This window comes from Capricornis sumatraensis, chromosome 10 (genome assembly GCF_032405125.1).
Source record: "Capricornis sumatraensis isolate serow.1 chromosome 10, serow.2, whole genome shotgun sequence".
NCBI lineage: Eukaryota > Metazoa > Chordata > Mammalia > Artiodactyla > Bovidae > Capricornis > Capricornis sumatraensis.
In genome coordinates, this window is record NC_091078.1 from 104,797,458 (window position 1) to 104,917,006 (window position 119,549).

Below are 119,549 nucleotides of genomic sequence, written 5' to 3' on the forward strand. Positions count from 1 at the left end.
TGCCGATTACCGGGGTAAAAGGGAGCCCTGTGTCCACCTGCAGGCCAAACCCAGGGCCACTGGAGCATCTGTCCGTCCTGCAAACGTCTGTGAACGCCCTGATGCCCTGTGACCTGTCCGCAGGGATGGCTGGGCTGCAGGGGGCAGAGGAGCCAGGCTGCGGCTCTGTTGGGCTCTGAGGGGCTCTGTTGGGTTCTGAGGGGGCTCTGCAGGGCTCTGAGGGATTCTATGGAGCTCTGTGGGTCTCTGAGCAGTTCTGCAGGGCTCTGTAGGGCTCTGTGGGGCCCTCCAGGGCTCTGTGGGGTTCTGAGGGGGCTCTGCAGTGCCCTGAAGGGGCTCTGCGGTGCCCTGAGGGGGCTCTGCGGGGCGTGAGGGGGCTCTGCGGGGCTCTGCGGGTCTCTGAGCGGCTCTGTGGGGCTCAGCGCTTGGCCTGGGAGCTCCTGATGCTGGCATGTGGGGGCAGCCCCCGGCCTGCCTCCTGCCCCGTCGCACTAGCCTGGCCCCCACAACTCCCAGATACCCCACGGGTGCTCCTCTGGGAGGTGCCCTCCCTGGACATGGTTGCTCTCTCAAGGTCCAGGAGACCCCGGGGCCACCCAGGCTGCCTAAGGGCCTGACGCTTCATGGATACCCTCAGCCCACTGGGTGCTGAGTCTGGGTCCCTCCTGCGGCCCCAGGCCCCTTAGGAGCCGCGGCAGTTCCTCTGACGTTCGCCTTGGGAGGGAGGGGGCGCCCGTGAAGGCAGAGGGGCCAGCACGGCAAGTGGGCACCACGGGGCATTTATTTGCAGCTGCCAACCGGGCAGCCTGGGGCACCCTGAGCCTTTCAAGATGGCTCTTCCGGCGAGAGGCATGGGGTGTGGGGACAGAGCCCGCCCAGGGCCTCCGGGGAGCGCCCAGAGGCGGAGGCATGTCTGGCACTGCAGCCTGGCTGGGTCTGGGGGCCGGCGGGCACTCAGGGAGACTGGACCATGCGCTTGTGGGCGTCGAAGACGTAGCGCCTGAAGGACAGGCTGAGGCCCACGGGCTGGGCAGGCTCCGGCCGCTCCGCCTCCTGCGGCTTGGCTGCCTCGCCCCGGCCGGCACGGCCCCGCTTCTTGAGGGCGGACGTCAGGATCTTCTTGGACTCGGGGCTCAGGCCACCTGCAAGGCACAGAGGGGGAGCCTGTCACTCCATCCGGTCCCCAACTCTGCAGTGACCCGCCCTGGATGGAGCCTGGCCCGCCCCCCCATGGAGCCAGGACCCCCCCCCAGCACCGGCCTGGCCCGCCCCCTCATGGAGCCAGGACCCCACAGCACAGGCCTGGCCTGCCCCCCCACCCCCCTCATGGAGCCAGGACCCCCCCAGCACCAGCCTGGCCCGCCCCCCCCATGGAGCCAGGACCCCCAGCACCGGCCTGGCCCGACCCCCCATGGAGCCAGGACCCCCCAGCACCGGCCTGGCCCGCCCCCACATGGAGCCAGGACCCCCCAGCACCGGCCTGGCCCGACCCCCCCATGGAGCCAGGACCCCCCAGCACCGGCCTGGCCCGACCCCCCCATGGAGCCAGGACCCCCCAGCACCGGCCTGGCCCGACCCCCCCATGGAGCCAGGACCCCCCAGCACTGGCCTGGCCCGACCCCCCCATGGAGCCAGGACCCCACAGCACAGGCCTGGCCCGCCCCCTCATGGAGCCAGGACCCCCCCAGCACCAGCCTGGCCCGCTCCCCCCATGGAGCCAGGACCCCCAGCACCGGCCTGGCCCGACCACCCCATGGAGCCAGGATCCCCCAGCACTGGCCTGGCCCGCCCCCCCCATGGAGCCAGGACCCCCCAGCACAGGCCTGGCCCGCCCCCTCATGGAGCCAGGACCCCCAGCACCGGCCTGGCCCGACCCCCCCATGGAGCCAGGACCCCCCAGCACCGGCCTGGCCCGCCCCCCCCATGGAGCCAGGACCCCCAGCACCGGCCTGGCCCGCCCCTTCTGTTCCCCCGCTTCGCTCTCCCCCCGACGCTGGTCTGGCCACCAGCCTGTCTGGCCTGGGGCTCAGCGAGGCTCCCACCAGCTCCCAGCCCCCTGCCCGCACCCAGCCTGTGCCCAGGCCCCTGGGGCAGCCCCTCGCTCGCTGGCCCTGTCCTCTCCTGCCATGAATGGCCCGCTGCCCCGGGCGCTCACTCTGACTCTCACCCGCGACCCCAGACACTCTCCGGCCTGGGGTGACTCTGCGGGCAGCATCACGGTTCTGCCCAGGGACCCCGGGGGGTGGGAGGGCGGAAGGAGGGGCCGGTGAGCTCCGGCTGGCGCCCCCTCCCTGGGTGCTGGCGGACGCTGGCCCCCGACTCCAGGCCGAGTGGGGCAGCCCCGCGGCTCCCTGGCTCCTTTCAGCACCCAAGTCGGGTGCAGACCCGCTGTCTCCGCTGCTGGCTGAGCGATGGCAGAGCTCGCTTCCTGCTGGCACCCGCTGCCCACTGCTCTCTGTCCCCACAGCTGGTCCTGGGCCCTCGTGGGCTCACGACAGCTGATGCTGTTCCTCCGCGCAGACGCCCTGCCCTCCCCAGCTCCAGGGCCCCTTTCTGCAGGGTTTGTCTTTACAAGGAGCCTGCCTGGGGGCAGCAGGAAGCAGCCTCTTCGTGGGCTGCCCTGGGAGAATGGGCTGAGGCTCCGGCCAGCCCTGCACCAGCGGGCACCCCAGGGCCAGTCACTCCCCTTCTGTGAGCTCCGCGACCCTGCTGGGGGTCCTGATGGGAGCGAGCTGTGCCCTCCCCCTCTGGGCAGCGAGGGTACCGGCAGGCCGCCATGTCCTAGCACAGGTACTCACTCCTAACACACACACACAGGGGCTCCATCTGCCACAGGCCCCCGGCTGGGTGTCAGGAGCCTGCGGGGTGGGGGTGGGCGCCCCCTGCCCGACCTGTGCCGCCGCCTGGGGGGTCCTCCCCTCCCCGCCCGGGCGCTGGCTGGCTCCCCGAGGAGCGGAGCCCTGCGTCACACCAGGAGGACCCCTGTCCCCCCCACCCCACATGCCTGTGGGGAGCGGGGCCTGAGGGGCTGGGCTGGGCTGGGTGGGTGTGTGAACTCTGGGCCACGTCTGGGGCTGAATGCGGGCGGCCGCCCCCAGCGCATCACCCGGGAGCGGGGGTGTCCACCCGAGGCAGCCTGCGGGAGACGGCACTGCACTGGACCCACGCGAGGAGCAACCGTGGGCGTCTGGGGCGGGGACGGCCGCAGACTCAGCTGGGGCGGCCCTGCCCTGCACGGGGGCTCCGCCTGCGTCTCCACTGCGCGGGGGGCCGGGCGCTTGGCTGACGAGGCTCCGGGACCGAGTGGCCGAGGGGCCCACTGCCCCGGGGAGCCAGGCTCCTGCTGGGCAGGGGGTTGAGGAACCGCAGGCCTTGGGCCAGGGTGCGGGGCGTGGGAAGGGCCCTGGGCCAGCCCTCCCGCAGGCGCCAGCCTGGCAGGTGCCCTCTGCCTCCGGGCTCCTCCTGCAGGGCGGGGGCTGGCACCGACCTTGGAGGACAGCATGGGCGCCCGGGCCCTCTGGTACTGGGAGGTCTGACGGCTGCCGGGGAGGGGGCTCCCGGGGTTGGCGCCTGGCGGGGAGACAGGTGCGGCCCAATCTGCGGGCCATCTCGCTGTGAGGGCTCTCGTTACCCACGGCACAGACCTCGCGCCGCCCAGAGCAGCGGAGCCGGGAGTCTACCGGGTGCTGGGAGGACGCGGCGTCTCTCGCTGCTCTCTGCTCCGTTATGGGGCGGCCTGGACGCGAGGCCAGCGTGCCGACCAGCAGCGCGCGTCCGCTGGGGCAGCTGGCTGTTGGGGTTCCTGGCAACGCTACTGGGAGCCGCCTTGTTTCCGGGTGGCCTTTCCCCTCGGCCGAGAGGCCAGTGGCGTGGACGGAGGGCAGGTCAGGGCGTCGGTGGTCGCCTGGAAGCCTGTGCACACAGTGCTCCTGGCCTGGGAGACGCTGGGGGCGCGCTCTCAGAGCTCAGGTCTGAGAAGGGGGCAGGCAGGAAGCAGCAGCGAGACGGGCGGGCAGCCTGCAGGCCAGCGGGGACGGCGCCGCGGGCTGGCTCCCCCGCGAAGGACTAGGGGGACCCGGGGGCCCGGCGCCGCGCACTGGCCACGTGGGAGTGCTGAGGGCCGCATCTGAGCATCCGGTCCTGGGGGGAGCGTGACGCCTGGGGACAGCAAGCGCCTGGCCCCGTGCTGGTGGGGCTGCGGGGCCAGGGCTCCGGGGGGACCGCGGGCTCCATGTCCGCAAGGTGTCCCCCAAGTCGGGCTCACGAGCAGACAGGAAGGGTCTCAGCCGCTGAGACCGAATTCTGGTGGCCCTTCCCACTGCCTGCCTGCACAGGAGGCGTCCCCGGAGCCGCCCCGGGACCACTGCCCTGGGCGACTGCTGACCGGGGGCCGCCGTGCGGACCTCTGCCCAGGAGACGGCGCCTCTCCCCTCCTTTGCATCCCGGGTCCTGAGTGTGACCCCGTGGCCACCACACCAAGGGCGCCGCATCTGGACACGTGCCCTGCCCTCCCTGCTGACTCCTCCTCAGCCACCGTCCCACCCAGGCTGGCTGGCAGCAGGAGCTCCCCGGTAGCAGGTCGAGGGCGAGGGCGGGATGGGGGTCTGGCCTGCGACTGCAGGCGGGTGTGTCGGATGAAACCAGAGGGTGGGTGGGGTCCTGCCTGGGTGTGCAGGGCAGCAGACCAGGGGGCCGCCCAGCGGGAAACACCACCCACCGGGCAAGCGGCCCATCTGTGACCCGGCCGGGGGGGCGGGCAGGAGGGAGGGCCGCCAGGCTCCAGGCTCTCACAGCGCCTGAACCCGGGCTCAGGGCGTCCCTGCTCCTTCTCCCTAAACCCAGGGACTCTCGGAGCCCAGCCCGGCGGCCTAGGGGCGACGGGCATGACCCTGGGGGCGATGCTGCTCCCCGCGGCTCCCCCTGGGGACACTCTCCCAGGGCCGGGCTGGCCTTTCTCACCAAGCGCCAGCCCCACACAAAGGCACAATGGGCCGGAGGCCGCTGGCCGGGCTGGGCTCGGTAATCAGGGAAGAATGTGGCCGTGCTGTTTCCCAAGGCCGGGCCGTGGGTGCCGCCCCGACGTGGCCATCAAAGCCGCCAAACTGCCTCCAGCTGCTGGCCTGGCTTTCATGTCGGGGCCAGCCTGGGCGAGGGGCCTCCACGCGGGTGGGCGGCTCGGGTCACCGGCCCCCACAGTGGCCCCCCCTCGGCCGGCCCAAGTCCAGCCATTCCCAGGGCAAGCAGCTCTGGGCAGAGCTGAGACGCCGCGGCGGGGGCGGGGGGACATTTGGGGGGTCACATCGTGGGGTGACGGGGGTTGGGGAGCTCAGAGGGACTCAGAGACCATGAGTTCAGCCAGAGCCCCACTCTGGACGGGGCAGGTGTGGCTTGAGGCCACTTAAGACGGGGCCAAGGAGGATGGGCAGCCGGGCAGGCGGTGGAGTGTAGGAGGCGAGCGAGCTCGGCGCGGGGCAGGTGGGGTCGCCTGGCCCCCCTCCTGCCGAACCCCGATTCGGGGGATGGCAACTTTGGATGGAACACCTCCTCTGGGAGGCCGGGCTGCTCACGTGCTCCCAGCCTCCAGCTTGGCGGGCTGGGCAGAGGGGGCCCAGTTTCCCTCCTTTCCCATCCTGCTATGGACCCCGTATGTAAACAAAGATGCAATTAGCTTTAAAAAGATAAGGTGATTAAGCTTTTATCAGACGTGTGCTCCACCGTCCCTGCGACAAAGGGAAACGGGGAGGCGGCAGCGGCGACGGGCCCATCTGAGGCGTCCACGCTCAACGGGTCCTCGCGGCCCTTTGACGGGCGGGGGCGAGGCAGTAGGCGCCTGCACCCCTATTTTGATGCCTTAATGCTGCCTAATTCCTCCTTTAATTTGTATTAAGCTTCTTAGCAGCAATGATGAATTCTTCAAACACAAAAAAGGACCCTTTGCAGAAATCTTCCTCACGCTGTGTAAACTGAAATTACAACGCAGCTAAGGCTTTGGTGACCGGGGCTGTGTGGGGAGGGAAAGCAGGGTGCCGTGCGGAAGGAAAGACTTTGTTTTAAGGTGAAAAAGAAAACCGTTCTCAAGTAGGAAATGACTTGGCTGCGAGCATCAGAGGGTGGGTCGCGGGGGCGGCCTGGGCAGAGGGGCCTGGGGTCGCCTGCAACGGGCACAGCTGGTGTGGGGCTGCTGGGTGCCCGGGAACCCCTCAGCACCAGCAGCGGCTCCCGCTCGCCTCGGCCAGGGCAGGCGTGACAGGGCTGTTCCTGGGCTGCGGTCTGGAGCCCCAGGCGGGCCTCGGACCCTGCAGCGGTGGTGGGTGCCCCGGCGCGGGGGAGAGCAGGCCTGGGACCGGCCTCCTGGCAGGAGCCTCCAGGCTCTCGGGCCAGCTCCCTCTCTGATCTGCCCGTGGGTTGGCAGCCAGAGACCCTTCCAGAACAAAGACCCACGCGCCCGTCTCAGCAATCCTCAGCCGCTCCTCAGGCTGGTGTCCAAGCTCTCCAGCCCGGCCTTGCCAGCTGTCTCCTGCACACCTGTGTGCCCACACCCACGGCTTCGCCCCTGCCAGGCCTCCTCCTTGCCCCCACCCCGCCCAGCCCCTCTTACCCCCGCCCAGCACCCCCACCCACAGCAACCGCCCCCGCCCCGACACACACAAGTTCTGAAGCAGGCCGGTCTGCAGGGCACACACACACACGCACGCATACACTGTGCACACACACCTCCAACAGGAGGCCCCAGAGGCAGGGCCACCGCTGCGGAGGCTCTGGTCAGCTCCTGGCGGCCACGCGCTGGCCTCCCCACAGCCCTGAGCGAGGGGCTCCCGGGTCAGGATGTGCCAGCTCGGGGCACACACCCACCGGCCCTGCCTGCAGGAGCCCACGCTGGTCACGGACCCTCCTGCGGGGGCCTCCTCCACTCACAGCCCCCCGAGGCTGGCGGGTAGGGCCTGGGACCCGGTGGCCCCACCAACACAGTCCCCACTGGCAAGAAAGCTGAATCTGAGCCCTCCAGACACTCACTCCCCAAATGCGCACTCTCTCTAACAGCAGTTAATCTTCAATTAAAATACCTAGAGCAGAAACTACGATAACTGGTTTAAAAGGAAGAGCTTATTGACAATAAAAGTCTTCTTCATATTGCTTTTCTTAAAAAAAGAATTCCACTTATTAAAACTGTCATTTTTATGAGTCGGGAAAAAGCCTCATCCGGGGTACAGAAGGGGCACAAAGGCTGGGGCGGTCGGCTCCAGGGCCCACGGGTGGCAGTCTGATCACGTATCGGCCCCAGCTCCAACGCGGGCGGGTGGGCTGCAGTCCGGACCGCCACACGTGCTTGGGGGCGACAGCTGGGTCCCTCCACACTCCTGCCCGGAACACAGGGGCTCCGGGGTCCACCCTCCCTGGCCGGCGCAGAGCGGGCTGGCTGGCTCTCACAGGCCCAGGGGAGGCAGGTGTTGGGGGTGCCCAAGCGTGCCCTCCAAGGCTGGTGGCACGGTCACTGCGTCCCCAAGGCACGGCTCTGACAGCCATCCGCCATGTGGCCGCAAGGGTCCCCGACCCTGGGCACCTGGCACGGGCCAGTGACACCTGATTCTCGACGCATCAGGGTTCCCCTGTGCTCACGTTATCTGGTCACCCACCGCGCCTGGCCTGATTTTCTCTCCACCCCCCCAGCCTGGGTCAGACCTTCCTCCTGGAGCCAGGACCCCCGGTCACCTCCAATCCTGCCCCTCAGAAGGCACCCCGTGCCCCACCCAGCATCCCCTCAACCCCCGTATTCTGGGCAGCAGAGCCAGAGTCCCTTCCACCTGGGACAGCCCTCCCCAGGCCGCCTCCCCGCCCCCTTCAAGCGAAGCTCAGTTGCCGCCGCCTCCAAGAAGGCTCCCACCCTGCCCAGGCGCCGTGGTCCTGTCTGTGCGCAGGCAGAGGCAGCTGGGGGCTCCTTCCTGGGGCTCGTGTTCCAGGAGCAGGAGGCAGCCTCCATGGCGTCTCTGAACCACGAGGCCCACGAGAGCTCAGGCGATGCAGAGTGCTCAGGGCTGCGTCCAGCACAAAGGTCTACGCAGCACGGAGCAGGGACGGACACAGCCCGTCAGCCCCGCCGGGGCCCACTGGGCACGCGTGACTGCACACAGAGCCGGGCTCTGCCCTCGGCGTGCACACAGCGTGCGTGGACCCCTCTGCAGGGCACACACCTCTCGCCGCCGTGGGCAGGATGGGGCTGCAGCGGAGTGCTGGGCAGCACGCTGAGCTCTGGGGGGCGACGGGGTGCGACTCAGCCCACGAGGGGCTGGAAGGAGCCGGGGGCTGTGCAAACCCACCCGCGTCAGCCCAGCGGACGGCTCCACGGGGGCGGCAGGTGCCCAGCGGGACCCCGAGCCCGTTCTCCCATGGGTGCCGTGAGCGGGCCTGACTGCCCTCCCACGAGGCCAGGGCGGCAGTGGGGACTGGAGTGAGTCTTCCTCTCCTGCTCTCCTCTGCGTCCAGGCTCACCCCGGCGCACTGCGAGGGCACGCGGGGAGAGGGCAAGAGTTGAGAGGCAGGAATTCATGAGCTCAGAGAGCTGCCGCCTTTGCTGGGGTGGGGGTGGGGGCTCCCTCTGCCAAAACAATAATTAATTTTTTTTTAAAGCAGCTACAAAGCCATGATTAAGCTTAGGGCCCTAAAACAAGCCCATAAAATCGAAAAATATTTATCTGGAAGGGTGGCAAGTCCAATAAAAGTTTTATGAATGTTTTACAACTGCCCTGTCAGGAAGCTGGCCTCTCAGTCACCCCCCTTCTAAGGAAAAACGACACACACACGCGAGTGCATGCATGGGCACAGACACACTCACACGGGCACAGACTCACACTCATGGGCACGGACTCACACTCATGGGCACAGACTCACACTCACATACACGGGCACAGACTCACACACAGGCACAGACACACTCATGGGCACAGACTCACATTCATGGGCACAGACTCACACTCACATACACGGGCACAGACTCACACAGGCACAGACTCACACTCACATACATGGGCACAGACTCATACACAGGCACAGACACACACAGGCACAGACTCACACTCACATACATGGGCACAGACTCATACACAGGCACAGACACACACAGGCACAGACTCACACTCAGGCACAGACTCACACTCATGGGCACAGAGTCACACACACGGGCACAGACTCACATTCATGGGCACAGACTCACACTCACATACACGGGCACAGACTCATACACAGGCACAGACACACACAGGCACAGACTCACACTCAGGCACAGACTCACACTCACGGACACAGACTCACACGGACACAGACACACTCACGGACACAACTCACACTCACGGGCACAGACTCACACACAGGCACAGACACACTCATGGGCACAGATGCACTCACGGGCACAGACTCACACTCACGGACACAGAATCACACTCACAGGCACAGACTCACACTCACGGGCACAGACTCACACTCATGGGCACAGACTCACACATGGGCACAGACTCACACTCATGGGCACAGACTCACACACATGGGCACAGACTCACACACATGGGCACAGACACACTCACGGGCACAGACACACACATGGGCACAGACACGGGCACAGACTCGCACTCACGGGCACAGACTCACACTCATGGGCACAGACTCACACACAGGCACAGACTCACACTCATGGGCACAGACTCACACTCGCATACACGGACAGAGACTCACACACAGGCACAGACCCACAGTCATGGTTACAGATTCAGACACAGGCACAGACTCACACACACAGGCACAGACTCACACTCAGGGGCACAGAGTCACACACACGGGCACAGACTCACACTCATGGGCACAGACACACACAGGCACAGACTCACACTCACGGGCACAGACTCACACTCACGGGCACAGACTCACACACATGGGCACAGACTCACACTCATGGGCACAGACTCACACGGGCACAGACTCACACTCATGGGCACAGACACACACAGGCACAGACTCACACTCATGGGCACAGACACACACACGGACACAGACTCACACACACGGGCACAGTCTCACACACAGGCACAGACCCACAGTCACAGTCACAGATTCAGACACAGGCACAGACTCACACTCACGGGCACAGACTCACACTCACGGACACAGAATCACACTCACGGGCACAGACTCACACTCACGGGCACAGACTCACACACACGGGCACAGACTCACACGGACACAGACACTCACGGGCATAGTCTCACACTCACGGGCACAGACTCACACTCAGGGGCACAGAGTCACACACATGGGCACAGACTCACACTCACGGGCACAGACTCACACTCATGGGCACAGACACACACATGCACAGACACACACACGGGCACAGACTCACACTCATGGGCACAGACACACACAGACTCACACTCATGGGCACAGACTCACACACACGGGCACAGACTCACACACATGGGCACAGTCTCACACACAGGCAGACTCACACACAGGCACAGACCCACAGTCACAGTCACAGATTCAGACACAGACACAGATTCACACTCACGGGCACAGACTCACACACACGGGCACAGACACACACACACGGGCACAGACTCACACACACGGGCACAGACTCAAACTCACATACATGGGCACAGACTCACACACAGGCACAGACTCATACTCATGGGCACAGACTCACACACAGGCACAGACTCACACACACAGGCTAGACACACACTCACAGGCACAGACACACAGGAGTGTGGACTCACACGGGCACACACTGGCGGACGCACAGGCTCAGACACATCTGGCAGAGCTGTGGCCCGCACCACTCCTGCCGGCTGGGGGCTCCGCTGGGCCTGGGGCTGCAGGGAGGGGGGCCTGAGCCAGGGCCCGGGCAGCGGTCAGGCTCCCGCCCTCCTCCAGAGCCGCGGGCTCGCCGGTGGCTGCAGGCTCTGCCCTTGGCAGGCAAGGCCGAGACCCCCAGTGGGCTGCGGGGAGGACGGTTCCGTCAAGGTCAGCACAGGGCCACCAGGAGGCAAAAGGCTGCCAGGCTTGTTCTTTAGGTCCGGGAAGCGGGGGCCGGGAGCCTGGTCAGGGGAAGAGATGGGCGCAGGGCCCGGCATTAGGGGACGTGGCCAGGGGTGCCCACAGCAGCCCTGCCTGGCTCCAGTGGCAGCTCCGTCCTGAGCTCATGGACTGAGGCCCCGCCGACCCCCTGCTCGGGGCTGACCCCTGTATCAGGGGCTGGCTCGCCTGGAGACAGCGCTTCCCCACGAGAGCCCCGCGTTCCTCCCATTCCAGGCCCCAAGGTGCTCTGAGCCCCGTTACAGATGGGAAGGGGCTGGCGGCAGAGGTGGGGCCAGCACACAGCAGCCAGCATCCGCTTGAACGCTGAGGTGTCCCTTTGCCCTCGCCCTGGTCTTCCTGCAGAGCCTGACACTTAGGGCCGAGCTGTGTGGCTCCAGAGCCCACCGACCGCGTCCTCCACGAGGTGGGGACCAGGCCAGCTGGTCGTGGGGGCCCCCGGGAAAAGCCCACCTGTGCTCAGAAGGGTGGCAGGCGGGCGGGCGGGTTGGCAAGGACACCCCGGGGATGCAGCACCACGTGGGTCCCACCCGCAAGGCCCAGGCCGGAGCCACAGAAACCTCGGCAACGCTGCCTGTGCCAGGGACACGGCCGCAGGAGGTGGCACAGGGGTGCATGGCGAGGGGCTCCCGGTCGGGGCAGGGGCAGGACTCGAACATCTCGCTGGTCTCGGGGGAGCCTCTTCTGATCTGGCTGGTTTCGGGGGAGCCTCTTCTGATCTGGCTGGTTTCGGGGGAGCCTCTTCTGATCTGGCTGGTTTCGGGGGAGCCTCTTCTGGTCTGGCTGGTTTCGGGGGAGCCTCTTCTGATCTGGCTGGTTTCGGGGGAGCCTCTTCTGATCTGGTTGGTTTTGGGGGAGCCTCTTCTCATCTGGCTGGTTTCGGGGGAGCCTCTTCTCATCTGGCTGGTTTCGGGGGAGTCTTCTAATCTCGCTGGTTTCGAGGGTTTCTCTTTTCTTCTCTGTGGCCAAAGTTTTTCCAGGGTTAAAAATAACCTTTTTTTCAGAACATCAAACATTGGTTAAAGGCGAAAGGGGTGCAGGGATGCGCGCTGCTGGGGGCCATCCGTCCACTGTGGATGAGGGAGTGGGAGGCTGCCCTGGCCTGAGGCGCTGCTACTGCACACTGTCCAAGGCATCCAGAGGCCATGGGCTCGTCCCCGACCTCAGAGACCCAGCTCTGCATCGAGGAGCTGGGAGGAAGCGTCGGGCGCTGTGGGGACACGGATGGGCTGGCCTTGGCCGGGGGCAGGACAGAGAGAGGACAGCCCTCAGCCCCAGCTCTCGCGCTGCTGGTCAGCCTCCCAAGCAGCCCCGGCCTGCTGGCCATAGGCCCCCAGGGGCCCTTCCCCTGGGGCACAGGGAGCCGTGGCGCAGCCCGTGGGAACGGGCAGGGGCCCGGCTGGGTGAGGGGCCGGCAGATGGTTTCTGTCCACGGGGCCGTGCTTATGTTAATTGCAGATATTTTTACCGTATTGTGTTTCTCCATCCATCTTTGTGAACGGTCCGTCTTGTAAAATTCTTTTAATGATGTTATTTTTTCTTGCCTATCTTCATCATCTGCAATTATTTATAATATCATTGTCTTTGTTTCAAATACTGGGTATAAACATTGTTGTAACAGTTCTTCGATGGGGTTCATATAATTTTTACAATTGCTTAGAAGTGCTTCACTGGCCAAAGAGGGACGAGGCGGGCCATTCTTCTGGGGGGAAGAGGCACCCCAAGGGCTCCCTGCGCTCGGTGACACGGCCCCCCAAGTCAGGATGCTCCGGAGAAGGCAGCGTGCGGCTGGCTCGGGACTGGGCCTCTGAGCTGCTGTCCCCACAGACGGAGCCAGAGCCCCATAGGCCCCTGTCGGGTGAGACGCCAGGGAGAGATGGATGGTTTGTTCTCACTTTACAGGGATTTTCTGAAGCCTCAGCGCTCGCCCCTCACCGCTCTGCAGCCCTCTTCTCCCTGCCAGGCTGCTTTATGGAGTCTCCTCGGCCGGCTGGGGACAGGACCTGGTGGGAGGCTGCTGACTGCCCGGGGATCCTCCTGGGGGGTCCCCGCACCTCAGGGTCGCTGCCCTGACGCCGCCGGCTTTGGGCCCGGGTGGGGCTCCCCGGGGACTGTGCAGGCTCCCTGGAGCACCACCCCACACACCGCAGATCCTGGCCTCCTCTGCTCAAATGCGCAGGGGCCCCTCCTGGAGTAAGCCCACTTCCCTCCCAAGGCTCTCACCGAGCCCACCGCCCCCTGTGCCACCCGCCTTCCCTGACGGCGCGGCCCCAGAGCTGGGGCTTGGGGCCCTCGTGGGCACTGCCCTCGGGCCCAGGCCGTCTGTGGTCCAGCGACGGGTGACTCATCCTTCCAGGTGGGAGGAGCCTGTGACCCTCACTGCCTCCCCGGCCTCTCGATGGTGGGGCCTGGGGGCAGCAGGGGCTGCCTCCCGTGACTCTGGGGCCCCCGTGACCCTGGAGCCATGGCTGACGACGGCCCAGGTCCGGGCTCGATGCAGGGGTCTGAGCTGGGGGTGGTCTCTGTGTCTTTGGCCCAGAGTTGTGGACGCACCCACCAAGCTCATTCAGTGCACTCCGCGCGGGAGAAAGCTGAAGAGGACAGTAGCCTCGCGCAGCCTCCCAGCGCCACGCTCTCACTGTGTCTCTTTTTTCTTTTCTCTGCAAGACTTCCCTTTCACGCGGTCAGGCGCCTCAAAGGTGACATCAGCCGTCGGCCATGTACCCTCGTGGGGCTCCTCCGGGGAGGTGATGCTCCGGGCTGGGCACAGTCCTGCTGGGTCCTCCTCCCTGGAAGGGCCCTTCCAGGAGAGGGTGGCTGTGCAGAGGCGCCGTCCTCAGGGGCATGAGCTGGCACGTGGGGGTCACTGCACATTCTCTGCCGACGTGCGGCGTCGACAGGTGTGAAATCTGAGGAACATGAGTGTTCAGCACACTTTTCTTTCCACTTTTCCCTATGGATCAAGTTATTTAAGAGAGTTGGGAAGGAAAAAAACCCTCACAAAAGACCCATCTTACAGATGAGGCAACTGAGGCTCAGGAAGGTTAACATTCCAGCCAGGCTTTCAGGCGGGTCTGGTAGGCCGCAGGCCCTTGCTTTTTGCAGGAGCCCCGTCCCTGCCTCCTGGGCACACAGGGCTGCAGAGCCCGCACACGCCCAGCCCACGGTGCCTCAGAAAAGGCTGGCGGCCCCTGGCGGGCACCCCTCAGAGGATGGCCCAAGCTCAGGTTCCCGAGGGTGCCCGAGAATCCACTCCAGGCAGCGTGTACGGGTGGGACTCAGTGTCTGGGGTGGTGTGCGTGGGCAGGGCGCGTCTCACAGGAAAGAAAACAGTTTCACTTTGAACCCAGAGGGCCGGCGCAGCCCGAAGGCCCACTGTGTGGAGCCTGTGGGGAGACGACCACATCGTGACCAGGACGCCAGGGACCCCCCACCCCCGGCACCAACGTGAGCTTCCACCTCCCCGGAGCGCGGTCTCCTGTGCCGCAGCGGCCTCCGCCGTCCCCCGTCCCTCTGCCTCTCAGACCGTCGTCCGGGGGACGCTTAGAACTGTGCATCCAGTCGAGACCTGCCTCTGACCCCGGGCTGACCCCGCGGTGGCTCCGGGACCCCTGCACCCCTGGGCGCTGCCCCACGGCCAGGCTCCGGGTCCCTCGGAGGCATGACCTGGAACGCGGGCAGGGTCACTGGGAGCCAGCAACGTGGAATTAGACGGGGGGACCTTTGTCACCGCTGGCCACGCCCCCTACCCTCACCACCCTCCGCCCAGCGGGTCCCCAAGCTGTCTCGCAGGGAGGGCCTCGGCCTTCCGGGCCTTCCGGACGGAGGTGGCCCTTTGGAAGGGGCAGTTTTGTCAATGCGGGCCCTTCAACCATGAGGCACCAGACTTTGGGGGAAGCTCCTCGGGTGTCATGGGGAGGGGCTGTCCTGCGAGCCCGTCCAGCTCTGAGGTCTCGGAAGGCAGTGTCCAAGGCTCCACAAGGCGCTGCTCCCGTACTACAGCTCAAAGCGGACACGTGACTCTTGACGCCCCCGCGTCCGTCCTGAGGCTCAAGTAGGAGCCACGGGTCACGATGGGCAAACACAGCCCAGAGACAGGCTTCCTGTAGTTCAGACCATTTCAGGTTTTCGTCAGGAAACTCCACACACAGGGCGTCAGATGGAGCCCGACTCCCAGGCCAGCGTTCCCCCGGTTCCTGCCTCTCGCTCTCACCTGCAACCCGGCCTCTGATACCCGGCCTGGCCCCACAGGCTGCGCGGTCCCACGCGAGAGGCCCAGCGCGCCTGGGGTGGGGCGGGACACCGAGAGGACTCCCTGGCCTCCTTCCCGGCCTGCGGAGCCAGCGGGAGGCCACCGGCTGGCACAGCGGGACCCCAGGCAGCAGACGCGCGCCGCAGCCCCACGGGGACCAGGCCCGCCTCAGAGCCAGCAGGAGGCAGGAATGGGGTGGCAACCCCGACCCCAGGGAGCCGCGTGCCCCCTGAGCTGCTGGTCTGAGTGGCTCCATGCCCCGCGCAAGCCAGGCGATGTGCCCTGGGTGCTTAGACCAGACGCAGTGCCCACAGCCGCCGTCTCCAGGACCCGCTGGCTCTTGGGCACAGGGCAGTGGGGGCAGAGGCCATGAGGCCCCGCGGGCTGAGCCTGGCAGGGTGACAGCTCCCGCGAGCGGGAGGAAACCGCCACTCACCAGGAATGTGGACCTTGAATTTGCCGCTCTGTCCAAAGGCGCTGTCAATGACGCCCAGCTCGCCGGTAGACAGCTGCACCCTGAGTCCCACGAACAGCTGGATGTTGGTCTCCTTCTTGAACAGGGAGCGGCCGATCACGCTGTGGTCATCCAGCACCTGTGCCCACCCGCCCGGGGAGAGCGTCAGTGCCAGGGGAAGGCCGTCTGCCACGTGCACGGGTGGCCAGCCCGCGTCACCACTGATGGCCAGCCCCCCACCCCACCACCCGCAGGGACACACAGAGGTGACGAGAGCCCACAGCAGTCCCGCCCGCCTGTCCTGGAGCCGACAGCTCCTCAGGAAGGCCAAGGGGGTGCCGCCCACTCCCGAGCCCGCCCCGCCCGCACTTCGGTGACCTCCCACCCCCAGGCCGCCTGCCAGCCCCACTCCACGGCCTCTGCAGAGAGGAGGGAAGGGGCTGTGCACCCACTCCACGGCCTCTGAAGAGAGAGAGGGGGAAGGGGTGTGCACGCGCGTGTAAGCACCAGGTCTACCAGGCCTCGGAGTGCCAGGGAGGCCTCCTCCTGCCCTCTGGGCCCAGGGCGCTGCCTGGGCAGCATGCGGATGCGGGCATGCGGTCAGCGGGGACCTCCTCCTAGGGCCCCACAAGCCAGGCTCAGGAGCATCGCACTTCTGCCCATGATGCCAAGATTTGGCCAAGCACCCGGATGGGTTGCTCTGAAGAGCAGAAACTGCCCCACTTACCCTAAAAACCTTGCAGAAAAACACAGCCTACCTGACTAGATTCATCAGCCAGATACCAGGCACACGCCCCCCCGCTCCCAGTGACGGGCGGACAGGACACAGGCCACGTGGAGAGCCGCCAGCCTCACCCCCATGGGAGCTGCTCCGCGCCCTCCACGTGGCAAGGCTGTGTGAGGGTGCCCAGGCCTGCTGCACGTGGACGGCACGGAGCAGCTTCTCTGGCCCCTAGAACTGGGTAGTCCAGGTGAGCAGGCGTCGCCAGGCTCAGGGCGAGGGTGCCTGTCGCCTCCGCAGGCCCCCAGCTGAACCCCCGCAGAAGGGCCTGAACGTGAAGCCCTGTCCCAGCCTCATGGGGGGCCTGGTCAGCCAGCAGGGCCAGGACAACAGCCAAATGGACCCGTGGGTCTGGGCCAGCCGTGCGCGTCCCCGCCTGGGGGCCAGTCCCGAGCTCGGCATCACTGCTGAGGCCGCTGGCCAGAGCAGGGAGGCCCTCAGAGCCCCTTGGACCCGCAAGCCCTTGTCTGCAAGGGTTTTCCTGAGCTCAGCGACAGGATCTGAGTCGCTTGCCGATGCGGGGGTGGGGGAACAGCGGGGACAGATGCCCGCCAGGGAGCCAGGAGGGGCCAGGGCACCCTCTGCACCTTGCACACGGCCTCCAGCAGTGATGGGGTGCGGCCGTGGGTCCCAGCAAACCTCTGCCGCAGGGCTGGCGTTCAGTGACCCCTGGGGTCAGAGGACGAGGCCTCCTGCGGGCGGCGGTCAAGCTCGTCTCCACAGGCTCCCAGCCTCAGCGGAGCCGTTGGGGATCAGGCACCAGCACTTCCCACCGGGAGGCCGGCTTCCCCATGAGCCCACCCCGGGATGTTGGCCAGGGCCCACGCTGAGCGTTGGCAGTGAGACGGTCCGAGGGGCCGCAGCGTCCACAAAGGACCCACCTGGGTGGTTGGCCCTGCAGCCGTGGGCTGCTCCCCGAGCGCAGCAAGCCTCTCACGGGGTCCACCAGGCGCGGCCCCTCCACCCCAGCCCCCAAGTGGGACTCGGCTGCAGCACACCTATTTACGTCGTCATGCGCGTCTGTCTCCGGCTGGCTCCGCGGCGTGGCCTGGGACTTGCCAAGTCCTGAGGCGACTGTCCTAATTCCAGCCGGAGGACGGGCGCCGGGATGGGGGACCACTGGAAGAGGGCCTGGTCCGCGTCCCCCAGCCCCGCAGCCTGTGCCCAGGGCTTTGCTGAGCCTTGGGGGCTTCTTTCAGAAGGGCTCCTGGCAGGAGGGGGTGCTGGTGTCCGCGAGAACAGGGGAGAGCCAGTAGCAAGACAGCCGCCCAGGGGCCAGGACCTCGGCCGCAGAAGCTGAAGCTGGGGGCAGCGGGGGCTGCAGGTGTGGGTGCTCCTCTGACGCGCCCGGGGCCAGCAGGGCGAGGTGCCCAGCCTGCGGAGGACGGGCACCGGGAGGGCCCTCAGAGCCGCCAGGACCGGCAGCGCCCAGGCCCCCGGACGAAGGCGTCCAGGCTCGTCTGTCCTTTCCAGCTTAAGGAGCACGCTGCCACGACCACGCCGGGTGGGGTGGCCCGGCCCCTCCCCAGTCTCCGCACCCCATTCTGGGGGCACAGGACACGTGTATCCCCTGCAAGGTGGTTGTAAGGAAGACACAGGGTCTCTGGGGACGACTGGCCCAACGTAACCCCCCTGGGCAAACCCGGGGTGGAGACCGACCTGCAAGTCACCTCACTCTGTCGGGCAACTTCCAGAGGCCTCGGGGCTCGGCTCTGGCCCGAACGCCCACTAACAGGACACCCAGGCCCACTCCTCAAGACCGAGGCCTGCCCAGCACCCAGGGCGCCGACCCGCAGGGACAGGCCCGGTGTCCACGGCCCTGACTCAAGGACCCTGCCTCGCTGACTGTGTCCATCCCTGGGCGCTGACGTGGGTGAAGCTCCTCTGGTGCCAACGAAGGGGCACCAAAGCGCCGTGTTCCGGGATGAAAGGTGGGTGGACACGGCTGGGCACCTCTCACAGGCCAGGCTCGCCCCTCGGGCCAGGCCCTCCCACACGCGGTCTCACCAGCTTTCCACCAGCTCCATTAGAGAGGCCACAGCTTCTGGCTGGGGGCGGGGGGACTGGTCCACAGCTGGGCCAGGCCAGCACCTGCTCGGGACATCGGAGCCAGAGCCAGCACTCTCCACCACGGCCAGCCGCCCTGGCCCTCTGTCTATACAGAAAAAGCCATTTTCAAAGGGGAGCCAACAGACACGGGCTATCAGACGCCGTGGGGAAGGCAGGAGAGACCTGGGCGCTGGGCGGGGCCAGCACTCGCGGGTGGCCATCTGATCTCCCCGAGGCGGGGCCTGCTCGGCTGCGGCTCCAGAAGAGTCTCGATTTCCCTGAGCGGCCTGGGAGCCGGGTGGGGCCCGGGGGGCTACAGGCAGCGCTGCCGGACAGTGAAGAGCCCGCACTGGCCAGAGGCAGTCTCAGGCCGGCTGCGGCCGGGGCCGGCGTGCTCCCCGGGTCCCCGGGCACAATTAGCGAGCCGTCAGCAGTGGAGCGGGGCCAGCCGGGAGCCTCGGCAGAGCCGCCCAGACTTCAAAGCCGGCCAGCGCGCCCAGTGGCGTCTGCGCGTCCACACTTGGTTGGGCCGATGCCGCAGGCTCCTCTGCCCAGCCCGCAGGCCCTGCCCGTCCGGCGCCAGCGGGGGCCAGGCCCAGGGGGGCCGGCACACCCAGGCTGACCCCAGCACGGTGGAGAGAGAGGTGCCAGCTGGGGACCCTGGCAATTGTGCCAGGAGGGAACTGCAGGAGAGCAGATGCGGCCTGGCGCTCGGGGCTGGCCCTGCCCACACGGCAGCCCCCCTGCCCGCGGCCCTGAGGGTGGGGGTGCACAGCCCCCGCTTCTCCGGAAAGGGGACTGAGGGAAAGAGACTGCCCAACTCCCGGCCGTGCCAACTCTCACTGAAACTCGTCTGCAGGCGGCCAGGGCAAAGACGACACTATGCCTTCCACCGTGAGGCACGCAGAGCAGCGTGTGCCGAGGCCCCCGGGGGTCAGCGCTGGGGGCCAGCGGAGGACAAGGCACAGGGGGTCGGAGACGAGGCTACGCAACCCGCAGTCACGGGCTCCAGGGCCCTGCACACCCACCCCCATCACCTGCGGCTACACACACTCAGGGCTGCACCAGGACGGCCTCAGGCAGGCCCCGTGGGAGCCTGAGTTCCCAGCACCGGCGTCTCAGTGGGCAGCTCTGAGTCTGCACACACCGGCCGGTCCCAGGACCACCACGCCCGTCCCTGACCCCTGGACTCGATGCCAGGGAGCCACAGGGACTTGCGTCCGCTCAGGGCCCAGCGGGCGAGGGCTCCCAGGTGGGGCTGCAGGGACGGCTGACAGTGGGGGGCCCCCCAAGGAGCCGCCCGCCTGTGCTGACCAGCTGGGCCAAGCAGCTGCAGGGCCCGCCTGTGTGCTGGCCTGGCTCTGACCGGCCGAGCCAGAGGACGTGGACGCAGCTCCCCGTCTGAGGACCGCAGGCAGGAAGGCGTGCTCACCCGCTCCACGACGCCGTGCTTCTGCTTCAGCTTGTACACGCGCAGCGCAGGCAGGGCGCTCTCCGCGTAGTCCCTGTCTCCCAGCCCGTGCAGCAGGACACCGTGGAAGGCCAGGCGGCACGTGTTGGCGTGGATGTCGGCATCTAGCCTGGAGCCGATCACCAGGCACAGCCGCGGGCAGGTGACAGGCTTCTCAAACTCCACCAGGGCCCACTGCTGGCGGGGGCAGCGGCCTGCCGAAGCCTGGCCCGCCTTCTCGGTGGCCTCAGCCGCGTCGGCCGCGGCCGGGGCTGGGCCCGGGCACAGGTACTGCTCCTGGAAGAGGTACTCGCGGGAGAAGTCGAAGGAGTCCAGCACGGGCTCGCAGTCGAAGCTGTCGGGGGCGGGGCTGAAGAACATCACGCGGCCCATGACCGTCTCGTGGCCCACGGTGATGTGGAACTTGGCCTTGGTCTGCAGGGGCCCCCGGAAGTAGGGGATCTTCTCCACGGAGATGAGGGCCGCGTGGACCGTGTGCAGGGACTCGGGGGTGCACACCAGGCCGCGCTCCAGCAGCTTGGGGTCGAACTGGGTGACGCAGATGCCGAGCCGGTCCCCCTGCACGGCGGCGCTGACGGGCGTGCGGAACATCTGCATGGACTTCACTTTCCTCACCACCTGGGCGGAACAGGAGAGCGGGCTCAGAGTCTGCACCTCGGGGCGGGGCCCACGCAGAGAGGTCTGTGTCCCGGGGCTGCCAGCAGCCACGGGCTCCCGATCAGACGCCCCGCACAGAGCAGGCCCCCGGGGCGCCCGGGCCTGGCTGGGGGTGGTGGTCACTGGAGCCTGACTGCAGCTCTGGGGCCCCTCTCGCCCCCTCCCACCCAGGCTCCGTCCTGCACTTTCTTCCCCAGCCCTCAGTCTAGCCTTGCTTTCCCACCACCCCCCGCCTGCCTGGCCTCGCCCGGCTGCCTCGAAAGTGCAGGACAAACACGGCTGTCCAGACCCCGCTGGGCAGAGGCCTGCCCCAGTGCCTCCCGGCCATGTCGCCCGCTGTGCCACCCCTGCCCGCTCAGACCCGCCTGCTGCCAGCCTGCGGGCTTCACCGGGCAGAGCCACTCCTCATTCCCTGGACACACGGGCCCCGGGGCCGCTGCGTGCTGGGCGCTGTTCCGGGCGTGGGGACAGGGCCAGCTGTGTCCGCAAAGAACGCAGCTTCCAGAAACAGCACTGCAGTACTGTCGTAGCAACGACGCCCATTAGCATAAACGGAACAGACACGTGGCTCTTAGTGTGTGTAGGTACGTGTGACCAACACCCACAGTCTGTGCATCATTCACGCCCTGCTTAGAGCGAACGATGCGCCATGATGCTGGGGCCCCGCGCTGGGGGCTGGGAGAGTCTGGTTGTGTGGGGGCAAAGGTCAGGGAAGACCTCTGCGGAGGCCATGTCTGAGCTGACACCCTGATCACAAGAGCCAGCTGTGCGGGGCCAGAGAAAGTCCACTCACAGCCAGGGCGCCTGGAGGTGTGGAGACGGTGGGGGCGGCAGCGGGGGCGAGGAGTGGGGCGCGGCTGGACACCAGCAGGGGCGACGGATCTTACTTGTTCCCAAACCTTCACACGCCCACCCAGCAGCACACCTCTGTGCCCAAGGCAGCTAAATCAGCAGCAGGCGCAAAAAAGGCCCCACAAACGTGTACAGCGAGAGCCACGCGTCTGCAGAGACCCACGTCCGGGTGACGAGACCATCAGAGGACCTCTGCTTACAGCAGCAGAGGGGCAGAAACCCCCACCGACACCCTCGGCGGAAGGCGGCCCCCCACCGACAGCCCCCACCGACACCCTCGGCGGAAGGCAGCACCGGCCGCTAGGTTTCGGGCGCCCAGTCTATGAGGTCGGGGTGTGGAACCCCCGTCTCCTCCCCGTGGAGGAGGGCTGGGCGGAAAGAGCCTGGTCCTTCCCAGTGAAGCCTGAAAAGCCAGTGTTTGTTTAAAGACCATTAACCACCTAACCAGGAGGTCAGGGGGCAGAGAAAGTGAGAGGAGCGGTGTCAAAAGCCACCGTCAAGATCAGCCAGAAAGAGACACCCTGCACGGTCTGCGCGGGCGCCGGGACGCGGCCTTCCAGGAATGTGGCGCGGGGTGACCGGGTGACCTCGGAGAGATGCCAGCCCTGCCTGGCGCGTGGGGCCCCACCGGAGCTGTCTGCGGGCCTCACCCTGGCCGCACTGCGGGCCTGCTCCCCAGCCCCGAGATGCGCTCACCGCCCTCCGCAAGGTCCTGTCCCTGCAGCGTGCCTGCCACACCATGTGTGGGGGGCACCTGAGCCTCCACGGGGGAAGCGCCCACAACACGCGAAGGACCGGCGAGGCGAGTGACAGCCCCAGAGGCGAGAGACGGGGCGGCGGGCGGCGGCAGGGAGCTGGCAGGAGGCAGGAGGAACACCATCAAGCCAGCCAACACTTCTGCAAACTCGAGCTCATGGCTGCTAAGCAGTTTGGCCCTTTCTGATGAACAAACAAGCTTTACCATCCTCTGGGTCAGTTATTCTTCATAAAACCCTACAAGGCAGGTCAATATTTTTACATTCAATTTTATGGATGAGAAAACAGAGGTTTTTGATGTCTCCAAGGTCACAAGGCAAATAGACTGGGACTTGGGCTGATCAGCTCTGGGACCTCGAGGCAGGCCTGGCTCCTGGCCTGTCCCCTGATCACCCGACCAGCTGACCTGGGGTGGTGCTGGGGGCCTCAGGGTGGACACCCCCACCATGAATCCAGGAAGAAGGCTCTGGGGCTGGAGGCAGGGGCCAGCCAGCTCCCCTGACCCAGCGGAGCTCAGCGGTGCCTCCTGATGGCCAGCCCGGCAGACTTCAGACCTGGCCCCTCAAGAGCCCCTCAGCACCCCACTCTGTCCAGCAGGGCCCCAGCGGGACGGGCTAGTGGGACAGCAGACGGATGCCTGTCGGCCCGGCCCCACTCAGGGGCTCTCTCCAGCCTCTGAGCCTTTGTGCCGCGCTTTCTGGTGTCTGCGGCCCTCGGCGGAAGGCTGGGCTCACAGTGACCGGGGCGCTTTCTAAGGCCGCTGAATGCCGGCAGGGAAGTGGCCCAAGGCGGGGTCCCGAGGCGTGTCTCTCTGCCCTGCACAGCACCAGCCTGCAGGATCAGACACCCAGCCAGCGGCGGCGAGGGCAGAGGAGAGACATGGCGTCCGCAGGATGCTCGTCGAGTGACAAGCTCGTCCTCACCGTTCGCCCAACCACCCCCAGACGGCTCCGGCGACCGCACTTCACAGATCCGGGATTGAGGCCCGGGGGTGGGGCACGTGCCCGTCTGGAAGCCCCTCTCCCGTCACCCCACACACGTCAGCCCCACCAGCGCCCACCAGCACTGCAGCCCTTGACCCGGCTCTCTGGCAGCCTTGTTTCTGCAGCACAGGACACAGAGAAGCCAGAGCCACAACCCACGCGGGGGGCCAGGACGTGGGGGGACCGGCCCCCGACGGCCTCCAGAATCAGCAGATGCCGGAGAGAAGGGGGCTGAGCCGCGCTTCTGATGGGCGAGGTTGCTGTGATAATGGCACCGGCCGTAATGAGATTGGACCCCTGTTATCCGTTTCTGTCCACTAATGAGCCTGGAAGCTCCTGGCTGTGCCAAAGGCGAGGGTCAGGGCCCTGTGACTGCATCAGCGCTTAATGAAATGTAAGTCGGGAAAGGAGGAGAGACGCACAAGGTCGACACTAACAAGCTTACACCAGGATCAGTTACTGCAATCCAAAGAGGCTCAGACCGGAGGGAAAAATGAAATCAGCTTTCAAAGATCCGTCTAGGTTTGGCTCCATCAGACCTGACCAATTTGGTTTAATAAGGTTTCAATTTGGCTGCTCTTATTTCTCCCTCTTCTTTGAGCTGGGCCGGGCACAGATAAGACATCCCCCGCCTGGTGCATTAACTGCGTCCTGCACAAAAAGCCAAGCTCAGGACGCCGCTGGGGGGAGGGTGGCCTGGGCTGTGGGGGCAGCGGGTAGGCCCCGGGGGTCACCCACTTGTACTCTAGAGGAACAAACCACTCAGAGAGGTTCGGGGCCAAGCGAGGTGCCCACGGCCTGCGCTCCCTCCTGGGACTGACCCGTCTGAGCCGCCACTCGTCCTTGGCTTCAGTGTGGGGCTGAAGGCCCCGAGGCCTGACTCCGGCCTTGCCGCCCTGGAGCAAGCTCCAGGGAGTCTTCACGTGTCCCACCACAGGCGTTCAGAGCCACGTGAGCACCCCGCGAGGCGCAGGCGCCTGCGAGCATCCAGGGCAGGGCTGTGCCGCTGGCCTGCTCGACGACTCATCCCCTTGCCCTGGGCGGGCGTCGCTCCTGTCAGGAGCCGTCTCCGCAGGCTCACACAGCGGCGGCTGGGCCGCACGGTCTGTCCAGGTTGCTCCTCCTGAATGCCGCGGTCCCTCCTCCTCTTACCCACACCCGTACTTGTGGGCACGATGCCGCAGGGGGCCTTCCTGTTGCGTCCCCCTCGTGCTTCCCAGCACCGCCAGGCAGACCCGTGGTGGGGCGCACGACTGCCTCAGTACCCCTGATCGCCCACTGCCGCGGCCACTCGCCCCCAGCAGCACCGGGAAGCGCCTTCACGCAACCCTGTGGGCTGTTTGCTGCCGCCCGGCTATTGGCCACTGGGACAGGGCTCCTTGGGGGGTCCCTGCTGCCCCCACTTCACCCCGAGGTGAAGGGGCGAAGCTCCTCCCCACAGCGGATGGCCAGGCCCAGTGGCCTCCCAGGCGAGCTCCCAGGGAGGTGACATCGCAGGAGGTCAGGCCAGCCCCTCCCTGTCCTGGCTCGGTGCCCCAGCCCCTGCCCCTGGGCACCGGCACCACCAGGAGCCGGGCCTGGCAGCGCTCCCCCGCCCCCCCGCCCGGCCTTGTCTCGGGAGGCTCTGCTGCTGCCCAGCGCTGGGCTCTGCTCCATGCAGACATCCTCAGGGGCCTCCATGCAGACATCCTCAGGGGCCTCCATGCAGACATCCTCAGGGGCCTCAGCCAAAGCCAGCTGCCCCCGGGGAGGAGAGTGAGGAGACCTTCCTCTCAGGGGCCCCTGCTCAGGAACGAGACACGCCCCCTAAGAGGAGGAGGCCGTCTTCAGAAGCCTGGGGACCCACATGTGGCCCCGGACCCGAGCGCAGGCTCCGATGGGGGCTCTGCCTGCTGGCGCGTCTGTCTACTCCAGCCACTGCCCCGCCCCCAAGTGCCTGGCCAGGCTGCATGCCCGGAGCTTGGTCACCCCCAGGCCCATGTGCACCGCCCCAGCTCAGGCCCTGACCGGAGTCCTGGGGACGCAGCGAGCGCTGATACGCCGTCAGGCCCCACGGCGGCGCCGCACCTGCACGCCTGGCTCTGCTCTCTGGGCGCCTGCGCCGGGCGGGCGGCTGCCCATGGTAGGCCATGCCACCCTGCTGCCTGCTGGCCCCTCCTGCTGCTGTCTCGTGGTGGGCACCCAGCGGGCGGAAGGGGGATCGGGTTTCCTACCGCGGGGCCCAAGAGGCCCCGCCCCTCCACCGCGACCTCACAGACTCACCCAGGTTCTTCGCCACCCAGTCTGGCAACAATGGAAAACCGTAAAAGTGACAAGTGGCCTGCCAGGAAGCTCCACGCTCCTCCTCCCAGCCACCCTCCACGCATCTGTCATCCCATAAAAGTTTAAATTGAATTACAACGATGTCTGATTCTCCTGTTTTCCATACAACTGGTGCTTTAATTGTTTTTAACGACATCCTTGGGCTTTTTGGGGGGTAAGGAATCCTTGGGAGGTGAGCCAAGGGGGCCAGCTCTGACCCGGGGCTCAGCCTGGAGAAGAATCCCAAGCAGGGACACGGCCACACTCCGGCTGTGGAGAACCAACCGGGTGGCCTGGATCCTGGGCAGGCGACGGGGTTTCAAAGGACGAGCCCACTCAGACGAGACCGGGGGAGTCTCAGAAATGAAAGCACAGCCTCTCCCTCCCGGGTCCCTCAGGGCAAGCTGCAGACTCACAGTGCCGGGGGAGCCTGCCAGACCATGGGCCCCGGAGCCCAGCAGTCCCAGGAGATGGCAGAGGGGGGTAGGTGCAGGACGCCAGCTGCTGGGGGCACAGAACCGCTTCTAAGTTTTAAGGTTCGTGGAAATTTTTGTGTTTGATGCCGTAATATGTCCATGTTTGTTTTGAAATAAAAACAAGGCTTGGGTGTAACTGCCCTCTTGGAAACTGCCACTGAGGGAAACCGACCTGCTGGGCGTGGCCTGCCGTCCCTGGCCCGCGGGGGCAGCCACCCCGAACGCCCGGCCACGGAGAACTACACCCGGCAGCTGTGCAGGCTCAGGGCCGCAGGTGACAAAGGCCAGAGCCACTCACCCGCTCCCGACACCGGCTGAGCTTGGGGCCCCAGCCAGAGCTGGGGGACCGGCCTCAGGGCGTGAGGGGACCTCAGCCCCGCCGAGCCTGGCCCGCGGGGAGGACGCCGAGGACCCAGGGTGCCGTGGGACGAAGAAGAGGCTCAGCTAAGGCTTGCAGAGTCTCTTCCACGCCCGAGAGAGCTCCCAAGGCACCGGTGAAGCCTAGGCTGACTAGGGTCTGCCTGGAAATCTGGAGAGGGCTCTCAGGCATGGAAGGTTCCCAGCGCAGACAGCCGACATGCCCACCTGCTGGTGGGGCTGCGAAGGACCCTGTCACGCTATCTGAGGAGCGCAGCGGCTGCAGGCGAGATGGACGAAGATTAAACTCAGAAAGCTAGAACTCGGAGGGGAGAAAGCCAAGCAACTGAGCGCCCCGGGTGGGGTGGCAAGTCGGGTGGCGTGTCCCATCAAGGGGCCAGCTGGGCGTAGGGGAGCCAGGGACGCGCGAGAGGCCCAGCACAGGTGAGGCAGTGATCGCGGCGGCGGCAGGCGGACCCCAGCCGCCTCCACGCCCGCGGCCTCGGGGGCCCAGTGCGGCTCTAGACTAGCGGCCAAGGTCCACTCCGGCCTCTGGCCTGCAGCTTGTGGTCTGCAGACCCTCTGCTGACGTGCTAACCAACGGGCCGCTCGACGCCTGGGGACCTCGTCACCTCCCCCGCCTCTGCTGCCGTTCAGGGAGCACCTACTGTATACCCTGGGCGGTGTTCCAACAAGCTCACCTACACCGGCCCACTCAGCCCTCACACAGGCCCGAGGAGTCGCCGGTCTCACCGCGACCCCCGTGGAGAGGGGGCAGACGGGGCCCAAGGCCTCCCCGACAGTGGCGGTGGGCTGGGACGCAGACCCTGCTGGGGAAGCTCTGGGCCAGGCCTCCCGGAGGACACGGATCCCGCGGGAGGAGGCTGGCGGAGCAGTGGAAGCAAAGCTGCTACGTGAACTTGCACTTGAGGGCAAGGGCCCCAGCGGCGCAGGCTCTGCGGCCAGACCTCCCGGGTCCGCTCCCTCGAGCCCGCCCATGACGCTGGGCACACGGGGCTTGCCCTCTCCGCTTCCTCAGATGGAAAATGCACCCGCCTCCCCAGGCAGTGGGGGGGATTACCCCAGGTAATCCACGTGGAGCTATTCACACGGCATCAAAAGCTAGGAACTGTTTAGTAAAGATGAGCCATGAACACGATTACTATTAATACTGCGCCATCAGCAGAAAGGAGACGCACACCCCAGCTTCACTGGGGTCGCTGTGACGATGAATTCGCAAGAGGACGTGAGGGCCAGGGCTGAGTCCGACACGGGGCTCCAGGGCCCGTGCCCCCTGAAGCTGAAGGACCGGGGGCTGCAAACGTCTCTGCAGAAGGCCAGACGGCCACCACCTCGGGCTCCCAGGCCCCACGGGCTCCGTCGCAGCTGCGTAGCTCTGCCGTCATAGCACGAAAAGCTTTATGTCTGAGAGCAGGTGGTGGGCAGTGGCCGGCTGACCCTGCCTGGCTCTGAGCCACCTGGGAGAGACCTGGGGCAGACAGACAACTTGCCCAGGCCCGGCTCCGCCCGATCCCCCGTGGGTGCTCCCGAGAGGCTGCATCAACAGAACTGGACGCCCTGCGGGGCAGGCCGCCATCGACCGGCCTCCCTGGGTGGTCACCTGTGAGCACCCCCCCAGCTCGGGGCACACAGCACAGGCCAGGCCTGGTCCTGCAGCCCGGGGCAGGGGGCGGGGGAGACGGCCGTGGGAACAGAACGCGCCTCCTCTTCTGAGGCCTGCATGCGAGAGCCGCACCTCGCCCTGCGGAGCGGACAAGAAGGACGCACGGCCGCCCCCGGCTGGGTGCGGGGCGATTGCTATTCCAGCCCGTCTCCTAGGAAGCGGGGAGAGGTTGACCCACTCGAGAGGACTTCCAGGAGCTTAAGGGCGGGAGCTTTGCGCAAAGTCTGTTTGGGGTAGACCGGGTAACACACAGGCCAACGGGAGTCATGTTATATCGCAAATAAAAATCGGCCCATGAATATACATAATCCCCAAGGCAATTCTCCCAATCTCACGACGGCAATGGAGCCGCCCTTGCTCACTGAGGCATGAATATTTACCGTCCTCTGGCTTTACTGCTCTCGATCTGGGTTCAATTTTGCAAATTAAAATGAGGGCCGTGTGGATAGAGAGATTACAGGAGAGCCTCCTGAAGCCTGCTGTCCCCGGCGATGCAGCCGGCACGGTCAGTGGCCCCTTCCCGCTGGCAGACGCCGCGGCCTCGAGGGTCAGGAGCTGGAGCCACGGGGCAGGGGTCGCGGACGGATTGGGACCGGGCGCCTGGGCAGCGGGGCTGATGGGCCCCGAGTGTGGAAACGTGTCACCGAGGTGGGAAAGGTGTGTGGTCAGCCCAGGAGCCACGCCTTGAGCAGCGGAGCGAGCAGGGGCTTTGATGCAGGCAGGCTGAGGCTCAGAGCCTGGCCAGGACGCAGGGCTGGGGTGCGTCACGTCCCCGCTCCGGCCTCGGTGTTTTCCTCTGTGAAGTGGGGATGAACACCACCTCGCCCAGGCCAGGCGAGAGAGGGGGGCTGTGCAGGTACCGGCAGGGCGGGCCCGGGGGTCTGCGGCCCACAGGCAGGGGCCAGACAGCCTGCTGGGGCAGCGATGCCAGCCCCTCTGCCGTGCGCCAGGCAGTCCTGGCTCCTGTCCAGCCAGGATGCAGGGCGGCCCTGGCGCTCCCACTGGGTCTTGCTAAGAGAGGGTGCGTCCTTCCGTGTCCTGGGTGAGAGGGCAGTGGGGCACGGCTGGAGCAGCAAGGGCTGAAGGGCGCCTGACGGGGGCTCAGGGAACCCGCCGTCTGCCTGTCCCAGACCTGGTTCCCTAGAAACTGAAAGCCAGAGAGAGAGCCACTTAATCTGCCCCCGTGGCTCCGAAAGCCAGCTGGAACAGAATCTGCATGGATTTGGTCCAAAACTCCTCTGCAAGGACGGCACCACCATGGCCGGAGTGCTGGCTGTAAACGCGAGCCCGCAAGGCCCCTGGCTCCCCCGGCTCATGTGGTCCTGGGCAGCAGGGGTCCCCACGCACGCGGACGGCTGGACCAGGCGGTGCACAGACCAGACCCCTGCGCGCGGAGCCCGTTGTATGTCCGGCCCTCTGTGGGGTGCGAGGGGGCCAGACACCAGGACATAAGCCCCCCACCCCAGTGCTTCTGGCACTGACGGTCACTCCTTCCCGGGCACCGTGCGCCAAGGGCTCTCCTGGGGCGGCAAGGACACCAGGGCTCGAGGGAGAAGCCATGGTACCCAGCTAGCAGGGACTCGTTTGCGGGGCCTGGAGGAGGGGGGGCAGCTCATGTGGAAGAGGGGTGCATGTGGGGCGGGGGCGGGGGCTCGTGAGCACGGGGCCTGCGGGGCCCTGGGGGTCGGGCAAGGCTGCAGCCTCACCTGCTGGCTGGGGAGGTTGGAAGACCCCTGGGCAGCCCGCGGGGACAGAACTCGAAGGCAGGACAAATGGGGCTGAGGCCTTGCTCACCCGTGGGCTCCAGAGCACTCGAGGGCGCCACACACCGTGGGCCCTGACACTCAGCACTCGCTCGCGGAGTGAGGGAAGGAAGCAGGGCCTGCACAGGGGAGGTGGGGCTACAGCAAGGTCAGGCCGCCGGGCGCGGAGCGCGGGACCTGCCGGGTCTGCGGGGCTCACGCGGCCACTGGGGCCCGGGACCAAAGGGTTACTGGCTGTGCTCGGGAAACCCGGAGCCCCAGCCTGACTAGACGTCGTCTATTTTCCTTTCTGCTCTCTTTGAGACCCCAGATGTGCTCCTGCACATCAAAAGAGAGCAACTTATAAAGTCAAACTAAATCAAGGGCTTTTGTTCTGAGGCATCGTTGCCGAACTAATTATTCCTGTATGTTGTTTAATGAAACAGCGATGCCATACGTCAAACCAGGGAGCAGGATGAGCACATGAGTTACAGGGAAGGTCGGGGCTGGGACTATAAATTTAACTTTTCCTTAAGAAGAGATGAAACAAGCTGGCCAACTCCCCGCTGTCGAGTGTCACGCAGGGAGAATGATGGCAGCGTGCGCTGAGGGAGGCCGGCCGGCCGCAGAGGCTGGGGCACCGCCGGCCCCCGCTCCTCTGCACCCAGGTCCGGGCGGCCCGGGCGCGCCTCACCCCCATGCGGGGCCTCTGGCCCCAGGACCACGTGACTCCGCCCACGGGCCAACCAGTCCAGGAAGCCGGGACCAGCTCTGAGGCGGCGCTCACGGAGGGCCGTGTGCGGCCAGGGCCCCGGGGCAGCCGGGGAGCCCGTCCTGGGGGCGTGACGGTGCCGCGCCTGCCTCCTGTGGACTGGACCCAGCGCGTCACGGGACACGGCCACAACCAGGGGCCTTTACTCCCGAGCGCATGTGCGCGCCTGCGTATGTGTGCTTGTGCGCGCATGCATGTGTCTATGTGTACCTGTGAGTGTGTGTGCCTGTGAGTACGTGCGTGTGTGTGTGCCTGTGTGTACGTGCATCTGTGTGTGTGTGTGCCTGCGTGTATGTGCGTCTATGTGTGTGCCTGTGTGTGTGCACACCTGTGTGTGTGTGCCTGTGTGTATGCCTGTGTGTACGTGCGTCTGTGTGTGTGTGTGCCTGTGTGTACCTGTGTGTATGCCTGTGTGTACATGCATCTGTGTGTGTGTGTGCCTGTGTGTATGCCTGTGTGTATGTGCATCTGTGTGTGTGCGCCTGTGTGTTCGCGCCCCTGTGTATATGCCTGTGTGTACGTGCATCTGTGTGTGTGTGCGCCTGTGTATACATGCGTGTGTGTGTGCGCGCGCATGTGTGTACGTGCGTCTGTGCGTGTGTGCGCCTGTGAGTGTGCGTGTGTACGCCTGTGAGTGTGCGTGTGTACACACAGACATCAAACAGATGTGCACATGCCTTTACCACTGGTCCTCTCTGGGAGCAGCTCCTTAGGGAGCTCGACTTTTAGCTTCAGGGGACAGTGTGTGAAGCTCTCCGCAAGTATGCATTTCCACCATAACTGAAACAGGCAATACATGACACCGTTCTTCAAAGCGCGGATTCACAGACGAGTGGCCTTGGGACCTCCCTGGTGGTCCAGTGGTTAAGAATCCGCCTTCCAATGCAGGGTATGCGAGTTTGATCCCTGGTCGGGGAACTAAGATCCCACGTGCCCCGTAACAAGGATTCCACATATCACAACTGAGACCCAGCACAGCCAAATAAAAAGTCAAAAGAAGAACACAAGCAGCCAGAGCCTGTGCCAGACACCCACGCTGAGGGTGCTCAGAAAGGGCTGTGCTCTTCCCAGCATTCTGAGGCGCTGCGGAAATGGCATGCCTCCCGGCATCGCACAAAGTGCTTCAGGAAAATTTAAGAAAGAAAATAACGTAAGGACAATAGGAAGAAACAATATAGCAACAAGCTAAGCGCTTGCAAAGACACAGGATATATTTGTGAAACTGGTGCTCCATGCACCAGAAATACTGACATCTTAAGTAAAAATTACAGTGATGTCTGCCATACACAAATATATAGCCTGTAACACAGGAAGGTGAATGAAAGGGACTTCCTATAAAAGTGGAAGAATTACGGTCGATTTCCCTGTCACTCTTTTCTGTATTTTTCCCACTAGCTATATACACTGCTTTTACGATCAGGAGAAAACATGTTCAACAGAAAAGAAGAAAAGATCTGAAGAAGTGCGTCCAAATCGCGGCCCCCAGTCCTGTGGCCTGTGCAGGGCAGGAGAAGGCTGGGCGAGCCAGAGGCACCGGCAGGCTGGGTGACCCGCGGCCTGGGCACTGGTTCTTTATGTGGCTGCACTGGGTCTCAGGTGTGATGTGTGGAATCTTTGTCACGGTGCACGGCCTTAGTTGCCCTGCAGCATGTGGGATTTTAGTTCCCCAACCCGGGATCAAATCCGCATACCTTGCGCTGGAAGGGTGGGGCCTCCACAGGCGGACCCTCAGCCTCCCGTGCCGACGCTGCGGGGGCTGCAGGCCTCTGCCCAGCGGGAGTGGCTGCAGCCTGGCCGCCCCGGGTCCCTCCGTCCTCCCAGGCACGTCCTGTCTTCTGAACGCGTGAGACAGAGGCCACGGCAGCCGGAGCCTGGCTGGCAGCCTTGCCTGCCCTCGACAACCTGCCTGCCCTGCGGCCTGAGAGTGGCTGCCTCCTGAGCGTGTCTGGACGTGGATCCCCGGGCCTGCAGCCGGTGTGAGCGCAGCCCCGCCGGGAAGGCCCGGCACGGGTGCGGTGGGGACGCGCCGATGGTCCACCCGAGCACCCAGAGGCACCTGCATGGACGCCGTCAGCCCACAGCGGGGAGGTGGCAGCTTCTCACCCGGACCCTGTGGGGCGCCTGGTCCCTGGGTGTTAGTGGGTCGCCTGCAGTGGGACCGAGATGGGCCCCACAAGGCCACGTGACAGGACCAAACCTGAGTTCAACCAGGACCGCCCGAGTCCCCGGGCCAGGCCACCTTCCTGAGGAGCTGACTCTCTGCAGGTGTCCGCAAGAGCCACAGTGATCCGAACGCCGCCTCTGACTGCTCTTCAGACGATGACATGGCTAAATGGTGAGGAGGGAAGAAAAAACCTGACCTCCCCCCCCCCAGGGCCTGGCACCCAGCCATGTCCTGTGAGCAGGAGGCTGGGAGCCACAGTCTCCCGCCCGGCCGCCACTGCACCTCGGGGAGCCGTGAGGCCCACCGCGGTGAGCTGTCCTGGGACGGGACCTACGCATCTCTCAACGGCTCCTCATTAGCTGACATTCCAGTTTTCAACAAGCAAGGACAGCCCTGTCCTTCCTGGAGGGCGCGGGCTGGTCCTTGGGAATGCTGGCACGCTCCCGATGGGCGCTCAGCCGAACAAAGGCTCCCCTGTCCCGGGTGCAGGGCACATGTGGGCAGCAGGGTCTGTCTCCCGCCTCCGCGCGTGGCCGCGGCGGCAGAGGGACTGGGCATCATGGCGGTGCCCAGGGCTGTGGGGGCGAAGCCAGAAGGGAGGACGCACAGAAGACGCTCAGCCTGCAGCCACCGAGGAGCGGCCGCCTTCCCGCCGTAGCAAGGCCCCTCGTAGAACCTTCCCGACACAGGCCTCCCGGCCGCCACGCCTGAGCAGCTGCGGCAGACACTCTGCGCATCCTCCACGCGGCCCCCAGGGGCTGATGGCCACGCAGGAACCTGATGGTGGCCTGGGCACCATCCGGGGGCTGGGACCCCAAGACGGAGCAGCTGGGGAGCTTCGCACGAGAAGCAGAGCTGAGCAGGAGAGCTGACTCCCACGTGGACCTCGCCAGGCTCCGGGCCAGTCGGAGTTTGAAGGATTTCCAAGAGCATCTCCAATAGCTGGGGGAGGGCAGAGCAGCTGACGCAGGGCAGCAGCCGCAGCAGAGGGCAGGTCAGCACCCCCTCTGAGCCCTCTCCAGGGGGCACAGGCCAGGAGGGGGCCCTGCCAAGCTCCCTGGGCATGGGGATGCACGGGCTCCACCCGCACACCGGAGGCCTTGTGTCCTCAAGGCGGTGGGCCACGGCTCTGAGCTAAAGGCTGCCCCCTCCTCAAGAAGCCCTGGGTCCCCGCCTTTCCCAGGCTCTCTCCTCGCCGACCACCCCCCAGACTCTTGCTTTGCAGGGAAGTGGCTGCACCAAGGCAGGGGAGGGGCCGGGGGTGACCACAGAGGGGAGCCCCGGGCCTCGTGGAGGCACAACCCATCACATGCCCCGCGTGCCAAACACTGCCCGCTTCTGCAAATGGCAGGGATCAAATTCCTGTAAAGACAACTACACTCCAGTGAAGGAAGCAGCCGTCAGCAAAAGGAACTGCACGGTTAGTCCCCACCTCACATCACTGTTCTTCCACGTGACTTTGGTCTGAATCCAATGTCTAATTTTTCACATTTTTTCTAGGGCTCTCTCCTGTGCTGTAAATAACCTTTGTTCACTTATTTTCCAGTTAGTTCACGTTGCCGTGTAGTTTGTTTCCTTACCAGATGTCTCGAGAAAATCTGAAAACTTTCCTGAGCGGGCCTTTCCCCATGGAGCGTGCTTTCCCACAGCCGCACACGCACCAGGGAGAGAAGGGCAAACACAGGACACCCTGGGACCTTCTCCCGGCCTCACTCAGTGCAGGGCGCGGGGGTCCTGTTTGCTGCCCTTGCTGAGAGGCTCGCCGGCCGGTCTGAAGACGGCACGGCCTGGGGCATCACAGGGTGTGGTGCGTGCGCTCCTCAAGGTGCAGACGCTGCCTTGGGCCCCTCGCGGCCGCACTGAGCTGCTGCTCCTGTTTCCTTCCCTAAACGTGTCTCTTTCCCTGGGCCCGTGCAAGTTACATTCGGACGAGAGGGCTGGGAGCCAGGGCGCAGGGTGTGGCACGGCCCCCCAGCAGAGCCCTGTACTCCCTTTGGGGCGGGCCTCCAGGAGCGGCAGCCCCGCAGGAGGGCACTGGGCTGGCGGGACCACCACGCCCCCACCCCCCCCACACCCCAGCCTTGGCCACTGGGGCCACGAGTTCTCACTAACTGCTCGGACCTTCACACCCAGTCACAAGGGCTGAGGGCAGGATCCATGGTCTGTTGCAGCTAAAACTCCATGTGTGAATGAATCCCCGAGGTGCTTCCCTGCACCTATTCCCCATCTGAAAACTGGGGAAGGGGCCTCAGCTGCCAGGCCCCAGTGAGCTCTCAGAAGCAGCAGTCCCCTGCCCATCCCCCACCAGGCGGGTCTTGACCCTCGACTTCCTGCCCAGCCTTCCTGGCTGAGCCAGCCCTGGGGCCTCCCCGGGCTCTTACCCGCAAGGACTTGCCTGCAGGCCCCACGCTGGGCAGACCTGGCTCTCTGGGCAGCTTCTCGCCCTTTCCGTACCCACCACTCATGCCCTCCTGTCCCCGGAAGGACCCGGACCCCTGGGAAACATCCAAACCTCGTCTTCCCTACAAGGCCCTCGCCCCCTTCATCATGGGGACGGCCACGCTCCGCCCAGACCCCCTGGCAGCACATAGCCAGCCACCCCAGGTCTTCCCACGACCTCAGTCCCTGGTCCAGGTGGCGAGCAGGCGCATGGGAGGCCCCCAACACCGCCCTTCCCAGCTAGAGAGGACAGAGCTGCCACCCAGGGGCATAGCGGGTCCTGGGAGGGCCGTCCCGTGGGCTCTGACACCAGCGCTGTGAGATGCGTGGACACTGGCCTCTGTGCTGGAGGAGCCGCCCCGTGGGCTCTGACGCCAGCGCTGTGAGATGCGTGGACACCAGCCTCTGTCTGCACGGTGGGGCTCAGAGCAGCAGCCCCGGAGGGTCCTTCAGAGGGTCAGCAGGTGGGAAGCCCAGCTGAGCACACGCCAGGAGCTCGGTGGGTGTGTCTGCCCCCTGCTCACGCCTCCCTGCACCCTAGACGCCCAGACGGGGGCTCATACCTCGCCAGGGTGGACCTGGCCCCAGAAGGCCTGAGCTCCCAGCCTGGACAGGCCCGCCGGCCGGGCCCCTGCAGCCCGAGTGGGCAGGGCCCTGCCCATCGGGCGCCCAGAGGCAGAGCTGGGCTGGAGGCTGACTTGCAGCCCTTTCTCCCAAGGCCAGCTCCGGGCCGAAGGCAAAGGCCTGAGCTCACTGCTGAGGGCTTGGCTTCTGTAGTCACGCTTCTCTGCCCGCGCAGAGACCCTCTGCTCGCTGCTGGAAGGCTCGCTCCCTGGCCCGCTCCCCTCGCCCACAGCACAACCGCCAAGAGGGACCGAGGGATGCTCAGGGCAGTGCTGGGACCAGACCGGGCAGGCGCACCTGCAGCCGTCGTCAGTATCCCCCAGACGGAGCAAGGCCAGGCCCGGCCTGCAGGCAGAGGAGGCCAAGCCCCGCCCTGGCGTGCCCACGGCGGCAGGGGGTAAGGCTGGGCCACTCCCACGTGGGGCGAGCTCGGGACTCAGGCAGAGGAAGCTGAGCCCACGGCGGCAGGGGTGAGGCTGGGCCGCTCCCATGCAGGGCGAGCTCGGGCCGCAGGCTTGTGTTGGAGCCCAGGGCTGGGTGCGCCGACTGTCCCCAAGCAGACAAAGCAGCCGGGTCGTCCAGCCGACCGGACGTGGGCCCCAGAGGAACAGCCGGGAGTGCGGACATAGCCGCCCCTCAGGACCACCCTGGGCTGGGGGGACTCCGGCTCCAAGTCCTCAGACCTCCTCCCTCCAGCAGGCCCCCGAGTCCCTCCACCTCACGGCGGCCTCAGACAGTCCACCCTCGGGACAGTCTGCAGTGGACCCCGCACCTCCGCGACCCCCATGGAGAAGCCAAGCCCGCCCCACGCTCAGCACTGAGGTCGTGGCCCCAGGAGGTGAGGGCTCGAAACCGGGTGGCCTTTTTCCCTGAGTCTCTGGCTCCATCTGCCGTTTCTGACAGTCACGAGGAGCCGGAAGCAGTGTCCAGAGGGCGGCCCTCGGGTGAGCAGCCCCCGCCCCAGCAGGGCGGCCCTCCCGCTCAGAGGACAGGCGGGGCAGGGGGGTGCTGCTGAGGAGGCTGTTTGCTTGACCCCTGAGCCCGCCGCGGTCTGCTTCCAATTAAGTATAAGAGTGAACCTGGTTACTAGGTTACCCTCCTTGCCACAGCTTGTCCAGAAAGCCAGAAATCATTTCACACAGGCTGACCTGGGCTCTCATTGACGGTGCGACGGCAGCTACACGTGATGAGCAGAAGGGACATGGGGTGTGGACGTGGGGAGCCCTGGGCAGGGGGCAACCACAGCCCACACACGGTCGCTTGGGCAGCTCTGGAAAACTCACCTCCCTGGACCCGCTTGGCTCATTTGCCAAAGTCAGAGGAAGAAATATCTTGAAAAGGATGGCATCATGCCAGTTAGCGATATAACTTGTAGAGTAAACAGCGCATAACGTTTCGGTTGGAAAAAACTACCCACTTCACAGACAGGGAAACTGAGTCCAAAGAGCTCCAAGGGACTTAAGTATTCATTTTGATTTTTCAAGGCCATGGTGTGTTGTACTGCAAATAAATCACCTCTAAAACAATATCCTGGCTTCCCTGGTGGCTCAGACAGTAAAAGCGTCTGTCTACAATGTGGGAGACCCGGGTTCGATCCCTGGGTGGGGAAGATCGCTGGAGAAGGAAACGGCACCCACTCCAGCACTCTTGCCTGGAGAATCCCATGGGCAGAGGAGCCTGGTAGGCTACAGTCTGCGGGGTCGCAGAGAGTCGGACACGACTGAGCGACTTCACGTCACTAAAACAAAATGACTCAGGGACGCTAGAAGTAAAAAAAAGATCAAGATTAAAAGGCCTGAACTGCCAAACTGAAATCCAACAAGCTTGAATTCTGGGCAGAAAAAGCTGAAATGGGCCCAAGGGCCACTGGCGATTCAGGGAGGCCTCAATCCACAGGAAGAGGCGAGTCGTGAAGGGTCAGAGGCCACGGCGGGCCGCAGGTGTCGGGGGCAGAGGAGAAAGGGCGGGGGGATGGCAGGAGCCGCCCCAGCGAGCCTCCAGCAGACCGAGGGCGAGCACGCCAGAGCGGACGGGGCAGAGGGAGCCGCCAGCTCGCACCGACACCCACACACGCAACGCACGGGGGGCGGTTATCTCACGCGTGTAACAGATCAGTCTTCTTCCTAAGAGCCCCTGGAACATGTACAGAATCATGTATTAGGCCACGAAGAAAAGCTCAATAAACTGCAAACAGTCAGCGTGACACAGGACACGTCCTCCCCCAACGGTGCAATAAAAACTCTAAATGCAGAACCAAGCAAACGGGAAAAAACGCAACCGGGAAACAAAGATCTTCTCATTAAGCAACTCTCGGGTCAGAGGAAGGCTGGAAACAGAAGTGGCGGAACATCTAGAAAGAAGCACGAAGCAGAGAGCGGAGTGCAGCCCAGGCGGGGCTCAGAGCAGACACAGCCGCAGACTCAGCGGCGGCCACGCCAGGGAGCCCAAGGAGGAGAGGGCCAAGCCAGCAGAGGGGCGCAGAGCAGCGAGGGCAGCCGCGGCGCTCACTCAGAAAAGCGGACAGCCGAGCCGACAGGCAGATGGAAAAGCTGTCTCTTAAAAAGTGGTAAGGCACAAACACAAAATATTAGACGGAAGAAACGGAGTGATGGCATACAGAAAAGTTAGGCGGTTTCACTTGCGAAACTCAGTGCAAACAGATTTGAAGGCATGACTGAGGCAGAACGTTTTCTAGTAAAATCTTTTACCAAAACTGTCCCTGGAAGAGATGGGAATCAAGGAAACCAACAAAAAAGAAAAAAGCCCACAGTCACCAAAGTGCTAAGCCCCCAAAAGCACAAAGTTCCAATCAGTCATCAAAGTGCTAAGCCCCCAAAGCACAAAGTTCCAGTCAGTCACCAAAGTGCTAAGCCCCCAAAGCACAAAGTTCCAATGGTTTCAGAGACCTTCAGCCTTCCAAGGGACATACAACTTATTTAAACTGTTTAGGAAGGATAAAGAATGAAAGCTTCCAGATTCTTTCTGTGAAGCTGGTATTCTGATGCTCAAGGCTCGCGTGACAAAGGCTAACACCAGGCCTTGTGATCACGGCTGTTAATGTAAGCGCTGCGCCAACTGGAGGGGCAAATGCAGCTCGGTGGGGCATTAAGAAAAGAACACGCTGCAGCCAGGCAGGGTGTACCCGGGGCTGTACCACCAGGAAAGTTCCGCTAAGAAAGAGCACACGAGCAGGTCAAAAGGCAGAAATCACCAGTCACTCCCAAAGATGCCAAACAGGGTTTCCATGATATTTGACATTAAAACTTGACTTTAAAAAATTAGAGGAATGAATATCTGCTTCTTAGAGAAGGAAGATACATGATACGAAAAGCTAGGTCTCCTTTGGATAGGGCATCGGGCACGTTCTGATTGCAATTATAAACAAAGGATGCCTGCCGCTCAGCACCGCTCTGGGCCCACTGAGCAATGTAATAAGACAGAAGAAGGAAAGGGGAGGTCTAAGCGTTGAAAACAAAGAAAGGACTTGTCCCTGTTTGCAAAGGATAGAATTATATACCTGGAAAACTCAAGAGAATCCGTGGGAAAAAATAATAAAAACTGCAGAGAAGTCTGTCTCAGTAAAGCAGTGCATTGCTCATTAATATTAAAGAATGGACAATCTTTCTGTACAAAGACAAATTAAAAAGTACAGTGGAAGGAAAGGTCCAAGTGATTAGAGCAACCAGAAAGATGAAACGCTTAGGTGAAAACTGAGGAAATGCGCAGGATCCATTTGAAGGAAACGCAGAATCGCCAGGTGAATGGAAAGACACGCAGTGCCGTCAGAAGGGAAGCCTAGAGGCTATAGAGATGTAAGCCCTCTCGGAATTGGTCTACGTTCAGCTCCATTTCACTCTCAACATCGAAACTGCTTTTCGGCAACTGAAAAAATGATATTAACGTTCATCTGAGAGATAAACGTGCAGTCACAGCGACAAACACCCGGAGAAAACCAGGCGGAGACACGGGGCTGGGAAGAGGCAGAAGCCAGCCTCAGCCGCTAAAGCCTGTCAACACGAAGCTGAGAGAGGACCAGACCCAGAGAGAGAGCAGTGTGTCTGGACACCAGAGAGTAAGTCAGTGAAAGGCAACCAGGCGGCAGGACAAAGCTCGGAGAAGCGGCTAAGCCCACGACCAAGGCGCTGCTTCAAACGCCACCGGCTCCTGTACGAGAACAAAGTCCAGGAGCAACTGCGGAGAAACGAAAGAGCGAGAGACAACTTCAGGAGAGAGCCTGAGTCCGCCCCGCTGGAGGCCGTTCTGAGGAGGGCAGAGCATGGAGCAGAGTCCTGGGGCTGACCCGTCAGACGACGCAAACGCGCGGAAAGGACCAGAGACGCGCGAGCGGGAGGGGGCCCGGCAGTCGCAGCGCCTGACGCGGCCGACTCGCTCACGGTGGAGGGTTTACAGCCAGGAAGCGAAGGCGACGGCCGGCAGAGACGGCCCGCAGGCAACCTACCGGCAGCAAAACCCGCAGGGCCAGCGATCACAGAGAGCGAGCTCGTCCGTAAGCTAGGGGAGTGGCGCTTGGCGGGTCCGGCAAGGAAAGCGTGACTACTGCGGGCGGGGGTCTGAGGCCGGCGGGCTCACGAGAGACTGCAGGGCTGCGTGCGACTTCACACCCCTCTGCTGCAGGCAGGAGAGGCGCTGAGCATCAGAATGGTAAACGCGAGGTCACACGGAAGGACTGATCCGCGGGTATTCTCACACGAGTCCCTCGGGACATCCGAAGCAGGCCGCGTCAGCTGCAATTGTTAAGAGTTCAACTGTCCGTCAACAGGGGTACACAGCAGGTGAATAAGACGCAGTGCCTTCACACGACACGCTCTGTAGCAAGCGGCTAAAAGGGAGACAGGTGTGAGCACACACACCAACAAACACCGCAAAGGCTACGGCGATGAACGAAACGCAAACACTGTTCTGAGTGTGCTATTAACAGAATTTTACATATATGTGTGTGTGTGTGACACACACAGACACACACAGAGTTGTGTGTATGCCTAACTTTCTGAGAAAAATTTAGAAAAAAAAAAATTCAGCAAGCCTGGCTGGGGTGGGCCTGGCTGGGGTGGGGGGACCTCCCCTCCTCAGCTGTAACCTTCGTGCTGTTCGAGGGCTGTGAGCAGGTACATGACTGATCTTACAGAAACCAAGGAGCATCTGGGAAACGAGACACTGGGCCGTTTTCTCTTCCTCTTTTCTGTGCAAGACGCTTTTTTCTTAGGAGCCACACTTTTTTTTCACATTATTTTAGGATGCTGATTTTTTTGACCGCACGGCTGCAGTCAGAAGGCTGACAGCAGGGCCACCCTCTCTGCCGTCAGCCTCGCTGGCGGGGAGCTGACAGCCCACCACGTCCCCCTCCCTGCTTTGTGGACATGGGCACTGGCATCGCTCCGGCTTAGTCCAGGCCCGCGGTCGCAGCTCCGTGAACGCTGTGCTGTAAGTGGTAACAGGAGCTAGGCGCGATTAAACTAGCATCTCCCTCCACAGGAGGACCAGGGGGTCGCACCGCTCTGGGGACACCTTCCCGCCTGCCCCCGGCCCCATCCCCCATTTGGACCAGGATGATAAATGCTGTGCCAGGAAAGCTATCGTTACGACCAATCCACCAGGAAATGGAGGGAAATGATCTAATTTTGACAACTAAATGAGCTTTGACAAATGACTTAACTAACACTCTAACCAACTTGCCCTGATAAAAATCGGGCAGTTTTTCCCCTTCGATGAGAAAATTCGTCTTCTTCACGTAGAAGTCAGAAGCCACCCGGGCCCGGGGTCAGCGGCCACTCCGCATAGCCCACCTGCCCTGGGCCCTCCCGGCCCCGAGACGACCTAGCCCCCGTACGTCACCCAGGGCCCTGATCCCCCTGCCCCCAGCTCCTGTCCCCACAGCCTGAGAAGGCTCGAGGTCAGGACACAGGGTGGCCGTCCAAAGCAGACCCTGGGCTTGGGCGATAGGGGGCGGGAGCGGGGAGAGCGGGGGCTGGCATCCGGCCCCGCCCCGGGCCTGGGCACACGGCCCCCAGGTCCTCAGCTGCTCTGGATGGGCACAGAGCTGGTCACAGCACAGCCCTGACGGGGCACACCCCTGGCCAGGTCGAGCCTCCTTGGACGCTCCTGCAGCGCCCAACACCGAATAACATAATCACACAGTTCATCTCAGGGCCTTTGTATCATTACTGCAGCCTCTCATGACTCAGAGCACTCGACACACACAGGGAGCGTGTGGCTTCTGTGCGGGGCTGACTCCCTGAGGCCACACACACACCGCTCGGGACCTCGCACCCCCTTCTGCCCCCGGGCCCACCCGCCCAGCTCCTGGACCCCCGCGGTCAGTGAACACTCAGGAATCAGCAGGGCAGCCGGGAGCTCCTGCACCAGGGTCTCCAGGGGAACAGGGACAGCTGCCAGCTCTGAGCCCAGCACCTGGGGGAGAGGCCAGGAGAGGGGAACGGGGACAGCCGCCGGCTCTGAGCCCAGCACCTGGGGGAGAGGCCAGGAGCCCTGGGTCAGTAGCTTCACGAGCCGCGAGTCTGCTTTGCTGCTGTCTTCAACTATAGAGGACGCACTCTTTCCAGCCACGGGAGAGTCCCCAGGACTGAGGCTCGAGGCCTGAGCGTGAAGCCCCGCCCCACGCCTGAAGCGGGGCCCTGGGGAGTGGGGGGTCAGGAGGCAGGAAGCCCTGGGATCTGCGAGGAGAGTTCGCAAAGACTCCAGGTCACCCAGGGCCTCGAGCTCTCTGCGCAGGGCGGCCCTTCCACCGCAAGGTCGGAAGGCTCCCTGCCTCTTCACACAAGGGAGGCCCTGGAGACAGAGGTGGAGGCCCTGCAGACCATAACTCCTTGGGAAGTTGTCGGATCTAACCCTAAACAAGGGACGGGGGAGGCCGGAGCGGAGACCCGCACCTCCCAGTCTCGCGAGCCTCAAGGGACAGCCCACGTCTTCCTGACCCCCGCGCCCCCCTGCCCACGACAGTGAGCGCTCCACGGGCCCCCACCGGCACACTCTGGTCTCCCAGGAGCTCCGCCCAGCCTCGGGGGCCCTGGGCGAGGCCCTCCCTGGTGGCAGCCCAGCTGGGCAGCAGCAGAGGCCACAGGTCCCCGCCGCCCGGGGCCCTTAGGCAATGCACTCCTGCAGGCTGGCTTGGGCCTCTGGTGGTCGCTGCCGCAGGGCAGGTGTGGGAAGGAGGGGGTGGTCTCACGAGCGCCCGGGGCTCAGGTGCACACGTGCGGGCCTCGGGGGCCAGGCCGAGAGAGGAGACCAGGTCGGCTCCCGAGGAGCCCCACGGTGGCGGCCCAGGGCAGTCAGCTCAGACTCTGCTCTGGCCTCTGCTGAGCTGCCTCCCAACCAGGGAGGCCGGGAGGCCGGACCCTGTAGGCTATGTCCCCAGGTCCTATGTACAGGTCCCGGGGTGGGCTTGGGGCACCCCTAGCAGAGTGACGGGGGAAGCGCTGGCCTGGGAGGGGACAGCCCCTCTAGCTCTGCCAGGACCCTGCTCCCAGAGGGCCCCGGGCTAAGTCAGCCCTAGGGACCGGGCCAGCCCACCCCCCGCTTTCCGTCCTCCCCGAGAGACGCGTGTGGGGGCTGGGGACCACGCTGGACACACTGCTGTGGGCCTGTTCTCCCCCGACGGCACGCAACCCCTTCAAGCGTGGGTCCTTCCTTGTCCCCCACCCCAACCTTAGCCCCAGGGAAAAGCCAAGAAAGTCTGAAAAGAGCAGTGGCTGTAGGAAGGCCACGTTGTGCAGTTGGGGATTGTTGACTTTGTAAACAAACCAATGGCAGTAAATTATGCTGAACTTTTAATAAGATGCACATCATATTAGGCCTGTATTTTTGCCAAAAGAGAAAAAAGCGGTGGGGGAAGTAGAGAGAGAGAGAGAAAAATGCCTTGAAGTAAAGATCACAAAAGGGTTTCCTGTTATGAGATGCGGACGCATTTCCTTGACCAGAAACAGACTGATCAAAATGCCAAATCAGAAATTACGAAAACTACAACCAGGTGACAGGCTTGAGCTCGCTTCCTCTGCTGCCCGGCCCCGAGGGCAGCCTGGGGGTCAGCGCGGCTCGGGCAGTGGACAGCGGCCTGCGTCCGGCGGCACCAAGGGCCAGCGCTGGGCAGGAGACGTCTCGGAGCACCTGGACCCCGAGGAGCAGCTCCTGGAACCGGCCCCCTTCGCTTCTCTCCAGTCTGGACGCCCGAACGAAACACCCCCTGACCAGGCACGTCCCCACGCGGGGCCACAGGCGCACACTCTGCAGCCACACGATGCCCCCGCCCGCCCAGCCCAAGGGACGTGCCCGCTGGGGGCACAGCGCAGGCCTGAAGGGCACACAAGAGGCCCTCGGTCAACACGGCAGCCGCACGTGACGGGGGGCCGTCTGTGTCTGTGCTCTGTAACGGTAACCACGCAGACGGCAGGCCGCGCGTCGGAGCGCAGCCCCGGCCGCTCCCTGGTCCCGCGCGTCCGCACACGCTGCTGCCCGGGAAGCCCTTCCCTCCTCCACTGGGTGACGCCAGAGTGGCCGCTGGTCTTTAAGGGATGGTCCTCCAGCCCCCGGGGTCCCTCCCTGGACAGACCTGCGCTTCAGAGCAGGGCCGGGTCACGCTCAGGTCCGGGTGTGGCTAAGGCCACACCCGCTCCATGCGGAGGAGAGAGCTCACTCGCTTTTTTCCCTCTAAGCTCCCCTGATGAGGATGAACTTTCAGGAAGACGTGGCTCTCCCCGCCAGCCCTTCAGATGCCAAGTCCTGATGGGTCAGCTCCGGGGCACAGCACGGGCTCTGCGGGGGAGGACGCCCAATGAGCAACCTGGCCAAGGCCCTCAGCCCGGCCCCGGGGGGCTCTCCACCTGAGTGCGCCTGGGAGCACTGGCACAGCCTGCCCATGGGGGCCTGACTGTGGGCAGAGTGCACTGCGGGCACAGAGCAGCCTTCTCATATCTCTTGCTACTTTGAGTCAGGAAAAAAAATTAGGCAAAAAAGATAGGAAACAGTCATATGTGTTTCCAGGAAACATGACTGTTTACAAAGAAAGTTGTAAGGATTCCACAAAACAAGCACCAGATTCAGAGCCGACTTTAGCAAGATGGCAGGATACAGGGTGAACATATAGAAACCGATTTTATCTCTTCACTCTAACAGCAAACAGAAAATTTCAAAGCACTGTTTAAACAGTGTCAGATAAAACACTTGGCGATAGATTTACTAAAGCACTCCAAAACTCTGCACTGAACACAAGACGTTGCTGAGAGAAAATAAAGACCTAAAGCAATGGAGAGGCGTGCCACGTCCATGGACTGGAGCATGTGATATTTATGAAACCTCAAGTGTCTCCAAAGTTTGCTATGGAGTCCATACAAATGACAATCAAAACTCCAGTACATATTTTTTAAAAAAAATAAAGTTGATTTGAAATTTTACATGGATGCAAAGAACCTAGAAAGGCCAAAAAAAAAAAAAAAAGAAAAAATCTAAAAAGAACAAAAACACTCACTGATTTCAAAATACACTACCTGACTTTAAAATTCACTGTTCAGTTCAGTCGGCTCACTCGTGTCTGACTCTTTGCGACCCCATGAACTGCAGCATGCCAGGCCTCCTTGTCCATCACCAGCTCCCAGAGTTCACCCAAACTCATGTCCATCGAGTCGGTGATGCCATCCAGCCATCTCATCCTCTGTCGTCCCCTTCTCCTCCTGCCCTCAATCTTTCCCAGCATCAGAGTCTTTTCCAATGAGTCAACTCTTCGCATGAGGTGGCCAAAGTACTGGAGTTTCAGCTTCAATATCAGTCCTTCCAGCGAACACCCAGGACTGATCTCCTTTAGGATGGACTGGTTGGATCTCCTTGCAGTCCAAGGGACTCTCAAGAGTCTTCTCCAACACCACAGTTCAAAAGCATCAATTCTTCAGCGCTCAGCTTTCTTCACAGTTCAACTCTCACATCCATACATGACCACAGGAAAAACTATAGCCTTGACTAGACAGACCTTTGTTGGCAAAGTAATGTCTCTGTTTTTTAATATGTTATCTAGGTTGGTCATAACTTTCCTTCCAAGGAGTAAGCGTCTTTTAATTTCATGGCTGCAATCACTATCTGCAGTGATTTTGGAGCCCCAAAAAATAAAGTCTGACACTGTTTCCCCATCTATTTCCCATGAAGTGATGGGACCAGATGCCATGATCTTCGTTTTCTGAATGTTGAGCTTTAAGCCAACTTTTTCACTCTCCTCTCACTTTCATCAAGAGGCTCTTTAGCTCCTCTTCACTTTCTGCCATAAGGGTGGTGTCATCTGCATATCTGAGGTTATTGATATTTCTCTCGGCGATCTTGATTCCAGCTTGTCTTCTTCCAGCCCAGCGTTTCTCATGATGTACTCTGCATAGAAGTTAAATAAGCAGGGTGACAATATGCAGCCTTGATGTACTTCTTTTCTTGTTTGGAGCCAGTCTGTTGTTCCATGTCCAGTTCTAACTGTTGCTTCCTGACCTGCATTTAGGTTTCTCAAGAGGCAGGTCAGGTGGTCTGGTATTCCCATCTCTTTCAGAATTTTCCAGTTTATTGTGATCCATACAAAGGCTTTGGCATAGTCACTAAAGCAGAAATAGATGTTTTTCTGGAACTCTCTTGCTTTTTCGATGATCCAGCGGGTGTTGGCAATTTGATCTCTGGTTCCTCTGCCTTTTCTAAAACCAGCTTGAACAGCTGGAAGTTCATGGTTCACGTATAGCTGAAGCCTGGCTTGGAGAATTTTGAACATTACTAGTGTGTGAGATGAGTGCAATTGTGCGGTAGTTTGAGCATTCTTTGGCACTGCCTTTCTTTGGGATTGGATTGAAAAGCTACGGTAATCAAGGCAGACGAGGATTAGAATAAGCGCAGACAGATGAACAGTACAGAACAGGGTCCACACACAGGCCCGGACATATTAACTAATTTCTTTTTACAAAGATCCCGCTGCAATTCAGTAGGAAAGGCAAATCTTTTCAATAAATGGTAATAAAAAAATACAAAAAATAATAAACTTCAATCCCTTCTGCATCTCATACAAGGAAATTAATCTGGGATGGAACACAGAACAGAACATGGAATATACAGCTAAAACTATAAAGCTTCCAGAAGAAAAACAGAATACATTCCTAACTACGGGGCGGGCACAGGAAAGATTTCTTAGGGACAAAAAAAAAAAAAAGACAAGCCATGTACTTGAAAATCGAGGAACTGAAGTTCTCAAAATTAAAAACCTTCGAAAGACATCATCAAGAAAATGAAAAGGCAAGCTACTGCCTGAGAGGAATCACTTCAATATACGTTATCTGACAAAGGACACATGTCTCCATCAACAGGAACCTCAGACCCACAGAAAGATGAACAACTGGGTACAGAGATGCGCAAAGGGCTGAGCAGTCATTTCAGAGATGACCGACCCGCCGACCCGCACGCAAGAGGACAGCGTCCCGCTTATTCCATCTTGGGGGGCTCAGTGGCCATGCGCGGGGCGGAGGTGGCTGCAGGGCAGCCCGTGGTGCTGGGGGCAGAGGGCGAGCACAGCCTGCGGGCGGTGCGGGCGGCTCTGCGCTATCACTACGTGCTGGGGAGAAAAGAAGGTAGCGCTCAGTCCTCAGTCTGTCTTAGGAGACAGAGCTTCCATGGGAAAACACCAAGGCACAAAAATGTGCTTACCAAGGCATCACTAATCTAAAGAAAGAGCAGGGACGGGCCTGGGAGCGCACATGCTCCTGGAAAGAAGCTGGGACGGGCCTGGGAGCGCACATACTCCTGGAAAGAAACTGGGATGGGCCTGGGAGTGCACATACTCCTGGAAAGAAGCTGGGATGGGCCTGGGAGCGCACATGCTCCTGGAAAGAAGCTGGGACGGGCCTGGGAGTGCACATGCTCCTGGAAAGAAACTGGAAGCGGTGCCAGTGAGGGACACGCGCTTCTCATCTTGGCGGAGCCTGGATTTTTCCATCAGGAGAAAGCCATCACCTACTTTTCTAACAATCAGAAACTGAGGTTAAGACTGGAGGCGGTGTTTTGCCACCTGATCTGCCAAGCTAGGGCTCAGAGCTCAAGCCGTCTGCAAGAATGGCGACCTTCCTGTAGCCAGGGATTGGGGCTCAGGGCCAGTGGGTGCCCCTGGACTGAAACAGCGCCCGGGGCCTGGGCTCACAGTCTAGCAAAAGTAGCTCCGCAGACAGGGAGGTGGGCGGAGGGAGGGCAGGCCCCTGTGGGAAGGGGCCCCACTGAGCTCCTTGGTCTGAATGCACCTGCATGGGCGGGTGGAGAGAGACGGACGGACACGTGTGTGTCTGTAATGACAGACATGTGCGCACGGCTTGTGTGCACACTCGGTCTCCCAGCTCAGGTGGGCGAGAGGCCCAGGCGCAGGGACAGCCCAGCCCCAGCCCCTGGCCTCGCGCCCGGTGCTCCCTGGGGAAGCAGTGGGCTCCCTGTGGAAAGGTCTGACCCCGGGGCTGGGAAGGGGGCCCGCAGCAGCCTGCGGCCCCAGGGATGAAGAAAGGGCTCAGAAAGCACATCATGGGGCTCGTCCGGCGGACACAGGAGCCTGATGAGCGGGGATGGCTGAACAGCAGGGCAAGGAGGTGCCGCGCTGCAGCCCAGTGACCGGGACACGGACACACACTGAAGAAGCGACAGTGAGAAGCGAGAGATCGCCCGTAAAAGAGAATCCGAGGTTCACACACACACTTCCGCCAGGAGGGGCACCCCCACGGCCCCTCTCACCCCCACCCTGCTCAGGGAGCTTCCAGAGGTCTACACACACACTTCCGCCAGGAGGGGCACCCCCACGGCCCCTCTCACCCCCACCCTGCTCAGGGAGCTTCCAGAGGTCTACACACACACTTCCGCCAGGAGGGGCACCCCCCACGGCCCCTCCCACCCCCACCCTGCTCAGGGAGCTTCCAGAGGTCTACACACACACTTCCGCCAGGAGGGGCACCCCCACGGCCCCTCTCACCCCCACCCTGCTCAGGGAGCTTCCAGAGGTCTACACACACACTTCCGCCAGGAGGGGCACCCCCACGGCCCCTCTCACCCCCACCCTGCTCAGGGAGCTTCCAGAGGTCTACACACACACTTCCGCCAGGAGGGGCACCCCCACGGCCCCTCTCACCCCCACCCTGCTCAGGGAGCTTCCAGTGTATGGGGGGCGGAGACAGACCCCAGACAGACCCTCTGGATGGGCAAGAGCCCCTGGAGGGCGATGCGAGCTTCGGGAACTCCAGGAAGCACAGAGTCGTGATGGAAGGGCCCAGGACGGACGCCACCCCCACCGGCAAGGGCACACCATGGAGGACGCAGGTGGGAGCGGGAGCACGGGCGTGTGAGCGCCACCGGGGGCCTGGGACAGAGCACAGAGGCCACCGCTGAGGGCACACGTCTGCGTCCCAGACGGGAAAGTGCGCAGCTGGCTGAGCACACTCTCGGGCTCAGGAAATTACCCAGCTCCCTCTTCAACTCACAAATGTAAAGCTGTTGGCTAAACTACGAAGAAGTACACAGAGGCACAGGTGAGGCGCCAAAGCTTGACACAGGCTTGGGGACGGCGTGAGAGGGGCTGGAGAACCCGGGCGGTGCCCACAGCGAGGGGGCGGGCGTGGAGAGGCGCCTCACTCACACACACACAGCGCGCCCCACGGTTCTGCAGAAAGCAAGGCCTCCTCTTTAAACTCCTCAAATGACCTCACCCTGCCCTTGGCTCCAGGGACGTGCCGTCCAGGAGGCCTCCAGACTCCGCTGCTGCTCTGGATGTCGGAGCACCATGCTGTCTGCCCAGGTGTCTCGGGCACCAGGGCCCCCACACCACGGGCACCCATCTCTTAGTCCCACCTGCCGGCATCCAGCGCGTTGCTTGCTGGGCACGGCCATCACCCGTGCCTCTCTCCCGGCACCACCCTGGACTGAACCTCTACCAAGCCCCGCCGGGACCAGCCTGCTGGCCTCACCCACTCTGGCCCCTAGTCTGACTGCTCCCCACGCCTTCTCTGATAACACCTCTCAGTGTCCCCTTGCTCTTGGGCTTAAGGCAAATGGGAGGGTTCCCCCCTCATGAGGTGACCCCAGGAGTGCCCAGAAGCCCACCTGGCCTCTGCAAGCAGCCGCGTGGCCTGCACAGTGAATCCCCTCCCACTGGACAGGCTAGCAGGGCCCCCTTCAGAGAAGCAAGGAGACCACACACGTCAACGGCAACCCTGCGATGTCCCCTGGTTCAAGGAAATGAGCCGAGTCACCGCGTGCAGAGGAAACTGTATGCCGCGTTCTAGGAAGAACTGAGAAAACACATTCTAGAAAGATTCCCAAACTCAGCTGAAGACATAACTGCTTCTGTGCCGTGCAGTCAGCTCGGCAACCGCACAGTCTCCTCTACACACTGAAAAGGACCAGCGCACAGGCTGCGAGTGTGCGAGAACACGTGGCCGAACACGTGCCTCACGCTGTCTCGCGGGCCTGCACGCCCTCGAGCTGGCTGAGGGCGCCCACAAAGGGGCCCAGGTGGGACTGGAGGTCACCTCCACATCCTGTTCAGAAACTTCCAATTTTCACTGATGAGCATTTTTTTTTTAAATCTGAAGAAAACGTTAAGACGTGAGTCCCCACTCCCATCTGGGGAGGAAAGAAGCTGTCTCCAAACCCCCGGCTGGACCTCCCTCCGCTGGTCCCCGCTGGGGGAGGAAGCGGGTTCCTGCAGGCCAGGGCTGGGGGGTGGCCACACCACACGGCCACCATGTCGGGGACCCCAGCCCCGGCCCTGCAACCGTGCCCGGGGCCAGCCTCAGACGGCACCCCGGGCCTGGGGACCATGCAGCGTCACTGGAATTGAGGACTGAGTGCAGCTCGAGGGGCTCCCGGGGGCCGGAGCTGGCCCAAGGCCACACCACACGGAGCAGAGCGAATTCCAGACACGGGGGGCCCCGACAGCCTGAGCAGACCCAGAGCCACGGCAGGCCGCTCCTCCGCGCAGGACCGTCTCAGGTAAGCCAACCGCCACTCCTCTGGGCACAGCGCCCCTCAGAGCAGGAAGGGCTTTCTGAGCAGCCCCGCGTGCACACAGTGGGTCCAGATGGCGGGAGACGCGTCTGCGGAAGAAATTCGCCTCAGGCGCCGGGGCAGGAAGCAGCTCACCTAGCCAGGAGCCCCGCGCAGGCCCAGAGCTCCAGCACAGTCCCCTGGCTGGGTCTCCCGAGGTCAGCGCCCAGCTTCCCCCGCCTACAGCCCTGTGACTGCTGGCTCCTGGACCATGGCGCTCTCCCCGCCGCAGCCCCCAGACCCCAGTGTGCCGGGTGTGTTCTGGGGCCCTGAGGGGTGTGCACGGAGCCTGTGCGCGTGTGCGCGTGTGCACGCGGCCGAGAGTGGCTCAGGCGCGTGTCTGCTTCCAATCGTGCTGGAACAAGTCACCTGATAAACAAAAACAGATCCAAAATAACCTTTGGCAAGCGGCACGCTCTTAAAAGAAAGAGAAGGTCCGAATGAACTGGCAGGGGCGATGCTTAAGCAAACACACACGGTCAGGCCAAACATCCAGGCTGTGCTTCAAAAGTGCTCGCGGCTCCCGTGACCCACGGCTGCGGCCGGGAAGGGGTTGGAGCGCGGACATGCCGGCCCCGACGTGGGCACTCCTGACCCGACGCGGGCACGCCGGCCCCGACACGGGCACGCCGGTCTGGACACGGGCACACTTGACCCGATGCGGGCACGCCGGTCCAGACGCGGGCACGCCGGCCCCGACACGGGCACTCCTGACCCGGCGCGGGCACTCCTGACTGACGCAGGCACGCCGGCCCCGGCGCAGGCACTCCTGACCCGACGCAGGCACTCCTGACTGACGCGGGCACGCCGGCCCCGACACGGGCATGCCGGTCTGGACACGGGCACACCTGACCCGACGCGGGCACGCTGGTCTGGACATGGGCACGTCTGACCCAACGCGGGCAGGCCAGCACTTCCGGCCGCTGGTGGCAGCACTTGACCAGGTCAGACCATCTCCTCCAGTGGCCTTTGGGCGGCGGACAGTGAGGGTCAGCGGGCAGCACAGGACCCTGTGGGGGTCTCCCCCTCCGGGAGACGGTCAAGTTCACGAGGCGGGCCCTTCGGAAATCCGTTCGTGGGCTGCCCGCTCCGGCTCGCACAGGAGGCAGCAGGACGCCCGGCATGCGCGGCCGCCTCCCTGGGGCCGCCCGCCTCCCCCCAGCAGGGTCGCGGCCTGGCCGCCCACCTGCCCGCAGGTGAGGGCCCGGGGCTGACGGAGGAGGGGAGACGGACGCGCACGACAGAAGCCGTTCCTCCACCGAGTCTGGCTTTCCTTCCCTAAAAGCCACACGAGGAACACGAGTACCAGCTTGTTGGAAAGGTCTAAACGCCAAGCACCACGACGAGAACCCGGAAGGCTCGCTGCGCCCTGATTGCGCCCTCCCCCCAAGACGGACCCACGACGCAGGGCCTCCTGACCAGCGTACACACAAACACGTGTACGCACACATGGTTTCCCACACGGCTGGAAGCACGCATACATGCGTGCGACCCCTTCACCCACAGAATGTGCTGAGGGCCCAGTGCAGAGCGGGCACCCATGCCCTCGCAGGCCTGGCGGTCCCAGCGCGGTCCCTCCACCCCCGCTGACGTCACCCTGTCGGGGATGCTCACGCGTGGACACCCTGCGCTCCGGGGCTGCTGCCCTGGGAGAGGGAGGGGAATGGACGTGGAGGCCGGCCCTCCCAGGAAGCAGGGTCAACGGCCCTCATGGCAGCCAGGGACACTGGCCAGGCAGAGGGTCCCGGGCCCGCACAGAGCTGTGACCGGGGACGCTGACCGGGCAGAGGGTCCCGGGCCCGCACAGAGTTGTACCCGGGGACGCTGACCAGGCAGAGGGTCCCGGGCCCGCACAGAGCTGTGCCCGGGGACGCTGGCCAGGCAGAGGGTCCCGGGCCCGCACAGAGCTGTGCCCGGGGACGCTGGCCAGGCAGAGGGTCCCGGGCCCGCACAGAGCTGTGCCCGGGGACGCTGGCCAGGCAGAGGGTCCCGGGCCCGCACAGAGCTGTGACCGGGGACGCTGGCCAGGCAGAGGGTCCCGGGCCTGCACAGAGCTGTACCTGCGGACCAGGTCCCACTGCGCCCCACCTCCTACCAGTCCCGAGATGCTGGGCCAGTCAGTCCTCCTATGGACAGTGTGGCCATCTTTCCTGAGCAAACGTCTGCCACATGCTTGCCCCAGTCAGTGCCCTGAGGGGGCGTCCGGCAGTCGAGTGACCAGAGACGCCCCAGCACCCCGACGGGGGTGGGGGGCTCCCATGATGGGTGGGTGGGGCCCAGGGCTGAGCATGGTCTGACCGCAGCTCCTGAAGGGTTAAGCGGCCCTGCCGGGCCCTTCCTGCCGCAAGGACTGCATTAGGCGGGAGATGGGCTGCGTCTGGATCGCATTAGCGGAGCTCTGCTTGGCAGCGTTCCCTGGCGGGCGGCCTCCCTCCCTGCCCGACCACTCGCCGCAGCTCAAAGCAAATACCAGGATCCACATATAAACCCGCGCACTCCCTCCTGCCTCTCAGCCCCGTCTCGAATAAAACAAGCTCTTAAACTCCTGACCTTCCGCCCAGTCACCCTGCTTGTTTCTGGCGGCAGCAGCGTCGCGGGGGCTGGGGGCACGGCGGCTCTCCCTGGGGCCGGACGCTTCGCAGACCGGCCCGGGCAGACCGGCCCGGGCATCGGGCAGGCCAGGGCAGCTCCGCCCGAGGCCGGCCCGGGGGCTTGTCACCCTGGAGAGTGTAAACAGCCCCGGGAGGACCCTCCCTCCTCCCCGAGGTGCCAGCATGGGGCCTCACAGACCTCACCTTGCAGAGCTGGACGGCTCCCACACCACGGCCAGGAGGAGGGCTGGGGGCCTCCAGGCAGCAGGAAGAAAACCTTAGGAGCACAGCTGTCTTTCCTCTCCAGAGGCCCCTACCCTGCGCTGGACACGCCAACAGTGTACGAATCCGTGCTTTCCCACACATCCGAGCTTCAGCCCCGAGGCTGCCCCTCTAACTGGATGCCCCCAAAGACCCCAAACTTCCTAAAATGCAGCGCATGCTCCCCTCCACTTCTGCCCCCACCCCAGACTTCTGGCTCCCCCTCCACAAAGGCCGCACCAGCCCACCTGCTCCTCAAGCCAGAGGCCTGGGAGCCGAGCTGGACGGGCCCGCCCCTGCACCTGGCCCCATCAGCCCAGCCCCAGGCTTGGGAATGCCACCTCCCGAACCGCTCTGAGGCCCACTGCGCTGCCGCCTGCTGGACCCTGGTGCCCCAACCTGCTGGGCCACACAGCAGCCCCCCGGCCCCCTGGGCCTGTCCCTCTGCACGCACACACCCACGCTCTCCTCTGCAGCCTTCAGAACCTCCTGCACGTTACAGGGACCACTGTCTTCAACAGGCTGGAACCGCCACACCACCAAGGCCTGCTCCCACCACCTCCCTGCCCGTCGGACTCTTCCCATCTTCGAGCGTCGGCTAAAGTGCCCCTCCCCCCACTCAGGTCGTCACCTTCACTGAGCTGCCTCTCAGCAGGGCCACTGCAGGCGTGTTCCCAGCTCAGCACCCAGGCCTGCCCTGCCGCCCTCACGTGGGAACCTGTCACCTGCTCTCCGGGAATCTGCCCTGTCACGAGGACCACAGTTCCACCCTGGTGCATGGGCAGGAGAGGAGAGGGGGCCCGGGCGGGAGGAGAGGGCGCGCGGGCGGGAGGAGAGGGCGCGCGGGCGGGAGGAGAGGAGAGGGGGCCCGGGCGGGAGGAGAGGGGAGGGCGCGCGGGCCGGAGGAGAGGGGAGGGTGCGCGGGCCGGAGGAGAGGGGAGGGCGCCCGGGCCGGAGGAGAGGAGAGGGCGCGCGGGCCTGAGGAGAGGGCGTGCGGGCGGGAGAGGGGAGGGCGCCCGGGCAGGAGGAGAGGGGAGGGTGCGCGGGCCGGAGGAGAGGGGAGGGCGCGTGGGCAGGCAGGTGCAATAACCCACTGGGCCCGTCCTAACCTACACACCCCCGCGCGTGTCCTCACACACGAGGGTCGCTAACAGCAAGCAGGGACCTAACTGCAGCTGGCTCAGTCCCCCAGGGCTGGCTCGACTCTGATTTGCCCAGAAGCATCTCATTTAAGTACTTTTGAAAACACACACAAAAAAACCTCCAATGGCTGCCATTTTTAAAAAATAAGAACAGGTTATACAATAAAGCATTTGAGCAAAACTTCAAACAAAAGCAGGCAAGTGCCTTTACTTTAGGGACACGTCTCACTTGCCATTTCCCCAGGATTATTACAAGTTGAAGCCTGTGCACAATTAAAGCGATGTTTATGGTGTTTTTATTATTGTTTTATTTCTTAAAAGAATGATAAATATTCAGTGTAAGTGGTACACTGGCTCTACGCACACTCAGGAAACACTCAACTTTCCCTTAATGAGGAAAATAAGACCAAGAGGGTCACAGCAGCAGCCGGGAGGACAGCAGGCAGGAGGGGCCACGGCCCAGGGTGGCCGCATCTCCCAGCAGGGCCTGCCCGGGCCGGGGGCAGGGCGGGGGGGTCTGGGTGACTGGCCCTGCCGGCCTGGCACCGCTCCCTCCCGGACGAGCCTTCCGTACCAGGAAACGGCTGAGGAGGAGCCGGGCACCGAGGCAGAGGGCTCAGCCGGGGCACAGCCCTGGGTGCCTGGCTTACCATCAGTCCTGGGCCTGCTGGCTGGGGGGGCGCCAGGACGCGGCCCCACACCAGAGAGGCCACCGCCCACTCCAGTCCTGCCCCGGGGCCCTGGGGAGCAGCGTCTACACAGCCCTCTGAGGTCGTCAACTGCATCAAAAGCCTACTAAGAAACAAGCTGCTTATTCACTCTCTGGCTTTCTCCCGCTGTTTCGTTCACTAAGTGGTTTCTGGAGCCTGCTCTCGGCTGGGCCCTGGGTCAGGTGCTGAGAGCGCGGAGCCGGGCAGACGCAGTCCCTGCCCTCAAGGAGGTCCTTGCAGTGGGACCCACAGAAGAGACGCACACGCCCAGGGCGCGGCCAGGAGCTTCCAGGAGAGGCCCTTGCGGGCGGGGAGGGCACAGGCGAGGCCAGCCAGAGGCAGGGGCGGCAGAGGCGGTTGGGGAGGACGGCGTCTTCCCGGAGTCCGGGCCTTGCTTCACCCCGGGGGTCAGCTTCCCAGCGGAGGCAAGGGCAGGGGAGATGCCGCTGGGTCCCGTCTCAGACGGCATCTCCTCCGTGGGGTTTGAGTGAGAGGTGAGCCCACCTGCACGCAGCCTCCATCTGGAGGAATACGCCATCGAGATCTGAACTTCCTCTAAAGCCTCATCACGGAACAGGTGTCCACACCCCCCGGGGACGTCCGTTCCTCATCACACCGACGTGGCTCTCAGCGGACCCTCGGGCTCGGACGTGCACCCTACTTCAGGGGCCCGCTAGACGCCCTGTACCCACACAACCAGGAGAGGACCCACATTCCCTGTGCGTGGACCCACACGGATCCCTGTGACGGCGGTGCCGAACACCAAGGCGGCCCCCCGGCGCGGGGCGCTCTCCATCTCCCCGGTCAGGGACGGGGGCCCTCGGGGTCTGGGCTGTGATGGCGGTGGAGCAGAGGGCGGAGGGCCCTGCCTGTGGCCTGACCCAGGTCCCTGTTCCCTTCCTCACAGCCTGCACCTCTGACGGGTCCTGTCACAGCCCTGATAGTGGGTCGCTGTGGACACGTCACCAGCTGAGTCCCCAAGGCCGCGCCTTACTGGAGGGCCCCAGCCGAGCCTGGAAAGGTCCTGGGAGCCTGAGGGGCGGGGCCTGGAGTGTCAGCCATGTGCTCTGATTCTCCTTCACTCCCCCTCAGCTAACGAGCCCCAGCTGGGGGTGGACACGCCGGCAGGGCCGAGCCGGGGTCTGGCAGGCTGCAGGGGGCCGGGAGGGGACGGGGCTGTTTATCTGGAGGGGCTGGGCTGCGTCTCCTGGGGAGTCCAGGCGGTCAGAGGTGTCCGAGGCGGTTAGGGAAGTCTGACGGGGATGTTGTGGCCTCGGGGCAGAGCTGTCCAGTTTGGACCCGGCCCTGCAGGGCCCTAGCGCCCCGGGCACATGATGCTGAGCGGGGGCTCCCAGGGAGGTGGGCACAGTGCCCAGAGCCGGGCTTTGGCGCTGGCCAAGTGGCTTCAACTACTGTCTCCTCGGTCAAAGCCTTCCTCCGGGCCAGATGGGATCACAGGAAGGAGCGGGAGAGCGGGGCTGGCCATCAGCGAGCACCGACCCACCTGGAGAACCCCAAGGCCCGCGTCTCCCACTAGCAGCCGGGACAGTGAGCCGTCTGCAATGCCACAGGAAGGGCCAGCCCGAGGCCCCAGCGAGCGGGAAGAGCCTCCTACCCAGGCCTGTCGTCTGAAATCCCTACTCACTCCTGGGACCACAGCAGGTCACCGCGGGCTCTGCCGTAGGACCAGTGGGAGCGCATCCTCTCGCGCCGCTCGAGGCACGCGGCCAGGGCCCAGGTGTCGGCCGGGCTGAGGCCCCGGGACCTCCGACGGGACGGCCCCCACTCCTCCCGGCTGCGGGCGGTCGGGTGACCAGGCACACCCCTGGGCTCGGGCTGCAGTGCCCCGGCCTCAGCCCCCAGGGTGACACGCCCCTCCCTGAGAGTCCCTGCGTCACCGGATGCTTGTCATCGGTGGAGAGCCCGCCCTGCCCAGGGTGAGAGCCTCACCTCTCTCCTGGAGGTTCTGGAGAGCATAGTGCTTGTTGGGGCACAGGCCACCCGCACCCGCCCACCCTCTGGCACCTCGTGTGCAAAACGCCGTCACCCCTCCCAGTATCCAGATCCTCACCTCGGTACAGCCTTAACTCTAACGAGCTCCAAACTCCCCTCTCAACATCACCAGCTCGCGTCTCGCCGTCTAGGCCCCCAGACCAGACCCGAGTGGTCTAGGGAGCTCTGTTCCGGGCAAGACGCCTCCCTGTGTGGATGGTGAAACTGGCCAAGCCATCGGCTCTCACAGGCAGGCACACGGAGAACGCGGAAGCTCGGAGGTCATGGTCCCGGGCAAGTCTGAAACCCAGCACAACAAATCCCGTGGGCGCCCGGGCCTGCCCTGCAGACGAGCCTCCGGGCCCACGGAAGCCCCAGGGGCCGCATCCCTGACCGCAGACCTAGCCGAGATGCGTCCTCAGACACGCCACTGCTCTCCCCTTGCCTCCTCTGAGGATCACAGACCCTCCCTGGGCCCGGAACGCCGGGGGCCTCGCAGGTTCTCACTCGCCTGCGTTCCCCAAGGACGAGAGGACGGGTGGCCTATCCGTGTTTCCTTTCCAGGAAACAAAGCCCCCGAGGGGAGGGACCAGAGCCACTGGGCACTGGGCCGGAAGGGACCAGGAGGAGGGGTGGCGAGGGCCCCCTGCGGCCACCCCAGGCCTCCACGGGGGACGCAGCGCCTGCGGTGACACTAGGAACGCGCCATCATCCGCATGTCCCCAGACTGTCCTGCCCTGAGCAGCCGCGGTTCTGCTTGTGTTTAAAGTGAAATCCCTGTGGCGAAGCACAAGGGACTCGGGAGTGAGTGCCCACACGTCCTTGCCGCCCTGGCTCGGGGGCTTGCAGAAAGCGGAGGGGCTCTGCCTGGCGCCTCACTCACGGCCCGTGCTGCTGGCCCAGGTGCCCCTGGGGGCCTCCTGCCTTCACCGAGAACCCCCGCCCGTGAGGCTCCAGTCGGCGGTGCTGATCTGAGCACCGAGGCAAGCGCTGGTTCCAGGCCGCAGGCGGGACGGACAGAGGGGAGACGGGGCAGCGTGGCCCGGCAGCGGGGGCGCACGGGGGCCGGCCCCCTCCGGGCCGCTCGAGAGGGGCCCAGAGGAAGGGGAGGCGAGGCCAGACTGACCTTGAGGGCCGGGATCTCCACGCTGTCGCCGAGGCTGACGGAGCCCGAGAGGACGGTCCCCGTCATCACGGTGCCCTGGCCTTTGATGGAGAAGCAGTGATCCACGGCCATGAGGAACGGCCCCGAGGGGTCCCTCGTCGGGACGGAGATCTGGGACACCAGGAGCTGGAAAGACAGGCTTGTGCCACACACCGGGGGCAGGGCGGACACCCCCGCCCTCCTGGAGGCCGCCTGACTCTCTCTGCTTTGCTCCTCCCTGACTTCACCAGAGACGACTCCGTCAAGAGCTGTCTGGCACTGAACGGTCCAGAGTCCTGGTCTTGTGATGAAGACTCTCATGGAAAAAGACCAGAGCATGTGGGCAGGCCCGGCCTGGAGGCTTCCGATAGGGACACACAGACGCGTCCACAGCAGAAGCCACCGCCCCAGCAGCCCAGACCAGTGCCCTCTGCAGCTGGTGACGAAAACGTCACCAAAGCTTCACCCAGAAACAGGTTTGCTAAGTCAGCAAGGTCTGCCCTGCATAATCACAGAAACGGAGGCCGCGCGTGTGGTCACGCCTGACCCAGGTCTGCAGACCCAGGGCAAGTGGACCCCGGAGCCAACCCCGCCGGCCGACCTAGGTCTGCACGCCAGCTCCACCTCCTGCTCTGTGTGCGAGCCTGGGCAAGTCACTTAACCCCTCTGAGCCCCAGGCCCTTTCCTGCCAAGATGCGGATCAACAACTGAAGCCTCCCAAGGTTCGTTAGTCATGTGACTGTGAACGTTCACAGACACCTATGATAAGAGCTCAGTGCAGCTCCCGGAGCATGACAACCAACCTCCCCGCCAGAAGCACTCTGATGGGACGCCGGGCCTGTGCTGCGGGTGGAGACACCGGTTCTGCTCGGGTTTAACCCCATGAGGAAGGGCAGGGAGGCGGAGCCCCGCGTGGATGCAGCTGACGTACCTCGATGAGCTCCGGGATGCCCTGCGGGGCTTCCGTTTCAGGGGCGTCTGGTCCCCCAGGCTTGGCCGCAACGGGTATGACAGGTGCGCCCCGGAACCTGGAACAGAGACAGGCCCACTGAGGTCACCGAGCGCATCCGGGGCTGCCGGAGGACCAAGCGCGATGGAGGCCTCCGTGCCCACCCTGCCAGAGGGACCGCAGGGTGGCCGTCACGCTCCCGCCCGGTGACCCCATGCGGAGGCCCGAAGGAGCATCTCGTGCTGAGCCACAAATGTTAGAGGGGCCCTGGGTTTAAGCTCCTCGCTGAGCCCTCCTGAGGGAGCGCAGTGAGGCCCAGGCCCTGTCCCTGAGTAAAGACCCCTGGGGAAGACCACCGGACCCTGCCTAGCCTCCTGCAGGGACTTAGGACACGCCGGGCGCCTGCAGGCCACTCCACAGCCTCTGGCCTCCCAAGCCCTGCTACTTTAAGCAAAGACTCCCATGGAGTAGACACTGACATTTTCCACTGGAAAACAAACACAAAACACAGAAAAGAGAAAACATTCCGTGTGCAATCCCATCACTGTGGTGGGATTCATCACCGTAATCCTAGCTTCCAACCTCGGTCTCTCCATGCATTGCCAAGGAACTACCTTTTCATATTTCGGTTCCGTTAGTCACACAGTTTCATATCCTTCTAGTTTATTTGCCAGCATATTAGAAAGACTTTCCTGTTGAAAAACGACAACAATAAGGCTCATTTGACTATGCCAAGAATACAACACGGACGCTCTCACTGAAACCCCAGAAAATGAGGACGGAAGTGTCGCCACCTTACAGACGTGAAGGAACGGCTCAGAAGGCGAGTTAGTCTGTGCCGACCCCCGCCGTCAGCGGCAGCAGGCTGCAGGCGGCGCCTCCAGAGCTCGGGCTCGCGACCCGGGCCGCCTCTGCCCTTTACAGTGGCATCGCCGCGGGGCCCGGGATGCGCACGCTGTCCCCACGAATGGGACTCATCCAGGACATTTCAGAGTCTTCACTGTTACAAACAACCCTGAGAGAAGCATGCTGGCGGAGGTGCCTTGATTTGGGCACGTTCACGAGGTGCATGTCAAAGACTCAACAAACCAAACACCCAGTCAAGTGTGGAGTGAAGACTCTCACAGAGGCTCTTCATAAAAGCGCTGGAAACATGATCAGAACCAGCCTTCTCAGAACCCTGCAGGTCAACAGAGGCCCGAAGCCGTCTACGCAAGGTCCAGCCAGGAGAAACAGCCAGAGCTCAGCACCAGCCCCTCGGCAAGGGGGCCGCCACGGTGCTGTCACCTGCCCCGTTCCCATGCGCCCTCCTCGCCCCTGCAGGAGCCTCGCCCCTGCAGGAGCCTCAAGCGCTCGACTCTCGGTCAGAGTGGAAACCAGCAGCCGGGCGGCCACTGCAAACGGCAGCGTGTCTGCGCCCCTCAGAGCCCCTTCCCAGGGAAACGGCGTCATTTCTCCTATTTGGCGGCTCCTGGGGAAGCCGGCTCTCAGCCCAAAGCAGGGCGCAGGCCCGGCTCGGCTCTTAGCCCGAAGCAGGGCGCGGGCCTGGTGCTCTGCCCGAAGAAGGGCGCAGGCCCGTCCCATGTGCACCTCGGCCCGCGCTCCGCCAGCCCCGGGCCCAGGGCTGCAGAGGAGGGGAAGGCAGGCGCTGAGAATTCCAGCGATTAACCATAAAGCTTTCGGAAATTCAATTATTGTTTATCCAAACCCTTTTGGGCAATGCACTGTAACAGAACGCAACGGCGTGTTGGGCTGGTGTCTGGCCTTTTCCCAGGCTCCCGAGGACCTGCCTGCTGGTCTGTTGAGCGCCCCGCGTGTCCTGGCTGCTGGCTCCTGGGGGCCGGGCGGCCCCCTTGCCCAGTTCAGACCTAGGCTGCTGTCTGAGCTCTAGGGACACAGGGGCGCTGGCCAGACACGGCGGGAAGAGCCCGGGGCACAGCCCCTCCGCCCAGCAGCGAGGGGTGGGGGTGGGGTGATGAGGGCGCCTCCTCTTCCCAGGCTCCCCCCCGCGCCCACCGCTGTGGCCCCTCACTGGGGAGCCGGGCCCAGAGCTGCTGACTATGCACACAGGCTGACCTTCGTCAGCACACAAGACCCACCTCAGATCAGCTAAAATCACACACACGGGCATCTGTGTGTGCGTGTGTGTGTGATGAACACAGAAGATGCACACAGAGGGAATCTGAGCCTCAGGTTTGGAAAAGCAAAATGCAAAGTAATGGTATTAAAAGATACGAGCGATACTTAGGATTCCTTTGCTCACAAGTCAAGCCAGACACAGAGCTGGGGGTGACCGTGAGCAGCTGGCTGCGAGGGGAAGCCCCAGCCCAGGGCCGAGCGCACAGCAGGTGCTCCACACGTGACAGCTCGTCATGAAGGCCCTGGTCGTCCGGACCCCACATCCAAGGCTCCCTGACGATAAACACACCGAGGCCAGACCTATCAGCTTGCGCTCCACAGAGGAAGGAACACAGAGGCCAGGAGAGGAAGTCAGTGCCGGAGACCACGTCAGCTGCGAGCAGGGGTGCACCACGCACCGTGCAGGGGGCCACCGGGCCCAGGGGCTTGTCGCCCCCCAGGCTGAGGGAAGGGGCGCTGTAAGCAGACAGCTTGGTTAGAACGGAAACAGGAGGGAACCAGAGCGGGTCTGGGAGGAAGAGTCCCCAGGATGCTGTCAGACGGCAACCGCAGTGGAGAAGCAGAACAGCCTAGAACAGAGCACGGCGTCGGTGTGGATAACAGCCTCCCCGACTCCGTGCGTGTGGGGAAGACAGGCGGGGCCTGCGGGGAAGCACTGTGACTTGATGCGCTGCGAAGGTACGGGCACATTGTTACCTTCTATTTTTATTTCTGTGAACACTGATAAATGCTCAGGCAAGAGTAAACTTAAATGCTTTCAGAGATAAAGAAATCACAAAGAAAAATAATCAAACAGCTTGACTACGTAAAAGTTAGACACTTCTGCAAGTAAAAAAAAGCAAAACCAAAAAACGGAAAGGCAACAAACGCTGAAGCCTTGCTTACAGGAAATGTGGCCGGCGGAGGGTAGCTGGTGGCAGCCTCATTGACGTTAGACACCCGTGAGAATCAAAAAGGGAGCACCAAAATCGCAAGAGGCAAGCAGACAGCACACACAGGCTCAAGTTAGACACAAACCAGCACTCACAGACGTAAGGAAAGGCGCTCAGTCTCAGCAGTAATTAAAGAACCACCCATCATCGTGACGAGAGTGAAGCAACATTCTACCTTAGAGTTTTCAAATCTGTCTTTAAATTAGACGCTAGATTTCGCCTGTGAGAAACGTCAGAGTGCCCAGAGATGCGCAAAGGGCTGGGAAGGGCTCCCACCCCGTGACCCGGAGCTCTCTTAAGAGGAAAAGCTGACAGTGCGGACACAGCTGAGTGCTGGTCAGAGATGTTCATCAGGGATTATTTATGTACAAGAAAGGAAACGTAAGCCCTTCCCAAGGGTCAGCAACAGAGTCACGGGCACATGAAGAACTGCTCCATAAAATGTTAACGTAACAGAAGCACAAGTCAGGAAGGCGAAAACCTCGGGACCACAGCTGTGTGCTCAAAGGGGGAGAGCTGAATTCAGCAAGGTTGCATGGTACGAGGTCAACACACAAAAATCACCTGTGTTTCTATATACTAGCCAAAACAATCTGAAGTGGAAATTAAGACAGCACTTCCACTTAAAACAGCACCTAAAAGAATGAAGTATTTAGGAATAAAGCTAACCAAGGACAGGGAAGGCTTGTATACCAAAAACAACAAAACCTGGATACAAGACATTTGTGAAGATGCAAATAAAGAGAAAGACATTCGTGTCAGTGAACTGCAAGACTTACTCCTGTTAAGGTGTCCATTCTACCTAAAACCATCTCCAGATTCAAAGCAGTCCCTGTTACAATTCTAACCACCATTCTGTGCTGAAATGGAAAAGGAGACCCTCAAAATCAGATGGGAATCGCGAGGAGACCCCAAAGTGAAAACAGTCTTGAAACAGCAGCAGAAAGGTGGAGGGCTTAGATTCCCGAGGCAAGCTTTCCACAAAGGGGCGGGGACTGAGGCGGGGCAGTGCTGGCCGGGACAGACAGGGGCCTCTGGAGCCCACACGTAAAAGCACAAAAGGGGAACATGCTGCCGGGAACACTGGGCGTCTGCAGAGGGGTGGAGGTGAGCCTTTAATGCAGCCCATACAGAAAAGACGACCAGCAACGGAGGAAGGACCTGTGCTTAGGAACTAACACAAAGTTCTCAGGCAAAAGAAGACTGGGGAAAATCTTCGTGACATCGAATGTGGCAACAATTTCATGGATATGACACCAGAAACACGGGCAAAAAAGAAAAAGCAAGAAGGAAACTGGGTTTCATCAAAATTGAGGACTTCTGTGCGTCGAGGAATATTATCCAGCGAGTAAAAGGCAGCCTACAGAACAGAAGGAAACATTCACAAGTCTGGCGTGGGTTTAGCCTTCAGAACACGTAAAGAACTCCTCCAGCTCGAGAACAAAACACCTGATCAAAAAATGGGCACAGGACCTGATGGCCATTTCTCCAAAGAAGACAGACAACAGCCAACACACACGAGTCTCCACGGCAGCCACCAGGGAAGGCGAGCCAAGGCCACAGCGAGGCGCCACGCCACACCTCCTAGGATGCCCACGGAGCCTGGAGCCGCGTGCAGCACGTGGGAGGCGGAGCAGGGGCCCCCAGAGAGCCACCGAGAGAGCGCGTCGCCACGCGAGCCAGGCCCACCCCAGGCTCACACCCCATGGTCCTGGCAGCATCACTGCCCACAGCCAAGAGAAGGCAACACGTGTCCATCAAGAGAGGAACGGATACGCAAAACACGGCCCGAGCCCCGAGGAAAAAGGGCTGCGAGTCTGACACACGCCCCAGCGTGGACGGACCTGGAGCCCTGTGCTCAGTGAAGCGGCGCAGGCAGAAGGCCACGTGCGGCTGCTTCCACTTCCATGAGGTCCCAGAACAGTCAGACTCCCAGAGACAGGGGAAGAGCAGAGGCCAGCAGGGCCCGGGGGACAGCGGGGAGCCGTGGCCGGTCAGGCCAGCAGGGCCCGGGGGACAGCGGGGAGCCGTGGCCGGTCAGGCCAGCAGGGCCCGGGGGACAGTGGGGAGCAGTGGCCGGTCAGGCCAGCAGGGCCTGGGGGACAGCGGGGAGCCGTGGCCGGTCAGGCCAGCAGAGCCCGGGGGACAGCAGGGAGCCGTGGCCGGTCAGGCCAGCAGGGCCCGGGGGACAGCGGGGAGCCGTGGCCGGTCAGTGGGGACAGGGCTTTCGGGGACCACGAACAAGGCCTGCAGGCAGCGGTGGCGGGGCCCCGCTCTGCGAAGGCGCTCAACACCGCAACAGTGCGTTCACACATGGATAAAAGCCCAAATGTCGTGCTTTTGAACGTGGGAGACGGTGCGGTGACGCAGGGCGCGGGTAGAAGAAGGGAATGGGATGGATCACATTAGCAGCCGCTGCTCTGAGAAATCTTTCGGGGGCTTCACCTTCTGTAACAACTTGTCTCTATTTTCCAAAGTTTCTTTCAGTTCCTCTTTGGATAGGAAAAATAAAGCACCATGGTTTTACCACTTTCTAGGTTTTGATACTTACGTAGGTTGGCCAGCCAGAGTTCTCCTCTCTAGCCTGAAAGCTGCTTCACGTTTGAAGCAGCTGTTACAAAGGGTCTGCCTACCAAGGGACCGTAAGGAAAGGGAGAGGGAAAGTGACGGTCGCTCAGTCGTGTCCGACTCTTTGCGACCCCGTGGACTATCCGTGGAATTCTCCAGGCCAGAACACTGGAGTGGGCAGCCGTTTCCTCCTCCAGGGGATCTTCCCAACCCAGGGATCGAACCCAGGTCTCCCGCACTGCAGGCGGACTCTTCACCAGCTACGGCCACTGCAAAGGACTGAAGGGGGCTCTCAGCGGCGTGGGGGTACCGCTCAGACCCTCCCGCAAGATGGCTGCCCTGGCAGGTGCACCCGGGCCTCCCCACCTCCAGGCACTGCGTGAGGAGAGCTGAGGTGTCAGCGGCCCTCCAGAGGCCAGTCTCCTCTGCATGTGCGATGAAGGCTGCGACTGACCTTCACCCAATAAATCAAAATAGGAGGATGGTTTAAAGGCGTACGTGAGAATTTCCCTTAAATGTGCCTAATCTAAATGGTTGGTATTAACTGACCCCCAGCAGCATCCTAAGCACTTCCCAGAAGGTCTTGTCAATAGCAAACGATGCGGACGCTGTACAGGAGTCCCAAGGACCTGGTCTCCCCTTCCTGACAAGTAAACAGAACGGCAGGGAGATCAAACGACTCACTAGAAAGAAGACACACCTTTTTAGCTGCCTTTTTACAGTCTCACATCCACTTCCGCTGGGAGTAACAAAGTCTGAATTCTTATGCAACACTTCTCTAAATGTGTCGATTTTATCGGATTGATGAATTTTGCTAACAAAAGGCAGCGCTGGGAAATCGTTTATGACACATTTGGCCCATTCTCGGGGCTGAAGCTTTAATTTAACCAACCGGAGAATTCTGAGCGAGAGCGGCAGGTGTTAGAGGCGAGAAAAGCGTCGTAGAGGGGAGAGCATATCCATCTTTGTGACGGGGAGACAAAACCACCTCCACTGTGTGCGCCCTCAGGCGGGAGGAGCAGGGGCTGAGGCTTGACAGGGTCGGGGGCTGAGGGGCAGGCAGTGGCCACCGGTCCATCCTGACCAGAAGGCGCTGGCCGCGAGGGGGCCCGAGGACACAGCCGGGCGCACGAACACCCGTGCTCCGTGGCTGCCGAGCACCCAGGGCGCTTTCTGCCCCACGGTCCCCCACCCCTCCTGCCCCCGGACCCTGAAGACCAGCAGCCGGCGCGGGACAAGGCCGTCAGCCCCTGCTCAGACCGCCCAGCTGCCCTCTCCCTGGGCTCTCCGCTGTCTCCGGGACCCTCCCCACCACAGCCTGCCTCTCTCAGGCACTCCCCTGCACAAAAGTCAATGACTCCCTACTTCCCCCAGGACAGAATCGTAAACCCCTTGGCATGAAATACTCCAGAGGGCCCTGCGATCCAGCCTTTGTCCATCACCCCTCCATCCACCTGTCCGTCTGTCCATCCAACTCCGTAAGCCTCTGTGACGGTCACATCCAGCCATCACCTAAACCCGCCCCCCTTCCAATAACCAGGTCTCAGCTGAGCAGGCAGGGCTGGGTCCTCACCCACAGGGTCTTGGGGTGGCGGGGGGGCTTGGGGCTCCTGCAGGCTGTGTGATCCCTGGACCCTCCCTCGTGGGCCGGTGCCCGGCTCTGACCGCTCCCCCAGGACACACCCGCAGCGGCGGGCCAGCAAGACGCAGGCAGCCTGGGTCCCTGAACGGGGCGCTGACGGAGCCACCCGCCGCTCACGTCAGGAAGCCTCCGCTCTGGCTCCTCGTCCTCTGGCACAAGCACCGCGGCCTCTACCCCGGACACCAGCCGGCGCCCCGGCGCCCCGGCGGCAGGCCTACTTGGTGTTCTCCAGGGTCCTCTGCATCTTCTTGGCCATCCTGTCGATCGCCGCCTGTCTCTTCCCTTCAGGCAGGAGGTCGGTCTTGTTCAGCACCACAATCAGCTTCCGGCAGGCGATCTGCCCGATCACAAGGCACTCGGCCGACTGGGTCTGCATCCCCTTGGTCACGTCGATGACCAGCATCATGAGATCGATGATCTGGGCCCCTGGGGGAGAGAGGACGAGGTCAGAGGGGAAGGGGACGAGGTCAGAGGGGACGAGGTCAGGGGGGAGGGGACGAGGTCAGAGGGGAGAGGGGACGAGGTCAGGGGGGAGAGGGGACGAGGTCAGAGGGGAGAGGGGACGAGGTCAGGGGGAGAGGGGACGAGGTCAGAGGGGAGAGGGGACGAGGTCAGAGGGGAGAGGGGACGAGGTCAGAGGGGGAGGGGACGAGGTCAGAGGGGAGAGGGGACGAGGTCAGAGGGGAGAGGGGACGAGGTCAGGGGGAGAGGGGACGAGGTCAGAGGGGGAGGGGACGAGGTCAGAGGGGGAGGGGACGAGGTCAGAGGGGAGAGGGGACGAGGTCAGAGGGGAGAGGGGACGAGGTCAGAGGGGAGAGGGGACGAGGTCAGGGGGAGAGGGGACGGGGTCAGAGGGGGAGGGGCGGCTGAGGGGGTGAGCGGCGCCGCAGCCCTAGCGCTGGGTGGGGTCACCTGACCGGGAACGCTGGCCCCTCCTGCTCTATAACCGGGTCCCCTCATCTCTAAACGGGCAGCCGGGCAGGCCCGCTGGGGACTCCAGGAGCCCGTTTGCACAGCGCCTGGCAGCTGGAGGGCTTGCTCCCCGGCCACCCCTGGGCTGCAGGCAGTGTTACTTTGTCAACCCACTGGGTGAAAACCAGAACCTCCACGCAGCCTCAAGTTGCTTCTTCCTAAAGCTCGTGCGGGGGGCCTCTACCTCTAACGCGAGCTGCTTGCCTTCCGTGGCTCTGCCCTGCCTGCTGTCTGACGGCCCCGCAGCCTCCAGCCTCCGAGCTGGGCCGTGGACCCCCACCACCCTGTGGGGTCTCTGCCCCGGGCCCTGCCCAGCCTCTCCGAGCCGGGGCTCTGGGTCTCCCGTCCCTGGGACCGGACTGGCAGCCAGACCAGGGCTGCAGCCCCCCACCTCCCACACCGCCCGCCTTCTTTTCCTGCCTGTTTCCCTGGGACACTTGGCGCCTCTGCCACTGGCCGCTGCCTGGGGCTGGCCTGGCCTCCCCCTCGAGGAGGGTGGGACCCAGATGGACACTGTTTCCCCTTCGGATTGGATTGTTACTCTCTGTTGCCAATTTAAAGACAGTTTAACACTGCTGAGTCGAGAGGAGGGGCTGGGGGCACCTGCAAGGGGCCGGCTGACACCGTTTCCTCTTTGTTGCCGATTTAAAGAGACGCCGTAAACACTGGGAAGCTATCCTGGGTGGGGAAGGCGCATTCCAGGCCTCTCTCCTGAGTCACCTTTGGGTTTTATGAATCTTTCCTTTCCATGCAGAAATGTTTCCTTCTTATGAGGAAATGGTCAGTCTCTCCTCTTTTCCCCTTTTGTTTCTGCGCTTTGTATGTTGCCTAGGTATTTTTTACTTTTAAGACTACATGTATTTTTCCCTGTTTTCTTCCAGGCCTTTTACAGCTTTAAATGTCTGTGCTTCAGAGACTTCGCTGTCAGTCCAGCGGTTAAGAATCCACCGTGCAAGGCAGGCAACGTGGGTTTGATCCCTTGCCGGGGGACTAAGATCCCACGGGCCGCGGAGCCACTGAACCTGAGAGACGCAGCCAAAGGGCCGCACACTGCAATGGAAGAGCCGCCAAGACCTCAAAGACGCAGCCGGGACTCGACGCGGCCAAACATATGTATACATACATGCTCACAAGTCTGTGCTTCAAACTGACCCATTTGGAAGTTATTCTGGCCTAATATGAAGGTGGAGACCTAACTTGAGTGTTATCTGGACGGCGACCCATGGTCCCCGAGTCGCAGTAACACGCTCTCTCTCCTTTGCAGACCCGGACAGTGAGACTCGGAGAGGAGAGGTGCACACGGGACCCTGCAGCCGGGACCCGCGCCCCTGGTGGCACCCGCGCCCCCGGCGGTACCCGCGCCCCCGGCGGCCTGCCCCCAGCCCCGCGGGTGCCATGTCGCGAGGCTCCGGCATCCGCCGGCTCCCGGCTCTTCCTCCTCTTGGCAGGAGTCCAGCACCTCTCTTTGTGTGCTGTCTTGTCCTCGGCTGTTTATTTTTCTCTTGTCTCCGACACGGCTGGCTTTGTTGTTCCTCCCGTCCCCCCTCTGCTGACATGGCCCTGTCGTCCTCCCGGGCTCTTCTGCGGGTGGTGAGTGAGCGGCCCCGCGCCCCCAGGGACGGTGCTCGCCCGGGTCGTCCCGAGGACGCTGGCAGCTTGCCGCTGCTCCCGGTCCTCTTGGCTTCCTCGGAGGTGCCTTGCCCACCTGCGCTTCGGGACGCTGCAGGGGCCCAGAGACTCAGGACTGCAGGCCCTGGCCAGCAGGCAGCTGGCGATGGAAAGAGTGGAGGTTTGGACTCAGACAGCTGTGAGCTCGAGCCCTGGCTCTGCTTCTTGGTGTCCCGTGCCCGGACCTCCACCTCCCGCCTGTGAGAAGGGGGGTCTCGTCCTCGCGGGGCTGAGCCGAGGGTCAGAGCTGGCGTGCAGCAGGCAGGACTCACAGGCGCACGTGCAGCCAGGAGCCGGGCTGCTAGCACAGACACCAGGCTGGGGCGACTGGCAGCCACGGGCCCAGCAGGACGGCTCCTTGGCCGCGTCGGAGGCAGGCCCAAGGTGGCCACAACCGCCAACTCCCAAAGATTCTACCTGACCCTCCTCGGGCCAAGTGTGTGTGTGTGTGTGTGTGTGTGTGTGTGTGCAGGGGGAGACCCCTTTGCAGGCCAGGTTCAAACAGGCCGGTCTCCTGCCCAGCAGGGCATACAGCGCTCCAGGCCACAGGCTGGCACTCACCAGGGGCCCTGTGAAGGGCCTCTTGGACATCGCTCAGAACCATTCCACGTGGCCAGGACTCCTCTCCCTTGCCCGCCATGGAAGAACTATCCCAGCAGCGCACGTCCTAGGGTCCCCGCGCCTGAGGCGCTTCCCACTGAGGCGCTGCCCGCTGAGGCACTTCCCAAGGCCCCTCACAAGGCACCTTCTGCAACCTTGCTGCCGTCCACCGACTGCCCCAGAGGCTCCCCGAGCACAGAGGTGCTCGCTGTGCTGGGAAACGCTCCTGATGATGGCAGGACGCCGGCTTCCACTGTAGTTTTACACTGTGGATTGCCGGGCACCTACACCACTTCTTGAATATTTAACGTCACCAGTTAAAGTTTCTTTGTTTTAAATTCAATATTACTTCTTATTTAGGATGCCCATAGCTTTTGATTAAAACTCAAACTTGGTTTAATGATCTGGTTTTGCTAAAACGGTCAACATTTTATATTCAGTTTCTCCCACTGAAAACTTCCCCCCCAAACACATGGACCCTCTTTTAGTCCCAGAAGGAAAATTTCATCTCACAGAAAACTTGTTAAATGCTGACCTTTGTTTTTCTTTACTTTTATTTCTGAAATGATTAAGATATATAATCTATGGAATTGGAAACTGTCATTTTTAGAAGTACTGAGAAACTTCGGCCCTGCTCTAATTGCTCCGCAAACCTTTAAAGGACTCTGCAGTCTGCAGAAGCAGATGGGAAGCGCTGATAGGCCGACTAACACAGAGAGGCACTTGTGAGCGGCGAGGCTGTGACTGGTGCTTCCCACCCACTCGCTCCTTCTGGCCCCGCAGCCTCAGAGTGATTTCCTACCCTGGGTTCATGGGAATCGGAAAAGACACTGTTTGATTCATTCCGTGGAAATACTGGGGATTTAGAGAAAGACAAGACGGGCCAGTCATGTCACTTCCTGTCCCAGGATCAAAGTGCGGGGAAGAAACAGAGTGACCGGGGGCTGGTGCCGGGCGCGGGTGGCTCCTGGCTCTGACCCGGCTTCCAGCGGAGCCCCTCGAGCCGCTGTGACCTCGGGACCCCTCAGAAGGCCCCGGCGTTGGCTGAGCCGAGTGCCTACTGCGGAGGCAGCGTGCGGTGCCAGACGGAGGCCGTGGACGAAGCCGAGCGTCCTGGTCCCGTCTGCACCAGCCCTTCTGGGCCTGGCAGTCTCCTCTCCCATCCCGAGGGTCCCAGGAGGCAGCAGAGGTGGGGGGGCAGGGGGTGGACAACTCGAGCCTCCCCTCGCAGCCCCCGGCCATGGCAAGGCACTCAGGCCACTCTGCATGCCAGCAGGGAGCAGACTCTCAGCGTCAGGACTGCACTCCTGGTCAACCGAGGGGAGGCTGGGGAGGCCGCTGTCTGCCAGCTCAGGCTCACAGACTGATTAAGCCCGGCCCCAGCTCGAGCCTATGCTGAAGGCTGTGAACAGACGGAAAACCAGGCCCTGGGAGGGAGGGGCTGGGCAGGGGAGAGGGCTCACAGTGGGGCGGGGCGGGGCGGGGCGGGTCGCCCAATTCTGAGGTCCAGTGGGGGCGAGGGGAGAGACGCCCGGGGCCGCCCCGATTCTGGGGTCCAGTGGGGACAGGGGGAGAGACGCTCAGGGCCGCCTGATTCTAGGGTCCAGTGCGGGTGAGGGGAGAGACGCTCAGGGCCGCCTGATTCTGGGGTCCAGTGGGGGCGAGGGGAGAGACGCCCGGGGCCGCCCCGATTCTGGGGTCCAGTGGGGACAGGGGGAGAGACGCTCAGGGCCGCCTGATTCTAGGGTCCAGTGGGGGTGAGGGGAGAGACGCCCGGGGCCGCCCCGATTCTGGGGTCCAGTAGGGGTAGGGGGGAGAGATGCCCAGGGCCGCCTGATTCTGGGGTCCAGTGGGGGCGGGGGGAGAGACGCCCGGGGCCGCCCCGATTCTGGGGTCCAGTAGGGGTAGGGGGGAGAGATGCCCAGGGCCGCCTGATTCTGGGGTCCAGTGGGGGCGGGGGGAGAGACGCCCGGGGCCGCCCCGATTCTGGGGTCCAGTAGGGGTAGGGGGGAGAGACGCCTGGGGTCGCCCCGATTCTGGGGTCCAGTGGGGGCGGGGGGAGAGATGTCGGGGGCCACCCGATTCTGGGGTCCAGGCAGGAGAGGACTGTTGGAGAGACAGCTGGACTGGGGCTGGTCCTTGTTCAGAAGGACAGGCCATGTGGCCAATGGGACCTTAAATGGAAGCGTGAAAGCCTCTTTAAGAGAGTCTTTAAGGGCAGACCTTTAAGAGGACTTCTGGAGGCGGGGCTGATAAAGATGGGGGGCAGAGGGAGGTCTGCAGAGCAGGCGACCCTGCATCGGGGGGCGTCTGGAGTTACCCAGTGGCCCATCCATGGACACTGCCACTAGTACTGGGGACTTAGGTGTGTCTAAAGCGAGTCCTTTTTTTTGGAACTGAACGCACTTACGTTAAATACAGCTTTACATGACTTCCCTGGGGCTTCCCTGGTGGCAGAGGGTGAAGCATCTGCTTGCAATGCGGGAGACCCGGATTCGGTCCCTGGGTCCGGAAGATCCCCTAGAGAAGGTAATGGCACCCCACTCCAGCACTCTTGCCTGGAAAATCTCAGGGACGGAGGAGCCTGGTAGGCTACAGTCCATGGGGCCGCAGAGTCGGACACGACTGAGCGACTTCACTTTTACTTTACACGACAGTAAATGCATTAAACTCCCGGTAAGTAGAAGTTAACTGGCCTTCCCTGGTAGTCCAGTGGTTAAGAATCTCCCCTGCAACGCCAGGGACACATGTTTGATCTCTGGTCTGGGGCATTCCTGGTGGCTCAGACGGTAAAGCGTCTGCTTGCAGTGCGGGAGACCTGGATTTGATCCCTGGGTCCGGAAGATCCCCTGGAAAAGGAAATGGCAACCCACTCCAGTATTTTTGCCTGGAGAATCCCATGAACGGAGGAGCCTGGTGGGCAACAGTCCATGGGGTTGCAGAGTCCAATGCGGCGGAGCAACTTCACTTTCTTTCCTTCCGGGAAGACCCCACGTGCAGCAGGACAACTAACTGCACACGCCACAAGCACTCAAGCCCGTGAGCCCAGAGCCCGCGCCGCACGGCGAGAGCCCGAGCTCCACGGCGAGAAGCCCGCCCTCCACGGCGAGAAGCCCGCGCGCTGAGAGCCCCCGCCCCACGCCAAGAGGCCCGCGCCCCCATGGCGAGAAGCACGCACGTCGGGAGCCCGCGCTCCACGGCGAGAAGCCCACGCACCGCAGCTAGAGAGAGCCGAGCACGCCGACAAAGACCCAGAGCCGCCACAAGGAAAAACAGCCAACAGGGAAGATAACCGACAAAGCAAAACACGGCCCTGCACAGTAGTCTGCCCCAACTCGAGGCGACGCTGTGAGCCCCAGGCCTGCTGTGCTGGGACGGAGGGGATGCGGGGGACGGAGGGGCGCAGGGGACGTGGGGGACGCAGGGACGCAGGGGACGGGGGAACGCAGGGACGCAGGAGACAGAGGGACGCAGGGGACGCAGGGACGCAGGGGACGCAGGGGACGGAGGGACGTGGGGACGCCAGGCTCCAGGGCCACCACAAGCCCGCAGTCCCGGCCATGCTCGCTTCCCTCAGCTACCGTGTCGTCGCCTACCTGGGGTAATCGTTTTAGCTGACTTTGCATAACAGTACGACTCCTGTTCAAGAGCAGCGAGAAGGAGCAGAAAATGGAATTTGAAATGTAGAAATAAAATAATTGTGAGCCATGAGCTATAATTTGATTTCATGCTTTACAAGGAAATGAAAGAAGGCTTCCTTAAAATGTGGGGTTTCTGCTCCCCCTCCCCTCCTCCCTGTAACCATTTTAGGATTTCCTCTCGCACCGAAGAGAAAATAGGATTGTGGAGAACGCTCGGCTCTCAAGTGTCACTGCCACTCAGGGGCCAGCTCGGTTTAATGTGAACTTCCCATTCTGGGTAAGAGGAAATTCTTCAATTAATAAACCGGGTGTGCGGAGGCCAGTCTTTAAGGTTTAATCAATTTCATCTGTACTTAGGATAAAAAGACTGACTATTCTACTTTTTTCCCCCCTCGTTTTTCCTTCTTTAAAAAAAATAATAAAATGAATGTTTTATTTTAAATTCTTTGAGGTTCGTATCTCCTCTTTCAGGAAATATTGTCTGTTTCATGCAGTGAGTATGAAAACTCCCCCCTCCTTTTTGACTTTTGCTAAGACTCTTTTTTCAAAAATAACTAAATTATCCCCTGCCCTCATATACTGTAACAGCTCGGGAGATGACACGAATTATACAGGATTTTGGCAGACACCTCAGAAGGGCGGGGGAGAGAGACAAATCGCCAAATATGGGTGGGAGAGCTCCGTGTGGACAGACACCGAGGCTGGACGTGGGAACGCGAGCCGGCAGCACCCTCGCCACTGGGACGTCTGGGCCGGACAGCCTCAGCTAGCAGGCTGGGCCACGTGGTCCGCGGGCACCAGACGGCAGGGTGAGCCAGGCCGGCTCCCCGCGGGACCTGCTGAGCAGCCAGCAGCGAAAGGATCCCCGGGACAGACAGCTCCTGAGACTTCACGGCTTGGGCCCTGGATGCGCAGGGCCTGCTGGGATCGGGGTGGGGTCGTGGCAAGGCCCCGCGCGATGAGTCTGCACCTCGGCTCCGCTCACCAGCCAAGCAGCAGGCCTGTGTCTTCATCTTCACGATGGGGGCAGGCCACTGAGCCGCGAGCGGTGTGTGCCTCCCGGGGCCCTCGGGGCGCGGGGCCCCCGACCCGGGTCCTCCCGCACCCACGCGTGCCCGGGCAAGTGCTGCTTTTAAGTCCGTGCTCTTCACGGCTGCTGCTGCTGCTGCTGAGGCGCTTCAGGCGTGTCCGACTCTGCGTGACCCCACAGACGGCAGCCCACCAGGCTCCCCCGTCCTTGGGGTTCCTCAGGCAAGAATACTGGAGTGGGTTACCATTTCCTTCTCCAATGCACGAAAGTGAAAAGTGAAAGTGAAGCTGCTCAGTCGTGTCCGACCCTCAGCGACCCCATGGACTGCAGCCTACCAGTCCATGGGATTTTCTAGGCCACTAAGCTTCTGCAAATCTGGGGCCCATTGTGGGGACGAGCCTGAAAGCCTCACCACTGCACCGCGGCTGCACGGACCACGGCTCTGCGCGCGGCTGGTCAGGCGCGCCGACAGCCCATCACTGCGAGAGAAACCCGAGGCTCAGTGCACGGCGGGGGCTCAGTGCACCGTGGGGCTCACGCAGCAGGTGGGGCCCCAGGCAGAGCTGGCCCCGCCTGGCCCAGGGCCCCTCGGCCTGCGTCCTCCTCAAGTGGCACCGGGGACAATTTCTCTTAAAGACGCAGCCTGTGATCCCAGAGCAGAAATGTCCCCGGGTTTCGGGCTGTGCCTCCCCTTCCCACAGACAGGAGTGAGGGCGAGGCCTGCAGACACAGGTCACCACACGTCGGGGTACAGGGCTCCCCCAGCAGCCTTCCTGCCTGCCCGGGGAGGCCTGCTCACGGAGCCTCACTCTCCCACCTGCATACCGGGCTCACCGTCAACTACGGGGCCACAGGCAGACCTCAGAGCCCCAGGCCTGGCGTGGCAGGTGCGGAACCCGAGGTCCGAGCCTCACCGACCCCAGCCCTGGACGAACGCCTGTCCCAAGGTGGGGCCAGTGGGCAAATTCAAAGGCCCACAGGGCCCATGGGGGCCTCCACCTGGAGCGAGAGGACGCCACGGTCACTCTGGGGGCCACGCTGCAGGGGACGGCCCCCCCAACCCCGGCTCCAGCCCATGTGGCCAGAGAGGAATGCGGGCCTGGAGTTGCCAGATCTTCCGATTTTTCAAAAGAAGCCAAAAATCTGGGCCTCTGCATGAACTGTGCCAACTTTTAAATGTCGACAACCAATTCCAAAAACATGTTTGAACTGTGTGGCCCAAACAAAACATGTTTATTGGCCAAAGCCGGCCTGCAGCTCCCAGCAGAGGGTCTCCGGAGGGGGCTGGAGGTCGCGGAGCAAACGCCCACTTCTTTGGCCGGTGAATCGTGCTGAGCCCTGGGCCCTCCCACCCTGGGTCTCGGGAGGAGGGCAGGTGCCGGGGTTGGGGGCTCCTCCTGGAGGAGCTGGGCAGGGCCTCCACGGTCCCCAGACGGGGCCCCCAGGGGGTACAGTGGGGCTTGAGGCCGTGGGCCTGTGGCCAGAGAAACCTTAGCTGAGATCTGAACTCTCATGGGCCCTGGCGGGGGACTCTGCAGGCCTCATCTGGGGTTCCCCAGGTGCCCCCGGCCCAAGGCCCTCCCTGCAGCCTCAGGGCCGGCCACTTTCCGGCGGGCATCCCCCCAGTGTCGGGCAAGGTTCTCCCACCGGCTCAGCATGCCGGGACACAGGCAGCCTGAGGGGGACCCAAGATGACGGTTCTCCCAGAACAGCCAGGTGGAAACCTCGGTGGCCCAGGGCCGGCACGTCCCTGAGGACAGACGCCATCCTCGCTGCTGGCGTCCAATGGGGCCAGGTGCCCCGTCCAGCCCACGTCCTGCACATGGAGTGGCTGTGGCGGCGGGCACACAGCCCACAGCCTTGAGTCCACAAGCAAAGGGCCTCCCCGAGTGGGCGAGACCGTGGGACAGTGCAAGCCCCCCGAGGGGCAGAAGGCAGGGTGCTGGGGCTGGCCCCGCCTCAGCCTCCCCCACCAGCCCCAGCCCGGCTGTCAGCCCCGCGTTCCGGGACCTGGGCACCCGCGCTCACCCCTTCCCCTGGTGCTACACGCGGGGACTGCAGCTCAGACGCCACCTTCCCGTCTGGACCAGGCGGCCCTCCCCTGGGCTCCCAGGGGCCCACGATGCCCAGCACAGCCGCATCCTATGACCCCCGGAGCCCCTGCAGCTCCCCGCTACTCGGAGCTGGTGGTGAGCAAGCCCCTCTGCAAAGAACGCAGATAACTGGGGGGCAGTGAGGGCCCTGAGCAGCCCGCCGTGAGCCGCGGCCGGACTCCTCCCTGGCCTGGGGCATGTGCCCCCGGCACGCCGAGTGCCCATGTGCCAGATACTCGAGGGGAGGAGGCTGCAGGGTGGGCAGCCGCGTCCAGGCAGGACGGCGCAGTGAGCACCAGAGCCAGACCTCCAGAGGCTGCGTTCCTCGGGAGAAGACGCCTGGGACCCCAGTGACGGGGAGGAGGGGCCCTCGTGGGGCCACGTGGGAGAAGACACGCTGAGACTCCAGGTGGGGCAGCAAGCAGCCCAGGCCACAGGCCCCGCCGCCCCCGCCAGGGAAGGGCCCCCACTCCGAGACAGCTGGGCCATGTTCTGGGAGTTCTGAGCAGTGGTGCTTGCTGCTGTGGCCTGAGACACAGGCAGGCCCTTCCAGAAACAGGGCCCCAGCCACGGCGAGCCCCGAGGCAGAGAAGGCACGGCGGGTGCAGGGGTTGGGAGGGTGAGGCCGGCCAGGCTGCCTCGGGCGGCAAGGTCGGAGCGTGCAGGGTCGCAGAGCCTGAGAGCGTGGTCTCAGGAATCTGTTTACTGGGGAAGCAGGAGAAAAAAAGAAGGAAGGGGGAGAAATCTACCATAAAAAGTCAGTAAAATCAGCAAAATTCCTTCATGAAAAGGGTGGAATTAGCATATGGCCTCAGCTGCCAAGTGAGGCCACTGAAGCAAGCAACGAAAATGAGTTCAAGACACAATCAGACGTTTTTCTGGACGGAGTCAGAGGGACCGAGCAGCAGCCGGCCCCCCGGGCCTCTCCCCCCACGCCTCCCTCCCCAGCTGCCCCCCAGTCACGCTGGGCCCCTCCGCGCTCCGTACGCAGCCCCCAGCGCGGCCCACCCCTGCCCTCGAGGAGCTCTCAGTCCGGTGGGCAGACACGCAGATCCGTAAGGTCAACGCAGTGGAGGACATCAAAGCAAGAAGCAAAGTCTGTGCTGAGCAAGCACCGCAGAGGGGAATTCCACGGCCGGGGGTGGAGGGGGCAGGAGGAGGGGGAGTGGGGAGGGGGCCGGTCCAGCGAGGATGTGGCAGGGATGCGTCCCGCATTCCCCAGACCCTGGGGATGGGCCAGACCCCTCGGAAGGGCCGGAAGCGCTGGCTGCTGGCTCGGGGACCAGACCCCGCTTCTCTGCAACAACTCGGGACGGCTGTTGCCTCTCCCCCTGGAGGGCAGCACACACGGCCGCCTGGGACGGAAACACGGGTCTTCGTGGGAAAAGTCCGTCCGCCTCACGGGCCCAAAGGGTCCTGTGTCCTCCTTCAGGGACTCCTGATGGCGGTCAGCAGCATAGAACCCCTGGGCACCTCTCCTTCAAGGACCACCAACCTCCTCTCTGTGATCATGGCACGGGGGCTGGCCCCTGCACCTCGGCCCTGAGCGTCTCCCCCGGGCCCCGGTCCTGGGCGTCTCCCCTGCCCTGAGCCCCGGTCCTGGGCGTCTCCCCTGGGCCCCGGTCCTGGGCGTCTCCCCTGCCCCGGGCCCCGGTCCTGGGCGTCTCCCCTGGGCCCCGGTCCTGAGCGTCTCCCCTCCCCTGAGCCCCGGTCCTGGGCATCTCCCCTGCCCCGGGCCCCGGTCCTGGGCGTCTCCCCTGCGTCCCGGTCCTGAGTGTCTCCCCTGGGCCCTGGTCCTGGGCGTCTCCCCTGCCCTGGGCCCCGGTCCTGGGCGTCTCCCCCGGGCCCCGGTCCTGGGCGTCTCCCCTGCGCCCCGGTCCTGAGTGTCTCCCCTGCCCCGGGCCCCGGTCCTGGGCGTCTCCCCTGCGCCCCGGTCCTGGGCGTCTCCCCTGCCCTGGGCCCCGGTCCTGGGCATCTCCCCCGGGCCCCGGTCCTGAGCGTCTCCCCTGGGCCCCGGTCCTGAGTGTCTCTCCGCCCCGGCCCCTACACCCACGCATCAGAGCCCGCTCTGCCGCCTCCTGCACCCCGGAGGCGAGCCTCTCAGACTCAAGCTGGGAGTGATGGGGCCCAGCACCCTGTGAAGACCCGGGGCAGGGAGACGACGCCCCACAGCATCCACCAGGGCCCCTTGCGGCCAGGCTGTCTCGGGGTTGGTCCCTGGTCACCCCCACCCCAGGGCGAGGTCTCTGAGAACAGACACAGAAGGCGCCACAGCCACAGAACCCAGGATGGGCAGCCGATTACAACGTTACCAAGCAGGACACGAACCCGGACCAGCTGGAGGGAGAGGTGAGTGGGCCACACACGCCCCCGCCTCCCCTATGGGCTCAGGGCACCTCGCCCGCCATCAACCTCTGTACCAGCTACAAAGGCCTGCAGAGCCCTGGGCCCAGACTTCTACTGGGCTCTCACTGCTTGGGCGTGAGTAATTCAGACCCTGGCCACGGGACTGAACTCAGTCCGCTTGCCCCTGACCTCAGGCAGGGGCAGAGGACAGGCAGTCAGGATGCTGTCTCTGGCCCAGAGCTGGTCCCCAGTCATACTGCTGGCCTCTCTCCCCCAGTAGGAGCTCAGATGCGGTCCAGGGGCCCACCACGACCACCGGGGCATCCCCAGGTTTCAGGGGCTCTGTCCCGGGACCCCAGGACAAGACCAGATCCCTTGTTGGACTACGGTAAGGCTGAGCAGTCCACACGCCACTGCCCCCACCCCTGCTGATGGAGCCATTCCCCCCGACGACTGCTCGGAAGCGCAGCGGGAAACACAGACAGAAGCGCTGGGAGCGCCCTGTACCTGGCGGGCGCGCTCCTCAGGGTGGGGCGGGCAGGGTGGCCAGCAGGACGAGGGCACGCGGAGCAGCTGAGCGAGCCGCCAGAGTCTATGTGGTTCAGAGACAAGACTCCCGGCCCAGAATACGGAAAGCAGGCCCTGAAACTTCAGACTCAGGGGCCTCAGCAGGAAGACACCACGTCAGATGCTTGCAGGTGGGGCTGCCCGGGGGCCCAGCAGCTGAGACTCTGAGCTCCCACTGCGGGGGGCCCGGGCTCGACCCCTGCTCAAGGAGCGAGAGCCCACACGCTGCACCCGAAGAGTCTGCACGCCACGGCCGAGGACCGCATGGCCACATAAGCATGACAGAACAGACACCCACGGGCGGCGTCCTCCGTGACCAGACTCCCAAACGCCCCCTCGTCCTCTCCTCTATTTTGAGAAATTGAGAGTTTCCTCTATTTTGAGAATCAGATTCTCAATACGCATAAATGACCGGGGCGGGGAGAGACTTTTAAAAAAATAACCGGTGAGGAATAAAATCACATATACCAACTCCCAGGAAGCATTACCAAGCTTCGTGGGCACAGCGGGAGGCCGAGGGGATGGTCTCAGGCCGGGGCGGCGGGCAGAGGTCCCGGGGGACGGTCTGTGCGGTAGACACCACTCGCTTCAGGGGGCCCAGACCCCCTGGACCCCCCACACGGGTACCGAGGGCCCGAGGTGGTGAGTCAGGCGGGCTCCCGGAGGCCCGTGGAGCGGTGGTGAGTCCAGGGAGTGGCCGGCGGGGCCTGCTGCTCTGCCCCCCACGAGCTCCTTCACAGCAGCCTCCCCGCCTCCCTCTGTGAGCATCTCGGCCCCTTCGGCTGACGAGAGGGGAGAGGGTCCCAGCCTCCTTAGGAAGGAGGCCACAGGGAAGGCCCCAAACCAGAAAAAGCACAGCACCCTGACACGGAGAGCCGCCGGCTGGGTGCCAGGGGGAGGGGGCGCTGCCCCAGCACGCGCGCTTCGGGCCCCCAAGGCCCCCGGCCCAGCAGAGCCGGGAGGTGGGGAGGATGGACGGACCAGAACAGACGTGCTGAGCCCGGATGCGGGCCCTGCGCTTGGCTGGGAGCCCGCCCATCTCCCGTCTGAAAGCAAGGAGAGCAGAAACCGTCCTGAGCTACAGCTGGTGTCTGGGCCGCTTCATCAAGCGTGTGAGACACGGAGCCGATTATTTTTCTGGTAACAAGGAAAGCAGAAAGGCTGAGAGCACAGTCTGTCTCCAGCTGCTTCTGGAGCGGTTCTCACAGGCCCGTCTGGGTCGGGGCCAGGCGGCACAGAGGGCCGCTCGGGCAGCCCGCTGCGGCCGGGCTTTGTCCTTCACTCCCCTCTGGATTTCAGGGCCCTGAGTCCCGCAGAGCACACCCGTGCAGGGCGTGCTCCTCGGCCCTCAGCGCCTCGTGCAGAGAGCCCGTAAGAGGGACGTGGGGTGAGAGAAAGCGCGCGCGCTCTGGCCCCGCCGCGGCGCCCCGCCCCTCCCGGGACGGCCCGGCCCTGCGCGCCCCTCTGGCGAGCTCTGCAGCCCCCCGCCCCCGGGCCCCGAGCCCTGGGCGGTTTTTATCCTCCTCTTCTTGTGCTCCTTCCCAAAACCGGGACAAGGAAACGTGCTTTACGACAACTGCAAATGCTTTATAGTGAAAGCGACTGCATACCAAGACGCTAGTGTGGAGACGCTTGGCTGCGTGTTACCCGCTCAGAGTCCACCCCAGAGGGCTCCCTCAGCCACGCCAGGGACCTGACGCTGCCACGGCGGACGGTCTGCCCCTGCCCCCGGAAAGCTTCCAGCCTCAGTGCCCAGCCCTGCAGCCCAGCCGCAGCCGCAGCCACAGCCAGTGGGAGCACCGGGCCTGCTCTGAGCGTGGCCCAGCCAGCACCTGCCTGAGACCCTGGCCTCTGCAAGCGGCACACAGAGCCCTGGTGAGCGCTCCTGGGAGGTGGGGGGAGCGGGCCGGGTGCCAGGGAGGAGAGGTGTGGGGAGGCCCCCGTGCAAGCCTGAGGGGGCCGCCAGGGGGTGCTCCCTGGGCCCCCCTGGACTGGGGCGGGAGGAAGGCCTGTGCAGACCACCCGCTGCTCCAGTGGGGGCTCAGGACGCCCAGCCCGAGCGCAGCGCTGGATTTGGAGCTGGTGTCCAGCCCTCGGCCTGCGGTGGACACGACACGCCCCAGTGCAAGCGGGGCCTGGTGACCAGCCAACCTTTGATGTCCCTCCAGGCCACAACCGGCCAGGTCCTCAGATCTGTTTATTTTTCCTGTATAACTTTTGCAATGTTTCAACTAAACAGACAGTTTTTATCAACAATTCCCAGAGCAAGAAAAATAGCCGAATGCTTGGTTTGTAACGGAAGCCAGGAGCTCTGCGGGGCTGGCGGCCGTGAGAACAGCTCCCGCTCTGAGGGGCTGGAGACCCACGAAGGGCCCCCGCACCCTGCCCGCCAGCCGCCCAGGGCGCTGCTCTCCCCCGGGACCCTGGTCCCAGCTCAGCCCCCGAATGTGGCAGGAACCCTGGGCCCAGCGCCAGGCACAGGCTGGGCCCAGCTGGCCGCTCAGTCTGTCCTGCGTCTTCAGCAGGGGCGCTGACCGGCAAAAAGGAGGCGCGCTGAGCGCCCCGGGCAGCTCCAGAACCACACAGAGGCAGTGGCCGGAGGCAGGCCTCGATCCAGCTGTGCCTGAATCCGGCCCACAAACTGCGCTGGCTCCAAGCAGCAGTTTGGGTGGATTTCTGCCTCTCGCAAATGAAGGCTACACGCCAACAGGCTCCACCGGTTCTCCTCCCCTCAGCAGCCTGCCTTTGACCTTTCAGGGCATCTTCCAAGCAGCCCCAGAGCCAGTTTGCACCCTCACCTCACCCGACCTGCAGGGGCCGCACATCTCCGGCCCTGAGCTCTCAGGGCTGCTCCCGACGTCACACGGAGGGGAGGGCCGCCTCCTCGGAGCCCAACCCTCCCAGGAAGGCCCGGAGGCCTCTCTGTGCCCGGTCCCGTCCTAAACGCAGCGGACTCACCCCTCACCCCCAGGGCCTGAGTCAGCTGGACATCAGCCCGCGAGCCCACTGGGCGTGTGGAAGCCTGGCCGCAGGGAGCGTCCACTGAGCGTCCGTGTGCAGCGGCCGCGGCTCGGGGCTGGAGTTTGTGCAGAGCCTTGCTGCCACCGGGGCCTCACTGCCCAACACCCCACCTTCTGCCTCGGTTCTCCACCTGCCCGGACCCCACCCTGCCGCCCTCAGGCCTTTGCGATGGGCGTCACCGCGTGGCAGCCTCCGCCTCTGAGGCTGGGGAGCCTGTCCCTGCTGACCACACGCCTTCTCAATGGCACCTGACTTACAGCCCTCAGGAGACCCGGAGCCCAGCAGTCCCCAGCCTCCCCCACCGAAACAAGGGCCCTCGGGGAGCCCCACTGCCGACACCTGCCGCAGACACTCTGGGGTCCCCTGACGGCCGTGGGTCTGCTTGGTCCCGGCCCGCAGAGAAAACACTCTCGAAGGTGCCGCCACAGGCTGAGGCAGAATTTTGCTTAGACACTTCATCTGATGTAACTTTGACCAGGCAGATTCCACTGCAACGGCAGGAATGTGCCCCCAACAACAGTGAAAACTAACAAGGTCGTGTGCAGAGATTAAGACGGCCAGGGTGCACCACGAACAGCTCGAGTCTGGGACCACCAGCGGTAACCAAACGGTCCACAGCAAACTGCCCCAGGCCTGGGCGGCCTCGAAGGAAGCTGAGACTTACACCTCACATCGTGTTTCTCACCAGCTTATGTCTCATCAGCAATCTGTCACTGAATGATTTTTCTTAGGTCAAAATTTTTTCTTGTCAAATAGCAGTAAAATATTAAGGATGGTCCAGAAATGCCAAGTCAGCAGGGACTGTGAGGGGTGTGCAGGCGTGCCCCGCTGCACCGTGCCTCCCCAACGCTGCGCCCTCCAGGCCAGCACACACGTGCCTCCAGCCCTGCCCACGGCTCGAGCGAGAGTGCAGAGCGAGCGGCGTGTCCGCAGCCTCAACGGTCGGTAAGATGCGGACAGGCTGGGAAGACTCTTCTGCAGCTGTGACGAGCTGCGACATTGACTTGGGGTCTGGCGATGAGCTCAGCCCCCGGCACAGAGGGGGCCTCCCCTTCAGCCCTTCCTCCGGGGCCTGATGAGGACCCGGACAGCATTCGAGGCTGGTGGCTGGTCACCCACACAGGGACCTTCTGCCTGCCCTGGGGCCCGAGGGGGCCACTAACATGGGGCTGCAGATTCTGGCCAGAGGAAGGACCCAACGCTGCCTGGGTCCCCGGGCAGCCCCCCAGAACGCCTCGCACCGCACGGGCCACGGCACCGGGTGCCGGAGCAACTCACGCTGTGCGCGCTGTCGAGGCTGCGCGGTGAGACGCGCGGGATCACCGTGCCACCCTGAAGAGGACGCAGGCGCAGTCCAGGTGGTGCCCTCGAGCCCCCGCCCCCGGTGCCACACGGCCAGGAGGCTCAAGAGCAGAGCTGTGCTTAGGAGGCACGGGGCTGCCGGAGGGCTGGCGGAGCTCTGGCCCGTGACGTCATCAGCACTCCTCCCACTCCAGGGAGGTCCTCCCTACAGACGGTCATCCCGGCCACGCAGGTGAAGCCAGATCTGCAGGGCGAGACTCGGAGGAAATCAGGTCAAAGGGTAACAAAGCCTCTGGAAGAGCAAGAGTTCAGAAAAGCAGACGCGTGTGCACGGCCCTCTCCGGCGTTAGTGAGCGTGGGAGAGCTGCAGGCCACTTAATGGTCTAATAAAACGTTTACAGGCCAAGCTTCTCGTAGACAAAGGCTGCCTGAGACCAGAGCAGCCTGTGCCGGGGTCTGGGGCCTTTGATCAGGCAGATTCCACTGCAGTGGCAGGAATGTGCCCCCAACAACAGTAAAAACTAACAGCAAAGTCGTGTGCAGAGATTAAGACAGCCAGGGTGCACCACAAACAGCTCGAGTCTGGGTCCACCAGTGGTAACCAAACGGTCCACAGCAAACTGCCCCAGGCCTGGACGGCCTCGAGCGTCTCTCGTCCCTGAGTACCTCCGCTCCACCCTAAGGTGCCTCGCGCACCCGGTGACCAGAAGCATCCTCACGGGGCAGCCCGGGCCACAAAGGACAGAGGCCCGCTCCCCCACAGCTCGGTGGTGCAGCTGCGAGGCCTGTGGCCCACTCATTTCTGCACAGCTCAGTGCTGCTACGGTTCCAACCCACAGTCTCCCCCGAGGTGTAGCTGCAGAGCGGTAAAAGCTCAGCCACCAAGGAGGGCTCACGTTGGTGCTCGGAGAGGGGACGTCTTCCTGTGTCCCCCGCCACGGGATTGGAGGCCGGCTCACAGTGGGCGTGCGGTAAAGCCAGGATGAGCAGGGAAGAGGCGACTAAGCTTTTCAGCCCCAGGTCTGCAGACCCTGGTGTGTGAGCTGGCGTGCCAGGGCAGAGAAGCGGGTACATGTGGCCCTGGGACTTTAGACACAGCCTTCATTTCCTTGATGGTTCAGTTCAGCTCAGTCACCCAGTCGTGTCCAACTCTGCGACCCGTGGACTGCAGCACGCCAGGCCTCTCTGTCCATCGCCAACTCCTGGAGTTTACTCAAACTCATGTCCATTGAGTCGGTGATGCCATCCAACCATCTCATCCTCTGTCGTCCCCTTCTCCTCCCACCTTCAATCTTTCCCAGCATCGGGGTCTTTTCCAATGAGCCAGTTCTTTGCATCAGGTGGCCAAAGGATTGGGGTTTCAGCTTCAGCGTCAGCATCAGTCCTTCCAATGAACACCCAGGACTGATCTCCTTTAGAATGGGCTGGTTGGACCTCCTTGCAGTCAAAGGGACTCAAGAGTCTTCTCCAGCACCTCAGCTCAAGCGCATCCGTTCTTCAGCGCCCTGATGGTGACGCACTTAGCACATCACTTCGATAAAACCAAGACAAAGAGTGCAACCACCAGGTGGGTGGCATAGCTGTTACAACGTACTTGCCCTTCAGTCTCTGCTTCTAAGACAGAGACTCTCAGAGATTCCACATGGTGCCCAGAGGTGCGTTCTAGCAGAGCACACAGCCTGGACGCCAAGCGCTGACAGCCTGCTGCGTGGCGCCCACGGGCCCTGAGGGCGGCAGACGGCTTGGAGGATGGGGCGCTGCGTGGGAAGGCCCTCCTCCGCTAGAGCCCCGCGGCCCAGGGTCCCCATGTGTGCAGCCAGGGCTCAGCCGTGTCAGCATCCACCCTGCTGCCCAGGGAGCACCTTCCTGAAGCCAAGGGCACGGCTGCCCGGTCCCGTGCTTCTGGCTGTCTTGGGAGGCCTAAGGTTCTCACTGAAGATCCTTTCTTGGGACTTTGCTTTTATCAGATATAATTCAAGCAGAAGAACTATTCCTAGGAGGAAATGCTGAAAGACCATCGGAAGACATAAACTTTAAAAAGACTAAGCTAGCCCAAGGCAGACAGGGCTCCACCAGCTCTGGACGAGGGGAGAGGATGGACCTGGGCGTCGGCTCCAGAGCTGTGTGGAAGCAAGTGTGAGTGAGGCCCCGGGGACGTGCGGGCAAGGACAACCACTGCCCTCCCGGCCGCAGCCCCGAGCCCGACAAAACCACTCAGGGCCACGGGCATCGGCGCTGCCGGGGAGCCAGCACTCGTTCAGAAGGCCTGCACACGGGGACGGCGGGGCTGGATCCGCAGACATGAGGCGATGGGAAGAGGGGCGGGGAAATAAAGGCTCGGAGATGAAAGTCACAGGCAGAGACAGGCGGCTCCGCTTTTTAATAACTGAAAACACGAGTCAGGCCTGAATGTGCTCATTGTTTGGCAGAGGGGCGTCCATGCAGGCGGGACTGGCTGGCGGCAGTGAGGCCTGCCCACCAGAAGGAAGGGTCCCCAGGAGGGGTAGGGCCCAGGCTGCTCGGGGAGGGCGGCGTGGCCACGGGGAGGAAGGGCCACGGCAAGGGGCGGGGGCACGTGGACTCGGGGGCCGGTGACCCAGGGCTCGCCACGAGCCCTGCTTAGGGTTGGGCGCGCAGGCGGGTTCTGCCTTCTGAGGGAACCTGGTGGTGCAGACAGGAGGCGTGAACACATACATGCCCGTGGCCCTGCGGTGTCACGCCTGTGTGCAAGCCCCGCGGAGTAACCAGCCCAGCACGGCCCGGTGCTCGGGCTCAGCCTGGGCACCGCTGCTCCAGAGCATGGGAACAGAACCAGAGTCCAGGGCCGGAGGGGGTGGCTGAGCGTGTGCGCACTTCTGCCTTGGTGCAAAGGGGGTGCACAGCAGCCCCCACACACACGCAGGGCACACGCGGGCGCGAGAGAGGGAAGCACACAGCAGAGGGAAGGCTGTGCTCCAACACGAGGCCGGGGCTGGGCGGCCGCTGCTTGACGCTCCCGCCCCACGGAGCCCGCCGGACCGACGGGGCCCCCAGGTCACAGGTGGGGAGCCCAGGCTCCGGAGCGAGCAGGACCAGGGAGGCACTGTGGGCTTCTGAGCACATGTCTCTGAGCCGAGGCGCGTCCGCTGTCCCCCGTTCACACGATGGGATGCCTGCGGGCGTGAAACCACGGTGCTCACAGAACGTGATTAATGGTGTGGGGAAAACTGCCTAGAATACAATGGCGACGTGTTAAAAGCCGCAGAAAAAACATACATAAAATTTATAATTTCAACCATGTCAACTAGATGATGACTTTCTCCCTTATAATTTGCCTATTATCCAAATTTTCTAAAATAGGTCTGTATTAGTTTCACAGTTGGAAAACAATGGCATTGTATTTGAGACTGTATAAAGGGCCTCTGTGTTCCCGCGTCAGAGCACACACCCCAGCCACACATCCCGTGAGCCCAGCAACTCCCTCCTGCTCCATAGACCCCACACGCGCAGGAGGGCCAGGAGACCCAGCACAGGGCCATGTGTGCGTGTGTCCGTCGCGCAGTCCATCACGAGGGGTCGTTCCATCCGGACTTTCTCTTCACGAGCCATTTGGGCTGAGACAATCCCTGTAAAGGGGCTGCTTCCTCATCTTTCTGCCTGGCCACCGACCCTCACACAAGCCGGCCGAGCGGCACTGGCGCACCTTCTGAGGCCTCCCTGCTGCCTCGGGCTGCCCACTCTCCAGCCCCACACAGGCAGCCGGTGACCCGGGTCCAGCCCGGCCAGAGCTGCCTCCGCAGGCCTGGCGTCCCGGCTCTGCTGGGAGTCTTCACCTCTTGCTGCAGAGACAGGCCGGAGCTCCCCCCCAGCCCAGTCTGGCTCTCGGGCCACCGTGGGGACCCCACCTCACAGCAAGTCCTTGCAGCAGACCCCAGCTCTGCCCTCTGCCCAGCCCCCAGCCCAGCTTCCAGGGCCAGCGCCAAGGTTCGGGCATCTTTGAGAACGGACGGCTTCTTGCACCTGCAGCTCCGCCTGGGAGGCGCCTTCTGCAGCTGAGGACGGAGGGCCCCCCGCCCCGCAGACGGCAGTGCTGGCAGCAACCGTGGCTCGGGGGGCTTTGGGACGCTCCTTCTGCAGTCACCAAACTCGGCGCTCAGCAAGACCCAGGCTCAGCTCTCTTTTGCGCGGCAGCTGCTTCTGTGAACTCCGCCCCTTCACTGCACTCAGCTAACCGTGGGCGAGCTTCCAGCCCCGCACCATGATGACAAGTCAGCTGTGTTTTGGGTATCTCAGAGAAGGAAAAATATCTTAAATGCTTTAGTAGTTAAACAAATACGAGGAAGGCAGATATTCTTCATGTTTCCTCAACAAAAGCCACAGAACAGCCTGGCCCCGAAACCTTAAAATGCGTTTAGGTTAAAGGAAGAGCCCCAAATCGCCAACAGCCGCAGAGCAAAGACCGTGCGAGGTGCTGCCCTGCCAAGCAGGCCCTGCGCGGGGCTGAGTCCAGGTCCCCGGGTGGGGAGGATGGACAGACTGAGGATGCTCATCACAGACATTCGCGGAAACAACGCGGGGAGGGAAACAACCGGGAGCAGCCCCTCCCGCATCTTGGCCACGGCCGGGCACTGCTGCGGCGCCCGCCGCGCGTGCCTGTGGCGCCCTCCACGCGTGCCTGGGTCTGCGGGGCCGGGCACTGCTGCACCGGGTGGGAGCGGGATGCCGGGCCTGCGGCTTCACTTAACGTCACACTTAATGAGCGTTTTCCTGCTTTAAATCCCTCCGTCAACACCGTTTCCAGGAAGGGCGGCACAGGGGCCTCGGCTGCCCACCGGCAGCTGCTGTGGGAGGCAAGGCTGTCTCTGAGCACACGGCTCTGGCTCCTGTCGATGTTTCCTAGAAGCTGAATTACGAAATCACAAATAGAATTTATTTAAGGCTCTAGAGAGATTTTCCACAACCAGCCCCCAGAAAGGCTGGGCCAAGCGAACTTTCTAGTAACTGCTGCTGAATGGACCGCAGTCCCCGCCGCCCTGAAGGTGTCTGAGGCTCAGCCCTGAGTGGCCGTGTCCATCCTGCAGGCACAGGAGACGAGGCTGCCGGCCGGCAGAGGGGCTGCCGCGGGGAGGGACTGGGGCGGCACGCGGGCGGCCCTGCGGGGCTGGGAGCGGTTGCCCGCCCCAGCCTGCCCCACCTGGACGGCGCCTGTCCCTTGCCCACCCCCAGCCCCGCCAGCCCTGAGGAGAACCCTTCCTTTAGAGAAAGGGCATCCCTGCGACGCCCTCCTTGTAGGGAGGCTGTCCTCCCACGGGACAGGCCCTCCTCTACACCCAGGAGAGGGGCCCTGACAACAGGTGGGCGAGGCTGGAAGGGTGGCTCCCGGGCAGCCCGCCCTGCTCCACTGGCGAAATGTACAAGGACGCTTGGAAATCGTCAATTGGATGTGATTCTGTGGAATAATAATGCCAAAGGTCCGGGTGGAACGCATTAGCTATGCATTCCAAATACCTGATCCCCGGCCTGGCCTGCAGGGCAGATACTCTCCCATCCAGTACAAAGGGTGAACAGCGGCGCTGCGCCAGGCTTCCGCCCAGGGCCTTGCGGCCGCTCGCCCAGAATCCAAGGGCCGCACCTGACGGGCGTGAAACACACTGGATCGGAGCCCCTTTCATCTGCCCCACGACTCGGGGCCCCACGCCGCCCTGCTCCAGCACCCCGGGTCCTGCTGCCTGGCCCCAGGCAGAAGTCAGTCACCGGTGCCCAGCGTCTGCTGCCGACCCCAGGCGCCCCCTCCCTGTCTCCCGGCCCCACCTCAGCCCCCGGCCCGAGGACGACAGAGCACATCACACACTCGGACAGGTGCAGCCAGAGAGCCGGACGACCGCCAGTGCTGGCGAGGCTGTGGGCTCCAGACCCCTACGCCACTGGGAAAGCCGGGCAGCTGCTGCAGAGAGCACGCCGGGGGCCTCAGGAAGCAGGGGCAGGGACTGACGGCTGAGCGGGGCATCCTCAGAAAGCAGGGGCAGAGTCTGATGGCTCCGGGGGGGTACCCTCAGAAAGCAGGGGCAGAGTCTGATGGCTCCGGGGGGTGGGGGGACCCTCAGAAAGCAGGGGCAGAGTCTGATGGCTCCGGGGGGTGGGGGGACCCTCAGAAAGCAGGGGCAGAGTCTGATGGCTCCGGGGGGTGGGGGGACCCTCAGAAAGCAGGGGCAGAGTCTGATGGCTCCGGGGGGTGGGGGGACCCTCAGAAAGCAGGGGCAGAGTCTGATGGCTCCGGGGGGTGGGGGGACCCTCAGAAAGCAGGGGCAGAGTCTGATGGCTCCGGGGGGTGGGGGGACCCTCAGAAAGCAGGGGCAGAGTCTGATGGCTCCGGGGGGTGGGGGGACCCTCAGAAAGCAGGGGCAGAGTCTGATGGCTCCGGGGGGTGGGGGGACCCTCAGAAAGCAGGGGCAGAGTCTGATGGCTCCGGGGGGGTACCCTCAGAAAGCAGGGGCAGAGTCTGATGGCTCCGGGGGGTGGGGGGACCCTCAGAAAGCAGGGGCAGAGTCTGATGGCTCCGGGGGGTGGGGGGACCCTCAGAAAGCAGGGGCAGAGTCTGATGGCTCCGGAGGGTGGGGGGGACCCTCAGGAAGCAGGGGCAGAGTCTGATGGCTCCGGGGGGGTGGGGGGACCCTCAGAAAGCAGGGGCAGAGTCTGATGGCTCCGGGGGGGGACCCTCAGAAAGCAGGGGCAGAGTCTGACGGCTCCGGGGGGTGGGGGGACCCTCAGAAAGCAGGGGCAGAGTCTGACGGCTCCGGGGGGTGGGGGGACCCTCAGAAAGCAGGGGCAGAGTCTGACGGCTCCGGGGGGTGGGGGGACCCTCAGAAAGCAGGGGCAGAGTCTGACGGCTCCGGGGGGTGGGGGGACCCTCAGAAAGCAGGGGCAGAGTCTGACGGCTCCGGGGGGTGGGGGGACCCTCAGAAAGCAGGGGCAGAGTCTGACGGCTCCGGGGGGTGGGGGGACCCTCAGGAAGCAGGGGCAGAGTCTGATGGCTCCGGGGGGTGGGGGGACCCTCAGAAAGCAGGGGCAGAGTCTGATGGCTCCGGGGGGTGGGGGGACCCTCAGAAAGCAGGGGCAGAGTCTGACGGCTGGGGGCGGTCCTCAGAAAGCAGGGGCGGAGTCTGACCCAGGGGTGCCTCTCCCAGGTATAAATCCAGGAGAACGGAAACATACGTCCACGCAAACACCTGAACACAAATGCCCACGATGACTCATAACTGTCGGAAACTGAAAACCAGTCAGACGCCCCTCAGATGATGGACACACAGAACGCTTCCTGTTCAGACTACGGGATGTTCTCTGGGCCCAAAAGGAAACGAAGCCAGACTCCTGCCACAGGGCAGACGAGCCCCCAAAGCACTCTGCTCAGCCGAACAACCGCACCCAGAGGGCCACGCACCGCACAGGATTCCGCTTACACAGGATGACTGGCAGAGGCGCCTCCAGGGACACAGAGGACGCCGCCCTGAGCAGCTGCCGAAGGCAGAGGGAGGGGCGTGGGCTCACGGTGCCGGGCCGCAGTCTCCTTCTGGGGGGGGGACTATCCTGACAGTAGTGGTGCTGACGCGCACGATTCTGTTCATGCCAAACACCCCTGAATCGATACTTTACATGGCTGAATTGTACGGTATATGAATTAAATCTCAATAAAGCTGTTATAAAAAGTTTTCAAAAATATATATTTACTGTACAAAGGAATGTTCTACTACAAATTAAAGATGTCCACCTTGTATCATTAAGTAAAAAGGAGTTACTTACGTACTTCAATTACCAGATTATGAATACATTTTTAAACATTATCCATAGAAAGGTAATTCTACACAAATAAAAACACACCATTCATCACGTAGGGCCGCAGCAGGGATGGGGTGTTAAAATTACCTCTGTCCATACTAAATGGGAGAAAATAAAAAGTTTATAAGTAGAGGTTCATAAATAGCTTTTACAAAAAGTTATTCACAGCCTCAGTCAGTTCAGATCAGCTTACATCTGAACTCCCAAAAGGACACTTTGAACTTCTAGAGGCTGCGGGATTTGTGTCGGAAGCGGTGGGTCTGCCTTGCACAGCACACAGCCGCGGCGGCTCAGCCGTGCAGCCAAGCGTCTCAGAGGGCAGTGGCACAGAGCAGGCCACACGCTCCCAGTGTCCCCGAGAAACGCTGCCAGCTCCAGACACACGCGGCGAGTCCCACACAGCGACTTCTGCGAGCGGTGAGCAAGCGGACAGCCTGTGCTCAGCGCAGCCCAACACGACGTCGCCACCGACAACGCTGACAAAGGCCAGGCAGTAACACGGGCGAGAGCGAGCTGCACGCCAGAGCGAAGCACGGAGCTCCAGAGACGGCTGCGACTAACGTGTGCTGGCACTCAGCGTGTGTTCACGTGCTCAACTATGTTTGGAAAGCCTGGAAGAGTGTGCAGACGACGGAGCGTCACTCAGCAGTAGAAAGGAGGGAAGCTCTGCCACACTGCAGCACGGACGAGCCCTGGGGACAGGGCCTGTCGGGAGGGCTGTGTCCACAGCTCCTGGGGGACTCTGCTTCCGTGAGGTCCTGAGAGGGGCCGGGGCACAGAGACGCCCGACAGCGCGTCCTCGAGCAGCCTCGCTGTGCGCTGCCTGCCCCGTCCCCGCCCAGCCTCCACCTGGCCCTGCCACGGGCGACGGGGCAGGAGGTGACTTCGGGTGGGGCCAGAAGCTCACATTCCTCTCCAGTAGTTTTACGAATTGGCCAGGTAAGAAGACAACAGCCACTAGCTGAGAGTGTGCCTGTTGGGAGCCGCGCCCCCGGGGGTGCTGAGACACATGCGGTCCTCAGCACCCCCCAGGCGCGGTCACAGACGTGGAAACAGGTGGCAGCAGACAGCGCATCTGTCCCAGGTCACGTGGGTCCCCGGTACCCATGCGCACAGGGGCAGAGGGCACCCCGATTCCACACCCCGGGACCCACACGCACAGGGGCAGAGGGCACCCCGATTCCACACCCCAGGACCATGCGCACAGGGGCAGAGAACTCCCGGATTCCACACGCCGGGACCCACACGCACAGGGGCAGAGGGCACCCCGATTCCACACCCCGGGACCCATGCACAGAGGCAGAGGGCACCCCGATTCCACACCCCGGGACTCATGCACACAGAGGCAGAGGGCACCCCGATTCCACACCCCGGGACCCACACGCACAGGGGCAGAGGGCACCCCGATTCCACACCCCGGGACCCACACGCACAGGGGCAGAGGGCACCCCGATTCCACACCCCGGGACCCATGCACAGAGGCAGAGGGCACCCCGATTCCACACCCCGGGACTCATGCACACAGAGGCAGAGGGCACCCCGATTCCACACCCCGGGACTCATGCACACAGAGGCAGAGGGCACCCCGATTCCACACCCCGGGACCCACACGCACAGGGGCAGAGGGCACCCTGATTCCACACCCCGGGACCCACGCACAGAGGCAGAGGGCACCCCGATTCCACACCCCAGGACCCACGCACACAGGGGCAGAGGGCACCCCGATTCCACACTCTGGGACCCATGTGCACAGGGGCAGAGGGCACCCCGATTCTACACCCCGGTACCCATGTGCACAGGGGCAGAGGGCACCCTGATTCCACACTCTGGGACCCATGTGCACAGGGGCAGAGGGCACCCCGATTCTACACCCCAGTACCCATGTGCACAGGGGCAGAGGGCACCCTGATTCCACACCCCGGGACCCACGCACAGAGGCAGAGGGCACCCCGATTCCACACCCCAGGACCCATGCGCACAGGGGCAGAGGGCACCCCGATTCCACACTCTGGGACCCATGTGCACAGGGGCAGAGGGCACCCCGATTCTACACCCCGGGACCCACATGCACAGGGGCAGAGGGCACCCCGATTCCACACCCCGGTACCCATGCGCACAGGGGCAGAGGGCACCCCAATTCCACACCCCGGTACCCATGCACACAGGGGCAGAGGGCACCCCGATTCCACACCCCAGGACCCACACACACAGGGGCAGAGGGCACCCTGATTCCACACTCTGGGACCCATGTGCACAGGGGCAGAGGGCACCCCGATTCCACACTCCAGGACCCATGTGCACAGGGGCAGAGGGCACCCCGATTCCACGAGGGACAGTGAGCAGCGTCACCCCAGGGCAGCTCCCAGACATGAGGCCAGAGGACGTCCTGCCCCTGCACCCTCCAAGCCCCGTGTGCTTCCCTCCACGGGTGTGAGGCGCCTAAAGGAAAACAGAGCACCTTTCATAAAACCTCTGGACCCGTCACTTTCCCACTGTATACTGTGGGGCACCCTCTGAGTCATCTCTTTTTCATTTATTAAAAACCAACAGCAAACACAAACTTTCCTCCCTGAAATCTTGCAGGGATCAGTGGGGACCGCGGAGCGGAGCAGGGACTCAGCAGCAGCTTTGTGACCGTCAGCCGCCGTCCGCAGACTCAACCAACAAACCACACAGGGGTCGACCACGCCAGCCCTGCAGTGCTCACGGTCACCTCTCACTCCTCGGACCTTCCTGAGGGCAGGGAGCCGCCCCCCACCCCCCGCCGGGCCGGGTCGGGGTCCAGGGGACAGGCCGTGCCGGGCCAGCACACTCCTCCAAGACAGACGTGTCAGAGGAGAGACGCTTCCCACCCGATCACAAGCCCGCTGGCTGCCGCCAGGTCCCACTTCCATTCTGCATCGAGGCTCTTGCTCTGCTTTGTGCGTGTGTGGTTTTCCCCCTTAAATCTGAAATCAGGCTGGAGGCTTGCAGGAGGACCCCTTGAGAACCGAGGACCATGGCTGAAAACACAGCAGGGTGCTCAGAAAGCGCACGGTCTGCCAAGCGTGGTCCGCTGGGAGGAATGTCGGCTGGCGCGCGAGTCCTGGTGGAGGGCGGCAGGCAAGCGGGCAGACGCAGAGTGCGCTCCGCACGGAAAGGGCTGGGGCTGCAACGTGACCGCGGTCCCGGCCAGCACCGCACCCTTCATCTGCAGCAGAAAGGGCCCAGAGGGAGCCCTGCGGCCCGGTGCCAGGGAGGGGCCACCACCCACGTGTGCCCGGAACGCGGCCCGCGTCTCCCACGTGAAGGACATGGCAGGCCGGCCGTGAGCGCCGGGACCATGTTCCCAAGCGCCCCCACGTGGCTGGGGCTGCACGCTTTGAGGGGAGCTCAGGCCCTGGAAAGGGGAGAATCACCTTCCACCAGGTCCCAGTTAGGCAGACGGTCAGGCTGGAGCTCCCAGAAGGAGAGGGCTCCACAGGAAACACAGAACTGAAGGCTGTCGCCACCCTGGGAGCCCTTCTCTTCATTTTGCTCTAAAGTCATAAGTGACTTTGAAAGACTGAAGCGTCCTGCTGTACCAGGCCTCCCGCCTTCGAGAATCAGGCTGCGATGTGGAGCAGTGACCCGCCAGCTCCCTGAGCCGCGGCGGCTGCACCCCCAGCTCCAGCCCCATCACAGGCCTCCCCTCCCGGCCCAGTTCAGCAGCTTCTCCCGCTCTATAGGTCTGGGGCGGGGCTGCCGGGCCACCCGCAGTGTCAGCTCCCCAGGCACACGCTCCTCCTCAGCCCTCTGCAAGGCCTCACTTTCCCGTTTTAAAGACAGGGGACTACGGTGAGGGACGCCTGACCCCGGACCGCACAGCCTCGTGTGCAAGGCTCCGTGTCCAGGAGAAACAGGTCGTGCCGGCTGGGAGGCGGGTGTGAGGGGCTGCCTTGGACAGGGGCTGGGGCTGATCCGGGAAGCAGGCGGGCCATCAGGCTCAGGAAACCACGGCAGCTGAGGGCGCCGGGCCAGGTTAGAGGATGCAGAGACAGAATCACACTCGGCCTTACGGGATGAAGCAAATTCAGGTGCTTGGACCACCTCAGTTTTTTTATAACAAAGAAAATGAAGTTTTCTCCTGACCTATATAAGCAAAACCAAAACAACAACCTCCCCCCAAAACCTAGGCTTCCTCTATACCATATATCATGCAGATAAGAGAGCAATTTTTCCCCCGTTTAATGCAATTATTCCATCGTGTGCGTTTTACTGGTTAAAATCTGCAATTTGAAGTTGTCACTCTTAGATGGGAACCTCAAGCAACAGGCTTTATCTGCCTCCTGAAAAGTGTGGGTCATGGGGAAGGATTTTTTTGTCCTGATAAGACAGTAATCTCCTACCTTGCTGACTCAAATGCGCTCGCATATTAATTTGCTTCAGACACCCCCAAACCCTGCTGAACTGGCTAAACTGTGGGCCAAATTCAATAATACAGCAACCTCCATTCAATGCCTCATGAAGATAACTCTGCATGTTTAATTTAGAAGTACCGATCGCTTTTCAGTGAAGTGCTAACGCCAGCCAGCCCCTCTGCGCGGCCCAGGGCTGACAGGCACACTGCAGACCCTGGTCTGAACACTTCGGACGACGAGGGCCACAGCCCACATCTCTTCCGAGCGGTGTCTGTTCGTCTAAATCACCGCACTCAGAAACGTGCCCCGCTAGGTTAATTTCCCTGACGTACAGGCAATGAGATCGAGCTTCAGATACACAAATATTATCTGGGCCGATTGTATCTGATTAGCAAGACATACTCAGTCCTCCGGCCAATGTGAATGCCCAGCTACTCAGCTGAACTGACCTAAGGCGTTGTTTCCTTTCTCTTTGGCAACTGTGTTCCATGTTTGACCCCTCAAATTTATTTTAAGTAGTTTTGCAAACAGCTTCCTCTCCCCCTCCTCCCCCGTGCCGCCGGCATCTCACGTTTCTTGTGCACAGAACATGTTTTGTTCACCCTGGGAAGCGGCACTTGGGGAAACAGAGAGACTGCCTCCGTCAAGTCGGAATCAGAAATAGGCCCCATTCATCCCAGAGACTCAAACAGGACCAAGGGCTTCCTTTCCTTACACTGGAACAAGCTGGTATGCTCACTGGCATCCCCCGGAACTGGGATTCACGGCTGCCCTTCCAGGCTGTGAAAGCAAGTCTCCCTCCCGGCCGCGAGGTGCAAATGCCCGCAAACCCAGGCCCACTCCCGGCACGGCTTCACGTGCACTGGGCCAAAATGCCCTGCGGCATCTTCTCTTGCGGAGACTCATGCTGGTTCAGCAAGAGTTTTTCCAGGAAAATAACAATTCCAGTAACAACAGCAGGGGTTGGGAGATTCAGCATAAGAAGGCAGAGCTATCACTGAGAAGCAGTTTCTGGGCCTGGTAAAGAAAGGAGGTCTGCGAGCCGCACGGTAGAGGAGCGGGAGGCCAGTCTCGCTCGGCTCGGGTCCTGGGCTTCTGCGATCACAGCTGTTCCTCGGGAAAGACTTGGGAAGCTGCACAGTGATGAGCTTCACGGGAAAGCAAGGCGTGTCTCTGAACTGGAAGTCTGTGTGCCGCCTCTCCCAACACGCTGGCCCCCGGACGCAGCTACCTCCAGACAGCCACAGTTAGAAACGCCACCGCTGAGCTAGCTCGAGTCTGAATACAGCTGAGGCACCGCGGTCACGGCTCAGAGAACGTTCGCCGCACGGTCAGTTTGGGTGCTGCTGACTTCCGGTGAAGAGTCATCTTCACAAGCTGAATTTTTCGTGCTTCTCAGCCCCCAAATAGAAGTTACTTATGGAGACTGCTTCCAGTTTCACTTCATATGCTGAAAAGATCACGGGGCAAAAATGTTTAAAAGTTTCCACTGAAGGAAAGAAGACAGTTTTCATACTTCTCATTTGCCCAAGAGACTCTCCTTTAAAACAACCCCAGAGTCCAGTCGCTCTGTAACAGAGGCCTGAAGGCCCGAGTCGTGTAGGTCCCGGGGACCCCGGCTCAGCACCATGGGCTGGGCGCACCCTGCTCGGCCCGGGGTGTCCAGGGACACATCGACCCCTCCCGAGCCTGAAATCCGCTCTTGAGGGCCACGCATCTGTGGGCGGCCCCTCTGGAGACCCGGACACTGACCATCTACACCAAGAACAGTTATGCACGGCTCATGGCGTGACGCCTACGAACAAGCCCTGGAGTTGCCACGTTCCCTGTCCCTTCTGGACGCTTCGTCTACCTCCTCGCAGATCAACCTTCCTGTTTATAAACACAAACTGGAGCCTGCTTCTCCAAGACACAAACCTCTACACCGTAACAGCCGCCCGTGGCCTCAGCCACCTGCACCGCGGCAGAGGGACAGCGCGCAGGCTCTCAGTTCGCTGCAGTGAGACTGGCTACCCGGGCGCCACTCGGAGGTGTGGTCTGCCCGGCCAGGCAGACAGAGCTTCCAGAAATTTCACTCATGCAAATCTGGGGGAAACGGAAAATCAGCAAGGCCATTAAAAAACCCTCATAAAGGGTTAATGTTTGTTAGCTCGAAAACTTTAAAATACATCAATATTATGTATTATATTTGATATACTGGGAAACATACATGTCCCCCAAATAAACAGTAAACTCGGGGGGAAATTGTTTCCCCAAGTGAAAGAAGGGCACCCCATCCAGTCTTTGGAAAAACCTGAATTTTCTGAATTTTCCCCCAGGTGTACACACAGGCTGAGCTCAGGTTTCAAGCACATCAGGCTCTGAAGAGCCTTCTGTCCTGGTACTAAAATCAGGAGTTAACGAAAAGAACTTTCCAAGCAAGGCTGAGTCACGTGAACTCACCTACGAGCCTCCCTCGACACTGAACTGATGGTCCAGGTGTTCGTTTACAGAAGGGAAGCCCACGCCCACGGCCACAGAGACGGGGCCCACCGCCGGGGGAGCAATGCTCCCAAGAGCACCGTTTACAGAACGCTCGTCCCGCACCAGCTTCGTTTCTTCTCTTCCTTAGGACGACTCTTTCCTATTTTGCCAACCGGAAGTCCAGGCCCCAGGAAGTTGGGGAATCTGTCCAAGGTCACACAGCTAACGGCTCAAATTCAGCTTCTCAGGCTCGAAACCTCACGCTTTCTAAGCTGCTCCGTGCTCCCGCGTGTGCTAATGTGAGTTCCGTGTCCTTCTCCTGCCGCGGGGAGGCCCAGGTCCCTTTAAAGACAGCTCGTTCCCCATCACGTATTTTGGGTCCGCTCGCATGCAGCAGCGGCAGGACGAGCGAGGGCCTCCGGCAGCAGCGGCAGGACGAGCGAGGGCCTCCGGCAGCCCGGCCTCTCCTGGCAGACAGAACACACTGCTTTCTAACAAACGTCCATGTCTCTCCTGCTTCCCGGGCCTCTCTCCCGCTGTGGGCCCTTCCTCCTCCCAGTTCCAACTACCTTACAGGTTTACAGCCAGATCCACGCGGTGAAGCGCTTGTACTTCGTGGGCCAATCCAGCTTCTCCCCAATGACATTACGGCCGATGACAAAGCAGACCGACAATCTTACATTCGCGCCATGTCAGATGCCATCCACCGGCCTTTCTTTCCCACCAGATACAAGGAGACTTCTGACAAATGGTTTATTTTTACATGAAATGTCTTTTAAAAATTAAAACATCATATCATACTTAGCTACAGTCCTAGTAGCTAACGCCACTTGCTGAGACCTCGTAGGTTGCAGAGAACTCTGTCAGTCTCAAGAGTCGTGCGCTGAGATAAGGGCGAAGGCTTGCCTGTGGAGCCTCACAGAGCCCACGCCGTGACTCCTCATCTTGAAGACGAGGAAACTGAGGCTATGAGCAGCCACCGCCCCCGAGGGATTCCCACTTGCGCCCTGTTCCTCTGCCCGGGCTGTGCGAAGGTGTGACTGGGAGGGGGCGCTGGACTTTACGGCCCCCGAGACAGCCTCCCCCGGCGCCTGCCACCCTCCGCCTGGCCTGTGACCCCCGGCTCCCAGGACCCAGCGGTCAGCCCCCAGCTTTCTGTGCATGTCCACTCCCCCGCCCAGCCCTGGCTGCACGCAAGGGGTGGCACCCTCCCCAGGACAGGGAGCCTCTTTTCAAGATCCAAGAGCAGCCCGGGGCCAGCACTGGTCACCCCTCTGCAAGCACACATGAGGTGCTGACCAGGAGACCGGAGAGGAAATAGCCCAGCGTCGGCACATCCCCAGTGCGGGCACATCCCTAGCGCGGGACGCCATCCCAGGCCAGGGCCTGAGCCCGACTGGGGAGAGCGGGATTCTGTTGCAGTTTGCGTAGGAAGCGGGGGGAGGGAGAAAAAGAAAGAGAAAGAAAGTCAGCTGATGATGCCATTGTAGGGGGGTGGGTGCGGTGCAGCTAGGTCCTGCATCCTGTGGAACCGCCAAGCAAAACAATGAATCTATTTTCACTCCCCTTCTCTGCCTGAAAAAATGCAAGAATTTCGCTTCCTTCTTTGAAACATAGCTCTTGCATAATTTCAGAGCTCACTCCCACTGTCTGAAGCACTGAGGGAAGGGGGTGCTCGACTCTCACAAGCCCTCAGAGAGGGGGTGTCCTGTGCCGGACCCTCAGAGCTGGTCTGCACGCCCCTGGCAGGGAGGGCACCAGGTCGGAGCCGACTGTACCACGGCTGCCACAGGGACCCTAATGGCAAGTCCCATTAACGAGCCACCACTCCTTTCTGCAGTGTGTGAAGAGACAAGGGTTCAGAAAAGTCAAACGGCCAGTCACACAACAAGCCAGCGCCAGAGCCAAAATCCCCTTTCAGTCCTGGTGGCCTCAGGGCCCTGCCTGGCAGTCTCTGCCCCTTGGGGAGGTCAGCCGCGGACCGCCCGGAGGACACGCAGAGGTCCCACAGTGACTGTGTCTGCAAACCAGAAAGCTTGACTGGCTGCAAACCTGGGCATCCTGGGGCTGAGCTGACGGCACTACGGGAGGAGAGAAGGCCCCCGAGCACGCTGGATGCAGAGGAGGAGGACGCGGGGGAAGCTGGTCAGGGACGTCGGCTCCGTCCTCTGCCCTCCAGGCCTGTGAGGTCTCAGAGCAGCCGCCCCCAGCGCAGCCCCCAGGCGTGGGGGCAGACCCCGGGAGGGGGGCAGAGGCCATAGCGGGCATCTCCTCCAGGCCGCAGGGAGACTTTCCAGGCCTCCTCTGCGTTCCCAGGTCCACGCAGCCCCTCGCCCACCCGAGAGGCACAGGCAGGCCCCGTGCCCTCTCATGCGGGCACACAGCCCTGCCCTCTGTGCCCGGGGCCACACTTCAGCACGTCCCCTCCACCCGCGGCTGCCTCCCGGTACTGCGGGGTATTGGCAATCAGCTCCAGAGGAGAGGTGCGGAAGCAGCCTGTGGTTTGAAGGGCGGATCATAATTCAGGTTGGAAGCTGACACTGATCAGTTGATGTTCACTTGAAAAGACCAGATAGGCTGTGCAGCAGCATTGCAGCAGGGGCCCCGATAAGCTGAGGGAAGTAAAAATTACTGGTATGTACGCGGGCTGCGATGCTCGTGGAAGGACTGCTTTTAAAAGGGAGCACTTCAGAATGGCTATTCAATCTGAATTTTCCAGATAGCGTGGGGAACTTGCGCTCACAGAAAGCTCCCTATCTGTGCCATCGCACGTCTGCGGGGCGCCGCTCGCGTCTCCACGGCAGGGATCCTCACTCTGTGTTGCTCCGTTCCGAGCTGACGGTGACCCGAAGCACACACGGCATTCAAGAATCTGCTGGAAACTACTGCCAAGGGACGTCTGCACCATTCCCTGCTTGCCACCCCTGCCTTGGGCACCGAAGACGGGAACCAGCTCAGCACCCAAGGCAGAAGCAGCGTTCCGTCCCCTTACAAACCAGCCTCCCCCGGAAGTGGAGGGTTCCGGCGTTTTTCACAAGTTGCGTTCCTAGAGAAGCATGGCACGAGGCTCTTTTGAAAGCCTGAGCTCAGGCTCCCTGCTAAGAAAAGCCGGAAGAGGGGCTTCACAAGGATACAAGCGAGAAGGCCACCCCAGGCTCCAGCAGGGCGGGCACAGTCAGATTCTGCGTCAGACGCCGCTGGTCTACGGATGGGCCCGAGGGGACAGCCGTGCTCACACACCCACCATGCACGCTGCATCTGTCCTGTGGACACAGTCACCTGGGAAGATGGGTGCTGTGACTAGAAAAGGTGAAACGCGGGGGACTCACACAGGCCAAGTCTGGGAACCCAACTCTCCTCCCGCCGGCTCTCGGAGGCTCCACCTGGACCCCCACGGCCGGCCGCAGCCACGCAGAGGGGCCGGCCTCACGTCCGGCCCCCCCAGCCCTCGGCTTGGGGCGGAGGGGAGACACCAGCACAGCCTCTCCACCCTCGTGCCGGCGATCCTGCAGCACACGCTCTGGAACAGCCGCTGAGCGAGCGGGGTGACCACCCGCGGCCCAGGCGTGCTGCCGGCGGGAAGGGAGTGGCCTCGCACTGGGCTGCCAGAGCCGCGGCGGGCCACACCTGGGCACCACCCACTTCCCCGGGGGGCTTGGCTGTCCCCTCCCAGAGGAAACCTGCATGTCCAGGCTGAGGGGAACAAGGAGGCTGTGAGACCCCGAATCTGGGGGGCAGGGGAGCAGGAGGGCTGGGCACCGGGACGTGTCCTCCAGCCTTGAAAGCCGCCCCGGGAAAACACCATGGAGGAGCTGAAAACAGGCAAATCCTTGTACAAGAGCAGACACGGCCGAGTTCAGCCAGAACTGTGACCCCAGGGAGGCAGGCAGACCACCTCTTTTCTCTCCTGGAAAGTCCCTGCTTTGGCTAATACCACAAACTTGCAGGAAAAAAGGAATACCGCGCGTGACGAGGGCTGGCACCTGAGCCCACATCTTCAAACGCTTTAAAAGTTAAGCCCGGTAATCTTTACGCTGATGCGAAAGGGGCGGCATATACATTTGACCCCTTGCTTCAAACAGAAACCCTCCCATATGGCTTTTAATTGGAAGGCGGTTGTTTTGCTTTCCCAACACTCTTTAACCTCTGCCATTGTACGAACAAGGCTGCAAACCATATTTCCATTGATTAAAAAAAAATGAAAAATAAACGTTCAAAGAAACAATATTTTTCTTTTTAAGGAAAAAAAAAAAGACAGCAAGCAGCTATTTTCTGGACGGGTCAGCGCTTAAAGGCATACACGGGAAGCCACCCTGGCTGCGGCTTACAGTTTATTTTGTCTTGGAAAAGCCCGAGGTCATTCTAACTCCGCTGACCTGTTACCCCACAGGGATGTGTCCACCCAGGACCGCGAGCAAACACTGCCCTCTTGTGCCCGAACAGGCCCGAGTCGGCAGGGAGACGGGGACGCCGCCACCCAGCGCGGCCTCTCCGCGGCCCGGACGCGGTTAGGAAAGGGTGATACACATGTGTTACCAGGGAGCTTCCTCCAGTGTCCCCTTCCGGGACAGACGGCGGGGTAAGAGGAAGACGGAGAGATTCGGCTGACGAAACCGACCCAAAGTAACTGCCTCTTATCTTTCCTAGAAGAGTTGCTCCTCAAAGAGAAGCTTCATTGGTTTCCATGGCAGGTCTTATCTACTTTAAGAACTTTTAGAACAATTACTGAATCTGCACAACAAGTGTATAGTACTTCTTTTTATCTAGGAAATATTTGCCAGGAAAATATTCCACTTGATTCCAGGGGGAGAAATCAACAGGTGGGGTCCCCAGGTGCTGCCTCTCGGAGGAGCCCCCAGAGCTCAATCAGGGCTCTTCTTTCTGATGGGCCCCGGCCTGCAGCGTGACCTGCACCCTGGGGCCCAGGCTCCATGCCCAGAAGGCCACCCCGGCATCTCAGAGAGCCTCACGGGGTGTAAGCCACTGACCCTCAGCGCAGGGCCCGACGGGAGCGGAGGCCAAGGTCCAGCCCCGCGGGAGCCGGCCTGCCGGCGGGATCCCACGCGCAGAGCCCTGGGCTTCTCCGGCAGTCTCCAGGTGTGCTCTGCACCACAGGCCACCCGGATGCTGCGCCCACACGCACCCTTCCAGGCACAACACAATGGGCCAACCCTCACGCCAAACTCATTTTGGGAGAAAGTGAAAAAGAAAGTGAAAGTCGCTCAGTCGTGTCAGACTCTTTGTGACCCCATGGACTATAATTTTCCAGGCCAGAATACTGGAGTGGGTAGCCTTTCCCTTCTCCAGAGGATCTTCCCAGCCCAGGGACTGAACCCAGGTCTCCTGTGTTGCAGGTGGATTCTTCATCAGCTGAGCCACCAGGGAGCCCACTCTGGGGGAAGAAAGTACAAAGTGGGTACAGAGGCTGCCCCCAGCACACCCCCTTCAGCCCAGCGGGCACCCAGAGGGGAGCACAGGCGTGCCGGCGCCCTCAGCTGCTCCAGTCCCTGCGCGCGGTGCCCAGCGCTCGGCAGTTCAGCGTCAATGGCCGACTGCAGTCCTGGCATCCCGGCTGCTGTCCAGCTCAGGTGAGCCAGGAGTACCTGCCGCTTCCTGTCTCCCCGTGGTCCTGCCCGCCCCCCGGGAAGAAAAGGGGGTCCAGGGCCAGACGCAGGACTCGGCGCATGCAGCTGGCGGGCCCCCTCCTGGCCTCTGGCCTGTGATCAGGACCACGGGACACGCACTGCCTCATCCTCTGGCCAACCTGGGAGGAACACAGGCTCCAGACAGTCTCATCTGTCCAGGCCGGCCAGCCCACAGCAGCTTCCTGTTGTGGACACTGGCTCTGAGAGTCAGCCAGATCGGCCTCTGACACTCAGGGCGGCCTCAGGACCCGCGTGCCTACTGCTCCATCTCCACGTGCCCGGCTCACTCCTCCCCGCACGCTCACAGCGCACAGCACTGCCCCCACAGCGGACACGGAGCTCCACTCTGTCCCGCTCACCCAGGCAAACCCCGCTCCGAGCGTGCGTGTGTGGCTCAGGGTTTGCAGAATGAATGAATGACTGAATGCCTCAGCTGCCTTTCCTTCCTCAAAGTCTGATCATAAGGAATCAGGTCGCCTGGCCAGATCCTCAGGGCACTAGGAGCCCTGGGAGGAGAGAAAGAAAGCCATGGGGGCGGGCCGGGGGCTCCAGCAGCCCCCAGGCTCCTGCAAAGAGCAGCTGCCAGGACGCAGGAGGAGCCGTCAGGACTGGTGGGCAGAGTCCGCCTCAAACGCCGGGGCCCCCAACGCCATGACCAAGGCAGCACGCCCTCCCGGGGTCTCAGGCCCTCCGGTGGGGAGCACGGGGAGAACCCGATGGAGACCTGGCCCTGCGTCCAGCCCAGCCCCTCTCCCCAGGAGGGTGCAGTCACAGGCGTGCCCTGCCAGGGTGGAGGGTCCCGGCTCACATCCAGCCTCCTGGGTTCCTGAGGACCTGCTGCTCCAGGAAGGTCACTGGGGAGAACTTGGGCCCCAGGCTGGACCACCAAGGGCAGGAACTGCTTTTGGTCCTGCTGCCGACAAGAGCTGGCCTAGGTGGGTCACCGCGGGAAGCCACCACGCCGGCCCGCCCCGGAGGCCCCCACCTCCACAGCTACTGCAGGACCCCACGGGGCCCACAGGCTCACATTATGTTCATTTCCCCGTCCCCGAGCTCGGGGGCAAGTTCAGAAGTCCTCGTCCTGTGGCAGATCAGGTCTGAATTAATACCCTTCCTCCAGAGAACTCCAGTAGCAAAGTGGAAACAGACACGCCAGACAATGGCCTTTGAGAGCCCCAGCAGGGACGGCTGGTGACAATGAAGCCCCAGGCTCTCCAAGAAACCTTAAGGTTAAAGGTTCACAGAGGCAGAAGAATTACCAAAGTACAAGTTTGTTCAAATTTCCTCCGGCAGATTTAAACAACCGGGGTCAAGCTGAAGATCGCCGGGGAAAAACCTATGAGACAACCCAGCCCCTTTGAACTGCGTGGAGAAAGGAAAATATACGGTGTGGGAGGGATCTGTGTTGTAGCTTTTAAAAATGTGCTTGAAAAGGTCACCCTGTTAACTCCAGAGCGCCGCGCTGAAGGATGCCTGAGATGGCCTCCCTAAGACAACAGGCTGCGGGCCCTCGCCGTGTGCGGCGAGCTGCACGGGGTCGCCGCGGCCCCGGCCCGGCGTGCTGACCCTCTGCGGGCCATGAAATTAACCATCAGCACAGCAGAAATCTGCTCCGAGTTAAACTACTTTGCTACGCAAAGTGGCCTGAAAGTGAAATATGAGGATTGAATTTCCACTGGAAGATTAACTCGTCTGACCTCCAGGCAGGTCTGCTGCGCATGAACCCTGTGTGGCCGAGGGCTCCCAGCCCCGCGGGAGGCCGGGTGCGGGCCGCGGCTCGCGCGCTGCTCCGCTCCGCTCTGCGCCTGCGCGCAGGCCCTGCCCTTGGTCCTGGAGTCGATGACGGCGGGACCCCCGCCGCGGAGGCACCGGGCGCGGCGAGCGCCCTGACCACGCAGGGGAGGACGCGGGGTCTGCGGGCCAGCGCGGGGACGGGGAGGCTTCCCAGGCACGGGGCAGAGCCAGGGAGACCCTGGTCTCTCTGTCCAGAGCCGGGCAAGCAGCTCGTCAAGCCCGGGGTCCTGGGAGGCAAGGCACACTGGCCCCTCAGGAAGGACCCTGTCGGCCTAGTGCCGAGCCTGGCCTTTACACCACCGGAGAGAAAACGAAAACCTTTCAGGCAGCGAAATAAAATAAGCGTGTTAGCCGTTCAGAGAGAGTCCTCCGCTCGGGCGGGAAGGGCAGCTTGCAGAGGGGCTGGGACCCGAGACGCTGCAGGCGGTGCTCGCCGAGCGCGGGGGGGGGGACGGAGGCCTGTCCCGGGAGCGGCCGCGCTGGGCAGCGGGCAGGGGGGCGCGCTGCTGAGCACGCGGGGAGAAGCGGGAGGGCGGCGGGGGTCCCGAGAGCGCCCCCGCCCGGCCGTGGAGAATCGGGCGCTGCTCAGTGTGAAGGGGCCACTGCGGTCTGGCGGACAGGGAGTCCGCAGTCGCCTGCGGCTCCTGGCTGTCGCTGCACTGCGCTGCGAGGGGACACGCCGGCATCCCTGAGCGGCCTGCTGGCGGTGCTGGGCACGCCCGGTACCGGCTCTCCAAACACGCCCCGTGCATGCCCTCCCCGCCCAGCCCACGCCGCTGGGGCCCCCAGCATCCTCCCAGCCCCCTGTGCTCTGCCCGCCTGTGGACCCCAGAGGTGCTTGGGGAAAGCAGCGCCATTTACGGAAAGTCTTCTTCCTCTGGGGCAGCAGGTCTGAGGACCTCCTCCAAACAGACTGCATTTTGGAGAGCAGGGAACACCGGGGTCACACACATGGGAGGGTCTCGGGTGCCCAGGGCAGGGGCTCTGCAGTTCACCTGGAAGTGGCCCCAGCAGAGCAAGCGCCACCCTGCCGCACAGCCGGGAGGCGGACAGGCTTCATCCCGACATCAGGGGACAGAGGCCGAGCCCCCCATTCCAGGAGCTTTACGCCTCCGAGTGACCGCAAGTGGCAAAGGATGGGGCCCCGCGTCCGGGGGGCCCAGCAGGTCAGCGCTGGCATTTCCCAGTACTAACTCTAAAAGGGAACAGTCAGGTTTATCTGCAGGTAGCACCTGTGCGTGCCAGCAAATAGACGTCCTCGGGAAGTAGGTTAGAGACGAAGGAAGCGATCGCAGTCTCCTTGAAGCCCCGAGACACAGAGGCATCATCCTAGCACAAGAGATACGGCAGAGGGAAACTCAACTTCTCTACAGCAAAACTTGTTTCTTCTCCTGCCAAGAGAGGATCACCGCATCAACTAGGTTCCCCCCTCCCCAGCAGCCTCGGCCACTTCAAAGCAGCAGGAGCCTAATTAAAGACCCAATTAACAACACACAGAACTCCAATAATCCAGGGAGAATGGAGGCACAAGTCTGTGCTTTTGACAAACTGACTTATGTACAAACTGCTGCTCAGGAGCCGGGCTCCCCCCAGAGCAGTGTGGGCTGAGGCCCTGCACACAGCCTGGAGCCGCTCCCACCGAGCAGCACGCAGCCTCCTTTCGCAGGCGACCCTCAGTGTGGAGGGAAACCCCCGCCTTGGGGCCGGTTTGCAGGACGCGGTGAGGCGATCGATCGGGGCCGGGAAGAGCACCCTCTGGATGGGAGATGCTCCCGGGCGCCGTGCCGGTTCTGCCGCACCTCCCCAGGCTTCCCCTGACAGGAGGTGCCCCAGGCCCCAGAGCTCTGGCCCCGTGGACTCTGCACTCGAGTGTACACTCACTCACACCTGAAGTGGTGGACCTCTGGGCTGTTACATAAAAGCTCCTGATTTTGACATGCTGGCAATGAATTTTTATGAAAAAAGACTTTAACACAGGGGCCATCAAAACATACCTGCTCAAGACCCCAGTGTGGGGCGAGACCCTCCACGGGGCGGACAGGCGGGAGGAGCCTCCTCCTGCCGGCGCTAAGGACGGGGCAGGCAGGTCCAGGAGGAGGACTGGAGGGTGGGGGGGTGGTGCCTAAGGGCCTTCCAAAAAGTCACAAACGGCACTTCCAGACACCCCTCACCCCTCAGCCCCTGAATAATGTCGGGCACACGTAATCCTCTCAAACTACGTCCACTTAATTCAACTCACTTATTTGTTTACCTCAAATATTACTGAGTAAAGACAATCCAGAGAAGGGGAGAAAATATTTGCCAATCAGATACCTAATAACGGATTGGCATCCACAATACATAAAAACTCTTACAACTCAATAACAAAAGCCAAATGAGCCATCTGAAAAAAGGGCTCAGGATCTGGATACACAGCTCTCCAGAGAAAACGTACAAATGGAGCGAGAAAACATCCGAGAAATGCAAGTTTAGGTGTCGGTGAGCTATCAGCTCACGCCCACCAGGACGACGATGACGGTCCAAACGCCAGGCAGTCACGAGTGCTGGCAGGGCCGTGGGGAAAAGCCAGGCAGTCACGCGTGCTGGCGGGGCCGTGGGGAAAAGCCAGGCAGTCACGCGTGCTGGCGGGGCTGTGGAGCAGCCAGACGCGCACCCGCTGCTGGTGGGAAAGCAGAGCGGAGCAGCTGCTGCGGGGGGCCGGCGGCAGCTCCTCGAGAAGCAGACAGAGCTGCCCTCTGACCCAGCGACTCCACTCCTGTGCACAGACCCAAGAGAGTGAAAGCATACGTCCACAGTGGAGTTTCTCATCATTGTCCAGAAGTGAAACCAGCCCACATGTCCTTCAGCTGATGACTGGGTTTATAAAGGCGATCTGTCTGTATAATGGGCACTGCGGCTGCTGCTGAGTCGCTTCGGTGGTGTCCGACTCTGTGCGATCCCATAGACGGCAGCTTACCAGGCTCCCCCATCCCTGGGATTCTCCTACTCAGCCATAAAAATGAGGGGGGGTGCAGGTTTAACAAGCACAGCTTTGCTTTGGTGAGAAGAAAGAGCTCTGGAGATGGAGGCTACTGAACTGCAGACTTAAAAATGGTTACGACGGTACAGTTCATGTAAAATGTGTCTTACCACAATTAAAAGCAAAAATGGACTTTTAAAAAGGAATGAAGTATCCCGCACACTATAACATGGATGAACCCCGGAAGCAACACACTTGGCGGAAGAAGCCAGACACAAAAGGCCACGTCATGTGTGATTCCATTTGTACGAAACTCCAGAACCGGCACACGGACAGAGACGCAGAGCAGGCGAGAGGCTTCCAGGCCTGGGTCAGGGAGCAGGGTGTGGACGGCCGTGGCTCGGCCTGGGTCGGGGAGCAGGGTGGGGACCCCTATGGCTGTGTGGATCTTCTCACACTGATGCAGCTCAGGCTGTGGCACTGACTACACAGGTCTGGGAACAGGCTGAAGATGCTTAAATGTGCATCTGAAACGGGCAGATTTTACGGTATGTGAATTACATCTCAGAACAAATGTTTAACAAAACAGCCTTGACGGTCCATGCTGCCTGGCCCAAGAGCCACCCGGAGGCCTCCAGGCTCGCGGGAACAGCAGGTGGAAGGCCTCTCTGCCCTCTTGGGTCCCCAGAGCTCCAGAGACTGTTTTCCCCATCACCTCCCACAGCATGGCCTCAAAGGCCTGCTGGTCAGAGGGAGCCTCAGGCCCAGCCAATGCAAGGACAAGCGTGCAGGGAATAGGTCTCAGGCCTTAACTGACTGGTTGGCTCCTGGGACGCCTGCCCAAATCTTATTCCAACCTGGATGGAGTAAATCTGAGGCTAAGTGAGAAGTTTAAAAGCAATTAATTTTAAATGATCACAGCTTTACCAAAAGCTGTGGCTATGGTTTTCTCTTGACTTTGATCATAACCTTCCAGCAAAACATTCGCCTCGCCAAAGCAGGTCTGCGTTATTTTCTATTCCTGGCATGACTACAAAATATTCTTTGATTTAACATTTGATATGTTTTGTTCTCAAGGGCAAGCCCCATGAGAAGAAAAATGTACCCCAGCAGAATGAGATATGACTACCTGCTTCCATTTTTCTTCCCGGTTGGTTCCTGCTCAAAATTTCTGCATTCATCTAAACTCGAGGCCATGTCTCTGACGTTATACGGCTCCCACACTGTCACCCAAAACCCAGCAAAGTCACCCGCTGGCCAGCGGCTGCTGCTGCAGGTGGAGCTTGACTTGGGTCTCCTAGAGACGTCGAGGGGTCTGGGCTTGGAAGAAGGGGTCCTACCCGGCACCGAGGAGCAGGGGACGAAAGCCAACGGATTCCAGGAGCCAAAGGAGCTAGAGCCGAGGAAGCGCCTCCACTCTCATCACCGCCTTGAACATGCCTCGGAGTTCGAGGACGAGTGTGAGATGCCGCGACTCAGCACAGCGAGTTTCTAGGCAGACCCACTGAAAGGTTAGGGGGGAGAAAACAAGAAGTGTCTTTCTGTTTGGCTGGTTTCACATGAGGGGAACACCTGAATTCCTGGAGTGGCCAGGCCCTCCGTGTGGTACCTCTGCTTGGGCTACGCGGCCTGCTCGGCGCTAAATGCAGACAGCCAACGAGCAGAGTCAAAACCTGGGGGAAAATGCACGGTCATCCGCACACGAGCCTTCTCATGGGTCCAGAGAGAGCATCGCAGACAGGCTGCAGGCGTACTCCTGGAGAGAACGGCTGAAGGCACCACGCAGCTCCATGCTGTCCCATGAGCTCGGAGACGTGGAAGAACAGAGAACGGAGGAAGCTTAAGCGTCATATAGAATGCTCCCCCCCCCCCCAGGCTGCAGAGACAGGCTCCCGGGGGCTGCCCACTGCCCTCCAAGGCTAGGAACCCCAGCCTCACGCGTAAGGCTCTGACAGCTCAGTAGCTCTGGCCAGGCAGGCCCAGAGCGGGGCGAGCCTGGCGGAAGCACCGCTGAAGCAGGGGCACAGGGGGCCGGCGATCAGGGCGATGGTCGGGCACACAGTGGCCGTTCATTACCCACAGGCACAGGAGACAGGGAGACACCGCGCTGTTAATCCTGCAGCCACAGATGACTACAGATGGCCGAGCGCAGCCGCCAGCATTTGTCAGACCGCCTCCTTCCTGCCAGGACGAGAGCAAGGATGGGTCCAAGTCCCTCACCCCCACTCAAGCCCCATCACCGAATCCTGCCGAAGTTCTAACTCTGAAAGATTTATACTCTAAAATGGATCAGAGGAAAATACCGCCCAGAAACACCATCGCAGGGGCCAGGGCGGACGGGAACCCCGTCCACTCACACTGAGAGCGCCAGCGCTCTGGGGACTGGTCAGCACGGCTCGGAACGAGCTCTGACCCTCTGACCTGTGTTCTGCTCATTCCCTGCTCCGCTGTCAGTCCGCAGGGGGAGGACACCCTGCTGGCGACTTGTCACCATCCCTGGCAGCCTCGGGGCTGGCACGTGGCTTCATTCACCGGGTGCCTCCCACAGGCCTGGCTCTGGTCATGGCACCGAGAACACACTGGTGAGACAGACGCTACTCCCGCTCGCTCCCAGGGAGGACAGAGGCCTCGACAAGCAAGGAGCACAAGCGCATCAGACGGCACGCAGGGCTCGCAGGCAGCAACGGGACGTGAGGAAGGAGGCGCAGGGAGCCAGGGGCTCCAGGCCAGCGGGTCTGCGGGGGCCTATCTGAGGAGGGGACACTCAAGCTGAGACTCCAGTAAGGAGGCGTCAGATGGTCCGAGAGGAGGCAACAGCAGATGCAAGACGGGCCCGTCCAACAAGGAGCAGGCCAGTGTGTCGGGAGGGCGGGAGACAGAGACGAGGCTCACGGCGGGCAGAGGCCAGACTGCGGTTCCCACGAGGGCAACGAGCAACCTCAGGGCAGTCTCGAGGCTGAGAGCGGACCTGATCTGATGAGCATCCATCCCTCGAGTGACGGATGAGCCGAGGGAGGAGAGGGCAGAGAGGAAGGGCAAGGCCCAGGACGCAGGAGTCCGGGGACAGAAGCCAGGACTCAGCCTCCAGAGCCGTCTCAAGAAGACCAAGACGTGCGAAGCCTCTGGGCCATGAGGATAACGCGGGGATTCACAGACCCAGGTCACGGGCAGCCGAGCGGCTTCCCACCCCTGTCCAGGGAACTCCAGTGTCCTCAGCAGAGAGCTGGGGCCACACTCCCCCAACACGCCCCTTCACTCAGCATTGCTGCACAGACACCGGTTTGTAGCCACAGGCTGGCAGACCCTTGAACACCGTTCCCTTCCACTCAAAAGAAAGAGCCACTTTTTTCTACTTTCCCGAGGGGAAGCGGGCATCTGGTCTATTGAAGGAAGAAGAGCAGCAGCCTGGGGCCCATCGCCTCCATGTGCTCAGGTCTTGCATTAACACCAGTAAGAAGCGCTTCCGTTTCCTCTCCGGAAAACAGGAAACTCTCAGACTGCCTGCAGCATGGGCCAGTCGGGAGGCGACAAGGTGGAAGTATCTGACACTCATCATACAGCCGGGGCCCGTACGCCCAGTGAGGCCGTCCACCAGCAGGCCAATGGAACCCTCTGAACAATCTGCGCTCCCACCTGTGCCCGTGGGCCCAGGGAGCGCCGTCAGAAGGAACAGGAGGAGAAGACAGGTGGGCGATACCAGGGTCCTGGTCCACAGTGAGAAGGAGAGTCTCTGAGCTACACACCCTTTGTGCCATGTGCTTGCGTTAAAGCACGGTCTTTCTATATAAAAGGGACATGTTTTAAAGCCCTGTCCGTGGAGTCCAGTGCACTGAAATGGGTGTGAAAAGGTAACTCCCCAGAGGTACACTAGCAACTTCCTCTGCAGGGACGGGAGGGGTAAGTAGGGGCCTTCTACCTGGTCTGTGATGTTCTGTTTTTTCAAGAGTAGAATGTACCCGTGTACTACGAGTACTGTGAAAATTAATGAAACGGTACATCACAGGAGGGCATCTGAGAAGTACCCACCAAGACCCTCTGCCCAGGCATGTCCGTTCTAGGGGCTCTCCTTACGGACACACAAGCACACCCACCAAAGACGTCTGTTCTAGAAGACTCACTGAAGAAGCATCGTGAGCAAAAATGGTAAAGGACATAAGTGTCCATCATTAAGACATTAAGAAAATGGTGGTGCCAGTGCGCAACGGATTTCCACGTGATGCTGAAAAACAACGATGTGTTGTGGTGGGTGTGTGCCTAGTTGCTCAGTCATGTCCGACTCTTGGAGACCCCACGGACTGTAGCCCACCAGGTTCCTCTGTCCGCGGGATTCTCCAGGCAGGAACACTGGAGTGGGTGCAGCTTTACTACAGGGGCGGCAGCTTGGAGTGTCCAGTGAAACAGTGCCTGCGGTGTTACCAGCTTGTTTGCAAAAACAGAAAAGGAAGGACAAGAAGAGAAGGAGGAGACGTAAACAGGCGCCCTGTCTCCACGTGGAGCCCGGAAACGGCGCGGGAGCGGGCGACGGGGGCCGGGGGACGGCGAGCGGACGCGCTGCGGGCCCCGTGCGGGTCTCCGGGCTTCCCCAACTTGGGCTGCGAGCGAGTGGGCGAGCGCGCCGCGCACGCACGCGGTGGAGAGGCCCGACACGCTCGGCGTCGCCGGGGCGGCCCCTCCCGCCCCCCGGCCCGCGGCCCCCGGCGCGCTCACCGCCGATGATGGTCCGGATGAGGGACGCGTGGCCCGGGCAGTCGACCAGCGTGACCTGCAGCCGCGGCTCGGGCTCGGGCTCGGGGTCGGGCCCCGGCGCCGGCGCCGGGCGCAGGTGCGCGGGCAGCGGCACGGAGAAGCACGAGAAGCCCAGGTCGAGCGTGATGCCGCGCTCGCGGCTCTGCGGCTGCTTGTCGAAGGCGGCGGTGGCGGCCGTGGTGCTGAGCGCGCGCGCCAGCGCCGTCTTGCCGCTGTCGATGTGGCCCAGGACGCCCACGTTCACGTTCACCCGCCGGCCCGCCATGCCGCCGCCGGTCCTCCCGCTAAGCCGGCCCGGCCGCCGCCCGCGCCCGGCTCGCGCGTTCCGCCGCCGCAGCTTCCGGCCCCGGCCCGCCCGCCGCGGCGCCGGGGAGCCGGGGCCGCCGGGGCGCCAGACCGGGGGCAGACGCCGCGTGTCCGCGCACGTCCCGGGCCGGGCCCGCGGCGCTCGCGCTCGGGCAGTGCCGCCCGCAGGAAAGGGGTGGCCCACGGTCAGCGGCACGGACCTCACTTCCAGATGCCTGCCTGGGCCCGGCGGGTGGCTCTCAGGAGAGATCGGCAGCGTTTACAGCGCCCAGAGGGGTCCTGCACGGCCGGGCTGCCGCTGCTCAGCTTCAGCCAGGCGACGGCGGCTGGGACAGCCCCGCCTGTCAAGAGTGTTTCTGTATGAAATTCCAGGAACATTTGCCTGGTGAACCCCTGATGCCTGGGGCTGTGGGCTGCAGCCATGACCTGGCCGGACTTACACCTAAACGCTCACCTGGCAGGGCTGCGGCTTTAGGCCAGGTGCTCCTCTCTCCAGTCCCACCGCAGCCGGCTCACGCGCCACTCCTTCCCCAGCAGTGGGCCTCGGGGTGGGGCCTGAGCCCCGCGGGGGAGTCCAGCCCCATCTCCACAAGCGCCAAGGAGATGGCAGCTCTGGGTTGTCTGAAAGTCGGCCAGATTAAGACTGTATCCTGGGGGCGGTGTGCCTGGGCACGAGCAGGGAAGCACAGAGCTCTGCCTCGGCAGGTGTGCCCGGAGGCGGCAGGTGTGCCCGGAGGCGTGTGAGGGACACCCTGCAGGAACTGGAGCGCCGCTGCCAGCAAGACGCAGGTCCCGTCACGCCTGCCTCTCTGCCCTTTGTCTCTGCTGGCTTCTACCCCAGGGAAGCCACTTTGCTTTAGACCAGCCTGGTGCTCTGGTGCTCTGGTGCCCGCCCCTGTCCTGGTGAGCTGAGGACCCTTGCCTATCTTTGCTTGCCCCCAGGAGAGCACGTGCAAACTGTTTCTTGAGTGGAGCCACCGCCAGACCTCCAGCCCACAAAGACACCGTCCTCTGCCACAAACTCCTGAGTCCCATGCTGGGTTCCGAGGCTGGGCCCAGTCCCTGGGAAATGATTGACAGGGAATGGCCTGCAGAACTGCGATTATTTGGGATTTCTCGTTAATGTTAATGCAATGCGGGCTCCTTTCTGTTCTTTTAATGCTATTTTGTATTAAGGTAGTTCAAAGTTCTTTACAAACAGCTAGTAATTAATTCAATTTCATTAAGACCAATTAATCCAGGATTAATTATAAATTTACCCAGAGGAAGTTATTATACTTTGCTCTTTGATTTGAGTTTTGGCTTTAAAGATTCTTTCAGGAGTGAAATGGAAATTTCCGTCTTCTCTGAGGCTATCCACCTTGCCAGTGACTGTGTTAACCATGTACCTGCCTCGGCGTGTCCCATACTGACCTCGGATCAGGTTGTCACCAGGCCACCACTGTGCTCCATGGCATTGCCAGTGCTGAGCAGCTCTGATAGTGCCCCCTGAGCTGCAGGGCGGGAGCTGACGTCCTGGGGAGAACTGGTCCCCACAAGCTGGAATCACGCCCCGTGGCCCCACCCGCCTCCCACCCCATTTCTTCCACCTGAATATGGATACAAGCTCTTTAAGGTCTGCAGGGGTCAGCGGCCTCTCCCTCCTCAACTGTCCTCAGAGGCATCACGCTCTTCTCCTCCGGGTCACCATGGGGGCTGACCCCACTCTAGCTCCAGGGATGGACCTGAGACTCAGGTCCTTTCACTAGCCATGGCCACTGGTTCGGCAGTGAGTGTGTGACCCAAGTCAGCACAATTGGAGAAAAACCGGAAATCTTTTTCCAGGACAAGCAGTACAAAAGTATGCTGCTCTCGGATACGGACTAAAACCTGTGGAAATCATCTGGGCTGTGCAGAACAGTGACCTCCAAAGATGTCCACGTCTTGGAACCTGTGACAGTGTTGGCCTGCACAGTAACAAGACCTGGTGGATGTGACTCGGTTAAAGATCTTGAGATGAGGTTGAGGGGGCCGGCTTATCCCAGGTTATCCGGTGGGCCCTGGGAGAGAGGAGAGAGGAAAGGAACCAGAGACGGTGAAATAAGAAGACGTCGCTGGCCGTTACTGTCTTTACAGGTGGAAGCAGGACCTGAGTCCAGGAGCTGGGCAGGCTGTAGAAGCTGGAAAAACCCAGCCTGTGGGACCTCCCCGGAGCCTCCAAAAAGGAACCCCGCCTGCCCACACCTGGATTTTAGCCCAGTGAGGCCTGTTTTGGACACTGATAAGCAGAACTGTAACAGAACGCGTGAGAGTTGCCTTATGACACCGTTTGTAGGAATTGGTTACTGGAGACATAGTAAACGAATATAGACATTTAACTAGAATGTGGAGTCTGTTTTCACATTTATTAAGTTAGTGAATGGCTCATAATTCCCTCCCACCTGGTCAGAGGATCACAGGCTGACAGCTAAGACTGTACACCAGAAACAGCCCGACGGCCTGTCCTCTGGTCAGACCACGCTCCCCTGACCTCTGACCCCGCTGCCACGTGACACCAGTGGGACGGGGGTGCAGCCAGAGCCCTGGGGACCTGCAGGCTTCAGCTGTTCCCCCGATGCAGTGGGGCGTGTCTGCTGGCATGGAGAGAGGTCCCAGCAGAGAAGGCTGGCTGACCTGACCCCAGCCCCAGCCCCACTTTCTGCCTCAGGCGCCACAGCAATTCCCAGGAGAGTCCTCGGGGCAAAGCCGGGCAGGACGACTGGAAGGCAGCACACACAGCAGGCAGATGGCCAAGGGACGAGCCCGGGCCGCTGGATTGCGAGCGCGGGTGCCACTTTCTGCGCCGCTTCCCGCTCAGGCCCGGGGCCAGGACCTCACTGAACTCTCCTGATAGCCCTCGGCGGTGCTGCTGGGGCTAGTTCCCGGCAGAGGGAGGAGGGCCGCGAGAGGAGGCTTGCTCAGCCTGCCAGCCGACCCCCGTTTCATGCCAGCTGTCTCCAACCCCAGGGGCATGAGCCGCCTTCACCATTCACGCAAGATCCAGGCAGACACAGCTTTAAGGCTGACTTAAATAAAAGTATTTCCCCATACACGGAAAAACACTATCACTTTCCACAAATAGCTGGGACCCACAAAAGTCTCAATAAAAAGTGAGACTAGCAAGTATTAAAAACGGAGAGTCATACTCCACCCCCTAAGATTCACGGAATTAGAATTAAAAAGGCACAGGAATTCCCTGGCCAGGACATGGGCTTTTACTGCGGTGAACCGGGATTTAATCCCTGGTCGGGGACCACGGTTCGATCCAAGCTGTGCAGCCAAAAAAAAAAGGGTTAAAAAGGCAGTAATGTTCTCACTGTGTGGATCAACGGTATTTGGCTGTGTGTCTTTGCACCACCTCCAAGGTGCCAGCAAAATCATCTTTCCCTTCTGTCCCCAGAAATCAACCTGGAGATGAAATAACAAGTATACCAGTGTGTCTGGCAACAATCGGAAAGGGAGGTCATTCCAAATGCTGGTGAGAATGCAGGAATATAAGACCAGAGACGAAGCCAGGTAGCTTACAAGGGGGCCTCCTTCAACAGGGACTTTCTTTGGCTTTGAGCGTGACTGGTTTGGATCTTGGGGGTCATGGCTCTGAAGTGCACCCCAGACCCTGGGGATTATATTGCTTACAATCATCATCACAATCTTCATAGTGCATTGTATTCTCTCAAAAGCTTTAAATGCACGTTCGCAGCCACTAACCACCAAGCAAATGATCTCCCTGAGACGGAAGCGTCAGAAAAAGAATGAATTACTGAGGTAAAGAATGTGAACCCGATGTCGTGAGCTGTGAGCACCGCAGAGGTTCAGGGGAAGCTGCAAGGGCTCCAGAGCGGTGGCTGGGAGTAGCGCTAAGGCCTTAAATTTCCATCGCATCTCTCAGGCTGAGAACCGGTCAGGAGGAGGAAATTAAGAAACAAGACAACAGGCCCCAAGTACAGTCGCTTCTGCTAAGCCCAAAGTCACCAAAACCTAATTACAGTTTCAGCTTTCCGCTGCAAATGGTCTTGGCTCCCTTGCTCGTATGCTGAGGCTTATTTCTGGATGCTCTATTTTATTCCGTAGGCCTGTGTCTGTCCTTATGCCACTGCTGCACTGTTTGACAGGCCATTATTAAATATTCTATCAGTTGAGGATATGCTCTGAGCGCTCAGCTGAGGCTGGAAAACACGATGGGAGCGTGGCTCCACAGGGTCCCTGAGTGACTGCCTCCCTCTATACTCAGCAGTCTTCTCAAGGTGTGGAGAAGGCAGAGGCATGCTTGACCTGGACTTGGGGGTTCAAAGGTCAGATGTGAAAGACTTCAAAGCAAAGAGGGAGCAGAAGCGTTGGAAACCAAGAGGCTGAGATGATTAGGCCTGGATGAAGACATGAGGGGTCAAGGGACAGGCGGTGAAAGAGCAAGGGTCAGGGGGTTGAAGTGAGAGCGGGCCAGCCGGCAGGCCGGCCAGGGCCCACACAGCACAAGCTGGGACGCAGCGTCCGCCCCGTACCTTGTCTGTGTCACTGCACAGGCCCATGGATGGAATCCTAACTCAAGCTGTTAAGCCCCAGGGTCTGCACTGCTCACCCTGCAAGTGGGGCAAGCTGGCTGGGTCTGGGGACGTAAAGGACTGCCTCAGGAGTCTCTGCCAGCTGACCTGTCCTCTGTGCTGGCTTCACCCTCAGGTGGAGCCTTCCCATGAAGCGGCAAAGATGACACGGAGACCCAGGACCAAGGCTCTTTCCTGTTATTTCCCGTAAAGGTGCAGGACTAAGTGTCACTGGACTGTCTGCTCACATTTCTGAACCAATCACTATTCTGGGGACGAGAGGACACTGATCGGCCAGGCCAAGGTCCCGTGTCCATCCCGGAAACGAAGCTGAGGGCCAAGCCATCTAAGCCATGTGGTGCCCAGAGGGGGAAGGGTGGTTCTCTACAGAAAATGAGAGTGAGGGGGGTCAGGAGGTAAGAAGGGTGCTGGGCAGGCATGATAATCAAGTCTACTGCTGTGGCCTCACTGACCTTCACGCACCTTGGAGCCTGGCCTGCTACATCATCTTCTGCTGAAACAGAAGGAACTGCCTGACTCTGCGGCCAGGTCCAGTTTCTTTGCACGCTGGACCTGCAGTCTAGGCCTGGAAAGGCATTTGCTCAATTTGTGATTTTGGACAA

General features: G+C 62.2%; 1 protein-coding gene across 1 annotated transcript; it reads right to left on the reverse strand.

The window, feature by feature from the left end:
* Positions 1-788: 788 nt before the first annotated feature.
* On the reverse strand, positions 789-114,329 carry EEFSEC (eukaryotic elongation factor, selenocysteine-tRNA specific). The gene is made up of 7 exons (XM_068982515.1): positions 114,026-114,329; positions 67,245-67,452; positions 59,728-59,824; positions 58,779-58,943; positions 20,054-20,710; positions 15,774-15,930; positions 789-1,142 (listed from the first exon to the last, which is right to left on the reverse strand). The coding sequence occupies exons 1-7, from the start codon at positions 114,327-114,329 to the stop codon at positions 955-957; spliced, it is 1,776 nt and encodes a 591-aa protein (XP_068838616.1). The 3' UTR covers positions 789-954.
* Positions 114,330-119,549: the final 5,220 nt, after the last annotated feature.

What these genes read in the sequence shown, in the direction of transcription:
- EEFSEC (XM_068982515.1), bottom strand. Translation starts at nt 114,329, where the DNA reads ATGGCGGGCCGGCGGGTGAACGTGAACGTGGGCGTCCTGGGCCACATC. An exon ending in CATCCGGACCATCATCGGCG is followed by an intron (nt 67,453 to 114,025) that starts GTGAGCGCGCCG and finishes TCTCTCCCCCAG; the next exon opens with GGGCCCAGATCATCGATCTC. An exon ending in TGGAGATCCCGGCCCTCAAG is followed by an intron (nt 20,711 to 58,778) that starts GTCAGTCTGGCC and finishes TGTTCCGCCCAG; the next exon opens with GTGGTGAGGAAAGTGAAGTC.